At 45.7% G+C, this 138,335-nt stretch overlaps 3 protein-coding genes and 1 long non-coding RNA gene across 6 annotated transcripts; 2 read left to right on the forward strand and 2 right to left on the reverse strand.

Moving 5' to 3' along the window:
- Positions 1-1,851: 1,851 nt before the first annotated feature.
- Positions 1,852-35,333, forward strand: BPHL (biphenyl hydrolase like). Of its 2 annotated transcripts, XM_057494159.1 has the most exons (8): positions 1,852-1,999; positions 5,116-5,219; positions 7,902-8,068; positions 9,371-9,524; positions 22,554-22,685; positions 25,857-25,980; positions 34,566-34,696; positions 35,054-35,333. In XM_057494159.1, exons 1-7 carry the CDS (start codon positions 1,893-1,895, stop codon positions 34,651-34,653), a joined length of 876 nt encoding a protein of 291 aa, XP_057350142.1. In that variant the 5' UTR covers positions 1,852-1,892; the 3' UTR covers positions 34,654-34,696; positions 35,054-35,333. The 2 variants fall into 2 exon arrangements, with proteins under 2 accessions (XP_057350142.1, XP_036744668.1); XM_036888773.2 differs by having other exon boundaries at positions 34,566-35,333.
- A 130-nt stretch (positions 35,334-35,463) lies between these two features.
- Positions 35,464-69,640, reverse strand: TUBB2A (tubulin beta 2A class IIa). 2 transcript variants are annotated; one of them, XM_036888740.2, is made up of 4 exons: positions 38,985-39,138; positions 37,681-37,789; positions 37,235-37,345; positions 35,464-36,608 (listed from the first exon to the last, which is right to left on the reverse strand). In XM_036888740.2, the coding sequence occupies exons 1-4, from the start codon at positions 39,039-39,041 to the stop codon at positions 35,548-35,550; spliced, it is 1,338 nt and encodes a 445-aa protein (XP_036744635.2). In that variant the 5' UTR covers positions 39,042-39,138; the 3' UTR covers positions 35,464-35,547. The 2 variants fall into 2 exon arrangements, with proteins under 2 accessions (XP_036744635.2, XP_057350220.1); XM_057494237.1 differs by lacking the exons at positions 35,464-36,608; positions 37,235-37,345; positions 37,681-37,789; positions 38,985-39,138 and adding exons at positions 65,635-66,945; positions 67,571-67,681; positions 68,071-68,179; positions 69,486-69,640.
- A 34,819-nt stretch (positions 69,641-104,459) lies between these two features.
- LOC118914153 (tubulin beta-2B chain) lies at positions 104,460-107,608 on the reverse strand. Its single transcript, XM_036888716.2, has 4 exons — positions 107,426-107,608; positions 106,509-106,617; positions 106,119-106,229; positions 104,460-105,771 (listed from the first exon to the last, which is right to left on the reverse strand). Exons 1-4 carry the CDS (start codon positions 107,480-107,482, stop codon positions 104,711-104,713), a joined length of 1,338 nt encoding a protein of 445 aa, XP_036744611.1. The 5' UTR covers positions 107,483-107,608; the 3' UTR covers positions 104,460-104,710.
- A 17,763-nt stretch (positions 107,609-125,371) lies between these two features.
- On the forward strand, positions 125,372-133,826 carry LOC130681215 (uncharacterized). Its single transcript, XR_008994291.1, has 3 exons — positions 125,372-125,626; positions 125,704-125,792; positions 132,334-133,826. It is a non-coding gene; the product is annotated as an uncharacterized LOC130681215 (long non-coding RNA).
- Positions 133,827-138,335: the final 4,509 nt, after the last annotated feature.

Here is a 138,335-nt window from a genome sequence, read left to right on the forward strand (position 1 = left end):
TTCCTCTCTGCCACTCTTCAGCTGTGTTCCTAGGGTCTGCTTCCTCACCTGTTTGGATTTGGTGTCCTCATCTGTAACTAGAGAGGGCAGTAGCACATGAAGTTGACATGAGGATTAAAATAAGATAATGTATTATAAGGTACTTGATACAAACAGTTTTTAAACTGCACAATAGCATTACCCAGAAAGGACTAGTTCTCAAGTGTGTGCTTAAAAATAAATTGTGACACCAGTAATAAAACTTGGGCATTGCTGCCGATTTGCTTATCAATAGGTTAACTGGTGTTAAAATTGTGTACACAAGTATTTTTACCCCTCATCATCTTTGACAAGAAATCCCAATCAAAACTTCAGGAAAATATAAGTAAATGTTGATTGATCCCACCAAAGATTTCCAAAAGTTAAATGATAGTAGTCTGCTGAAATGGTATATATTTCTCTTCCCTTCTATGCAGGAGATTGATGTGGTAGATTTAAGCTGAAAGAATACTAGTATTTTTGAATATTCATATTTAAGCCAAACTGACTTTACTGCCTAAGACACACCAGTGGGTCAGTGAGGACACTGCAGGTAACAGGACTCTCCGTGGCTATACTACGTAGAGCATTGCACATAAAGGACTATTACAGAAGGGTCTCTTGGAGGAGAAATAATGTAACATTCAAGGAAACTTATCACCTTAAAAAAGTCAAAGCTAAACAGTAGCACCAATCTGCAAGTTATTTCCAGGTAAGGTAAGACAGAATGGTAGCCAGAATTAAAGGGGTGGTCACATTTTTTTCTCCACTAAGTCTTTAATTGCAGAAAATGTTTATAACCTCTGTAAAGCTTGAATTATATGGTCTGAAGAATTTTTAAAAATTCGTAAAGTTTACCATGTTAGCTATTTTTAAGTGCATAGTTTAGTGGCATTAAGTACATTCACGTTGCTGTTCTACATCACCATATCCATCATCTTGATAGATCTCCTATCATCTTGCAGAACTGAAAATTCTGTCCCCATTAAGCACTATTCCCTATCTGCCCCCACCCCAGCCCTGCAACCACCCTTTTACTTTGTGAATCTGAGTACTTTTACCAGTGGAGTCATACGATATTTGACCTTTTGTATCTGGTTTATTTCACTGAGCATAATGCCCTCAAGGTTCATCCGTATTATGGAGCATGCCAGAATTTCCTTCATTTTTAAGGTGGAACAATACCTTCATCCCTGAAGGGACACTTGGGTAGCTTCCACCTTCTGGACTTGTACCGCTGCTGTGAACATGGGTATATAAATATGTTTGAGACCATTTTCAATTATTTTGGGTATATGCTCATAAGTGGAACTGCTGGATCACACAGTAACTTTATGTTTTATCTTTTGAGGGCCCTCCATACTATTTTCCACATCATCTGCACCATTTCACATTCCCACCAATAACTATACAGGGTTCCAATTTCTCCACACCCTCCCCAACACCTATTAATTTTTTTTTTTAATAATAGCCATTCTAATGGGTGTGAGGCAGTATACTTTTTTTTCTTTAAGCCTTGAATCCCCTCATTCTGGAAGCAAATGCACTTGAGCCCCTATTAGCAGCCTTCGGGAGGGCCTCTGCCCCACGCCCGGCCCCTGCCAGGGCCAGCGGAAGGGCAGGTAGAGCCGACTGGGACGTGTCCTTCGTGAACCACAGCTGGAACCCCGAAAGAAGACGACCTGTGCCAGACCTTGCAATCCCGGGACGGGAGCCCCACGGGCCACGGGGTCTACAGCCAGACCTGGTCGATGCGGGGAGCCTTCGCATCAGGGGCTGGACCCTGACTGAGAGCTCGGCGCATGCGTGTTCGCGGTCGGCACAGCCGGCAGAACCCCGCGCGTGCGCGCTGCTGAGGTGCGCGAGCAGGGACCATGGAGGCGGCTGTGAGTAGCCGGGGCGCACGGGTCCTGCGGCTCGCTTTCTCGGCGCGGAAGCCTGGCATCCACGGCCCTGGGACTGGGCCCGCGGCCACGTTCGGGTAATGACGGCCGCCCTCTCCGGGAGCACCCCATTCCTATCCGCGCGCTGTGGGGCGGTGGGACGGGACGCCGAGCGCGGTCTGGCCTCCTCCCGCCCTCTGGGCTGGTACCCCCAGCCTCTCAGGGCGCCTGCGCTGCTCTGTGAGCCTGGAGCCTCGCAGGATTTGGGCGGTCGAGTGCAGCCCCTTCATTAAGCGGGTGCAGGGGACACAGGGAGGTAACGTGATTTGTTTAGGCACAGACACACGCAGGACAGAGATTAGAACCTCCAAGCCCCTTATTCTCAGACCGTCCAGTCTCATCACACCTTCAGGGCGCTAATATCTGACGCTTAAATAAGAAACCAATCTGAGAATGTCTGCGACCTATTAGCAATCAGTCACAGGTGCCAAGTCCCCGAGTCTTCTCTTTGTTTGCTTATCTTGAACTTGAAGGTGCAGAATCACCCTGGAACCTGGGAAAACTCAACAATGTCAGTGTCTGCAGCTATATAAATCAACATTGAAAAATGACGGTTTATCCAGTTTCTTATTTGCAGGAGATTGAAATAAGGTTACTATGATTGTCCCAGTATCGAAGTTAAGATAGATTATTTAATGGTTGCAGGAATTGTCCATCCAAAGATTTCCAAAAGTCAAATGATAGTAGTATGCTGAAATAGTATATATTTGAATATCCGTATTTAAGCCAAACTGACACTGTAGGTAACAGGACTTTCCATGGCTATACTACTTAGAGTGTTGTGCATAAAGGACTGTTACAGTAGAAGAGTCTCTTGGAGAAGAGATTTAGCAGTGCAAATCATTCTAATACATCTCCGAAAAACAGGTTTCTCTGAATTTTGAACTGCCATTTTATAAATGTGACTGCAAGTTGATATGGCATGTGATCAGGGAAAGCAAGCAGTGGTATTTTGTTAATCCTGAGATGAGGCTACAGCCCAATGTAAATAGAACATTCCTGAAAAAAACCTTTGCTTCAGAACAGCCAGTGCCCAACCTCTAATTGAGTTGTTCCAAAAACTTGTTTGTAAGGCTGTTGTTTGGAACTCTGACTCTTCTAATTTTGTGATCTGTAAAGTGGTTAGTTCCAGAACCAGGTCAAAAAGAGCCTTTTCTAACTGCAATTGTAATGTCCAGTTACAATATTAATAATTTATAGAACCTACCAGCCTGGATGATCTTGGAAGCTGAGGGAAGCCCAGATCAGGGCTGGTGTCCCAGGGTTGGCTCCACAGTCCTGGAGCAATGCAGACGGTGGGAGTCAGCAACCCAGTGAGAAAACCCACTGTCTGGGACACTAAGAAAGATAGTGGGTGGGGGGGACTCTTCTCATTGTATTTCACATTCTCAATGCAGAAAGTGATCTTTACAAGCAAGTCCTTAACGTTGCAAGGAAGGGAGCCCCTCAAAAATCTTTAGGGCATGAGGTAAAGGTACATGTTGTCACTAATGGCAGCCATGCAAATGCTCCTCTCTTTTTGGGAGCTACCTCATTCCTGTGTGGCAAACCCAGGAAGTCAGCTGTGTGCTTCAAACTCTTCTCTCCTCAATTGTAACCTACTTCCCCGTGGGTGTGCAGAGTGAATCTTTGTGTCTTTATCATCTCTCCCACAAGGTTATGAGCAAAGCAAATATATCAGTAAACATTTGTGGAAATGAATCCTTACAAGAAGAGTATTATTTGTTTTATCTTGATCCCAGAGCCATCTTAGCAATAAAGATGAATTACGCAAAAAAATAGGACATTAGTGAAAAGTAACTTGGTGTCAATTTGATACTACTATTGCTCAGTGGCTTTATCATTATTGCTCCTCTGGTATTTCTGTAGGTAATGAGCTTATAGTTAATGTGAGGCTTTATTACCTTGACACAGAAATTGTGTTAAGATTTATGTACCTGTATTTAACGCTTGTTTCTGTGCCCTTCCTCATTTGAAAGTGGTGGATGAGATGAAACCAAAAGAGAAACTAAACCTCATTTTTTTTTCAAAGCTGCTGCATTTCAATAATGATTTTGACTAAGGGCTGATACAGGAGTAGAGAATATGAAAAAGGAAAAGGGAGGCAGTGGTTGATATAAGTTCATTAGCATCCTGTTGGGAGAAGAGGAGTGGCTCCTTCCAGCAGATTCCAGCATCCGTAAAGTTCCTTCTGCATGTCACCCAGATACCTGGGAAGTTGGGGAGGATCTTTGGGCAGGGGCGTTGTATGTGCTCTGTATATTCCTGCTTAGTCATTCTGGAGCTTCTGCAAGAGCAGCAGAGGACAGGTTCATCAGAGCGGAATGCCCAGAATGGTACATGCATCATTCAGTCAGAACGGGCACTGGCAGTAGCCCTGGCCTGAGGCATTCTCCTCTGCCGGGCATGTCCAGTTAGATGCTGCGGCGTGGGAGATCTTGGGCCAAGGAGGGTCAGAGGCACAGGAGGGGCTCTTGAGATGGGAGCTGTGGACCTGGCTCATATTATTTAACAGTCAACATAGAAATACTTCAACATCTTAAAAACCAGTTTGGTCATATTAGTGCAGACAGGTATTCCTGACAAGAGCCTTTCTGCAGCTGGCTGGGACCACGAGAAGCTGTATGCTTAGAGGACTGCCAGGGATCAAGGCCTTCCCTGTGCACCTCTGAGACCAACCTCATCCTTGGGAATGCGGCTAAGGCAGTTGAAAGTCCAGGTAGCTCATCTAGACCCGCTAAGGTGCAGGCGAATGGCCCCGGGGTCTGGGATGCTGATGCTCCCCATTTCATTACATCGTGTGGAGCTTCTGCGTCAGCCTGCGCTGGCACCGCTGGCTTCCAGCTCACCTGGCAAGTGCCCAGGGGCCTGTATGGCCATTGATTCCATAAGCATCTCGATGTTTTTGTAGAGTTAGCCTGGTCTGGTGCTTTAGGATGTTCAAACATGAAGACAGTCCAGAGCTGTAGGTTAATAGGGAAGATACAAATCCCTGTCCCTTTTCAGGTTTGGAAAACCTAAGTACTAAGCAACATCATCCAAGCAGCCTGAGGAGGGTCCTAAAGCTGATTCACATATATAATAGGGCAGTTGCACATACTGCATTTGTACTGCTAAGTAATTTTCCTTTGGGGGTGGGATTTTTCTCTTCCAGCACCTCAGTAACCAATGCCAAAGTGTCTGTGAATGGGGTCCACCTGCATTATCAGCAGACTGGAGAGGGAGAGCATGCCGTCCTGCTGCTTCCTGGAATGTTGGGTCTGTAGGGTCTCCATGGAATGCTCTTGCATGCTGTGTAGTCTGTGATGCATTCACAATAGCAGATGCCAAATTTTTAGTATTGATTTTAGTGCTTTGCTGAAATGTTTTACGTAATGTTTGCTACAGTCAAATTTAGGTGATTTAGAAAGATAACATTCTATGTATGTATGTATTTATTTATTTATTTATATACCCAGTTTTTTCCATGCCAGTATAACATGTAGTTGCCTACAATTTGGCAGGGATTATGGTAATGTGGGAATGACAGGAGTCAAGGAAAGGGGTATGGGAAGAAGGGGGAGATGAAGGAAGAAGATGAGCCAGTGACCAGCCATCCCGGTTTGCTTGGAATTAGGGGGTGCCAGGGTGCCAGGATGCCAGACTTTCAGTGCTAGAAGATAGATTGATCACCCTGTTGTGGTTGATGGTATATGCAATTAAAATAATAGCTAGGAACAAAATTTAGTTTAAAGCCTCTTTGAAAAATCAGGATTAAATTAGCGTGAATGGCATATAGTAAAGCCACCTGGATCTCGGTCTCATGTTACAGATAAGTTTTGACATGTAGAAAGTTCAAGGGGAACATTTCCAGTTATCCCAGGACGTCTCAAATATAAAGGTTTTAGTATTGTTTTATTCTTAATTTAGTTAAATAATCCCAATGTATACTTATTTCCTTAAGATGTTCTTTTTTCTCCTTAAAGTAAAATGCTAAAATTCCAATTACTTGATGGTTCCACTGATTGAGCTTCATCTGACTGTGGTGCCATGGTAGCAACTAAAGCATCTTTGTCTAGATAATATTTAGTATCTTTTTTTCCCACAAGCTATTATAGTAAAGGAGGATATTTACTCCAATGGCTAGTGTACAGCTAAAGTTATTTGTAAAAGCAATGGATAGTTTACCAGCTCTGATTTTTCCATTATTTCAGAATTGCTATTGTTATCCAGGCATAAAATACTTGTGACAATTTTTGTTTATGTAAAACATTAACCTGATTTAAAAATCAAACAGTGAGACTCTTTCCCTCAACCCCCTGCCCTCCAACACCTGGTTCTCCTCCCCACAGGCAACCAGTGTTGGTGTCTTTCCTTCTCAGGTGTCATGTTCTGGTTACTATTCCTTAAAATAATTTCTTAAGATTTTAGAATTCTTGGCACTGGTCTTCAAATGTGTATCTGTGTGCCAGAGAGCAAGTGCTTTATTATTTCCTAAGTTGGTCTTGAGTTAGAGTCCCCACTTTTCCCTCCTCATCTCCTGCCCCTCCTTTGGGGTAGTTCCCATGTGGAAGCCCCTCCAATTCAGGGTCCATCGGAGAAGTTTTGTGTGTCAGAGTGGCAGACGTGAACTTGAGATCCACTCATGTTTTTGGTGTGGGTTTTCTGAAAGAATTACCTGATGTTGAGAAAGGTATATCTTGTCAGGAAGACTGCTGGTCCTTGATAATGTTAAATGATCCTGTACCATCTTGGAACACATTTCCTAATATAGACAGTTTATCAAGCAAGATGTTTAGTATCCATTTCTGGCTTAAGCTACAAGCCCTTAGAAACCAAGCTGACTTTAAAAGTAAAATGCTAATTTGTTCCTGTACTGGGCTAATTGAGAGTCCAGCCTTCCATGCCACATACAGTAGACATGTGCCCACAGTGGCCATGACCTTGTGGGGGGACTGCTGCCCATCAAGTCCACCACAGGCTCAGGAACACAGTTCTACTTAACATACGCTATTTCATACTGTTTTCATTAAACAAGCTAATCTAATTACCTATTACCACACCCTGCCCTCCTCATCTCAGTGTTTTAGTTAAGTTGGCTAGTGTCTAGTTATAAGCAGAAAATCTTCAGGGCTCCTCACATTCGCATAATAAAGAAACACCTGTGTTTTATAATTCTACTTTGAATAACTTAGACCAACTTGCATAAGTTTGTCTGCAAATATTGTTGGGATCTCTCTCATTTGTAACAGCCATTATGAAAAAAGAAAGAAAAAAATGTCCCAGAGGCATACTGTATTAGTAAGTCCATTGCTACACATTTTTATGAATTCCTTTTTTTTTTTGAAAGGAAGATTAAGCAGAGGTGCTTAAATTTAAGTAAAGTAACGCCGGACCAATCAGGGCCTCTGTTGTCCTTCTCAAATTAGCCACTAGGGGGAGGTGAGAGGCAGGTCTGAACACCAGGAAAGAAGTCCATCTCAGGGTAAATGGATTCCGTCATTGCAAGGCTACTTTGCTGATTTTGAGTAGAAACTAGTTATAGCTGACTCTGAACAACATGTATTTGAACTGTGTGGGTCCACATAAACATGAATTTTCTTCAATAAATATATTGGAAAAATTTTTGGAGATTTATGACAAGTTGAAAAAACATTTTCTTTTCTCTAGTTCGCTTTATTGTAAGAGTATAGTACGTAATACATACGACATACAAAATATGTGCTAATCGATTATGTTATCAGTAAGGCTTTCAATTAATAGTAGGCTATTAAAAGTTAAGTTTGGGAGAATCAAAGGTTATACATGGATTTTTGACTGTATGGGTGTGGCATCCCTAACCCTGCATTATTCCAAGATCAGTTGTACTTTGTTTTAAAATTGTAGCTGTTTCTGTTTTTATTGAGTGTGTTTGAAACAATGAAAGTATTCACCTGAGGGTAATGAAGCAACTGTTTTTAGGAAGTGGAGAGACTGATTTTGGACCCCAGATTAAGAACCTAAATAAGAAGCTCTTCACAGTGGTTGCCTGGGATCCGCGAGGATATGGACATTCCAGACCCCCTGATCGCGATTTCCCAGTGGACTTTTTTGAAAGGGATGCAAAAGATGCTATTGATTTGATGAAGGTGGGTCTCTTAGGGAACCTGTCTTCATATATATTGGTTTTATTTTTTATTTCTATAAGGGCATGTTTCCTATAGAAAATTCAAAGAGTTCAAATAGGTATAAAGAAGAAAGCGGAAATATCCCACTGTCCAACTATTTAGAGAGACTGCTACCAAGACTTTGTAGCTCTTTCTGGCCAATCTTATTTCTATTGATGGTATCATACTATACCCAATGTTTTTCCAACTTCTATACTCTTTGACCAATTTGTCAAGGAGATACTTGCATGAAATAAATATGTTTCCATAAGTCTTATAAAAGGCTATTCCATTGTATGATACAATGGAATACATTGTATCTGTGCCTTATTTCATCTATCTTCTAATGGTAGATAAATAAAATTTTTGAGTTGCTTTTTGGTTTTTTTTGTTGTTTTTGCAATTATAAACAGCAGTGCACTGGAGATTATGTTGCCCGTGGACATTGTGGTACTCTTATTTTGTTGTAACAGTGCTGATGTGGACATCCTGGACCTATTTCCTAGTGTACATGTACAAGAGTGCCATATTTAGGTGATTGATGACTTGCTGGGCTACAAAAGATGCAAATGTTCACTTTATAAGATAGTGCCAAATTTTTATCCATAGTAGTGATACCAACTTATAATCTCATCGGTACATATCTTGGACTGGTATTTATTATTTATTTTTCCAAATTCTATTTTTACTTCTAGGCAGCATCTCTCAGATATAATCCTTGTTTATTTTCCTTGTTCAACACCAACATTTTCAGAGCTGGTCAATTCACCCCAGGGCTAACATACCCTCCCACAACACCATTCCCTTTCAGCCTGCTGCTAGCCTGTTCTTCCCATGGTTGCAGTCAGTGGCTTTACCAGATGCAGTGACTTCATTTCCTCACAGACAATCTCAAGTTTCCCTCTCTGGTCTGCATGACTGTTGTCAAAGTCTTTACTCAGGCATGTATTGTGTACCTGATGTCCTGCCCAAGTACAGCTGATCTCTGTTACTTTCAGTTCCTTGAGATTTTATCCAACCAGAGGAAGTAGTTCCTTTCTTATTCAAAACAATATGATGTACTTAGGCTTTTATGACAATTTTATTTACACCAAAGCTAATTGAGAAAAAATATTTTCTCATCAATTGGTGGGCCCTAAGATTTTTCCTTAATTGCCGACTGGTATGCCAAACCCTGTAGCTTAACTCTGATCCCATGGTATTGATTGTGACAATTATTGATTATCAGTTCTTTTAGCAGAGGAGCCATAACCTGTGCTGTGAACTTGATTGTACTTGTCACAGACACTGAAGTTCAAGAAGGTCTCTTTGCTGGGGTGGAGTGATGGTGGTATAACAGCACTCATTGCAGCTGCAAAATACCCGTCTTACATCAGCAAGATGGTGATTTGGGGAGCCAATGCCTATGTGACTGACGAAGATGAAAAGATCTATCAAGGTGGGCTCCACCCTGGAGGTGTCGTGACAAGTAGCACCCTTCTTGCCCTTCTATGTCTTGTTTTCATAGGTATTAACAAGTCATATCTCACCTGCTTCCAGCACTCAGGTCTAACGTGGGAAGAATAATGAGTCCTCAGAAAGTAATGCAACTTAACCAGTCTGTGTTTTAAAGCTTTCTATTTCCAGTAGTAACACTTTTCTGACTCAGGAAAAGGCTGTGAAAAATCACTGTTTACATTTCCTACTGCTGATGGTGAACTCCAAGGAAGGAGGGGGTGGATGTGAGGTGTCATTCATAACCTCATGTAAAATACTGTGTGTGTAAAAGGGAACATTAGGTTCAAATATTAAACCTTACATTTTGATAAGGAAATTTTGTGCTATTCATATTTTTAAAGATTGTCCTTCAAGCTTATCTTTGAGGATTTTAGAGGTGTGAGAAAAGGAGCCACTAAACTGTAGCCTCTAGGCCAAATCCATCCCTCAACCTGTGTCTGTACAGCCGTGCACTGACGGAGGGGACCAGCACTGTGAGTTCTAGAGACCAAATGGCGGTGCCCCCTCGATCCCAGTGAGGGGCTGGCTGGTGGCCACCTACATGTTGACGACCTTTGATAATTACCAGGCATGCAGTCATTGGAATTTCAGTCGGCAACTAGAAAGTTGCTTAGCCTCCAGCAAGGTGACCAAATTGAGGCCATCAGGTTCTCAGGAGGAGAGAAGGGCACATCAGGTTCTGGGGGGCCCTGGAGCAAAAAACAAAATGGACCTGGGCTACCCTGTCAGCCAGGCTCTCCAGGAACTCCTCTTCAGACCGGTAGCTTTTTGTCCTGAGCATGTTTTTCTTGGATCCCACATGGCCAACCACAGGAGTTAAGGCCAGGAAGGGGAGAAGTTACCTTTAATTTACGTAATAACTTTGTTTTTGCCTCTTGGCTTGCGGAGCCTAAAATCTTTACTCTCTGGCCCTTCACAGAAAAAGTGCACAGACCCATGCACTAGAAAATCACAAGTCTAGGGTTTTGTTTTGTTTTTTTAGCTATTCTGCAATTCACATGACTTAAGTAACCTACTTACTGGTAATATTCTATTGTAGAATCTTCGTTCTTTGCAGTCTGTTTGGCAAAGAACTGTGAGACTCTGTCATGATAAGCCTGATGTAGTTACCAAGTCCTCATCGGTACTCCTGCCTGTCCTGAGTGTATCCCTGCCTGGTTCAGGGAAAAGCGTTTGCCTTGTGCACGGTCAGCATCTCACTGTGTGCTGGTTCCTCCCTTTCTGCTGCACAGGACATGATGACTAGCTCGCCTGTCCTGCACCCCTCAGCCCTTAAAGATGGGCATGATTCCTCCTCCGGGAAGCCACTCCTCTCCTCAGTAGTTACTGCTGCACCATTCATGGTCCTCACACCTTCTGAGGTTATCTGCACGCTGCTCCTGTGCACCCTCCTAGTGCAGTCCTGCCCATCTCTCATGACGGCCCATTCGGGTCTGCTCCAGAAGCTGTTCTCACTGTGCTGTGATAGGCTCTCTGGGGTCAGAACCTGTTGGTTCTCATACAGTTGCTGGCAATATTCCCAGTTACTCTCTAAAAGTTTGTAGGATCCATAGTGATCGTCCCTTTTCTCCCTGAAATTGGCCATTTGTGTCACCTGTCCTCTCATCCTGGCTAGCCAAACTAGAGGATTATCAATTCCATTGATCTTTTCAAAGAACTACCTTTTGGTTTCATTGATTTCTTTATATTTTCTGTTTTCAATTTCATTGTTTCTGCTCTTACCTTTATTGTTTTCTTCCTTGTGCTTGCTTTGGGTTTTAATTTGCTTTCCCCCACCCAAGTCTCTTAAAAATAAAAGGTTAGATTGCTGATTTAGACCTTTCTTCTTTTCCAATATAAGCATTTGGTGCTTTAAATTTCCCTCTAAGCACGTTATTGGCTTCATCCTGCAAATTTTGAAATGTATTTTCATTCAGTTGAAAATATTTTCTAATATCCTTTCAGAATTCCTCTTTGACCTGTAGTTACTTAGAAGTATTTAATTTCCAAATATTTGGGATTTCCCAGATGCCTTTCTATTACTGGTTTCTAGTTTAATTCCATAGCATTCTGAAAACATATTTTGTGTGTTTTCAGGTCTTTGAAACTTGTTTTATGTTGCAGATTATGGTCTATCTTGGTAAATGTTCCATGTGCACTTGAAAAGAATGTGTATAATGCTGCTGCTGGGTGGAGTCTATAAAGGTTGGTTAGATGAAACTGGCTTGGCTGGCTGGTAGGGCTGCTCATGTCTTCTGTATCCTTTCTGATCTTTGTCTTCTTGCTCTCTCCCTGAGAGAGAAATGGTACAGTCCCCATGTATAATTAGAGATTTGTCTCTTTTCTTTTTCGGTGTTTGCTTTGTGTATTTTAGAGCACCAAATCTGGGAAGTTTGTAGCAATTCCATCAGATATTTTTTCTGTGCCTGTGTCTTTCTCTTCTTCTGGGGCTCAACAGCATACATGTTACAATGTCTGCCTGAAAGTGTTTGCCCGATGATCCCAGTATCTGGGTCACCTTGGGATAGGCATTGGTTGATTGTCTTTTCCCTTGAAAATTGGTCAGATTTTCCTGGTTTTCAGTTGTTGGGTTTTTCATCTGTTTGTTTTGTATATTGATTAATTTGGGACTGTTTTGTTGTATTATGTTTTGAGACTTTGTATCCCGTTAAAATTCTCTGAAGAAGGTAGTTTTTGTTCCTGTTCTTTCCTTGGCATGCACTCAGCCTAGTTAGATTCATGCTGCAGAATCTGTTCATGCTTCTGTGAGCACTGGTTCTCCAAGCCTCTGGCATGCTTTGTGCTGCTTCTCGGTGTCCGCCCCCTGCGTGCCCCCCTCAGGGGCTGTGCTAGGATTTAGGTGGTAGTTTATTTTGTAGTTCAGTTCTTGGAGCCTGTGCAGTATGCTTCTCTGTGTCTTCCCCATACATGCAGAGCACAATGGTGATCCCACGACTTGTATCAGTTCACGTACAGAATTAGGGGGTCCCTTTCTAAGTTCCTATGGCCAGAAAAACAGGTTCCTCACAAAGACAGGGGTTTGAGTGCCCCTCCATGGTTGTGCATTCTGTGCAACTGGAGCCATCTTTAGGGCAGTGTGCAAGAGAAAAGAAAGACATAATAATGGGGATGTTGCCCACAGTGTTTGGCTACCAGGGACCCTTTTTTGGTGCCTCTGGTCATAGAGCTAGCCTTCTCTCAGGGCTAGCCCCAGGGCAGTGCATTTATACAGCTTGGGCCAGGCTGGCCAGAGAGAGAACAAAAGGAAAAACACAGTTCTTCACTCAGGGGGCATCTGGGTCCGGTTCTCTGGCTAACTCTAGGGGCTTCTCCTGAAGTTTCTGCTTCAGGGCCCTGATGCAGTGATTCTCCTCAGCAGCCTCCATGGCCCTACCTTTGTGGGGGCGCCAGAGTCTCAAACCTGGAGGGTGCTTCTCCTTTTCTAACCCAGAACACTGCCCGCGCATCCACTGGGGCCCCTTTTCCCAGGCAGTGCCCTCTGTCCACAGCTTTGCCCCAGTCACCAGAGTGTGAGCTGGCTGGGTGTGGTGACTCCGACCTCCCTTCTTTATGGGAACAATAGATGCACACTCCTCTTCAGTTTAGGTCTGACATGACCCTCCTCCCTCCCAGCTGTCACTCCCACTCCTCATGTCCCAGTCCCTCCTACATGTGTGCCCAGGTGGTGTCCAGCCCGCCAGCTCAGTGAACACAGGGCCTCTGTGCTACCCAGCCCATGTGACTGTTCCTCGGTCATTCCAGCATTTGGACACACACATGATGTGTTCAATACTGATCACAACCCTCCTCTTGAAGCTTCCTCTGTCCTGAAGTTCTTGCCGCTGTGTTCTGAACTGCCCTTCCCATGGCTGGTTGTTTTCTGCTCTGACCTACCCACTCCTCTGTGGGCCTTGGGCATTGGGCATTGAGTTCCTCCAGACACCGGCCTTACCACTGTGCTCCTCATCTGGCCTTCACACCCAAGCAGCTTTCCTCAACCCTGGGCTTCGTCTCAATCCCAAATCCCAGTGTAGCTCCCGGGGCAAGGGTGTTCCCGGCCCAGGTGAATCCCCTGTGAACCTGGTAAAACTGAAATATGTCAAGGGAAAGGGTAGGTTGGGAAGAAACTTTTTATTGCTCACAGCTTGCTCAAATTTGCTGGCCAGGCTCAGGACCATCCGTTTTCTCCGGCTGCAGCTCCCACTCTGCAGCCATGCATGATTTTTACTTGCCACCTGCCCCTCCTGGGAGGAACGCCATCAGCAGGTCCTTGGTGACTGGCAAACACCAGACCAATTATGTACCCCAAACGGAGGGGAGGAGAGAATGGCTGTGTTTTCTCCATCCCCTGCCCCAGAGGCTGTGAGAGGCCGCAGCAGCACACCCCTATTGATACGTAAGTGGACTAAGGCCAAGTGGGAGATCCTGGAAATTCTGCCATTTGTGCCACACCCAAATTCAGTGTTTTATCAATTTTCTAGTCTGGCTGCTCCACATGTACCTTATAGTCAGTGTGTCTAAAATCAAATTTATAATCTAGACCTATTCTTCCTGCTAATTTCTTTTCTTGGTAAATGCTACCCAGTGGAATATATTATTTGTCCCACAAAATGTTTTTACTTTATATTTATTGAATGCTTGCTATGAGTTGCCATCAAGGGACTATTATTCAGCCTATTTTTTAGATGATGAAACTGGGTCCCAAAGAAGTGAAGAAACGAGCCAGGGTGACTCAGCTGGGCAGACGGGCGTCATGCCTGCCCCCGAAGCTCAGTGTTTAACCTATAGGCTGAGTCACAAGCCCACTGTGTTTTCCCCTTTGGTCTCTCTGGAAGCCCCCCTCCCTTCCCCATTCCTCCTGCCCAGCTCCAGGCCCTTCAGTCCCCCTGCAGATGGATTCCACACCTTTCAAGCTAGGCCCTTCCATCCCCTGCCACCTCCTCCAGTCTGTACTCCACATTGCTCTGACAGGAGTTTGGTAAAATGTATCTTTTCTCTTATTTTAGAAGTCCTTCAGACAAGGTCTCCCATCGCTTTCTGGAAAAGTTAAGTTCATGCTCCTCAGCTTTGCTCCTAGTTTAAGTGACCCAGGACCCTCTGCCTTTCTAGGCCCATCTCCCACTTTTGTCTCCCCTCCCCCCACAGCCATCCTTTCCTTCTTCCACCTGAAACCCCTGAAGTCCCAGTGGTAGGTGGTGCGGCCCCTGTGCTCGCACTCACTGTGGCCTCTGCTGCCTCCCGTGCTGCCCGCCCCGTATTTGTGGCCTGATTCCAGGAAGCCCCACTGCCGCACTCCCTCCCCTTCGCCCCTTTGAGCCCCTCAGCCCTCTCCTGCCCCCGCCCAGCCTCACCCTTGACACTCAGGTGCTACTGCAGCAGTTGTTTACAAGTTCTCCATGGGACAACAGGGCCTTTGAGAACAGAGACCGTAATGGATTCAAGTTTGTTTCTGTAGTGACCAACGCACAGCAGGCCTCACATAATGTTTACTAGATCCATGCATGAAATAATGATGAGTGAAGGAGTTTTCTTCATTATGATTCTAGTGTTTAACACAGACCATATCCTCAAATAAATGTATAAGTTTCTTTTGGGATACAAATTTCGTTTCAGATCAACAATGTGATTCAGATAGTTATTTTAGGAACTAAACTATGAAACATAATTACTAATTTTTTGGTGGACATTACGCTTTGGGATAAAACTGACTTCCTCTTGAAAAACATTAACAGAAGCAAATATATAAATACATAGAATATTTTTGAGTGCCATTTCCAGGTACTGTAGTTAGCACATTTTATATCTAACTTATTTACTCTTTGCCTCACAGCATTGTTATCATTCTCATTTTTCAGATGAAGAAATTAGCACAAAGGGGTTAAGGAATTTGTTCAAGGTCACAGAGCTAACAGGTACAAGAGCTGGGATTCAGACCCAGCCAGTATGACTTCCAAACCTGTGTTGTTCTTTGATATGAACATCTGGCTTGCCCCAGCTGTCGCTGCAGTTCTCTGCCCCTTAAGATTCAGGTAATATTTCCTGTGGGAGTCCAAGGTCCTGCCCTAGATTTTGCATTCCTATACATACCTCTTGTTCAGAGTGCCTGCTTTTACTGGGTTAATTCAGTTTTAAGGATCTCTTGGTGTCCCAAAAGGAAGAATTTACATTTTAGGAAGAAAACTATCTTCATATTGAACATTAGCCAAATTGGTTCTTAAAAGATCTTGGCCTTGTTTTATGTATGTAACTTTATAAAATATATAAATTTAAAGTAATTAGTATATATTAGTATACATTATTAGTATTAATATATTAATAATAAATATATAATGGAGTAAAGAAACATTTATATTAAATATTTAATATGAATCTATTTGTATATCACAAAATATGCAACGTATTATATTTATATGTATAGTATTTAAGATGTATGTGAATTATCTATTTTAAATGTTTTATTATGTAATATTTTATTGTTTTATAATTGAGTTTTTATTTAACTGTACAATATTTGATAGATGACACATGTGTAAATTACCATACCCACGGACCCACCGTGAGCTCGGGCCAGTGTCCTCAGTGTGGGCTCTGGGCTCCTCCAGACACTGGCCTTCCCTCTCTGCTGGGGAGCGAGTACGCTCCCTCCCCAGGGCGCCGCCAGCCCCAGCTTGAGTCCTGCAGTCATCCCTTTGCCTTTTTAAAAACACTTTTGTCACATATGTCTGCATTCCTAAACAATACGTCATTTAGTTGTGCTTGTTTTTGAGCTCTACAAAGCGACTTCCTACTGTAGATGATCCTCTGTGAATGTTGCATTTCTAAGATTCACTTACGATATTGCATCATATTCCGTTGGGCAAACATCACATTTTGTTTTCCCTTTTCTTCGTGAACAGTAAGTCTTCTCCAGTGTCTCTTAGGGCATATTGAAGGTGCTGAGTATTGTGGTATGCACAAATACCACATTACAAGTGACAAACTGTTTTCCAACTAAATAAATTCACACCTCCACCAGGGACGTATGAGGTTCCTTAATTTACATTCTCAACAAAAACTTGGAATCATCAGACTTCTTAAATCTAGCCAAGTGGATGTAAGATGGTATCGTAGTGGGGGGTCTTAATGTGCATTTTCCTATTACAAGTAAGATTGAAAAATTTTTTTTGTGTTTCTGCACCATTGAGGTTTCTTTTTCTGCATTGTACCTATTCATGTCTGTTCATTTCTTTCTATTGATTTAAAAATCTATTACATATACCTATAATACTCTACATGAAACAGGTATGGAGTGTGACAACTGAACAAACACAGAAGGATTCCCCACCCAACTCAAGACTGGAACACTTTCAGTGCTCCAATATTATTACCGTGTTACTAGCTTGCAGGGTTTTTGTTTTTTAGTAATCTGGTTACTGACCACTTCTGATTAGTAATTGTGTTACACAGCTTGTAGCTTGTCTCTTTGCTTTCTTTATGGATGGAATGATTTAATTTTAAGGTAAGGAAATGTTACAATGCTTTATTTTCTCATTAGCTTGGTGAGTTTTGTTTGTTCATTTGTTTTTATGTTACCAACATATTTGTCAGTTTCTTTACTCACTTTTCCTTCTCAGATACTCAAAGGTCTTGTCTTTTTTTCTTGAAGTTATATTCTCAGAAGTTCTTTAAGGGCAGTTCTGTTAATAGTTAATTCAGTTTTTCCCTAAAAATGACTTCATTTCTCTCATTCTTAAGAGACTGTTGGGCCAAATATAAAAATATAAATGAAAAAAATCCTTTCTCTAATATTCCACCATCTTCTGCTTTCCTTAAATGCTGTTGAGTTTTGTCAGTCTAATTTTTCTTCCCTTGGAGTGATGTGTCTTATCTGCCTGTTTTTCAGATTTACTCTTTCTTTTTGATATGTGGCTGTTTTACTATTCTATGTTTAAGTGTGGATTTCTTTCTGTTTATCCTATTTGGATTACATTCAGTTTTTGTTTGTGGTTTTTTTTTTTTATGCTGCCTACAGGTCAGTCATTTTTTAATTTATTAAAGTACAGTTGATACACAATATTATATTGGTTTCAAATATACAAAACAATGGTTCAACAGTTACCAATTGTTATTAAATCCTCACCCCAACCAGTGCAGTTACTGTCATCAGAAGATCTTACAGAATCACTGGCTATTTTCTCCATGCTGTACTAACATCCCTGTGACCAACTTATATTATGATTGGGAATTTCTGTGCCGCTTTATCTCCCTCACCCTCATCACTCAAACCCCTCCCCCGTGGTAAACACCACTTTTCATTGCCTATCAGTTTACTGCTATTTTGTTCATTTTTAAATTTGTTTTGAGATGCCACAAATAAGTGAAATCATATGTCATTTGTCTTTCTCCACCTGGCTTATTTCACTTAGCATAATACCCTCTAGGTCCCTCCATGTCACAAATGGCAGGATTTGCTTTTTATGGCTGAATAATATGCCACTATGTATATGTGCCACTTCTCTACCCATTCATCTATTAATATCTATTGTAAATAATGCAGTGATAAATATAGGGGTACATATATCTTTTCAAATCATGGATTTTTGTTTTATTCAGATAAATTCCTAGAAGTAGAATTACTGGTTCAAATGGTATTTCTAGTTTTAATTTTTTGAGGAACCTCCATACTGCTTTCCATAGTGGCTGCACCAATTTACATTTCCACCAACAGTGTAGGAGTGTTCCCTTCTCTCCACATCCTCACCAACACTTGTTGTCCTTTCCTTAGTGACCATTACTGGTGTGAGATGGTATCTCACTCTGGTTTTGATTTGCACTTCCCAGATGATTAGGGATGTGGAGCATCTTTTCATGTGCCTGCTGCCATATGAATTTCTTCTTCAGAAAAATGATCACGTCCTCCACCCATTTTTTAACTGGGTCATTTTTTTTCTGGTGTTGAGTCATATGAGTTCTTTTTATCTTTTGAATGTTAACCCCTTATCAAATAAAGCACTTAGAAATATATTCTCCCATACAATAGGTTGCCTTTTTGTTCTGTTGATGGTGTCCTTTGCTGTACAGGAGCTTTTCAGGTTGACTGTAGTCCACCTTGTTCATTTTTTTGTTTCCCTTGCCTAAGAAGATGTATCCAGGAGAAAACTGCTCATACTTATGTTCATGAGATTTTTGCCTACGTTTTCTTCTAAGAGGTTGATGGTTTCATGTTGCACATATCGGTCTTTTAATCCATTATGAATTTATTTGTGTATGGGGTTAGACAATAATCCAGTTTCATTCTCTTACATGTAGCTGTCCAGTTTTCCCAACACCAGTTATTGAAGAGACTGTCTTTTCCTTGTTGTATATTCGTGGCTCTTTTATTGTATATTAATTGACCATATATGTATGGGTTTATATCTGGGCTCTCTATTCTGTTCCTTTGATCTAGAGGTCTGTTCTTGTGTCAGAACCACATTGATTACTACAGCTTTGTAGTATAGCTTGAAGTCAGGGAGCATTATACCACCAGCTTTGTTCTTCTTTCTTGGGATGGCTTTGGCTATCCAGGGTCTTTTGTAGTTCCATATGAATTTTAGGATTATTTGCTCTAGTTCATTGCAAAATACTATTGGTGTTTTGATAGCAATTGCATTGAATCTGTAAATTGCTTTGGGTAGGATGGCCATTTTGACAATATCAATTCTTCCTATCCATGAGCACAGGATAGATTTTTACTTATTTATATCTTCTTTAATTTCTCTCACAAGTGTCTTATAGTTTTCAGAGTACAGGTCTTCATTCCTTGGTCAGGTTAATTCCTAGGTATTTCATTCTTCTTGGTGCAATTTTAAATGAAGTTATTTTCCTGATTTCTCTTTCTGCTACTTTCTTGTTAGTATATAGGAACACAATAGATTTCTGTGCATTGATTTTGTATCCTGCAACTTTGCTGAATCCAGTTATTAGTTATATTAGTTTTTTGGTGGAATCTTTAGGACTTTTTATATATAGTATCATATCATTTGCAAATAGTCAGTTTTGCCTCCCTACCAATTTGGATGCCTTTTATCTCTGTTCTTTTGTTTGATGGCTGTGCAAGGACCTCCAGAACTATGTTGAATAAAAGTGGTGAGAGTGGACAGCCTTGTCTTGTACCTCATCTTAGAGGAAAAGTTTTCAGCTTTTCACCATTGAGTATGATGCTAGCAGTGGGTTTGTCATATATGGTCTTTATTATGTTGAGGTGTGGTCCCTTCAACCCCATTTTGTTGAGAGTTTTAATCATGAATGGATGCTAATTTTGTTGAGAATTTTTGCATCTATGTTCATCAGAGATACTGGTTTATAGTTTTCTTTTTTTGTAGTGGTTTTGTCTGGTTCAGGTATTAGAGTGATACTGGCCTCACAGAATGAGTGTGGAAGTATTCCCTCCTTTTCTACTTTTTGTAATACTTTAAAAAGGATGGGTATTAGCTCTTTAAATGTTTGGTAGAATTCAGCTGTGAAGCCATCTGGTGCTGGACTTTTGTTTGTTGGGAGTTTTTTGATTACCAATTCAATTTTGTTACTGGTAATTGGTCTGTTCAGGTTTTCTGTTTCTTCCTGGGTCAGTCTTGGGAAGTTGTACTTTTCTAGAAATTTTCCCATTTCTTCTAGGTTGTCTGATTTATTGGCATATAATTTTTCATAGAATTCTCTGATAATTCTTTGAATTCCTTTCTGTGCTTCACCAGTAAGTTCTGTCAGGCCCAAACACTGCACAGGTGTTATACAGTTTTCCAGCATCTTCTTCAGAAATGGAACCTTGAGGGTAGGAAGTTACCTCCAATGAGATATAAGCTGCATTTCTTTGCTACTTCAGAAAGCTTCTGTGTGGCTTCACCAGGAATTTTTTCTGCATATTCAGAAAATATTTCATGCCATATGGAGAATTAAAGCATTCCGGAAGAGAAACTATTTCGGCTCCTTGCCTCGCTGCCTCCTGGACAAGGCCACCTGCTCAAGTGAGGTTGTCTGACTTGATGGAAGAAACCTGAAGCTGGATGAGGGCCAAGCGGAAAGAGGCCATGGCTTCTCCTGGGCAGTGGCACGGCTGGCGCAGGCTGAGCGTAGGTCTGGGCCGCTTGTCTGGTTTCTTTGATCAGTTCTGAAAAACACTCTTGCCTGTCTATTTCTTAAGATATCGCACTTCTTCCCTTCTTCTCTTTCTGGGGCTGATTGGACTTTGTGAACCTTGCCTTTCCAGCTTCCCTGTGTCTTGTTCATCTTCTTTCTCTGTGTGGTGTTCTGTGTAATTTCTTAAGCTTTCTCTTCCAACTTTCTACTTTTTTCATTAGCTTTATAAAGATTTTGATTGTTTTATGTTCTTTGATGAGGAGCAAATATTTGCTTATCCTTAATCTGAAAACAACAAAAAAATAGACAGTGACCATAAATTAAGATACTTTCCTTCAGAGGGGATTTACATTAGCTGGTCTTGGGAGCCCCAGGATAACACCAGGCTGGGCCCGTTTGCATCTCAGCTGAATTCAGGAAGCCCAGGGTCCACTACCCACCCACTTCAGCCAACAGGTGTGTTTCCCCCAAAGGCAACCCTGCCTTCTGGGTAGTCTTACCACTCTTTGTTCTGTTTTCAGGGTTCTCTCTCTCTTACACACATAAAAATTCAAACTCTAATTTTCATTAATTAGTGAAACTCCAACAAAGCAACAGAAATTGTATTTTATGAGAGATCTAATAGTTCCACTGAAAGAGGGCCTTTCACGGGATGTTGTTTGCTGTGCGACCAAAAGTAGGAACATCCATGGGCAGTTTCACTGGCCGTCTGCATGCCATCTTGTTAGCTCCCCTCTCCTCCTGCCTCTTTCAACTCTCCTTTTTGTTTTTCCCAGTCTCCTCCCCAACTCATAATTCTCAGACTGCTTCTCTACACCCCCGTGAGGGCTTTTCACTCTTGGCAGAGCAGCTCAGCTCTCCTCAGCTTCTGTAGTCAGCTCCGGGCTTCCCTCTGCAGGTCCAGCCAGTCAGTAGAGCAAAGGGCAGGTGCTGTCCGTGACAGGACCCACCCTCCTGAGAAGGTGTAGCTGGTAATAGCAGTTTTCCTTCCATTCCATTATTTCCGTTCATTAGGTATATATTGGGTACTGCCAAGTGCTGGCACCATCCAAAGTGCTGGATAGGTGATTGTTTGATATGAGTTCATATCACTAGTGTCGTGCTATCTTTAAGATGTATCACGTAGCAGAAACACATATTAAAAGATCTTCGAAAAAGCATAAGCAATATTTAATATGCTCAGGAACATTAGTTCCATAAATTATCACAGTGTGTTCAATGAAATACGGAAAAGACTGGATTAAGTAATTGACTTTGTTTACTTATTTTAGAAGTGGTCTTTAGCTATTGTATCCTTTCCTAATAGGAAATACATTATTCCTATTACATCATCTGTAATTCAGTTGAAGTTAGTAGTCTTTTACACCCATATATCTTCAGTAGCAGAAATTAGAATAATGTGTGTGTTTCTCAATATATATAAATGCAATTCAGAAAAATACTTCTGTCACTCTTAGGTGACCCTAATTAGAGGGGTATCTTCTTTTATGCCTCAGAAAGCATTAAATGCAGATATAGTTTCATTCATATGGTAAGAATTTATGGTGTGCCTCTGTTGTGCCAGGCACTGGTCTAGGCCCTGGTGGGACAGTGGAAACAAAACAAAGCAGAGTCCCTTACATGGAAGCTCATGTCTTAGTGGGGAGACAGATACTCAGCCGTGGGTGCAGGAAACACCACAAAGTGGTGGTGAGTGCTGAGCAGAGTAGGTGCAGGGAAGTGGGCCAGGAGGTCATCAGGGAAGGATGCAATGAGGACTGAGCCGTGCAGAAGCCCGGTGAAGCATTCCAGGTAGAGTGGCCCACACAGTGGCTCTGCAGCACACTGTGCTTGGAACAGTTAAAGATAACCCTTAACATGAGACTAAACCTGTTCTTGTCCAACTTCTTTTTTTCAGGAATCCGAGATGTTTCTAAATGGAGTGAGAGAACAAGAAAGCCTTTGGAAACCCTATATGGGTATGACTACCTTGCGAAAATCTGTGAGAAGTGGGTGGATGGCATAAAACAGTTCAAACATCTTCCAGACGGTAGGTCATATGGACTGTTTAATGCTCTTCTGCTAACGGGAGAGGCTGCTTGAGTCCCTTCCCTGGAGGTCCAGGATTCCTTGCAGATTAGTTCACTGAGCACTGTCCTTACACACTGCATATGAGCAGAGGACATGAGGGGTTGCATACAATACACATCCTGTGTAATAAGTCCCCCTTAAGCCAGAGACATGCTGTATCCATTAAGGTTCACGGTTGAGTCTTTAATAGCACTGTTCTTTTCTCCTTTTAATCCCTTTTGTGTGCAGTGACAAAATAATTCTCCAGAAGCTTCAAATAGTCTTTATTTTCAAATTCCAGAAAGGGTAATTAGAAAGCAAGCTGCAACACATACCGGTTTTTTTTTTCCTTTTTTACACATGCCACCCCACTGCATCCTTCCTCTGTTACTAGGGCAAAAAGGAGAGACTTTGGTCACGACCGTCAACTCCAGCAGAACCAATGGGAATATACGAGGAAGAGAGTATTTGTTCAGTTCTTGTTCCATCTATGGAATTAAGTTTTATGACTTTACCTTAACAGATGTCTCCCTGTCTTCATCTGAAAATTAATATGGTTTTCAGTAACAGTAAGAATTGACATCTTTAAGGGAAATTCTGAAGTAAAGTCTCTATATGGCTAATTACGTTTATAATCTCCTTTCTGTTTTAATTGCTAAAAGAGTAGAGAGTAGCTAAAGTCTAATCCTAGAGCACATTCAGTTACAAAATGGCTGTGATTGAAGGACCAGTTTGATCTATTAGGTAGTCATTTCCAGAATGAGTCATCTGTCACAACTTTCACAATGAAAAGGACATTTGGAAATGTTACTTTTTTGGGTTAAGTTCAAAACAGCAAATACATCCTGTTCAAATGAAGTATCCACCCAGAGAAACAGGCCTTTCAAATGTGTTTCCCTCAGCTTTTAAAACAAAAATATTATACAACAATGTCTGAGACAACATTTAAAGAAGGCAACGTTGTGAAATGTACACTTGCGTGCTTTCTTGAAGAGTAAGGTGAGAAGGTAGGAAGATTCAAAGATGGATGCAGAATTAATCCATTCAAAAATATTTTCTGTAATCATTAAGATTAAAAGTGCTCTGTGAAAGGCTCTTTCAAAAAAAATAATAAGACAAGTCAAAGACTGGAAAGTATTCACAAAAAAATTAAATTAAAAAGTTTGTGAAAAGTCTTAGTAAAGGATTGTTATCCAAATATGCAAAGAACTCTTAAAACTGAATCAGAAGAAAACAATCTAAAAGATGGCCCAAATCACAGGACCCCACTTTCACCTATTAGAATGGCCCAAACTGGAATTGTAGGGCAGTGAAACTACTCTGCATGATATTTTGATGATGGATACATGTCAGCATACGCTTTGTTCAGATCCACAGAATGTACACCACCGAGAGTGAACTGTGTAGAAAATTATGGATTTGGGTGATGACAGTGCATCAGTGTAGGTTTTTCAGTTGTAAAAATGTCCCACTCTGGTGGCGGATGTTGATCATGAGGGAGGCTGTGCCTTTGGGGGACAGAGGCTAAGTAGGAAAATCTCTGCACCTTCTCACTTCTGCTATAAAACCTAAAGCTCTAAAAAAATAACACCTATTTTAAAAAAGAGAGAAAGAATAAGTGAGGGTAAAAAATGTCATACTATGGAGAAACTAGCAATGTATGAATCATCTTACAGCAAGACTATTTAATAAAGTAGCTCCCATTTGTCCCAGTTGATTGCAGAAGCCCATTTCTTTCATAAGTACAACTCAGGTCTGTAGATGATCTGTTTAGCTTAGGGATTAATTGCACAGATTTAGAGTCAGGTAGGCCTGAGCATGAATTCAGCTTTGCCGCCGGCTTGTTACTAGATGGATTTGGGCAGATTTCTCAGCTTCGCTCATCTGCAGTGTCCTGTCTGAACTGGAGGTACGAATAGCTACCTCATAAAGCTGTCATGAGGATGATACTCAGCTTTGGTGCAGTACCAAGTACAAAGTGCTTAAGGTCATTATTCAAGCACCTGTTTTGCAAATAATTGTACTTACTAAATGACTAAAATGTTACCAACAGGTGTTTCCCAGGTATTAAATCATTTGAACAGTTTCTGACCCATAAGGATTGCCTAGTAATTCCAGTTTTAATCTTCGTCTGATAGTACACCTGGCAGGCACATGTCATCCTAGGGACAGGCGAGGGAAACCTCAGAGACCTAGAGAAGTATTTCCCTGGTCAGCCTCTCATTTAGCAAACAGCATCCCCCAAATGTAGAGGAGGAGCGAGGCCTGGTGCCTTGCTAGCACCCAAGGGCTGGCTCCCAGCTTTCTCAGAGCTGCAGCACTTCCTTCTGGACACAGGCCTGGGTTTGGGGGGTCTGGGGAGACTGGCTTTGCAGGAGCACATCTGGGTGCCTCCTCTGCTCTCCTATTCCTATGAGGCACGTTAGATAGGGCATCTCTTTTAACCTCATGATCACACCAGGGAACTGTGATTATCCCTTTTGATGGAGGAGAGGCTGAAGCTCAAAGCACATAAGGAACACTGAGCTTTCACAGGCAGGAGATGGTGGCATAGGTACTGGGGCCCAGGTCGTACCGTGCTCCCCTTAGAAATGTTGTAAATGAGGTGAGGGCCTTGCAGTCTCCCAGAAATAGGTCAGTCAGGAATGCTGTGGAGGCAGGAGGGATAAAGAGACACTCAGTACCTACGTGAACTGTGACTTCATCACGAGGCGTGTTAGCTGTGAGGCCGAGCTGGGATCCTAAGGGCCGTTTAAGACATGATAAGGGAAAAGCCTTCCAGATGCCAAGGAATCTAAAATCGTTTTGCAGACTGGGAGCTGTTCTATGTAATATAAAGTGAATTGTGGGTTTTGTTGGTTGTTTTTCCTACCACTTTACATGGTTATGAATATAAGTCAAGCAAAACCGCTGGTTTTACTACTAGAGATTTAAAAGAGAAAAACAGCAGAGAAACGCAAAAGGAAACTGAAAGAATGTTAGAGCCAGAGGGCACCTCAGAACCCATCTAATCCAAACTACCTTGTTATAGATGGGGACACGGACATCCAAAGGCGGGCAGGACCTGAACTCCAAGCTCTCTGTGCCTCGTGTGCCACACCTCATGGAATGGCCACGTCGAAGCAGAGTCCATGTGCCTTTTGTCTTTCAGGGAGCATCTGCCGGCACGTGCTGCCCCTGGTCCAGTGCCCCACCCTAATCGTGCATGGGGAGAAGGATCCCCTGGTCCCACGTTTCCATGCCGACTTCATCCACAAACATGTGAGAGAGTCACGGTAAGCCCAGTCTCTGCTTCCAGAGGCTTCCTCTATGTAAGGAAAAGGAATGTGAAGGTTGGATTTTTAAGGTGTACCTGCCCCGACTTTGCCAATGTCAGTCAATGAGGCCAGTGTTTAGAGCACCAGGGAAATGTGGAGTACAAGGAACCCCGATGTGTGTGTAACCAAAAAGCCACAGGAAGGCAGTTCTCAGATAAGCGTCTCTTGTGGTTGATGTGAAGGGAAATGAACCAATAAATACTAAGTTCTGTCACGTTTGTGACAGTTTAGTTATATAGCAGTCTTTGTTAACTAAAACAATGTCATATATCAATTGGGGATTTTTTTCAAATTAGTTTATCATTATAAAAGCACTATCTACCCAGTAAAAAAACAAACAAACAAAAGAAAACCACCCATTGTTTTTTTCCCATTTAAATATTTTCATTATTAGCTTTCTTGTGTGTGTTTCTCCTTTCTATTTTTTTTAACATAGATATAGTCACATTCTATATGCAACTTTGAATCCTTCTTTTGCCTGCTTTTTTGAGAATTATGTTGTAAACTTTTCATGTTGTTTCAGCCTTAAATATGTACCCGTCAGATGAGAAACCTTAACTCAGAATCACAAAATACCGTCCATACACCAGGTGTGCTGGTGGCTTGCTGGTTAAATAGTAGGTGCCCAGTACCTATTCTTGGCATTCTTGTTTCTGCCACGTAGCCTTGGACACCAGAGAACCTTAATATCAGCAGAAGTGCTGTTTTTCAAGCTCATGCATTTTTGTATGAAATAGAAATGTCTATTTCAAATACTTTGGCTGACACAGCTCTTGCTGGTACTTATATCAAGATGAATATTCAAAGTTGAATAAATTCAGTATTTCCTTCATCTACAATGGGTACATATCCTGAAGGAGAAAATGAAGTGCGACTTGCAGATAGTGTCCTAATTTTTTTTTTTTTAACCTCCTGGATAATAAGCATCCAAGTGAGCCTTGACCCCTTCAGAGGGTATATATCAATTCCAGAGATGCTGTCGTTACTCAGGTTGTCTTTGGGATTCTATGGCATTCTTTTGATACTGGCTTTATGATCGACCTAAGAAAATCCCCCCTCCCTCTCTCCTCTCCCTCCCTCCTCTCTCTCCTTTCCTTCCCCCCCTCACACCCTCTGTTCTCCCTTCCCTCCATGAGCCAGTTTCTCGCACCCGCTGCAGGCCTCCAGAGTAGGGGCAGTTCCTGTCCCAAGAGCTCACACATTCCATCAGGGAACGCACACTCGCAAACAGCCCCAGTACTTCCTAGTCACACTAGCCCATGAGGTATTGTAGCAAATTTCCCAGGGAATTTTAAAATGTGAGCAACGTGCTGCTTATTCCACAAAAAAAAATATTACTGTAAACTTGTATAATTTCTGTATCCATATAGCATTTTATATTTTAAAAGGCATTTTACATACAATATCTAATTATACTTCACAACAAACTTATGAAAAAAATGTTGTCCCCACTTTATGGATAAGAAGATCAAGGCTGAGAGACGTTAAGTAATCTTCCAAGGTAGTAAATGGCAGATCCCAGTTGGTTTTTTCTCCCTCCTAATATAGTGCTTCTCCCCCACACCACAGATGCGTCTCATAAACATACTCTTATTTTAATGTGATGGTAAGATGCCTGGATTATACACTTGCTAACGTGGTTAATAGTCTTCTAGCTTCAGAAATGACAGGTTTTGCACACTAATGCTCATGGTAAATGCAGCGTGTTCTCTTACAGGGCCAGGTTCAATAAAAATCAGTCTGCAGGAAAGTTTAATTTAGAAATTCTGTTCCAAACCTATCTCCTAGCAACAGAATACATCAATATGGGAGGAAAATTTTCCCTTCTCATTCAGATGTTAATTGTGTCAGTAGACTATTTTATGGAAGATCATTTTTTAGAGCAGTATGTTTTGGAACAGATGAGTCAAAGGTACAGTGTTATTAACAATGATTGTCTAGAACTGGCTTGCATTTTACACCTAATACTTTCATCTTCTAAAAGAGCCCTTTTTGTTGGGCATGGGCCTGCCTACAACACGGGTGGTTTATTTTGGACCCCACCAAAGGAAAGTAGATTCCTTGAGCACCAAAGTCCTACTCTGATACTGCACACCAGGCCATGTGAAAATGAGAAAGCAGCTCAAGAGTGTAGCAAGCTTCTAAGCTTGCCACATACATTTATAATTAAACTTGAAGACATAGTCTATCCCTTGAAAGATTTTACCTTTCAAGTAGATATCATGTATGAAACAAATGCCTTTCACCTCAGAAGGAGGCCAAATGAAGGCTGGGGTTGTTTAGCAGTCTTGTTTCCTGCTTGTGTGAATTTGCCATCCTCTTTTCTCTCTCTTTGTGGAAGCAGAATGATAGACTTTTTTGTATCAGAATGATACACTCATAGACACCTTAGAGATCATTCAAGTTCAGTGTTTTAATATTTGTTTTTAGGCAATTGAACCCTTCTTCCTAACAGACTCTTATGCAGGAGTCCAAGATATAAAACATAACAAAAAAATGAGCTGCTATGATTACAACAGGGCCAGGAAACAGATCCTGCCCTTTGATTCTCCCTGTCCTGCTGCTGCCCCTGTGTGTCCCCTGCCTGTCTGGCCCTCCCTCCTAGATGGAAAAGCACTAACTTGCTCACCACCTGGGCAAGGCTGCCTCTTGGGTGTCTCCTGTTACAGTGGGCATCACCCACAAGGCCAGTCCCAGCTCGCTTTTAGAGAATTACTCATTGCTTGGAGGTTGGCACCCGTCAGACCCTTTGGGATTAGGATGGACAGGCCCCAGAAGGCAGTGGGGCCAAGCCAGAAGAGGATGCGACTACAAAGCTAGTTGAGCCACACGTGTGCTCACGATATGAACGAGTTAGCTAGGGCTGCTGAAACAGATACCACAGACTGGACAGCTTAAATAGTGGAAATGTATTGCCTCACAGTACCAGAGGCTGGGAGTCTGAGATCAAGGTGTCAGTGTCAACAGGGCTGGTTCCTCTGAGGCCCCTCTCCTGGGCATGTAGATGCCACCTTCTCCCTGTGTCCTCACATGTCGTCCCTCTGTGTGTGTCCATGTCCTGCTCTCTTCTGATAAGGATGCCAGTCACATTGGATTAGGGCCCACTCTGGGGCCTCATTGAGAGCCAAATAAGGTCACACCCTGAAGTTCTGGGGGTTGGAACTTCAACATAGGAATTTGGAAAAAGCAGACACATTCAGCCCATACCAGCATGTTTCGGAGGAGGTGCTCAGATCTCAGGAACTAGTGGCCCAGAAAATATCAGGATCTGGGTGTCAGACCAGCTGCACATGAACAGGGCTGCCTGGACTCCTGCTCCATCCTTCTCCCCTTTCCTTTGCCTGGCCTGGTAGACTCATCATCAGGTCGCGACCCAAACGTCTCCTCCTCCGATTACTCGTGGTTCTGAGACCATGCAGCTCCTATTGGTACCTTTTCACCGTCATGTGAACACATCAGCTCTTATCCCAGGACACAGCCAGGATGTCCTGAGGTACTTACTGTGTGTTGACAGAAAGGGAATGTGAGAGGCACGTGCATTTGAGTCTCTGTAGATGGGACAGATTATTGCTGGCAACTCAGTACCAAAAAGTGTGGTGCGGGTCCAGCTGTCTGTTCTGTGGCCAAGACTAGAGAGCTGGACCAGGCAGGAAAGGATGAGGGGCAAAGTTCATGTGCACAAACAGTTGGCCCCTTGGATTCAATGTCAATTAATGGTGAAAGGTGGGGAATAAAATGTAGCCACCACCTACAGACCAGAATCGGTATCTGGGGATCCTGAGCACCATTTGCAGTGGGGGTGGGTAAGAGCACAGAGGCAGGTACACGGATGGACCGGGCTGAGAGTGCCAGGCCTGTCACTGACTATGTGCCCTTAAGCAGTTAACATATATTTCTGTACCTCTGTTTCTTTGTGCAAAAAATACTTATTATTTCAGAATATTTTTTGAGAAATGAGTGAGGAAATATTTATACATTTAAGACTTAGTGAGAGCTCAACACACAATAGCTGACACTTTTGTGCATAGAATGCCGATGTGGGCGCAGGTGGTCAGAGGCTCCCAGAGACCCGGATGGAGTCTGACAGCAGGTCAGAGGCAAGTCGCCTTCTGTCCTGACTTTCTGCACATTATTAGTATATGTGTTAGGGTTCTCCAGAGAAATAGAACCAAAAGAATAACAGAGGTTGATTTACCATAAAGAATAAGGGATTTGCTCACGAAGTTAAGGAGGCTGAGAACTCCACAGTCTTCACCTGGCAAGCTGGAGGCCCGGGGAGGCCAGTGGTGTAGCTATAGTCTGACTCTGAAGGCTGGACAACCAGGAAGAACCAGTCTTTCAGTTTGAGTCTGAAGGCAGGAAAAAACTGATGTCCCAGGTCAAAGGCAGTCAGGTAGGAGAAGTTTCCCCTTACCTGGCGGAGTGTCAGCCTTTTTGTTCTAGTCAGACCTTCAAGTGATTGGATGAGGCCCACCCACATTAGAGAGGACAGTCTGCTTTAAATGTTAATCTCAACCAAAAACACTCTCACAAAAAACACCCAGGGTAAAGCTTGGCCAGATATTTGGGCATCCATGTCCCATAAAGTTATACCTAAAGTCAGCCATCACGATGGGGAAGGCCTGGACCTGGGCTGCCCTCCACCGAGGTCTCGGCCTTGCACTGGGTCCGCTGGAGGGGGTGTTAGCAGGCTGGCTGTGAGGGGGTGTCCCTGGGCTCTCTAGGCAGTGAGCTAGATCCTGTCCTCTGAGTGACTCACAGAAGAGAGGAGGGGCTTCTCTGCAGCTTCCTGGACTCAAGTCTGGTCGTCAGCGGTAAGGTGGCCCCAGACCTCCAGAGCAAGCCAGGGAGAGCCACGTCCCTAGCCAGGTGAAAGGAACCGACCAAAGTGGGAAGGAGTCACGCTGGCGACAAAGTAAAGTGAGCTGGGCCGCTGTGCATGGGCAGATGCTGAAGCTTCCAGCCCTAGACCGACTGCAGCCCCAGGCAGAGGGGGTGCGCCCCCTCCTCCCCTTACTGCCCCTGTGACTCCCCCTCTCTCTCCTTGGCCCTTCCTTCTCCCAGGCACTGCTTGCAGTTGCTCATCTCTAAGCACTCGCTGCTGCGGTTGAAGGGAAGGCAGGCAGCTCGGGCCCCACTCGCGGCTGGGTTACAGGATCAGCTCCAAGCAGAATTAGCCGACTCCTTACAAAGCCGAGTCCTTGGCATTTCGGGGGGTGGGGTCTCATGCTTTCTAGACAAACCTTGCCTGTGACATTTTATAAAATCTCTCTCAAGGTAAGACTCTTTCAATTGGAGTTGATTGTGTTAGCCAATAAATGTAAATAAATTGTGCTTCCAGGTCAGAGCATTAATATGCTGTACATAATTAGAATCTTCGTAAGGATTTTTGTACATTGTAAAGTGCAGTACAAATAGAATAATAAAAATAATAGCAAGCATTTATTGCTTACTGTGTGCCCACAGGTCCCATGCTGTGTACCCTGTATGTATTATCTCATTTCACCTTTAGAATAATCCTGTGGGGTAGATCCTATTTTAGTCCCCATTTTCCAGATGAGGAATGATGGCTTAGCAATATGATATAACCTGCTAGATCCCATGCTGGTTAGACTGGACATGTCTTGACCGTACAAAGCCCATACCTTTCACCCTGTGATAGCACCTCCAATTACATTCCACTGTGACCGGAAGGAGTCCAGCCCAGTCAGAAGACCTGACTGGGTCCCTGTCGTCCTGCAGATTTCACAAGGCTTGCTTCTCCACACGCCAGTTCAAAGCATCAATCTAGCAGACAGACCTTGACAGCCCAGGAGTCCACTCCAAGCTGTATCATTGCTAGAACAGCCTCAGAGGCAGTTTTGTTTCTAATGCTCAAGACAAGGTTCCGTTAGAGAAAAGGAAGTTCTCAGTGAGAAGTGCCCCCTCTTCCCAAACATCTGATCTCCTCCTGGGCGGAGAGGGGAGAGCTTGGAGGCTGCAGGCTTGGAGACACTGCTTCCCCTCCGCCGGCCCAGCGTTACCAGCCTGAAGGGGAGTGGGCCCACCCGTGATTACCTGCTTCTCAGTGGGCTTTCTGAAAGGAGCAAGGAATAAAGAATCAAAGGGGCGCTCACTGGCAACTAGGTTTGGATGGCGTCAGAAGGAATGCCTGTCAGTGACAAGACCTCCCCATGAGACACACTGCTGCCCAGCTCTCATCACGGAGGAAACCCTGGCGCAAGAACCAGCGGCCTGGCTGTGCTTTGCAGTTAAAACAGAAATGCTCACAGACTTGCTGACAACCTCTTGGTTCATATAATTTAGCTTTATCACATCCAAAGTGAGGAAAATGTGCTACAACACATTATTTATGACTTCGCTGCTGTCTGTAGCTCAGAGCTTAACTGGAAAGCTGTAGAAGGTTAAAGGAACACGGAGGGGCTGTTCCTGTTTTGCCATCTTGCCTACCCATAAAGGGCATCCTAGAAAGACTGTATCAAGCAGAGGTAAAGTGACCACTGAACTTATACTCTGGGATTAGACATAGTTTAATTCCTCAAGAGATCTAGAATCACATCTTTTTCTAAAGGTGCCAAATGCCCCCCAAGCAGGGACTTCTGATGTCCCTCTGAGGTCCTTCCTTTGAACTGAGACAAGTGTTTCATGGTGGGGGATTTCCTACTTAGTTTCCTGGAGAATGTTATTGTTTGAAGACCACTCCATGGAGCATTTGACTACATCCTTCTGATACTTGGGTGAGAATCTAGGACAGCGGTGGAGTTGCTGCACTGCCTGGGTAGCTGTGTGTTTACACTGTTCAGTGTGGTACTGTTTCCTAAGAGGAATATACGGCAGGTTTTAGGTACAGTGTCAGACCTAAGGGGGAGGGTGTACTGAGGACCTTGAAATGATCCCAAAAGGTATCAAGAAAGGAGCAATCTTCTTCACGCTCACTGGTCTGGCCACAGTCCAGTGCACTTCTAAATGTGGATGCCTCAGGACAGGCCTCCCATGTGTTTAATGAAGGGGACCTAGTTTTTTATTTACCTAAGACCTGAATTGACTAAGGTGAGAGTGCAGACAGCACTGAGGTCAAAAGGATGGAGTTCACAGTGGATGTCTCCTCTTCCTGAAATCCAAGCAAGTTGTAGAAATGGGGTAGGCACGTGATAACCAGTGTGGCTGTCCACAAAGGAGGACTTCCAAAGTTGGGGTCTCTGCTTCAGAACGCAGTTTGATACTCATTAGGGGGTATAATTTAGCCAAGACATGCCCTTCTGTGACCTCTCAGCATCCTCAGCAGTTAGTTCTGTCTAAAAGTGGAGGCCTTGAATGTCCCTGCAAGCCCCGTTGCTTGTGCAGGGAAACTGGGTTCTTGTCTTGGAGTTGGTGCAGCTTGTCCCTCTTTTGTGAGTATTTAAACTGAATTTGGAATATTTTGTTGTTATTAATGGTGCTAACTTTCCAAAGGGCCTCAGGAAGATGCTAGTGACATACCCTCCTTTTGCATAGATGACCTTTAGTGTCCAGTTATCCGCCACCCCATGTGGTTGAGTTGCAAGAGGCCCAGTGCTGTCCAGACAGCTCTGTTCCCCAGCGACTTGCTCCAAGCCCTCCCTGGTGCCCAATGAGCTGCTCAGAGCACTTGGCCCCCAGCTGTTCAAAGACGAATCAGGCAATATGGCAACTGGCATTTTGCCCTGATGTAGTCATTCTAAGGCCCAATCGTCATTGTAGGCCAAAGTCTAAACTTGCCCTTATATCCTAGAACCTGTAATTTGTTAAAAACTTTTATTTCTTCACTTTTGTATTTTTATAGCCAATAATAAAATGTAAGACTCAAAGAAGGCTGCGTTTATTAGTGAAACTGCAAACCACATTTGACCCTAACACCCTATTGAAAGGAAAAAATTTATGAGGACAGTGAGGTTTGCCACTGAAGATGTGTTGTGGCTGTTGCAGACAAGGGGGCGCTGATGCAGGCTCCTGCCGCCCTTGTTAGCCTGAGGAACGCTTATTTGCTTCGTCTGGTGGCTTGTGTTCAGACTTATTCAATCCTCCAAAATGGCGGGGTATCTGGAGGCTTGGACAACAGTGGTACGGGCTGTGAAGCCAACTTGGGCTTTCCCACCACGGGACCCCAGAAAGCTCACCTGTTCCAATCCAGTGGATTCTGGACATTTTGTATTTTTATCATCTTTTAACTTCTTTCTAAAAAATCAACGTTAAAAAAGTTTTTTTTTAAGGAAAGCACATATTCGCATTCCCCACTCCCAGTCAAATTTACAATCACACCATCTGTCACATGACACAATTCCAAATGCCATGTGGGTTCTGTTACTCTTAAGTCAACCTTCAGGTTAGTCATAAATTCCGAGAGGCTTTCACTCTTCAGTCTGTATTCAGGGAGTTTATACTATGTAACTTCCATTTTCTTTCCAGTAGTAGTCATGAGGGGAAAATGTGGCAGTTTTTCACTTTAGATCTTCATGAAGTGTTAGATGAGAGATTTTTAAATAAAAGAGAGATTTTTTTTAAAAGAAAGCTTTTTTTTTTTTCAGGTTGCATCTGATGCCAGAAGGCAAGCACAACCTGCATTTACGTTTTGCAAATGAATTCAACAAGTTAGCAGAAGACTTCCTACAGTGAAAATGTCCCTGAAACCTGTGACCTGGTGATTGCTTAGCTGCGTGTGCGTAGTGGGGCTTGAGGCTTTTGCTGCCTTTGTGTCACACCTCAATTCACTCTCCTTCCGCACTTCCTACCCCTCCCTACAGACCCTCCTAAGAGAATATGAATGACAGGTTAACATTCTCTAGCTTTAATAGTTACAAAAATCTGATTTTTTTAACATTAGCTTGTAAATGTCTACCTGTCGCTAAAAAATAAATTCCTATCATGATTTTCAAATAAATCTTAGCTGAATTCTGTAGTGAAATTTGTAGAGCTCAAGACTGCTATTTTAGGACACCTTGAGTTTATGCCATCCTTTTTATCAGAGGTACAAGGTTTCACTGGTCTTTTTCTGTTTATGTTGTTAAAAAAGAAGTCGAGAGAGAGAAGAAAGTCTTTGCCTGCACTCGGATTCTACCTTTTCCACAAGGGGAGCTGGAACTACAGCAGATAAGGGAGGAGGATTTGCTCCCGGACACCTTTACTTTAATACCTTGGGTCACTGAAGATGAAAAAAGTATGTCTTTTATGTGTCTTTATTAAAGAGCACAAACGCTATTAATTTAAAAAATTAAAGCAGAAATCCTATTTTGTAAAAATTACTAAACCCAGAAACATTTAAGAAACATTTCCTGAAATAAAAATGCTTTGAAATAAAAATACACAACAAAGTTTATTACAATGCTTTTTTATTACCATAGATATCTTAGACAAAACTAATGGTTAGAGGTAGAGGTGTTCCACATTATTGCAGCAACAGTGTGAATTTCTGACAGAGGCAAAACTGAGCACCATAGTATAAAAATAGAAAGACCATGCTCGATGGAGGACAAAAGTTCAGTAAGGATATGTGATTTATTTGCGAAGTTCTCAGGCCTCTTCCTCGACCTCCTCTTCCTCGAACTCCCCCTGTTCGTCGGCCGTGGCGTCCTGGTACTGCTGGTACTCGGACACCAGGTCGTTCATGTTGCTCTCGGCCTCGGTGAACTCCATCTCATCCATGCCCTCGCCCGTGTACCAGTGCAGGAAGGCCTTGCGCCGGAACATGGCCGTGAACTGCTCCGAGATGCGCTTGAACAGCTCCTGGATGGCCGTGCTGTTGCCAATGAAGGTGCCTGACATCTTCAGACCTCGGGGCGGGATGTCGCACACGGCCGTCTTCACATTGTTGGGGATCCAATCCACATAGTAGCTGCTGTTCTTGTTCTGCATGTTGAGCATCTGCTCGTCCACCTCCTTCATGGACATGCGGCCCCGGAAGATAGCGGCCACCGTCAGGTAGCGGCCGTGGCGGGGGTCGCAGGCGGCCATCATGTTCTTGGAGTCGAACATCTGCAGGGTGAGCTCGGGCACCGTCAGGGCGCGGTACTGCTGGCTGCCCCGGCTGGTGAGGGGCGCGAAGCCGGGCATGAAGAAGTGCAGGCGCGGGAAGGGCACCATGTTCACGGCCAGCTTGCGCAGGTCTGCGTTCAGCTGGCCCGGGAAGCGCAGGCAGGTGGTCACCCCGCTCATGGTGGCGGACACCAGGTGGTTCAGGTCTCCGTACGTGGGGGTGGTCAGTTTCAGGGTGCGGAAGCAGATGTCGTACAGGGCCTCGTTGTCGATGCAGAAGGTTTCATCTGTGTTTTCCACTAGCTGGTGGACGGAGAGGGTGGCGTTGTAAGGCTCGACCACTGTGTCGGACACCTTGGGGGAGGGCATGATGCTGAAGGTGTTCATGATGCGGTCCGGGTACTCCTCCCGGATCTTGCTGATGAGCAGCGTGCCCATCCCGGACCCCGTGCCGCCCCCCAGCGAGTGGGTCAGCTGGAAGCCCTGCAGACAGTCACAGCTTTCAGACTCCTTCCTCACCACGTCCATGATTGAGTCTACTAGTTCGGCCCCCTCAGTGTAGTGGCCCTTTGCCCAGTTGTTTCCTGCACCGCTCTGGCCTGCCAAAGGGAAGGAGAAATTCAAAAACTAAAACATAAGGAATCTGAATTCTGTCAATTTCACTTTGGAGTAGTCTTACAGATTCTTCTCTGATACTTTTTTACCTATAGAAAATTCTCTATATGTCAGTGACACTCAAAAAACACTGGAGAATATGATAAAATAAAAACCAAGTTTAGCTCGTATGAGGTTATTAATTGAGCAGATGATTTAACAAAACCCACCAGGTCTTTAAGAACAGAGAACCTATAAATACTTGATTCAGTGCAATAAACAGGCATGGCCAGAGGCACAGTGTGATCAGTAGACAAGTAGGCCTCTCAGCAATTGTCTCAACTTCTGGTCATGGCCTGTGCCCTTGCCCTTTGACAGAAGACAACTCTGAAATTACCATGAGCCGACTTAAGGCCCATCTGAAGCTTTTCATCGCCCTTTATTCTTTACCCTTCACAGGCTGCTCTGCAGCGGGAGGCCTACAGCAGCCCTCTGCAGGCTGACACTTCTGGGGCTGTCCAGAGTGACCATCAGCCTGTGGCTGGGTGGAATTGGGCTCTGTGGACACATAGTCTGCACCTCGGCACTCAACGCTAAGAACCGTGATGTCCCACTGATCGTGACTACATACCGAACACAAAGTTGTCTGGTCTGAAGATCTGGCCGAATGGCCCAGACCTGACCGAGTCCATCGTGCCCGGCTCCAGATCCACCAGGATGGCCCGAGGTACATATTTGTTACCTGTGAGAACACAGCTGCACTTAGACAAGAGGTGGGCAAAGGCACCACACACAGGGCTGTGCTCTGTGCCCTTTACAGCAGAATTCATTAGAGAACATTGCAGCATCTGAGGCAAAATAAGAGCACAGCTTTTCTTCTTTAAAAAAAGAGAGAATGAGCATGCTTAGTCACGACACACATGCAGGAGACTTAAGGAACTTGTAAGTGTATTTTTTAGCAGTTGACATTTAGAATGAATGCAAGCATTTCTCTGTCAATTGTATGGTCCTAGTACATTCCGCCTGGCACGGTATGCAAAGCAAGGTTTACTGGGGAAGAAACATTCAAATAATCACCAGCCGCTTCATTGTAGTACACATTGATTCTCTCTAGCTGCAAGTCACTGTCTCCATGGTAACTGCCAGTGGGGTCGATGCCATGCTCATCGCTGATGACCTCCCAAAACTGGAAATAAGAGGAAACAAAAATCCCATGATGGCCTGGCATCCTAAATATCATCCTTTTCTTCCTCCAGCATCCTTGCAACAGCAGTCACTGTGGCCAGACAGCTAAGCAGTCCTAGGCAGACGGCAGAGCTGCAGCCTCCATGCCTGCAGCAGCTGCGGCGCAGGGGCAAGGAAAGCCGCAGAGTATCAGCCATATTACGGCAATAGACTGAGGGACTGGGAAGGACCCCGAGGGAGGACGCTGGGCCCAGTAAACCCCTTGCTAGGGGGAGCTGTGGCTGCTAGGAGGCTGTCGCCCCCAGGCAGGGGTGAATGTCACAGCACCCTGGCTGCTGCATGGGTCCTGGCCCGACCAGACCAGTTGGACCGCACCCTGCGGCTGCCTCCAGGGATCACTGTCTCCTGGCCCAAACCCCAGTCGGCCCTCTGTCTATACTGCTTCTGGCCTCTGACCACAGGGGATGTTTGGGGAAGGCCGGCCAGGAGCCCGGGGCCCTGATGGAGCCGGCCAGGGCAGGGCGCCCGGTCCCCTGTGCATTCGCAGCAGGGGAGGAGGGCGGCAACATGGCGGTTCTGGAAGAGACCAGGTCCTTGTCCAGGCGCCCGCCCACGCCCACTGCAGGCGTAATCACAGCCCCAGACGGTCACCTGCCACCTGGCAGACAGGAAGCCAGCCTCTGACCTTATGTATCATCGCGTCTGGATGTGCTCATATCAGGGGAGTTATCGAAAATGCCCCTGTTTGGGCCCCAACGATAAGCCTCTAATCACATCTGTCATCCCAATGACACTGCATCTATTTAATTCAAACTACAGACAAAAATACACAAACTAAATTCTACCGCGCTTCTGAATTAATATGACCGCAACCCCATCCTAATTGGCAGAGGCAATATACCCTGGGAAATGCCAACTGGGTCCTGAAGAAGGGCCCGGCCGGGGGACCTTCAAAGGGCCTTGATTAAAGGCACACACAGCTGCGTCGCCGCGCGCATCTTGGCAGGTGGTACGGCTTCCAGGGCCCCGCCCGGCGTCCGCGCGGGGAGTGCGCCACCGGGGTTGGCCGGCCGCCGGCTCCCTGCCAGCCCCAGCCTCTCCTCGGGTCCGCAGCCCCCTGCCCGGCCGCTTACCCCAGGGTCTCCCGGCCGCACCCCCGGCCCGCCGCACTTGCCCCTCCTCGGCTGCGCGCCCACCTTAGCGCCAATCTGGTTGCCGCACTGGCCCGCCTGGATGTGCACGATCTCGCGCATGGTGCCGGCTGCGGAGCGGTGCTGGCCCTCCGAGGTGTGCGCACGGACCAGCCCCACAGACAGGGAAGCAGAGCGCTGCCGCCGCTCCCCAGCTCCGCCCTTTATGCCGGCCGGCGGTGACGTCCTGCGGGCGGGCCCGGGCGGCGGCGCTCCCGCACACCTGCACCGGTCCTTCGGCTCGCCGGGTCCGCACCCCAGGTCCCCTGCATCCCCGGCAGGGGCTGGGCACTGGGCCTGGAACCCGCGACAGGGGCTGCCTCCAATCAGGGTCTCGGTCCCTTTTGGACTGGGGAGTCCAGTGTTCTCAGTGGGGGGTGGCGCCGTTCGCTCAGGTTTCCTGCATCGTATGCGGGGTGCTGGACTTGGGGCCTCGTTCCCTTGCCATTACGGGGAAATTGGCGGAGGCTGTAAACGCCGGGAGGGGTCTCAGGTGGGGAGGAGTTGGGTCCTCAAGAGAGATGACGTGCAGCTGTGCTCAAGGAGAGCGAGGCTCGCAGGTGAGCGGCGTTTTGCTCCCACTTGTGAGGAAGATGGTCGGTTCGGGAAGGTCTAGGAAAAGTGACTCCGTCCTGGGTTTGCCTTAATTTCTGCTTTTGGCTCTCAGGTCGTTGTAAAAGCCAGTGAAATGTGGAAAATTCTGCGTGGGTGTGTGTGTGTGTGTGGGTGTGAGAGAGAGAGAGAGAGTTTGATGCCAAGCGTCAGCCACTGCACGTGTGCCTTAAGCGCATTTTGTCACCTGATCCTCACCGCAGCCTTACAGAGCTGCGTGGTCCCTTTCAGAGGCCACCAGCCACATGTGACTACTGAACACTTGAAAGGGGGGTAGTCAGAATCCAAATATGGTTTAGGTGCAAAATACTCAGCAATGTCATTGACTCAGTTAAAAGAATGTAAAATATTCCATGACTAATTTTGTATATTGATTGCATATAAAAATGATGTTTTGGATATACGTTTCAAATTGATTTCACTTGATTCTTTGAACTTTTTAAATGACTACTAGACTAGTAGTAACGACCAGAAAGTTTTAAATTACCTATGTGCCTCATGCTGTATTTCTATTGATAGCACTGTTCTAGAATAAACATTATTACTGTCCTAATTTAGCAGCTACAAAAAGGAGGTTCAAAGAGCAGATTAGCCACAAAGCTAGTAGATGAAGGCATCTATATCCTCCAAAGAGAAAGCCCAGGTGACTTTTAAAGGCTTGGTTAGGGTGCAGTAAGACCCAACATTAATTGTTCTCAAAGATTATCCAAACAGTGAAATTTTGACATCAGTTCCCTCTGAAAGATGATGATACCAAGCAATAAAATTGTTATTCTGGAAGTCTCACATCCTGTCTGTGGCCTCCGAGTAGGCTCATGAGTGGGGATGAGGCAGCTCAGGTTCTTTTCTGTGAAACTCATCTATGTATCCCTGTCTGCTCCTCTGATGGACCACACATTTTCAGGCTTTAAATGGAGGGATTTTTCTTAAAGGATTTAAGGTGCTTCCTTAAAAAAAAAAAATGCCTAAACGATAAAAGTCTAAACCACAATTTAATTTACTTTGAAAATGCTGACTTTGTCAAAGTTTATAAATTTTTGCCCGACACGGTAATTGAAATAAATATATAGTAATGTTTTTAGTCACCTTTTGGAATGTTTCATGTCCCAGCATCAATTATTTTTACTAGAATTATCAATCTTAACTTTTCAGAATTGAAAAAAATGTGTATGTATGTATAATATACACATACTTTATATATCCATATATATTTTTACGGTGGTAAGAACGCTTATTTTACATATACATACTTCATGATTACAAAATTAGAAAATTTAGAAAAATAACCCAAGTATGTCTTTCCACTCTTCTGCACTATTTTTTTCACTATTCATCGTTGAGGTGTTATTTCCTTTTCTTCCTTTCTATGGTTTCTTTAGGTGTTTTTGTTCCTTTTTGACATGATTTCAATTATTTTTTGACTTGGATATCAAGAAAGAAGAAATACTATATTTTCTTGTGCCATGGCTTTAACCAGACATAATCTCACAAATTCCCAAATGTGTGTAATCTTCTCCCAACTGTCAGCATTTTCCATATAATCCAGAGTGTCTGGGCCCTCTGAGGAAACTGCTTCACACAGCCAAGGCTGTTCACATGCCTGGCATGAGTTCCCCCCATTCAGCCCAGCCCCACATTCCCTGAGTGGTTAAAAGCACAGGCTCTGGATGGAGTGGATACAAATCCTGACTCTACCACTTAGTACCTGTGTGATTTAAGGCAAGTTACTTAGCCTCTCTGTGCCTCAATTGCCTCAGTTGTAAAGTGGGCATAATGAGAAGCAACCTACAGGGATCACAAGACCTGAATGAATTCACATGTGAAAGCACTTAGAATACCACCTGACCCATAGTAAGAGTTACATGAAGGCTTAGCTACTACGATTGACATTGCTCTTCTTTCCTTCATCCTAGAGGCTCTTCTCCGTAAAGAAGTGCCCAACTCCAATGGTACTTTCTCTGTGATGCTCCCTCCTTTGTGCCTCCAAATATTAGGTACATGCCTCTGTGTTATAATCTTGACCCCTTGTCCACAGCACAGAAGGGTGCTGTTGAAGACACGAGCAAGCATCAGAGCTCTAAAGCAGTGAGCTCAGGCACCATTCGAATGCTCTTCTCCTACCCATACCCCCAAGGTCTGCAGGGAAGTGGGGATCCCCACCCTGTGCAGGGCAGTTCTGAGCCTGAGTGCTCCTAAGCCAGGGCACAGGACTGGCTCAGCTCCTGCAGGAGGCTGGAACCCAGGAGAGCCTGTTTCTGTCACTTTCAAACTTTCTGGCTTCCTCCCCACCTCTTTTCTGAATACAGGCTTTGTTTCACACCAGAATCTGAACTGATGAAGAATGTGAGTGACACCAACCATGCTAACTTCCATGGCACCAAGCCAGTACCAGAAATAGGGCTGGGCATTTTCTTGGGAGCTCCAGAGCTCAAGTTTGGGTCTGTTTCACTTTCAAAGCAAACAGCCCTTAAGGAAAGGTTGACGTCAGCGTTTTCCTCCCCCTGCTGAGAAAGCCAGTGAGGTGGTGCAGAACCTAATAACTCTGTCTTCAGCTGCAAGTGTGCTGAGGAGTCATGGGTGGGGAGCTGCCACAGGCATCCGGGCACCCCCAGCACCCTCACATTCCTCCTCTCTTCTGTCCCTGCCTCTCCACCAGCTCTCCACACACTGCCAGTAACACAGAAGTCTCCCCTCTTGCCCTCTCACCGGCATGGTTTACACAGCTTTTGCAAGAATAGTCTTTGCAGGGGGAGCACCACCAAGCTACCACCAAACTCATAAAATACCTAGGAGGGAAATGCACTCAAAATAAGATAGAGTGCTTTTCTTTAGCTATAAAATGATATTGAGGTACATTTTTTAAATGTGTTTAAAGTGCTTATTGGATCTAGAGCAAGTCAGTGATAAAAAAAAATCCAGTCTCCTGGGGCTTGAGGTGTATAGCGCTGAGCCTTCAGAGAAAGCCCCAAATTGTTTCTTGTTCATTGTTCCCTCTGTTTCCCAACTAGATGCCAGAAATACTTGATTTGACTGTGTAGAAATAACACTACTTATCTCTAATCAGTTATTATTTATGCCTAACTGTTAAGTATATGAAAATGATAATAGGCATCATTTCAAGTTTAGAGTGGATTAATTTTGTCAAACTTATTGTTTGATTATACTAATTTTGTTGAACACTCATAGTCTGATGCTTGTGGAACATGCTGTCAATATTCTCCTGTTTTTCTTAATTAGAAGGAATATTTATTACTTTGACTCTTAATCATATCAGCATGGCTGATTTTACCATTAGGCACTATAAACATAACACTAGTTTTCAAGACCTATGAAGATACTTGAGATGGGGTGGGGACATTGACAGCCCCAAACAGGAAAAGAACACTGCAATAGTAATATGATCAATGCTGAATTCATGTCTAGGAACCATATTACCAATTAATCAAATGCAACCTAACTTTTATATCATAACATACAGATTATAATCCATGGGAAACATTTTAAAATATAAATTTAAATATCTTTTTCAATGATATATTGTTGTGCCTCTGAAACTAAGACTTCCTTGGACCTTCACAGCTCTTAAACTGGCTACATCCATCACTCATGATTATCATTTCTGGATACAAAGAAATAATGACAATTCGTAGATAACTACAAGAAGGAGATTAAAGAAGATGTAAACAAATATGTTGGAAAGGCATCATCTGAGAGATTTCCCAGAACTGAACGGGGAAAGAGAAAGGGAGGGGCACATTGTGTTCCCAATTACCTTGGAGAAAATCCAGAAGTTGGTGAGGTCTTGAATCAGTCATTTCCCCTCACTGGCCAGAGACAGCTTGATTGCTGCAAGTGTGTTGAGAGAAGAGGGGAGAGCTGGGCCTTTGGGTGAATTGTAAAATAGAGAAGCAATGAGCAACCAGAAATTGCTATGGTACTGGATTTTTCAAAGTCAAGCTTTTGTTAACACAGGGAATACTTGTATGTTGTGCTGATTCACAGATGACTTGTAAGGTTGGGCAGTTTTGTAATTAATGGGGCATATGGATCCCATTGACTGGGTGCCCGAAGTGATGTTGGAGACATGAAGCTGAAAGTAGTACATGGGTTGAGACCCTGCACAGTGGGGAGCACAGGCTGAGTCCAGGAAAGAGGCCCGCCAGGGTCAGGAGCTGAGTCAGCAGATGGCCTGTCCAGTCTGATCTGATCTCGACGGCAGGGAACAGAACCTGCTGTCCACTCTTCAGTCTGGGCTGAAAGGAAGTGAGGGAAAAGCAAAACAGGGAGGTCGGAAAGCACATGGAAGAGCTAAGTGAGAACGGGGTCTCTGCCGGGCAGGGCTGCCTCCGAAATCACGAGTTGCTGCTCCAAGCCCAGCCTAAGGCAGAAATTTCCACTGTAGCTCCCTGCCAGTGCAAATGCAAAACTTGCTGAGTTGGAACTAGTCCTAAGTGAAATTGTAAGGGTCATTAAGTTTCCTCTTTGGTTCTTTTCCCCACCTCTTGCTACTCTTCCTCTCATTGGGGCCCATAGGTTCCACCCACTTATGAAAGTCTTCACCAAGGAACTAGTTTAATACAAACCAATTAAGGTCTTATTCTGATAAATAAGTATATTAAGCTTCCAGGACTGTTCACATAGAGCCATAGACTTCTGTGGTCAAAAGGGACCTGAAAATCATGTACTCTAAAATTAAAATATGTTCCAAAATTCACTGATCTTGATCCCTCCTTGCAGAATTCCTGCCAAGAAGTCACACAGCCTATTCTTGAACACCTGCCAGGATGCTCACTGCAGCACTGACTGCTGCATTATTCTCTGACAATACTTTCCATGTTATGTCATGTAAACCTTGCAATAACCCTCTAAAGTAGGTACCATTATCAGTATTTTCTGGAAAAAGAAGCTAAGGCTCAGAGAGTTTACACTTGCCCAAGGCCATATGACTAGTAAGTAGAGAAACCACTTCCTCTATGAATACAGGAGCAGATGTTGGAGCCAGATATTCCAAAGATCATGTTCTTTCCATGACCCAAACTGTCTCTTTGTAACCGTTCTGAGACAGCCCTAAGATTCACCGCTGTGCACACACCTTTTTCCAGGTGTTAATCAAACACTAATCTAGGTACTGCTGTGCAGATGTAATTAAGGTCCCAAATCAGTTGACCTTAAAATAGGGAGATGATCTGGGTGGGCCTTTTCTAATCACATGAGGCCCTTTAAAGCAGAGAATTTCCTCCAGCTGGTGGCAGACAAGGACATTAGAGTTTGAAAGCAATAGAGACGCCCTTGCTGGTGTTGAAGGAGCTGCTGCCATGTCATGGAGAGGGCCACGTGGCAGGGGGTGGCAGACAGCCTCTAGGAGCAGTGCACAGCCTGCGGTCAACAGCCAGCAGGCAAACAGAGACCTCAGCCCCAAGGTTGAGAGGAACTGGATTCTGCCAACCACCTGAGGGGCATTGAAAGGGGCCAAGAGCTTCAGAGGGAGCCGCCCAGGATGGTCAACTGTGTGAGGCCCGGAGCAGGAGGCCCAGCATGCCCTCCAGACTCTTGACTCTGGAAACTGGGAGGTGATTGTGACGTTTTAGGCCACTGATGCCCTAGTAGTATCTTGTTACACAGCAACAGAAAACTGCTCTACCATCTCCTCTTTGGTGAGTAAAAGCAGACCTGAGACAAAGGGTTTAAGTTTAGGTTCATTAGGGAGCTGATCCCAGGAGGCAGTGGGAAGTGCAGTGGAACTGAGCCGGAAAGGGGGGGAGTCACCAGGCTGCACTGGGGAGCTGGTCAATGCTGGGGCACAGGGCTCCCTGCTGGGTCCTCAAGATGCAAGGTGATTTTCACTCTGAGGTGACCCACTGAAATCAGAGAAGCTGGGCTCTTTAACCTCCAGTCTGTGCTGGGACCCATCCTCCATCCACTGTGGCATTACAGGCAGGGCATGCAGTGGGGAGTCTGGGAAGAGTGAGGGCCAAAGGGATGTGGGCAGGTACCAACAGGGGCTGCTGCAAAGACGTGCAGTAGGAAGTTCCTCCACATCCACTGATGTGAACCATTTAGCCGCGATCCTGCTTTGGCTCCTGCGCTGATGATGTCTGTCTTCCTCATGCTTCTCAGGTATCTGCACTTTTCATGTTCCCCTGGTGTTCCCTTTGCCAGCTAAATATTTCCAGTCCCTTCCTGAACACCCCCCCCACAATACACACACACATGATGAAACACCGCTTTGAGACCTTTATAATCTAGGGAGGCATTGGATTTAGAACTAGTTTGTTGTTCTTGAATGAGAGCTCTAATGGGTACAGCACTGACCACATCAGCTTCTGGGCAGCCTCCTTAGACAAATGACGCATGTGGAGCTGTCCTGCTTCTTCATGGGGCTGCTAAGAATCACCTCATCCTTTCTGTCCCTCTGTTGTTAGTATTTGGATTATAGGGAAGAACATTCCATCTACTCAGTGAGCCTGGACACTATCGAGGCCCAGGGCTTGGTGGGCAACACCATGTTCACAGGCTGTTTTCATAGGACTGCATTCAATATTGGATATACTCAAATTAGGTACAATGAACAGGCATGGCCAGAGGCACAGTGTGGTCAGCAGACAAGAAGGCCTCTCAGCAGTTGTCTCAACTTCTGGTCATGGCCTGTGCCCTTGGCCTTTGACAGAAGACAACTGAAATTACCACGAGCCGACCAACGCCCATCTGAAGCTTTTCATCGCCCTTTATTCTTTACCCTTCACAGGCTGCTCTGCAGCGGGAGGCCTACAGCAGCCCTCTGCAGGCTGACACTTCTGGGGCTGTCCAGAGTGGCCATGAAGTGACCACCAGCCTGTGGCTGGGTGGAATTGGGCTCTGTGGACACATAGTCTGCACCTCAGCACTCAACGCTAAGAACCGTGATGTCCCACTGATCGTGACTAGATACCAAACACAAAGTTGTCTGGTCTGAAGATCTGGCCGAATGGCCCAGACCTGACCGAGTCCATCGTGCCCGGCTCCAGATCCACCAGGATGGCCCGAGGTACATATTTGTTACCTGTGAGAACACAGCTGCACTTAGACAAGAGGTGGGCAAAGGCATCACACACAGGGCTGTGCTCTGTGCCCTTTACAGCAGAATTCATTAGAGAACATTGCAGCATCTGAGGCAAAATAAGAGCACAGCTTTTCTTCTTGAAAAAGAGAGAGAGAGAATGAGCATGGTTAGTCACGACACACATGCAGGAGACGTAAGGAACTTGTAAGTTTATTTTTTAGCAGTTGACATTTAAAATGAATGCCCGAATCATTTCTCTGTCAATTGTTTGGTCCTAGTACATTCCGCCTGGCACAGTATGCAAAGCAAGGTTGACTGGGGAAGAAACATTCAAATAATCACCAGCCGCTTCATTGTAGTACACATTGATTCTCTCTAGCTGCAAGTCACTGTCTCCATGGTAACTGCCAGTGGGGTCGATGCCATGCTCATCGCTGATGACCTCCCAAAACTGGAAATAAGAGGAAACAAAAATCCCATGATGGCCTGGCATCCTAAATATCATCCTTTTCTTCCTCCAGCATCCTTGCAACAGCAGTCACTGTGGCCAGACAGCTAAGCAGTCCTAGGCAGACGGCAGAGCTGCAGCCTCCATGCCTGCAGCAGCTGCGGCGCAGGGGCTTGGAAATCCACAGAGCATCAGCCATATTACGGCAATAGACTGAGGTACTGGGAAGGACCCCGAGGGAGGACGCTGGGCCCAGTAAACCCCTTGCTAGGGGGAGCTGTGGCTGCTGGGAGGCTGTCGCCCCCAGGCAGGGGTGAATGTCGCAGCACCCTGGCTGCTGCATGGGTCCTGGCCCGACCAGACCAGTTGGACCGCGCCCTGTGGCCGCCTCCAGGGATCACTGTCTCCTGGCCCAAACCCCAATCGGCCCTCTGTCTATACTGCTTCTGGCCTCTGACCACAGGGGATGGTTGGGGAAGGCCGGCCAGGCGCCTGGGGCCCCGATGGAGCCGGCCAGGGCAGGGCGCTGGCTACCCTGTGGATTCACAGCATAATCACAGCCCCTAGGTAGTCACCTCCTGCCTGGCAGGCAAGAAGCCAGCCTTTGACCTTGTGTATCATCATGTCTAGATGTGCTCATATTGGGGAAATTATTGAACATGCTCCTCTTGAGACTATCCTGTCAAATAAGAACATATCCAGAGTTAGATAAAGCCAACTTTAATCAAAATGACTTTTGCAACAGGGAAAATGCTCTAATCTCAGAAACAAATAGGCTTTTTTCTAGCAAGGGGTGAGCAGGACTAGCAGGACCTTTGTGGATGAAGACAGAAAGAGGGTGGGGAAAGCAGGTGCAAAATCAGGTTGCTACAAAAGGAGTACTTTTGTCTGTATTCAGTGTATCCTCAGACTGAACTGTGAAGGGGGCTTGCTCGCCTTGGGGGCAGGCCAAGGTGGGAGGCCACCTGACCAAAGTCGGGTGAAGCAAAGTAGAGGTAGTAATGGACCATTGTGAACACTTGGTCATCGCCCCCACTGTGTCATACAGACAAACTTGTTGTGAAACGCTATTAGGGTTGGAATAGTAGTCGTTGTGAGGCTGGTGCTGGTTCCATTAGGTGTCAGGAGTGGGCTGGGTTTCACGTTCTGGAGGGCCCTGTAGGACTAGCTGTTAGCATCTGCTGAGGGTGTTGCGAGACTGACAGGTGTTAGAGGGCCTTAGAGATCGGGGGTTTCACAAGAGGTATCTTTAGGAATAGAATAAAATGAATAATTATGAAAGATTAAATTAGGGAAAGATCACAATTTGAAATATGAAGAAAGCTAGTTAGTTGAGAAGGCTCTGAGATATTGGGCCTGAAGATTTTGTAAATGGCAAAGTGGAGATGACAGTGGCAATGTGATGGATTTCCGAGTTTGCTGTGCATATTCTTGGTGTGGTGTAGACATGTGTAACACATGGTTTCTTGTGACCACTGCCACAAGTCTCCTCTTGGGAAGCCAGGTGATGCCCAATGCCAGATGATTGTTGAGGGCCATCCTGTAGTTCTCTCGTGATGATGTTCCTGTCTTCAGGAAGATTGCCCACAGTTCTGTGTTCTTCCTGAAGCAGGGCATGGAACTTGTGGGTGTTCCGGCAGACTTGCTGTGTGACCCACAGAGCAGCAGCTCCAGGCACAAAGATTGTCCACATGTGATCTGCTGCAGCAAACTCCTGTTTTGAAAGTCCTCCCAATCCCTCAGCCTCTTGTCTTAAGGCTTCTGGCAAGAAAGGAAGGTGAAAGCTCTCTCTTGGGCTGAGATTCTGCACCTAGGTTTATAGATGCATTTGTAAACCTTTTGGATTAACAACTGCTGAAAAACTGAAATGAAGAGGTAATAGTATAGCTATGGTGGTAAGGGAGGGGAGTCAGGTCAAAAATTTGACAAGGGCTGGTAAGATTAACTGAATAGCAGAATCTATTCAAACTGCAGGCATGCTTTAACCTTTTTTGACCATTCCCTCTCCAAAGGAGAGATTTGTAGAACCAAGAGGTTATATCCATGTAAAGCTTGCACCTGTCTTCTGGACCATGTCCCGAATCCTGAAATGTCTGTATTTCCTGCTCAATCTGCTCCTAGCCCACTTCTAGTAACCACAGAGGCCTCTCCCTCTGAGTCCTCCCGAGAGCAGGCCAAGCCTGTAGTGTGCACCTCTAGGACCAAGAGAAGATGGCATGTGTGTGTGGGTGTGGGTGTGGGTGATGGAGTTTGGGTATGTGGTCAAGCACGGCCACAAACATGAACTCAAAGCACAATAAAACCTCTGAGCAAGATAGTTCAGGCAAGCTTCTCTGGTTGGCAACACTCCATGCATATTGTCAGATAACAGTGCAGGGAAAGTAGTACATCCTGACTTAACTCTGCGCTTGGTAATCCTCTGTGCTCTGCCCTATGCATTCTTCTGTCTGCTAATTTTAATCTGTATCCCGTTCCTGTAAAAAAAGAACACCTATAGGAATAATGGCTTTTGGTAAGTTCTCTGAGTCTGCCTAGTGAATCGTCGAGCCTAAGGATGACCTTGGGGTCCCTGGACCTTGCAGTTGATGTCAGAAGTAAGGTTGGCCTTGGAAACTGTTCCTTCCAACTTCACAGTTGACACAAATGCTTCACAGTTGATGTCAGAAGTGGGACATCATTGCTAGCTGGACCCTGACTCATTGAAACATCTGGTTCCGGAAGAGGAAGGATAAATGGGTGGGGGATGATGAACCTTAGGTTCCTGTGCAGCCACAGGGTCACCTATGGTATAACTGGAGCTGTGCTACAATGAGTTATTGGGGGTAGGAGTTACCAAAGGAATCTAGAAATAATGGCTGAAACTCCTGAGGAGTTGGCTCACTGGATACATGAGGAAATGCAAAGTAATAAGAAACAAGCTAATATCTCTCCCTTGGTAGTTGTTATCTGTAATAATTAAAATGAAAGACAGAGTGCTTGGATGGGTCTTACTTGGATTCAGGATGTTTTGAGCTATCTGGGCTGCCACCAAAGGGAATAGTTAAGCTGAAGGCACAGATTGCTAAGATTTACTAAACAATGCAAAGACAAAGCAGAGAGTCAGGAGACCCATGACAGGAGACCACGTAAAGTGGACACTGATGTGATCAAAACAAAGGTCTTACTACAGTGCTCTCAGAAACTTATATAGGCCCCCCTTACACAGCAGGGCCTTAAATAAACCTGCTGTATTCACCTTGGTTTGGAGGAATTAAAAAGGTTGGAAGGCAAAGATGACAATGAGAAATCTGGCCTGAAATTGCTTGAGGTAAAGGCCCACAATCAAATCAAGAGAAGGACTGGCAAGGAGACTAGGTTCCTTGGACCAACCCCCAGCTGGGGACCCCAGGGCATGTGGATGAAGTGGACACAATGGTCGGAGGGTGGAAGAAAGCTGGGAGTCCTTGACACAGGAGCCACGTGCACTGTGATGCTGAAACTTGTTGGTGAAGCTCTAACAGGGGCTACAGTTAGACTGGGAAATAGTTGATGGGATTAAGGAGAAAGTTTGGATGAAAACTGAAATGTGTGAACAGACTATGTAACTAAAGTGGTTGTATCTCCTTTACCTGAGTGTGTTATGGGGATGGATACTGTGTGTCTAATTGAGGAATGCTTCCCCTACCTCATATTATAAAACAGAAGGCACTTAAAGCCACCCCTCAGTCAGTATTGATTAGATGACTAGATGGGAGTCAGTAAGATTGCCTGAGCCCACACAGGTTGCTAATATGGCTGGGGTGATGGTGATGGTACCAAATATCTGTACAGTAACCCTATGTGGGGTGTAGCCTACCACATATTGCAAAAGTCTATGAGTGCCACTCAGAAATGACCATTGGGATTTCCACTTGAAAACTCCAGAAATTTTCCATTTGAAAGACAATTACTAGCCTGCTACTGGACATTAGCTAAAACTGCCCCTATGACTGAAGGACATAAAATAATCTTAAAACCTGAAATACCCATAATGTCTTAGGTGATTTCACAGCAATTCTCCAATGGGGAGAGGGGCGCTAAGCAGAGTTCCATGATAAACTGGACATGGCTTAACCAGGAGACAGTCCCGAGGGAGCACAAGGAGGAGGTGCACAAGAGATCCTCTTATCCCCTAGGACTGGCTTTGGGACTACATGAGGTGCTGCTGGACCCTGCAGCCCTTGGACGGTGCCCTGTGAACAACACCGAGTTGACCCACAAGGCCCTGCCTGGTTTATGGAGGGCAGTCCAAAGTGAACAGAGAGCATCTGTTGGGAAAGCTGCCCCTCTGATCAGAGAAGGTGAAAACAAATCAGCTCAGAGGGCTGGAATGCATGTATTTTGCCTCTGTGTTTGGGTTTGCACTGACTCATGGGTGGTGGCCCAAGGGTCAGTCAGATGGCCATAGCTAGCTGCCCTATTAAAGGGATCCCCATATGAGGCACAGCCTTATGGAAATCACCATGGGAATGTGAGGGGGGCATTTAAGTAGGACATGTTGATGCCCAGGAGAACCCCCTTCTGGGATCAGGAAGTGTTTGGAATGGGCAAGTGGCAGTCCTTATACACTTGCTTGGGGTGTCATTCTGGGTCCATGAGGTAACTGTACATGTGGGTACTGCACCATGCAGAGATTGGCTGAATGTAGATTTAGTCCTCTTGCCCCCTCTGAGACACAAAATGCCAACTCTTGCGCCCTGCCCACGAGACAGGCTGTGGGTGGCTCTGGGCAGAGTCTTTAAGGAGAAGGCCCTGCACAGAGCTGTCAAGTTGGCCTGGTAATGCCTCGAGGCTTCAGATGGGTCCTGGCAGTAACAGATGCTTCCTCTGGATTGGGTAAGGTATGCCCAATGATAGGAGCAAATGCTCGAGATACGATAAAAGGGCCAGAACAGGAGGTGATGTACCAATTTGGACCACTGAGTCACATTTCTTCAGGTCAAGGAGCGCACTTCATCCTGAGAAATAGTTTGGTAGATAATTGGGGCAGGCGATGATGAAGACATGAAGGGCTTGCTTACACCCCTTCATGAGTGGGCACTCACCCTCGACATGAAGGGGGCCAATGGAGTGTCCCTTGGGTGGGTTCCTCCACTTTTCTGTGGGGTCTGGGGTGCTATTACTCTACTATTCTTCCCCACCTCACCTCCACTATTTTTTTCCTACCTGATGCAGTCGTCCCAGGCCCACGGCTACCCCCACTGTGCCGATAGCGGGGATGACCCCTACGCAAGATGCTGTCCCTAGGCTTTCGAGTCTTGATGTCAACTTCCTGACGGAGTGGCTCGTGTGTTTATCTCATCCAGCGAGAGTGGGATTAAGAGTGGCGGCGGGACTGCCTGTGGCTGGGACAGCCCCTGGCTCTGCTCCCGGGTAAGCCTCCCCTACGGGAGCGCGAGGCGCTTGCCACGGTTACCGCTACTGCGCGGGCAATCTCAGCCAGCTCGGGGGCCAGAGCTAACGCCCTTCCCGAGGAACGGCGGGGAGGTTTGGTAAAAAGCAAGTGATAAACCCAGAGAAGGGAGAATGGTAGCTGAAAATAAAGGAATGAATAAGTAGTCAATGCAGTGAGGGAAATCCAGTCTATATTGGCGTCTTAAGGAGACTCAGAGCAAGAGATGACACGGTCTCTGAGCCCAATGATACCAGATTCCTGAAACGTGGAGCCATGGTTTGGGGAGACCACTCTTGCTTTTAGAACCTGACTAGGTCAAGTGGAAGCCCACAGAAACTGAGTGGCCTCGCCCACTCACAGGGTATGATGATGGGCTGGACTGACTGTTAGCGACTCAGTGGGGTCTGGTTATGTGGCAATGTCTTTTGACCCTATTTTTCTGGTTATCATACTGTGCTGTGTGACATTGGCCTTGTTGGTGAAATTCAACCACCTCATGTAAACAGGTCTTGTGATAGTACTCATATTGATAGTCAAATATGTTGAGAAATTGAGTTAAAGCATCCTCAGGATGTAATGAAATTACTGGATTGGGGAAAAACTGAATTTAGCTCACCATCAGCTAATCTGTATGCTAAACTGCTTGTGTAAGTATATCATAAGGTACAAATAACAACAGACCAAGAAGGGAAAGAATAATTAACTTGGTACAAACACATGAAGATGTCTGTAATGATTTTATAGGATGAATTGAATAGTGGTTTACTATTGCTCTAAGAAATACTATTATACGTAGATGCCCACAGAAAGTGGTTGTTTTGCTATATTGTCTTAGCCAAAGACCAAGGGGTAGCCTGTGTAGTGAAGACTTAATCTTACCCAAAGAGAGGTCTGGCCTTTCCCCTTGGTGGCTGGGAGGTGATTTCAGCCCCTGGGAAGCCCCGACTAATAGGACAGTCTTCGTTTGCTTGGAGCCTATGGGCACAGAAGTCTATCAGGGTATCTTACGATGGGGGCTTTGGGCCACATGGCACCAGTTTGGATCTCCCAGGAGCTGCAAACTAAAGGTATTTTATTGGCTCAACTTCCAGGAGGGGCTGGAGTCCACAGGTTGGCCATGCAGGTAGTGTGGCCAAGCCCCAGTAAAACTCTGGGCACCACAGCCCAATGTACGTGCTCGGGTGGCAATGCTCTGCGCATGTTGTCGTACATGGATGCCAGTGTTAAGGCTGTCCCTGACTCTGTGGGACGGAACACTTGGGACCTCTACACTTGGACCCCTCTTGGATGCCTCCCCATGTGTCTTGTCCCTTCGCTGATTTTAATCTGTATCCTTTCCCCAGAATCGTCCATAACCATTAGCATAACAACTTTCAGGGAATTCTGTGAATCCTTCCAGCAAGTTATTGAAACAGGTTAGCACATTCTGAGAACCCCTCTTGTGGGCAGAAGTGAGGGCAGTCTTCTGTGTGGACACTTGGTGCCCTCTAAAACTTCATAGTGGGCCCTAATTTATTCAGGGGTCAAGTGAATATTTATATCCTGAATGCTGAGAAGGCCAGCCTGCTACTGAGCTTCTAGAACGCTGGCAGCCAGGCACAAGCAGCAGGGTATTGGCAGGCATCTTCCGGGCATGCGATCGTTTCAAGAAGAATAGTAATAATGATGTTATCTGCTATCCTTTGCTACATTACAAACTACCCCAAAATGTAATGATCAAGGCAGAATATTGATCACAGACTTGAGGGTTGGCTGAGTGGTTTTGTTACGGGCCAGTCCATGAAGGGCCTCATGGTCTAGGGTAGCTTCACTCACATGTCCGGGGGCTGGTGGGTCATTGGTCTAATGAGGGACTCCCCGACGTGCCTGGCACTTGGCCTGATGTCAGCTGGAACATCCGCCAGGGGGCTTTCATCATCAGGCTAGTGAGAAAACTGTCCCCACAGGCGGGAGAGGGCACCCCAGTTCACAAATGCTTTTCCTACCCTTGTTGTGTCACATATGCTAATGTCCCCTTGGCAAAAGCAAATCTTATAGCTAAACCCAGATTCAAGAGGTAGAGAAATAAATGCCACTTCTTGACTGATGCAGCGGTGACATCACATTGCAGAGGAGTGTGTGTCAGTCAGGCTTCTCTAGAAACAGAACCAGCAGAGCTTGAAATCTGTAGGACAGGCCAGCCGGCTGGAAGCTCAGCCAGGGTTTCTGTGTTTCAGTCAGGAAGGGATTCTTCTCTGGGAAATCTCAGTTTTTGCTCTTAGGCCTTCTACCAACTGGATGAGGCTTATCTGTATTATGCAGGGTAATCTGTTTTATATAAAGTAAACTGATTGTCAATGTGAATCATGTTTGCAAAACACTTCCACAGCAACATCGAACTACTGTTTGACCAAACAGCTAGACTCCATAGCTTAGCCAGGTTGACACATAAAATTTCACCATCACAGAGCGAATATCCAGCTATCATGCAGTCTGTACACTGTCACCAATGGTTCCTCAGGCAAATAACCAGAAAAATCACCCATAATTTGCCCAGTGAATCCTCTGGTCAAAAAGCCTACCTGTAGGCTCAGAGATTCGTATTCACTTCTCAATGTCTCTCTCCTAAAAATGAGCCTACAGCCAAAGATTACCAGATACCTGAAGAAAGACGCTATCATGAAATACAGAGGCTTAAATATAGATTAGAAGAGGAACATGGAGGTAATTATGTTGGGAGAAGAAAGTGCCTTTTAAAAACCTCATGAATCTCCTCAGATAATAGATTCCTGTTCACCCATGAAGTAGGAACAAAATGCTATACAAAATAAAAAATAAAGAATTAAGAAAAAGCTCAGTAAAAATTTAAAATATTAAACATTAAAAATTAAAAAATGTAGCAGCACAAATGAAAACTTACTTGAGACACTGGGTGATAAAGATGAGCAAATCTAGAAAGTATGGTAAGAAGAGAAGGGGAAAGAATATAGGAAAGAGTTTGATAGGAAAATTAGAAGATTAGTCAGAGATCCAATATCAGATAAGTAGGAATTTCACAGAGAAGGAATTGCAGAAAAAACTCAGGAAAAACATGATTATATAAATTTATCAAGAAAGTGACCGAAGCACACTGTGAATTCCAAATATATTTTTATATCGTGGAGTCCATCACCTTACAGTCCAAATGCATGATGTAGTTACCTTGAAAATTAATGATGACCTTTCTTATTAAGTGTTAAATACCATTCCAGTTACAAAAATTGAATTAAGTTCTCCTTCACCATCAAGTCTGTTTCCATCTCAGATCTGTATCCCATTTGTTCAACAGCACCTACTGAGCACGACATGCTCATGAGATGAGCAGGAAGGGAGGGAGGAAGTCCACAGTGAGCCCCTTCCGTGTTCTGCAGTCAGCTGAGGTGCTTCACACAGACACACTCACACGTGTGCATGTGCATGCCCATGTGCACACATGCATGCACACACACACATGAGCACACACTTGTGAGGTAGGCATCATCTCCTCCTTGAACACGAGGAAGCCAGTTCAGAAGGGTTAAGAAAATGGCCTGGCATCATGGAATGCCAGCCAAAAAAATCGGCAATTGCATCTCCTGCTGTCTGACAGCACATTTTCTGGAGTGTCACTTCCAAGCTGTTTCCTAGGTAACCAGCACACAGCCTCCAGGATTGTCTGCCTCAAGGGAAGGAAGGGGGGTGCCCATCACTCCTCCCCTCGTTTCCTGCATCAGCAAGGCTACAGTCTTTTGTCAGGGTGTTACTGTGGCACGAACAGAAAGCCTGAAAGCTTGCCGGTGGGATTATCTTTCAAATGCTGTATTTATACTCACTGAAGGACCAGACTCACTGGGAGTCTTGCCTGTCAGAGCATTGAGCCTGTTCCATTTTTATTCACTCGCTGTCTTTTCCTTTTCCGTCACGCCTTTTGTCCTTGCAGCAAAATTGTCCTGATTTCAAAACAAGGAAAATTCGTTGATGTCTCTCGGTTTCCACAGCATGTTCCCAGGGTTTCCCACAGCCTGCTTGTACTTAATTGTGCTTATATTTGTCTCCCCCACTGGCTTGGAAACGTCTTGAAGGCTTGAGAAGTTGGTTCATACCTGTATTCGTAGCACAGTGTCATGCACATAGCGGTTCCCAATAAATATTTGCTGAAGTAAATGGATAATGAAATAGAAACATCACAATTGGAACTCTGAGATTTTAGAAATGCCTGTATCCTGAGATACTTGGAAGGTAGGAGTGGTGGAACCACAGTTTTGAATCTCCCTTAAACACCCTCCACTCACCAGCCTCTACCAAAAAACAGACCAAGAAACTAAACCTATGAACTCTTGAACTAAAAAACTGCTGGAAGCAGATTCCATAATACACAATAGGATTAATAGTAGCAAAAAAAAAATAGAGGGAGCATTGAAGGAAATCTCTTTGAAAGTAGGCCGCTTTAAAAAATAATAATAATAACACTTTCTGAAAACAACAGAAGGGGGAGCTATAGAGTCAGGCAGCTCTGAAAACTATCCTGGCCTTCCTCTAACTCCTAAAACTGCAAGAAAACTCATTTCACTTACAAATAGGCATCAGGAAAGGATCATGATTAAACACATACAAAATTATTAATAAAAACAAGGTGAATTAGGAATAGAATAATGCCCCTACAGATGATGAAAATATACCAGAAAGACAACAGATCCAAGCTGCTGAAAATTATACCCTAAAATTTCAAATTAGCTAAATGAAAAAGAAAAAATCAACAAACATAAAGGACAGGACACATTAAAATTAGAAAAACTCTGAAATGAGAATCTCGGAGAAAAGAAGTATTTGTAAATAAGTGAAAGAACAGAAAAAAAGAGGTACAAATAAAGAAAAAGTAATAACTGAAGTCCAAACTAAAAGGAATACAAGGGTAAATGAACAGAACAGATGTGGCCATAGAGGAGTAGCAGATAGAAGAAAAGAAAACACTTTTGAATAAAAGGAAATGAAGAAAGGAATTCTATTCTTGGTTAAGATGGAGCAACAGGGATGGCATTTATCCTGCTGACCAAAATAACTAAAAACCTGGGCAAGATATATGCAGCAATGATTCTCAGGACATCACGCAGTGCATGACTGTGACCCATGGAAAGGGGAAAAAAATTAAATGGGCATATGATTGTCCCAACTTATTACTTGGAAGCAGTTTCCAGCTGCAGGGCAGGGAAGGGGGACCCAGACAAAACTTGGTGGTTCTCACTGAGTTGAGGAGAGAGAAATCAGAATTCAGAGCCCAGATCAGGTGGAATTCCAAGGCAGAGTACAGCACTGAAAGGAACTTCACAAAGACAGCTCTGAGCTCTGCAGAGAGGTCCTCTTGAGTGTTTGGCTGAGAAGTGATATGTGACAGCAAGATTAGAAAGTACCCATTTGCTACAATATGGATGAACCTAGAGGGAATTACGCTAAGTGAAGTAAGTCAGAGAGAGAAAGACAAACATCCGTTGATTTCACTTATATGTGGAATCTAAAATATAAAAACAAAACAAAACAAAAAACCTGAATAAACAAACAAAGACCCAGGAACAGATTCATAAATACAGAGAATAAACTGGTGGCTGCCATGGGTGGGGAGGAGTGGGGAGGAGAAATAGGTGAAGGGGGTAAAGAGGGACAAACTTCCAGTCATAAAATAAGTCATGGAGAGGGAAGTAGGGCATAGGGAATATAGTTAATAATATTGTAATACCTTTGTATGGTGACGGGAGTAACTACACTTATCCTGGTGGGCATTTTGTAATGTATATAAATGTTGAGTCACTATGTGGTACACCTTCAGCTGTTATAATGTTATGTCAACTGTACTTCAATTAAAAAATTAATTTAAAAAACCCCAAAGAGCTAGTAGAGAATAGGGAAACAACAACTGGAAAGCAGTTGTAGACCAAACAATTCCTTGAGCTCGCATGGTACTGGGCATGATCTGTTCTATTAGCTAGAATGGAAATGCCTCACAGGCACTGCCTTAATGGTGCAGTTAAATTATATTTAGACGAAAGTTACAAAGAAGCAGGAAAATAGGGCCCATAACTATGAAGAAAATCAATCGCAGAAATAGACCTGGAAATGACAAAAGTGATGAAATGAAGAGACAAGGACCGTCAAGAAGCTAGTGTAAGTATGTGCCATTCATTCAAGAAGGTAGAGGAAAACATGAACATGAAGAAGAGAGAAATGGAAACATTTTAGAAGACACAAATAGAAGTTGTAGACATAAATATATAATATCTTAGATGAAAAGTACTTGCAGGAGATTAACAGCAGATTAGGCACTCCAGAAAAGATCAGTGAATCAAAGGTTAGCAGTCAAAACATTAAGGCACAGAGAAAAAACTGAACAAAAAATGAACACAGTGAACTGTGAGACCATGTCAAGATATCTGAAATACATGTAACTGGAATCCCAGAATAAATTAGGGGGATAGAAAAATATTTGACAAAATTATGGTAGAAAATTTTATGGAGCTGATGAAAACTATCTGCTCACAGATTCAGGAAGCTCAATGAACCCCAAGTAGAATAAAGATGGAAGAAACCACATCAAGGCACATCATCTGAAAACTGCTGGAAAATAGTGATAAAGAGATAATCTTAAGAAGAGCTAGATAGAAAAATAAAGTGTTACACACAGGGAAACTGTTGATAATTACTAGTGACTTCTCATTTTATACAGCACAAGTCAGGAGGCAGTCGAACGACATCTTTAAAGTGCGGACAGGACAATTTGTCCACCTAAATGAAAACTAAAGCATCTTTCAAAAATGAGGCATAATAAAGAATGCTTCAGCCAAACACAAGCTGAAATATTCACTGCCAACAGATCTGCATGAGAAATGTTAAAGGACATTTTTAAGGCAGAAGGAAACAAAGAGACCTGAAACAGTGAATGTGTGAACAAACATGTATTTTAAAAATTTTTGTCTCTTTTTAAAAATCTCTATTAAAGTGATAACTGGTAAAAACAAAAACAATGACAATATATAGTGGGGTTTTCAAAATATACGAAAGTAAATTATGGCTCCAAAAGCATGGAAGACAGAAATGCAAATGAAGCATGCTGCTATAAGGATTTCACCCTAGGAAATGAGATAGGTTACCTGAAGGTAGATGGTGGTAAATTAAAGATTTATATTATGAAACTCCAGAGTAAGCATGAAAGACATAACCACAAATAAACCAAGAGTGGAGGTAAAAATGGAATTTAAAAACACTCAGAATGGAGAACCAATGAACAATAACCAAAATTGAAGTGAAAATGTCAGAACCAGGCTGAGATTGCCTGACTCCTAGGACCGTGCAGTTAACCTAAGTACAAAAAGGGTGCCACATGGCATCAGAGTAAGGAAAGGGTCCTGAGAAAAAGTGGAACCTGAAGATGATGTTAAGAACTGAAAAGCATTTTGAGAGAGAAGTGAAATAAGATATCCAGGGAGGGAGGGTGGCATATGCAGTGGTGAAGGTGGGAGGGGAGGACGTCTAGTCCCTCCCCTTAAAGATGAGTGCTTGGGAGGCAAATTTCTTAATCTCAGCCTGAGTTCTTCCAGAAACTGTCACTTTCCTCAAGGATAAGACTGCCAGTCACATGGCCCTTCCCCATCCACCTCAGAGGAGGGAACATGGTTCAGGCCAGCCAATCAGGGTCCCTTTCCCCTGACCACATGAGTGATTCGAGGATGGGCATGTGGCCCAGGTCTGTCCAGCCCAGGTCTTCTTTCCTTTGGGCCTCTGGCAATAGGAGTGACGTGAACCTAACATTTCCATTATGTGGGGAGGTTACGACAAAGAATGAAGCCAAAACAGAAGAATGCAGAGCCAAGAGAGTAATAAAAAAAGAGAAAGTTCTGATAAGATATTTACAGGCTATGATACAACCTGAAAGATCTGCCCTTTGATTTTTAATTATATGTGCCAATAGTTTCCCAACATTACCCATTTTATGGGCAAGTTTTTAATTGATTTTGGACATGATCAGAAGAAGCCCCCAAACTGTGCAGTATTCCTGTGAGGATGAAATGAGATAAATATGTAATAAACTGCACATGTTCAATAAATGAACTACTGGCTGTTATCACTTTCTTATCATTAACTATACCTTAATAACATTTAAACCTCTATACAAATAGATATAAAGAACTATTTTACAGAGGGATTTAGAGAAGTGAAGTAACGTATTAAAGATTCCAAAGTTAATAAATGATACAACTGAAATATCTCTCCACTCTTTGTTAATGTTCCTAGCACAGAGCAGGCATTTGGTAAAGTGTTGACTCCCTGTCTCTCTCATATTTATGAGATCCTAGACTCATGCCGGTCTACCCAGACATCAAAGAGAAAGTGGATGCTGAGAAGTTGCTTCTCTAGATTCGGGCTCACTTAGGCATAATTGGCTCCACACAGCATTATCTTTGAATGATCTCATCTACCTTATACTTGAATCTTCTTACCTAAACCTTGGAAGGCTTGTCTCTCTCAGCTGACCCCCCAGATTCCCAGCTGCTTCTGGATGTGGGCATCCCACAGATTCCCTGGCATGGGGTGGCCTTTTGACTGCATTAGTCTCTGAGGTCTACCTGTTTCTTCCTAGGCAGGTGTGACCCACAGTCTCTTTCAAGTGATCCAGATGGTCCCTCATCTCCTCATTCCTGGTGCCCACCCTCCCATCCAGTTCACCAACACAGTCTTGGTTTTTTCTCCTCAGTGACCAGGTTTGCATGTCACAGCAAACATAATCATGAAAAACAAATGCCATTGCTTTAGACAATAAATGTTCATGATCAGCATACCCTAATATGGACATTTCATTATAGGTTATTAAAAGAAATTTCCCAAGAAGTCATGGATATGTGTTGTCATCAGTTGACTAAAAGTTAGGCCTAAAAGTAAGAAGAGTCACAAACTGGATTCAGAAATATGGATCAAGGAATTTTTTATCCTGTCTTCAGCTCTGTCTTTAAGAAAATGAGGGCTCTTAGCATAAAACACTTTGCAAATTTATGTCTAGAGAGCACTGGCGGAGGAGCTAAGGGATCTCTTAGCTATTTCCTCATTTTGGAAGAGACTGCTGCTTACTCACCCAGGGTCCATTCTCCACTGCTTCCCTCCTAACAGAACCTTTGAATCCTTGAGGGGATAAAGTGCCCATCTAAAATAATACTTTTGTCAGTCTTCCTTGCAAAACAGGGTGACCAATGGAGTACAAGCAGAAGTCACTGGGGGGGGACTCCTGCCCCAGATCTTTAAAGTGGCTCACTTAGTGGGAAGCTTCCCTTTTACCTCCCCTCCCCCTGCTCCTTCTTTCCTGGAATGCAGACATGACCTGAGCTGCCCTGGCCATCCGGCAGCCCGAGGAGAACCTGAGGTGAAAGCCAGTGGCAGTGACAGGGGAAAACAGAAAGCGGGTATTATGGAGCGACATGGCCTGAGCTGGGGGCCTCTAGGCTTTTTTAAGTGAGAGAAAAAAATAACTCAAAGCCACTGCTGCCAGCAGCTGCACATCAGCCCTAGCTGGCATGGTGACCTGGGGACATTGCTTATTAAGCAATGAGCCTTAATTTGTAAACCGAGGGAATCCTAGTAGAGCTCTACAGAACCCTCCATTTCTAAAAGGCTCTTGACGTAAAACGCTTTGCAAATTTATGTCTAGAGACATAAATTTTTAGACTCCAGGTGCGTGCACAAGCTCAAAATGCCAGATCTCTATTTTATGTTGGCATTCTGTGAAAATTTGAAAGCATGTACATCCTTAGGTGGGAGTTAAAATGATTAAGAACATAGAGTTACCATGTGATCTAGCAATTCTACTCCTAGATATATATCTTGGAGAAATGAAAGTATACATACCCAAAATAACCTATATATGCATGTTCACAGCAGCATTATTCTAAATAGCTAAAAAGTAGAAACAACCTCAATGCCATCAATTGAGGAATTGGTAAACAAAATATGGTCTATGCATATAGTAGAATATTATTCTGCCATAAAAAGTGATGAAGTGCTGACACATGCTACAACATAGATGACCCTTGAAAATATTTTTCTAAATGAACAAAGTCAGACACAAAAGACCATGTGCTGTATGAATCTATTTATATGAAATGTCCAGAATAGGCAAATCCAGAGAGATAGAAGGATTAGTGGTTGGCAGGTGCTAGAGAGAGAGGAGAACGGGGACCTTCTTTTATGGGTAATGACAATGGTTGGAATGACATTGTGGTGATAGTTGCTCTACTTTGTGAAAATACTCAGTTACAAGAAAAAAAAAAGACTGTGAAGCATTTTGATTGAAATGTACTGCACCCAAGTAAGGTTTTCTGGGTGTGTGTCAGCAAGCATGCCTTAGGGAAAACAGGAGAGGCAGGGGAGTTGGGTGGGGCACCTGAAAAGCAAAGGTATGAGAGTCTGTTTCTAGGTGAGTGGCTCAACAGTGAGGCACTTAGAGAAAAGCATGATCTCACAATAGAATTTCTCTTTAGACACCAGAGCAAAACCAGAATTCCAGTGAGTGTCAACTAGCTTTGTCTAGTATACAAGTCACATCTTAACTAAAATGAGGGAGTGTAGAAGGTAGCATTCCAGAGATTTTTCCTTAACTTGCTATTTTTTTCACAGTAACTATCCTCTGGTAGAATATTCTTGCAACCACAATTGCATTAGAACATTGTGTATGTGGTGCTTTACAACCAGGAGGCTTAGCATTACCGCCAATGTCCCCGTGAGAGACCAAAGGCCTGGCACTTCGTCCATGCCCCACCCATCCAGGGACACTGACTTGTCCAAGGACCAAGGACACCTTTGAAGCCAAAAATGTCTCTTTTCCTTCTGCAGAATCCTCATGTGGCCTTGTATAGAATAGGACCCAAGAAAGGCAGCTGCATAAAAAAAGAATACTGGGTCCAAGATCTGATTTGTCAGGCAGGAGTTCTGTGATCTCAGACATGGACTCTGCCCCTGGGTTTCCTTACTTACAAAAGGAGGAGGCCAAACCAGACGCTCTCTCAAGGTTACTTTTAGTTCAAATTTCTGTTAATCTAAAAGTGAGGCAATGTGAAACCTAACCTCGACTCAGATCATCTCTGAGGCTGATGTAGAGGTGCAGGCAAATTTGGAGCACACTTGGGGAACCTTCCTTCTCAGACTTTTGGGATGACCTCAAGGTGATTCCACCTCCCCCACCCTAACCCCAAGCTCTGATTCCTGCATCACATCCCAGCAGGTCCTGTCATTTAGGTGCTGTGTCTTCCAGGAGTGAATATCCTCATGGTGGCACAGCAGGAAGGGATAGAACATTTCCTCTGTGGAGTGTTACACACACACACACCCCACCCCTACTCCCCACCCAGCACCACCACCAAGTCCCATCACAAAGTGGTAATGTAACAAAGCAAACCATGAGTTTCAAAAATTATCTTAGTCCAGGTTTTAGTCTGTGCATTTTCCTGCTTTCCTAAGTATGCATTTCAGTTTTTGATGTTATAAACTGTGCTTTTAAAGCTTTGCTCCAGAGCACCTGCTTGACTGGTCTGGCACCCACTGTTCTAATCAAGCTTTTGCACTGGGTGGACGTAGGTAGGCTGACAGACTAGCTGGCTGGCCTGCTGGGTGCCTGCCTGTCCTCTTCTCACAAGGTGGAAAAGAGAAGCATGATACTTACAGTATGCCAAGAGGCACCTGGCAGGAATTCCTTCCTCTCTTCTCCAAAGTTGCTGATCATGTATCTGACAGGTTGTGGGGAATTCATGGCCTGGAAGCTGATGCAAGAGTTCATGGAATTAAAAATCTATGTTACCCTTCAATGAGGCTGTTGGAAGCTTTACACCAGCTCAGCAGGAATGGCACCTGCCAGTTCACTGTTAAATACAGGAAACTGAAGTGGAGGCCACTGGTTCCTGACCCCTTTGACCTTGCTCATCACTAGGTCTAGATTTTATGCTATTATAAGACTTGTAAAGTGAACTGCTGCTCTTTTCCACTTATACGGGACATTTGATAGAACGAACTTATTTTCTGTTTAAAATGACATTATTCACACTTTGGAACTGTTTTCAAATACAAATATATCCTCTTTAATACAGAAATCCCTTACCCACCCCTTCTCTTTCTCCTCCCTCTTTTTCTCCTTTTTAAAAGCACAAATAATAGAATCAAGTAGAATGAAATAAATACAGGGTCAGATTTAAGGTAATTTTTTTCTAGGTTTGCATTCGTAAAAATTAGAAAAATCATAAGCCTACAGTTTTCTTGATTTTACTTCCTCTAAGGGCATGTAAATAAGTTTGTACATCTGTTTATAACTTACCCTCCACTTCTCTCCCCAAAATGAGAAGCCAACAGGCCCAGACTAAGGAAGAGCATTGGCACCATTTGATAGAAAATTTCCACAGAAACCTATAGGCTAGCTGTTCTTGTAACAGAATGATATATGCACCAAAGTATTCATTGTGGCATGCTACTGTAAGAGAAAGTATAAATAACCTCTATGTCCATTGGTAGGGAATTAAACAAAATGTGGTACACACAATGGATACTATGTATCCATTTAAAGGAGTTTTCTGTATTTTAAAGGTTGCATGTTTCGAGAAAAAGTGCAGAACAATGTGTATGAAGAAAAAAGGGAATAATCTACATAGGTTTGAACATATATGGAATATCTCTGTAAGGGGGCAGGAAAGATAACAATGCTCAGAATGATTGCCCTCCAGGGAGGAAAACTGTACCAAGGGATACGAAGGGAGACCGACATTCCACTTGCTGTCCTTGAGAATTTCATGCTGTGCGCATGTAGTGACTATTCAAATAGTACTTTGGCAAAGGAAATAAAGGTGTAGTAGGATTTCCACATGAAAATACATTTAGTGAGCTTTCAGGTAGGCATCCTTTCAGCCAATAAAGTATTTACTTAGAGGCATTTTGAAATTCGGATTGACCTCCCATCTTAAACTGGATATGACTGTGGTTGGTTCAGTTTACCAGACTGAAGGAGTAACTTCATTTGAACTTTTATATGTCCCTTCCCTTTTCTGAAGGAAGAATTTACTGTAATGTGCTCTGAAAGTCACATTTAAACTGAAAATGAAGAACTCAATAAAAAAGGAGACAGTAAAGAGGACACCATTAGAACATGAACGTTTATGTGGTTTTAGCCATCACAACAGTAGTTCAGAAATATCTCAAACATTGCACAAATACTGATGTCATATTACAGACACACAAAAAAGACAGGCAACAGTGAAGAGCACCAGAGAACCAGTGCGCACACCTAGTGACCATGCTTCTTTCCAACTGCCAGAATGTTTCACCAGTAAGCCCCCCACCCCGTGCTCGCTCCTCAACCCTCCCTAACCGGCTTCAGCTGGGACTCAGGCCTCATCCTCACCCTCCTCTTCCTCGAACTCCCCCTGTTCGTCGGCCGTGGCGTCCTGGTACTGCTGGTACTCGGACACCAGGTCGTTCATGTTGCTCTCGGCCTCGGTGAACTCCATCTCATCCATGCCCTCGCCCGTGTACCAGTGCAGGAAGGCCTTGCGCCGGAACATGGCCGTGAACTGCTCCGAGATGCGCTTGAACAGCTCCTGGATGGCCGTGCTGTTGCCAATGAAGGTGGCCGACATCTTCAGGCCGCGCGGCGGGATGTCGCACACGGCCGTCTTCACATTGTTGGGGATCCACTCCACGAAGTAGCTGCTGTTCTTGTTCTGCACGTTGAGCATCTGCTCGTCCACCTCCTTCATGGACATGCGGCCCCGGAAGATAGCGGCCACCGTCAGGTAGCGGCCGTGGCGGGGGTCGCAGGCGGCCATCATGTTCTTGGAGTCGAACATCTGCTGGGTGAGCTCGGGCACCGTCAGGGCGCGGTACTGCTGGCTGCCCCGGCTGGTGAGGGGCGCGAAGCCGGGCATGAAGAAGTGCAGGCGCGGGAAGGGCACCATGTTCACGGCCAGCTTGCGCAGGTCTGCGTTCAGCTGGCCCGGGAAGCGCAGGCAGGTGGTCACCCCGCTCATGGTGGCGGACACCAGGTGGTTCAGGTCTCCGTACGTGGGGGTGGTCAGTTTCAGGGTGCGGAAGCAGATGTCGTACAGGGCCTCGTTGTCGATGGAGTAGGTTTCATCTGTGTTTTCCACTAGCTGGTGGACGGAGAGGGTGGCGTTGTAAGGCTCGACCACTGTGTCGGACACCTTGGGGGAGGGCATGACGCTGAAGGTGTTCATGATGCGGTCCGGGTACTCCTCCCGGATCTTGCTGATGAGCAGCGTGCCCATCCCGGACCCCGTGCCGCCCCCCAGCGAGTGGGTCAGCTGGAAGCCCTGCAGACAGTCACAGCTTTCAGACTCCTTCCTCACCACGTCCAGGACCGAGTCTACTAGCTCAGCCCCCTCGGTGTAGTGGCCCTTTGCCCAGTTGTTTCCTGCTCCGCTCTGGCCTGCCAAAGGGAAGGAGAAATTCAAAAACTAAAACATAAGGAATCTGAATTCTGTCAATTTCACTTTGGAGTAGTCTTACAGATTCTTCTCGGATACTCTTTTTTACCTACAGAAAATTCTCTATATGTCAGTGACACTCAAAAAACACTGGAGATTATGATAAAATAAAAACCAAGTTTAGCTCGTATGAGGTTACTAATTGAGCAGATGATTTAACAAAACCCACCAGGTTTTTAAGAACAGAGAACCTATAAATACTTGATTCAGTGCAATAAACAGGCATGGCCAGAGGCACAGTGTGGTCAGCAGACAAGAAGGGCCCTCAGCAGTTGTCTCAACTTCTGGTCCTGGCCTGTGCCCTTGGCCTTTGCCAGAAGACAACTGAAATTACCACGAGCCAACCAATGCCCATCTGAAGCTTTTCATCGCCCTTTATTCTTTACCCTTCACAGGCTGCTCTGCAGCGGGAGGCCTACAGCAGCCCTCTGCAGGCTGACACTTCTGGGGCTGTCCAGAGTGACCATCAGCCTGTGGCTGGGTGGAATTAGGCTCTGTGGACACATAGTCTGCACCTCGGCACTCAACGCTAAGAACCGTGATGTCCCACTGATCGCGACTACATACCGAACACAAAGTTGTCTGGTCTGAAGATCTGGCCGAATGGCCCAGACCTGACCGAGTCCATCGTGCCCGGCTCCAGATCCACCAGGATGGCCCGAGGTACATATTTGTTACCTGTGAGAACACAGCTGCACTTAGACAAGAGGTGGGCAAAGGCATCACACACAGGGCTGTGCTCTGTGCCCTTTACAGCAGAATTCATTAGAGAACATTGCAGCATCTGAGACAAAATAAGAGCACAGCTTTTCTTCTTTAAAAAAAGAGAATGAGTATGTTTAGTCACAACACACATGTAGATGCTCTTTAAAAAAAGAGAGAATGAGCATGGTTAGTCACAACACACATGCAGAAGACTTAAGGAAATTTTAAGTGTATTTTCTAGCACTTGACATTTAGAATGAAGGCACGAAGCATTTCTCTGTCAATTGTATGTTCATAGTACATTCCTCCTGGCACGGTATGCAAAGCAAGGTTGACTGGGCAAAAAACATTCAAATAATCACCAGCCGCTTCATTGTAGTACACATTGATTCTCTCTAGCTGCAAGTCACTGTCTCCATGGTAACTGCCAGTGGGGTCGATGCCATGCTCATCACTGATGACCTCCCAAAACTGGAAATAAGAGGAAACAAAAATCCCATGATGGCCTTGCATTCTAAAAATCATCCTTTTCTTCCTCCAGTGTCCTTGGAAGAGCAGTCACTGTGGCCAGACAGCTAAGCAGTCCTAGGCAGACGGCAGAGCTGCAGCCTCCATGCCTGCAGCAGCTGCGGCGCAGGGGCTTGGAAATCTGCAGAGCATCAGCCATATTACGGCAATAGACTGAGGTACTGGGAAGGACCCTGAGGAAGGACGCTGGGCCCAGTACACCCCTTGCTAGGGGGAGCTGTGGCTGCTGGGAGGCTGTCGCCCCCAGGCAGGGGTGAATGTCGCAGCACCCTGGCTGCTGCATGGGTCCTGGCCCGACCAGACCAGTTGGACCGCATCCTGCGGCTGCCTCCAGGGATCACTGTCTCCTGGCCCAAACCCCAGTCGGCCCTCTGTCTATACTGCTTCTGGCCTCTGACCACGGGGGATGTTTGGGGAAGGCCGGCCAGGAGCCCGGGGCCCTGATGGAGTCGGCCAGGGCAGGGCGCCCGGTCCCCTGTGCATTCGCAGCAGGGGAGGAGGGCGGCAACATGGCGGTTCTGGAAGAGACCAGGTCCTTGTCCAGGCGCCCGCCCACGCCCCTGCAGCAGCCGGCTCGGCCTTGCCCACGCCCACTGCAGGCGTAATCACAGCCCCAGACGGTCACCTGCCGCCTGGCAGACAGGAAGCCAGCCTCTGACCTTATGTATCATCGCGTCTGGATGTGCTCATATTAGGGGAGTTATCGAAAATGCTCCTGTGTGGGCCCCAACGATAAGCCTCTAATCACATCTGTCATCCCAATGACACTGCATTTTTTTCATTGAAACTACAGACAAAAATACACAAACTAAATTCTACCGCGCTTCTGAAATAATATGACCGCAACCCCATCCTAATTGGCAGAGACAATATACCCTGGGAAATGCCAACTGGGTCCTGAAGAAGGGCCCGGCCGGGGGACCCTCAAAGGGCCTTGATTAAAGGCACACACAGCTGCGTCGCCGCGCGCATCTTGGCAAGTGGTACGGCTTGCAGGGCCCCGCCCGGCGTCCTGCGGGGAGTGCGCCACCGGGGTCGGCCGGCCGCCGGCTCCCTGCCAGCCCCAGCCTCTCCTCGGGTCCGCAGCCCCCTGCCCGGCCGCTTACCCCAGGGTCTGCCTACCATCTCCCGGCCGCTCACCCCGGGCCCGCCGTCCCCTTCCCAGCCGCATCCCGGGCCTGCGACGCCAGCCACTACCCGGCCGCACCCCCGGCCCGCCGCCTTGGCCCCTCCGCGGCTGCGCGCCCACCTTAGCGCCAATCTGGTTGCCGCACTGGCCCGCCTGGATGTGCACGATCTCGCGCATGGTGCCGGCTGCGGAGCGGTGCTGGCCCTCCGAGGTGTGCGCACGGACCGGCTGGGCAGAGTGGGAAGCAGAGCGCTGTCGCCGCCCCTCAACACCGCCCTTTATACAGGCCGGCGGTGACGTCATGCGGGCGGGCCCGGGCGGTGGCGCGGAGGGACTGCGGCACCGCGAGAGGGAGCCGGGGCGCGGTGCGAGGTGCGGGTTCAGCGGCGGGGGCTCTCCCGCACACCTGCACCGGTCCTTCGGCTCGCCGGGTCCGCACCCCAGGTACCCCTGCATCCCCGGCAGGGGCTGGGCACTGGGCCTGGAACCCGCCACAGGGGCTGCCTCCAATCAGGGTCTCGGCTCCCTTTTGGACTGGGGAGTCCAGTGTTCTCAGTGGGGGGTGGCGCCGTTCGCTCAGGTTTCCTGCATCGTATGCGGGGTGCTGGACTTGGGGCCTCGTTCCCTTGCCATTACGGGGAAATTGGCGGAGGCTGTAAACGCCGGGAGGGGTCTCAGGTGGGGAGGAGTTGGGTCCTCAAGAGAGATGACGTGCAGCTGTGCTCAAGGAGAGCGAGGCTCGCAGGTGAGCGGCGTTTTGCTCCCACTTGTGAGGAAGATGGTCGGTTCGGGAAAGTCTAGGAAAAGTGACTCCGTCCTGGGTTTGCCTTAATTTCTGCTTTTGGCTCTCAGGTCGTTGTAAAAGCCAGTGAAATGTGGAAAATTCTGCGTGTGTGTGTGGGTGTGTGGGTGAGAGAGAGAGAGAGTTTGATGCCAAGCTTCAGCCACTGTACGTGTGCCTTAAGCGCATTTTGTCACCTGATCCTCACCGCAGCCTTACAGAGCTGCGTGGTCCCGTTCAGAGGCCACCAGCCACATGTGACTACCGACCACTTGAAAAGGGAGTAGTCAGAATCCAAATATGGTTTAGGTGCAAAATACTCAGCAATGTCATTGACTCAGTTAAAAGAATGTAAAATATTCCATGACTAATTTTGTATATTGATTGCATATAAAAATATTTTGGATATATGTTTGAAATTGATTTCACTTGATTCTTTTAACTTTTTAAATGACTACTAGACTAGTAGTAACGACCAGAAAGTTTTAAATTACCTATGTGCCTCACGCTGTATTTCTATTGATAGCACTGTTCTAGAATAAACATTATTACTGTCCTAATTTAGCACCTCCAAAAAGGAGGTTCAAAGAGCAGATTAGCCACAAAACTAGTAGATGAAGGCATCTATATCCTCCAAAGAGAAAGCCCAGGTGACTTTCAAAGGCTTGGTTAGGGTGCAGTAAGACCCAACATTAATTGTTCTCAAAGATGATCCAAACAGTGGGCTAGGTGAGCAGGGAGCTGGGGACTGCTTGTGTTTCCCGGATCGCACTTTTCCTCTCTGAGGCCAGTTTCTCCCCCTTTAAAATGATGATAATTGTAGATGCTCCGCAGCCAGCTTTGTGAGTAGGAAATGAGAAGCTCTATATGAAAGTAGGTTGAATTTATGGAGCAAAAGTGCCCCCATAAAACCCAAGGTAATGCTTCACCACCCCTGCTTTAGGAAGCCACTCCTCCTTGGGGGTCCTCCCACACACAGGCAGATACCTGGTGCCTCCACACCGGGTGGGATTGGGTTTCTCCTCCCCTGCACCTCCCCACCCCCATGCAGCAGGGCCCCACTGCACTGCCCACCCCACTGATGCCATCCCCAGGTTGCTTGGACATAGCCTCCACTTCTCCCCACTTCTACCCCCAACTCCCACATTTTGGACTCTTCACCACCAGCTGGAGCCTTACAGGACCTCTCCAGAAAATGGCCCCGCTCCAGGTAACTTCACTGATTCCATGGTTCCACAAAGATTTTCTAGTTGCCTCTCAGCTTTTGTTTCATTCAAGGTGGGAATTTGGGGAGCAGTAGATCTGGAAGGGACAATACTAGGGATATGGGATGCTAACAGGTGGGCATCTCCCTACCTGTGGAGGACTAGCTCACCATCACGGAGTGTGTCTAACCTGCTGCATCCTGGTTAGGTCATTGAGCAAGTCACCTAAAGTCTCTGGGCCTCTATGGCCATATCTGAAACACGGAAATCTGTTTTTATTGTGTTGTTGGGATAAGAGACAATGTCTGGTGAACATGCAGTCAATAAGGAAATGACAGCACTGGTTATGGCCAGCCCAGGCCCCTGGGGACTACCTGCTTCATGGATTACTGGCAGCAAATGTTCTTCCCAAGGCTGCCTTCTCCTGCCACCCAATGCGCACCCCAGCCTGCTGCAGCCTACTTGCTCCCTCTCCCCACTGCACTGCCCCTGCTGCTATTAGCATATAATCAGGGAAGCACACAGGCAGTTTAAACAATGCCTGGCCAACCTAACATGACTCATCCCAGGGCCGTGAGCTCCTGCTCTCCTCTACCGTGTGGGCCTCCTGAATGCCACCACACGGTCACAGCAATGCGCAGCCCCATGCTGATAACAGCAGGAGGAAATGGGGCCAGCTGATCCTCCCCTTCCCTGGAATAGGCTTTGAATGAGCTTGGGGTATGAACAGTGGATCCCCACTCTCTGTTTCCCTATTTCTCTTTGTGTCTAAACAGGAGCAGCTCTTCTGGCCCTTGGGCAGGGTGAGGGAGAGGAGCTGACATCCTCCATCTGCATGTCACTTCCTGCCTTGGACTTGATGTCATTGACAGTATTTGAGACATCCCTACCCTGAAGGCACTTTGGTGCAATGTTGACAAAATTCAGGCTGGAGAGGGAAGGAGTGAATTCCTGGTAGAAGGCTGGGCCATGCCTGTCCTGATCCAAAGGACTCCCAGGGGACTGTACCCTTCTCTCTGCCTGACCTTTTGCCACTACTGCCTTCAGCAAAGCTCTAGTGGAAGGTAACTCTCACCGTACGCTCGTGTGGCGACGGTGATTACTGCTAGTGGATGCCATCTCTAAAGTGACACATGATCTAGCTGAAATTTATTTAGCTGGGGTCCTGAAATCTTGACATCAGTTTCCTCTGAAAGATGATGAAACCAAGAACCACCCTAGCAACAAAATTGTTATTCTGGAAGTCTCACAACCTGTCTGTGGTCTCCGAGTAGACTCAGGGGTAGGGATGAGGCCACTCAGGTTCTTTTCTGTGAAACTCATCTATGTAGCCCTGTCTGCTCCTCTGATGGACCACACATTTTCAGGCTTTAAATGGAGGAATTTTTCTTAAAGGATTTAAGGTGCTTCTTTTAAAAAAAGACTGCCTAAAGGATAAAAGTCTAAATCACAATTTAATTTACTTTGAAAATGCTGACTTTGCCAAAGTTTATAAACTTTTGCCTGAGACAGTAATTGGAATAAATATATAGTAATGTTTTAGTCACCTTTTGGAATCTTTCATGCCCCAGCATTGATTTTTTTACTAGAATTATCAATCTTAACCTTTCAGAATTGAAAAAATTTGTATGTATATATAATATACACATTTTATTTATTTTTTATATATCCATATATATTTTTACTGTGGTAAGAACACTTATTTTACATTTACATACTTTATGATTACAAAATTAGAAAATTTAGAAAAATAACCCAAGTATGTCTTTCCACTCTTCTCCAGTATTTTATTTTTTTCACTATTCATTGTTGAGGTGTTATTTCCTTTTCTTCCTTTCTATGGTTTCTTTAGGTGTTTTTGTTCCTTTTTGACATGATTTCAATTGTTTTTTGTCTTGAATATCAAGAAAGAAGAAATACTATATTTTCTTGTGCCATGGCTTTAACCAGACATAATCTCACAAATTCTCAAATGTGTGTAATCTTCTCCCAACTGCCAGCATTTTCCATATAATCCAGAGTGTCTGGGCCCTCTGAGGAAACTGCTTCACACAGCCAAGGCTGTTCACATGCCTGGCATGAGTTCCCCCCATTCAGCCCAGCCCCACATTCCCTGAGTGGTTAAAAGCACAGGTTCTGGATGGAGTGGATACAAATCCTGACTCTGCCACTTAGTAGCTGTGTGATTTAAGGCAAGTTACTTAGCCTCTCTGTGCCTCAATTGCCTCAATTGTGAAGTGAGCATAATGAGAAGCAACCTACAGGGATCACAAGACCTAAATGAATTCACATGTGAAAGCACTTAGAATACCACCTGACCCATAGTAAGTGTTACATGAAGGCTTAGTTACTACGATTGACATTGCTCTTCTTTCCTTCATCCTAGAGGCTCTTCTCCATAAAGCAGTGCCCCACTCCAATGGTACTTTCTCTGTGATGCTCCCTCCTTTGTGCCTCAAAATATTAGGTACACGCCTCTGTGTTATAATCTTGACTCCTTGTCCACAGCACAGAAGGGTGCTGTTGAAGACACGAGCAAGCATCAGAGCTCTAAAGCAGTGAGCTCAGGCACCATTCGAATGCTCTTCTCCTACCCAAACCCACAAGGTCTGCAGGTAAGTGGGGGTCCCCACCCTGTGCAGGGCAGTTCTGAGACTGAGTGCTCCTAAGCCAGGGCACAGGACTGGCTCAGCTCCTGCAGGAGGCTGGAACCCAGGAGAGCCTGTTTCTGTCATTTTCAAACTTTCTGGCTTCCTCCCCACCTCTTTTCTGAATACAGGCTTTGTTTCACACCAGAATCTGAACTGATGAAGAATGTGAGTGACACCAACCATGCTAACTTCCATGGCACCAAGCCAGTACCAGAAAGGGGCTGGGCATTTTCTTGGGAGCTCCAGAGCTCAAGTTTGGGTCTGTTTCACTTTCAAAGCAAACAGCCCTTAAGGAAAGGTTGACGTCAGCGTTTTCCTCCCCCTGCTGAGAAAGCCAGTGAGGTGGTGCAGAACCTAATAACTCTGTCTTCAGCTGCAAGTGTGCTGAGGAGTCATGGGCGGGGAGCTGCCACAGGCATCCGGGCACCCCCAGCACCCCCACATTCCTCCTCTCTTCTGTCCCTGCCTCTCCACCAGCTCTCCACACACTGCCAGTAACACAGAAGTCTCCCCCTCTTGCCCTGTCACCGGCATGGTTTACACAGCTTTTGCAAGAATAGTCTTTGCAGGGGGAGCACCACCAAGCTACCACCAAACTCATAAACTACCTAGGAGGGAAATGCACTCAAAATAAGATGGAGTGCTTTTCTTTAGCTATAAAATGATATTGAGGTACATTTTTAAAATGTGTTTAAAGTGCTTATTGGATCTAGAGCAAGTCAGTGATAAAAAAAATCCAGTCTCCTGGGGCTTGAGGTGTATAGCGCTGAGCCTTCAGAGAAAGCCCCAAATTGTTTCTTGTTCATTGTTCCCTCCTTTGTTTCCCAACTAAATGCCAGAAATACTTGATTTGACTGTGTAGAAATAACACTACTTATCTCTAATCAGTTATTATTTATGCCTAATTGTCAAGTATATGAAAATGATAATAGGCATCATTTCAAGTTCAGAGTGGATTAATTTTGTCAAACTTATTGTTTGATTATACTAATTTTGTTGAACACTCATAGTCTGATGCTTGTGGAACATGCTGTCAATATTCTCCTGTTTTTCTTAATTAGAAGGAATATTTATTACTTTGACTCTTAATCATATCAGCATGGCTGATTTTACCATTAGGCACTATAAACATAACACTAGTTTTCAAGACCTATGAAGATACTTGAGATGGGGTGGGGACATTGACAGCCCCAAACAGGAAAAGAACACTGCAATAGTAATATGATCAATGCTGAATTCATGTCTAGGGACCATATTACCAATTAATCAAATGCAACCTAACTTTTATGTCATAACATACAGATTATAATCCATGGGAATCATTTTCAAAATATATATTTAAATATTTTTTTAGATGATGTAGGGCTGTGCCTCCAAAAGTAAGAGTTCCTTGGATGTACACAGCTCCTCAACTGGCTACATCCATCACTCATGATTATCATTTCTGGATACAAAGAAAGAATTACAATTTGTAGATAATTAGAAGGAGGAGAGTAAAGAAGATGTAAACAAATATGTTGGAAAAGCATCATCTGAGAGATTTCCCAGAACTGAACGGGAAAGAGAAAGGGAGGGGCACATTGTGTTCCCAATTACCTTGGAGAAAATCCAGAAGTTGGTGAGGTCTTGAATCAGTCATTTTCCCTCACTGGCCAGAGACAGCTTGATTCCTGCAAGTGTGCTGAGAGAAGGTGGGAGAGTTGGGTCTTTGGGTGAATTGTAAAATAGAGAAGCAATGTGCAACCAGAAATTTCTATGTTACTGGATGTTTCAAAGTCGAGCATTTGTTCACTCAGGGAATACTTATATGTTGTGCTGATTCACAGATAACTTGTAAGGTTGGGCAGTTTTGTAATTAATGGGGCATATGGATCCCATTGACTGGGTGCCCGAAGTGACGTTGGAGACATGGAGCTGAAAGTAGGACATGGGCTGAGACCCTGCACAGTGGGGAGCACAGGCTGAGCCCAGGAAAGAGGCCCGCCAGGGTCAGGAGCTGAGTCAGCAGATGGCCTGTCCAGTCTGACCTGATCTCGATGGCTGGGACCAGAAGCTGCTGTCCACTCTTCAGTCTGGGCTGAAAGGAAGTGAGGGAAAAGCAAAACAGGGAGGTCGGAAAGCACATGGAAGAGCTAAGTGAGAACGGGGTCTCTGCCGGGCAGGGCTGCCTCCCAAATCACGAGTTGCTGCTCCAAGCCCAGCCTAAGGCAGAAATTTCCACTGTAGCTCCCTGCTAGTGCAAATGCAAAACTTGCTGAGTTGGAACTAGTCCTAAGTGAAATTGTAAGGGTCATTAAGTTTCCTCTTTGGTTCTTTTCCCCACCTCTTGCTACTCTTCCTCTGATTGGGGCCCATAGGTTCCACCCCTTATGAAAGCCTTCACCAAGGAACTAGTTTAATACAAACCAATTAAGGTCTTATTCTGATGAATAAGCATATTAAGCTTCCAGGAATGTTCACATAGAGCCATAGACTTCTGTGGTCAAAAGGGACCTGAAAATCATGTACTCTAAAATTAAAATATGTTCCAAAATTCACCAATCTTGGTCCCTCCTTGCAGAATTCCTACCAAGGAGTCACACAGCCTATTCTTGACCACCTTCCAGGATGCTCAGTGCAGCACCGACTGCTGCATTATTCTGTGAAAATACTTTCCATGTTATGTCATGTAAACCTTGCAATAACCCTCTAAAGTAGGTACCATTATCAGTATTTTCTGGAAAAAGAAGCTAAGGCTCAGAGAGTTTACACTTGCCCAAGGCCATATGACTAGTAAGTAGAGAAACCACTTCCTCTATGAATACAGGAGCAGATGTTGGATCCAGATATTCCAAAGATCATGTTCTTTCCATGACCCAAACTGTCTCTTTGTAACCGTTCTGAGACAGCCCTAAGATTCACCGCTGTGCACACACCTTTTACCAAGTGTTAATCAAACACTAATCTAGGTGCTGCTGTGCAGATGTAATTAAGGTCCCCAATCAGTTGACCTCAAAATAGGGAGATGACCTGGGTGGGCCTTTTCTAATCACATGAGGCCCTTTAAAGCAGAGAATTTCCTCCAGCTGGTGGCAGACAAGGACATTAGAGTTTGAAAGCAATAGAGACGCCCTTGCTGGTGTTGAAGGAGCTGCTCCCATGACATGGAGAGGGCCACATGGCAGGGGGTGGCAGACAGCCTCTAGGAGCAGTGCACAGCCTGTGGTGAACAGCCAGCAGGCCAACAGAGACCTCAGCCCTAAGGCTGAGAGGAACTGGATTCTGCCAACCACCTGAGGGGCATGGAAAGGGGCCAAGAGCTTCAGAGGGAGCCGCCCAGGATGGTCAGCTGTGTGAGGCCCGGAGCAGGAGGCCCAGCATGCCCTCCAGACTCTTGACTCTGGAAACTGAGAGGTGATTGTGACGTTTTAGGCCACTGATGCCCTAGTAGTATCTTGTTACACAGCAACAGAAAACTGCTCTACCATCTCCTCTTTGGTGAGTAAAAGCAGACCTGAGACAAAGGGTTTAAGTTTAGGTTCATTAGGGAGCTGATCCCAGGAGGCAGTGGGAAGTGCAGTGGAACTGAGCCGGAAAGGGGGGGAGTCACCAGGCTGCACTGGGGAGCTGGTCAATGCTGGGGCACAGGGCTCCCTGCTGGGTCCTCAAGATGCAAGGTGATTTTCACTCTGAGGTGACCCACTGAAATCAGAGAAGCTGGGCTCTTTAACCTCCAGTCTGTGCTGGGACCCATCCTCCATCCACTGTGGCATTACAGGCAGGGCATGCAGTGGGGAGTCTGGGAAGAGTGACGGCCAAAGGGACCTGGGCAGGTACCAACAGGGGCTGCTGCAAAGACGTGCAGTAGGAAGTTCCTCCACATCCACTGACGCGAACCATTTAGCCGCGATCCTGCTTTGGCTCCTGTGCTGATGATGTCTGTCTTCCTCATGCTTCTCAGGTATCTGCACTTTTCATGTTCCCCTGGTGTTCCCTTTGCAAGCTAAATATTTCCAGTCCCTTCCTGAACACCCCCCCCACAATACACACACACATGATGAAACACGGCTTTGAGACCTTTATAATCTAGGGAGGCATTGGATTTAGAACTAGTGTGTTGTTCTTGAATGAGAGCTCTAATGGGTACAGCACTGACCACATCAGCTTCTGGGCAGCCTCCTTAGACAAATGACGCATGTGGAGCTGTCCTGCTTCTTCATGGGGCTGCTAAGAATCACCTCATCCTTTCTGTCCCTCTGTTGTTAGTATTTGGATTATAGGGAAGAACATTCCATCTACTGAGTGAGCCTGGACACTATCGAGGCCCAGGGCTTGGTGGGCAACACCATGTTCACAGGCTGTTTTCATAGGACTGCATTCAATATTGGATATACTCAAATTAGGTACAATGAACAGGCATGGCCAGAGGCACAGTGTGGTCAGCAGACAAGAAGGCCTCTCAGCAGTTGTCTCAACTTCTGGTCCTGGCCTGTGCCCTTGCCCTTTGCCAGAAGAAAACTGAAATTACCACGAGCCAACCAACGCCCATCTGAAGCTTTTCATCGCCCTTTATTCTTTACCCTTCACAGGCTGCTCTGCAGCGGGAGGCCTACAGCAGCCCTCTGCAGGCTGACACTTCTGGGGCTGTCCTGAGTGGCCATGAAGTGACCACCAGCCCGTGGCTGGGTGGAATGAGCTCTGTGGACACATAGTCTGCACCTCGGCACTCAACGCTAAGAACCGTGATGTCCCACTGATCGTGACTAGATACCAAACACAAAGTTGTCTGGTCTGAAGATCTGGCCGAATGGCCCAGACCTGACCGAGTCCATCGTGCCCGGCTCCAGATCCACCAGGATGGCCCGAGGTACATATTTGTTACCTGTGAGAACACAGCTGCACTTAGACAAGAGGTGGGCAAAGGCATCACACACAGGGCTGTGCTCTGTGCCCTTTACAGCAGAATTCATTAGAGAACATTGCAGCATCTGAGGCAAAATAAGAGCACAGCTTTTCTTCTTGAAAAAGAGAGAGAGAGAATGAGCATGGTTAGTCTCAACACACATGCAGGAGACGTAAGGAACATTTAAGTATATTTTTTAGCAGTTGACATTTAGAATGAATGCCCGAAACATTTCTCTGTCAATTGTATGGTCCTAGTACATTCCGCCTGGCACGGTATGCAAAGCAAGGTTTACTGGGGAAGAAACATTCAAATAATCACCAGCCGCTTCGTTGTAGTACACATTGATTCTCTCTAGCTGCAAGTCACTGTCTCCATGGTAACTGCCAGTGGGGTCGATGCCATGCTCATCGCTGATGACCTCCCAAAACTGGAAATAAGAGGAAACAAAAATCCCATGATGGACTTGCATTCTAAAAATCATCCTTTTCTTCCTCCAGCGTCCTTGGAACAACAGTCACTGTTGCCAGACAGCTAAGCAGTCCTAGGCAGACGGCAGAGCTGCAGCCTCCATGCCTGCAGCAGCTGCGGCGCAGGGGCTTGGAAATCCACAGAGCATCAGCCATATTACGGCAATAGACTGAGGGACTGGGAAGGACCCCGAGGGAGGACGCTGGGCCCAGTAGACCCCTTGCTAGGGGGAGCTGTGGCTGCTGGGAGGCTGTCGCCCCCAGGCAGGGGTGAATGTCGCAGCACCCTGGCTGCTGCATGGGTCCTGGCCCGACCAGACCAGTTGGACCGCACCCTGCGGCCGCCTCCAGGGATCACTGTCTCCTGGCCCAAACCCCAATCGGCCCTCTGTCCATACTGCTTCTGGCCTCTGACCACAGGGGATGGTTGGGGAAGGCCGGCCAGGCGCCTGGGGCCCCGATGGAGCCGGCCAGGGCAGGGCGCTGGCTACCCTGTGGATTCACAGCATAATCACAGCCCCTAGGTAGTCACCTCCTGCCTGGCAGGCAAGAAGCCAGCCTTTGACCTTGTGTATCATCATGTCTAGATGTGCTCATATTGGGGAAATTATTGAACATGCTCCTCTTGAGACTATCCTGTCAAATAAGAACATATCCAGAGTTAGATAAAGCCAACTTTAATCAAAATGACTTTTACAACAGGGAAAATGCTCTAATCTCAGAAACAAAACAGGCTTTTCTTTTTTCTAGCAAGGGGTGAGCAGGACTAGCAGGATCTTTGTGGATGAAGAGAGAAAGAGGGTGGGGAAAGCAGGTGCAAAATCAGGTTGCTACAAAAGGAGTATTTTTCTCTGTATTCAGTGGATCCTCATAATGAACTGTGAAGGGAGTTTGCTCGCCTTGGGGGCAGGCCAAGGTGGGAGGCCACCTGACCAAAGTCGGGTGAAGCAAACTAGAGGTAGTAATGGACTATTGTGAACACTTGGTCATCGCCCCCACTGTGTCATACAGACAAACTTGTTGTGAAACGGTTTTAGGGTTGGAATAGTAGTCGTTGTGAGGCTGGTGCTGGTTCCATTAGGTGTCAGGAGTGGGCTGGGTTTCACGTTCTGGTGGGCCCTGTAGGACTAGCTGTTAGCATCTGCTGAGGGTGTTCCGAGACTGACAGGTGTTAGAGGGCCTTAGAGATCGGGGGTTTCACAAGAGGTATCTTTAGGAATAGAATAAAATGAATAATTATGAAAGATTAAATTAGGGAAAGATCACAATTTGAAATATGAAGAGAGCTAGTTAGTTGAGAAGGCTCTGAGATGTTGGGCCTGAAAAACTTTTAAATGGCAAAGTGAAGATGACAGTGGCAATGTGATGGATTTCCCAGTTTGCTGTGCATATTCTTGGTGTGGTGTAGACATTTATGGAACACATGGTTTCTTGTGACCACTGCCACAAGTCTCCTCTTGGGAAGCCAGGTGATGCCCAATGCCAGATGATTGTTGAGGGCCATCCTGTAGTTCTCTCGTGATGATGTTCCTGTCTTCAGGAAGATTGCCCACAGTTTTGTGTTTTTCCTGAAGCAGGGCGTGGAACTTGTGGGAACTCCGGCAGACTTGCTGAGTGGCCCACAGAGCAGCAGCTCCCGGAACAAAGATTGTCCACATGTGATGTGCTGCAGCAAACTCCTGTTTTGAAAGTCCTCCCAATCCCTCAGCCTCTTGTCTTAAGGCTTCTGGCAAGGAAGGAAGGTGAAAGCTCTCTCTTGGGCTGAGATTCTGCACCTAGAGGTGATTGTATAGCTATGGTGGTAAGGGAGGGGAGTCAGGTTAAAGTAGACATTGATGTGATGAAAACAAAGGTCTTACTACAGCGCTCTCAGAAACTTATATAGGTCCCCCTTACACAGCAGGGCCTTAAATAAACCTGCTGTATTCACCTTGGTTTGGAGGAATTAAAAAGTTTGGAAGGCAAAGATGACAATGAGAAATCTGGCCTGAAATTGCTTGAGGTAAAGGCCCACAATCAAATCAAGAGAAGGACTGGCAAGGAGACTAGGTTCCTTGGACCAACCCCCAGCTGGGGACCCCAGGGCATGTGGATGAAGTGGACACAATGGTCGGAGGGTGGAAGAAAGCTGGGAGTCCTTGACACAGGAGCCACGTGCACTGTGATGCTGAAACTTGTTGGTGAAGCTCTAACAGGGGCTACAGTTAGACTGGGAAATAGTTGATGGGATTAAGGAGAAAGTTTGGATGAAAACTGAAATGTGTGAACAGACTATGTAACTAAAGTGGTTGTATCTCCTTTACCTGAGTGTGTTATGGGGATGGATACTGTGTGTCTAATTGAGGAATGCTTCCCCTACCTCATATTATAAAATAGAAGGCACTTAAAGCCACCCCTCAGTCACTATTGATTAGATGACTAGATGGGAGTCAGTAAGATTGCCTGAGCCCACACAGGTTGCTAATATGGCTGGGGTGATGGTGATGGTACCAAATATCTGTACAGTAACCCTATGTGGGGTGTAGCCTACCACATATTGCAAAAGTCTATGAGTGCCACTCAGAAATGACCATTGGGATTTCCACTTGAAAACTCCAGAAATTTTCCATTTGAAAGACAATTACTAGCCTGCTACTGGACATTAGCTAAAACTGCCCCTATGACTGAAGGACATAAAATAATCTTAAAACCTGAAATACCCATAATGTCTTAGGTGATTTCACAGCAATTCTCCAATGGGGAGAGGGGCGCTAAGCAGAGTTCCATGATAAACTGGACATGGCTTAACCAGGAGACAGTCCCGAGGGAGCACAAGGAGGAGGTGCACAAGAGATCCTCTTTTCCCCTAGGACTGGCTTTGGGACTACATGAGGTGCTGCTGGACCCTGCAGCCCTTGGACGGTGCCCTGTGAACAACTCCGAGTTGACCCACAAGGCCCTGCCTGGTTTATGGAGGGCAGTCCAAAGAGAACAGACAGCATCTATTGGGAAAGCTGCCCCTCTGATCAGAGAAGGTGAAAACAAATCAGCTCAGAGACCTGGAATGCATGTATTTTGCCTCTGTGTTTGGGTTTGTACTGACTCATGGGTGGTGGCCCAAGGGTCAGTCAGATGGCCATAGCTAGCTGCCCTATTAAAGGGATCCCCATATGAGGCACAGCCCTATGGAAATCACCATGGGAATGTGAGGGGGGCATTTAAGTAGGACATGTTGATGCCCAGGAGAACCCCCTTCCGGGATCAGGAAGTGTTTGGAATGGGCAAGTGGCAGTCCTTATACACTTGCTTGGGGTGTCATTCTGGGTCCATGAGGTAACTGTACATGTGGGTACTGCAGCCCTGCAGAGATTGGCTGAATGTAGATTTAGTCCTCTTGCCCCCTCTGAGACACAAAATGCCAACTCTTGCGCCCTGCCCACGAGACAGGCTGTGGGTGGCTCTGGGCAGAGTCTTTAAGGAGAAGGCCCTGCACAGAGCTGTCAAGTTGGCCTGGTAATGCCTCGAGGCTTCAGATGGGTCCTGGCAGTAACAGATGCTTCCTCTGGATTGGGTAAGGTATGCCCAATGATAGGAGCAAATGCTTGAGATACGATAAAAGGGCCAGAACAGGAGGTGATGTACCAATTTGGACCACTGAGTCACATTTCTTCAGGTCAAGGAGCGCACTTCATCCTGAGAAATAGTTTGGTAGATAATTGGGGCAGGCGATGATGAAGACATGAAGGGCTTGCTTACACCCCTTCATGAGTGGGCACTCACCCTCGACATGAAGGGGGCCAATGGAGTGTCCCTTGGGTGGGTTCCTCCACTTTTCTGTGGGGTCTGGGGTGCTATTACTCTACTATTCTTCCCCACCTCACCTCCACTATTTTTTTCCTACCTGATGCAGTCGTCCCAGGCCCACGGCTACCCCCACTGTGCCGATAGCGGGGATGACCCCTACGCAAGATGCTGTCCCTAGGCTTTCGAGTCTTGATGTCAACTTCCTGACGGAGTGGCTCGTGTGTTTATCTCATCCAGCGAGAGTGGGATTAAGAGTGGCGGCGGGACTGCCTGTGGCTGGGACAGCCCCTGGCTCTGCTCCCGGGTAAGCCTCCCCTACGGGAGCGCGAGGCGCTTGCCACGGTTACCGCTACTGCGCGGGCAATCTCAGCCAGCTCGGGGGCCAGAGCTAACGCCCTTCCCGAGGAACGGCGGGGAGGTTTGGTAAAAAGCAAGTGATAAACCCAGAGAAGGGAGAATGGTAGCTGAAAATAAAGGAATGAATAAGTAGTCAATGCAGTGAGGGAAATCCAGTCTATATTGGCGTCTTAAGGAGACTCAGAGCAAGAGATGACACGGTCTCTGAGCCCAATGATACCAGATTCCTGAAACGTGGAGCCATGGTTTGGGGAGACCACTCTTGCTTTTAGAACCTGACTAGGTCAAGTGGAAGCCCACAGAAACTGAGTGGCCTCGCCCACTCACAGGGTATGATGATGGGCTGGACTGACTGTTAGCGACTCAGTGGGGTCTGGTTATGTGGCAATGTCTTTTGACCCTATTTTTCTGGTTATCATACTGTGCTGTGTGACATTGGCCTTGTTGGTGAAATTCAACCACCTCATGTGAACAGGTCTTGTGATAGTACTCATATTGATAGTCAAATATGTTGAGAAATTGAGTTAAAGCATCCTCAGGATGTAATGAAATTACTGGATTGGGGAAAAACTGAATTTAGCTCACCATCAGCTAATCTGTATGCTAAACTGCTTGTGTAAGTATATCATAAGGTACAAAAACAGCAGACCAAGAAGGGAAAGAATGATTAACTTCGTACAAACACATGAAGATGTATATAATGGTTTTATAGGATGAATTGATTATTGGTTTACTATTGCTCTAAGAAATACTATTATACGTAGATGCCCACAGAAAGTGGTTGTTTTGCTATATTGTCTTAGCCAAAGACCAAGTGTTGCCTCTGTAGTGAAGACTTAATCTTACCCATAGAGAGGCCTGGCCTTTCTCCTTGGTGGCTGGGAGGTGATTTCAGCCCCTGGGAAGCCCCGACTAATAGGAGAGTCTTCGTTTGCTTGGGGCCTATGGGCACAGAAGTCTATCAGGGTATCTTATGATGGGGGCTTTGGGCCACATGGCACCAGTTTGGATCTCCCAGGAGCTGCAAACTAAAGGTATTTTATTGGCTCAACTTCCAGGAGGGGCTGGAGTCCACAGGTTGGCCATGCAGGTAGTGTGACCAGCCCCAGTAAAACTCTGGGCACCACAGCCCAATGTACGTGCTCGGGTGGCAATGCTCTGCGCATGTTGTCGTACATGGATGCCAGTGTTAAGGCTGTCCCTGACTCTGTGGGACGGAACACTTGGGACCTCTACACTTGGACCCCTCTTGGATGCCTCCCCATGTGTCTTGTCCCTTCACTGATTTTAATCTGTATCCTTTCCCCAGAATCGTCCATAACCATTAGCATAACAACTTTCAGGGAATTCTGTGAATCCTTCCGGCAAGTTATTGAAACAGGTTAGCACATTCTGAGAACCCCTCTTGTTGGCAGAAGTGAGGGCAGTCTTCTGTGTGGACACTTGGTGCCCTCTAAAACTTCATAGTGGGCCCTAATTTATTCAGGGGTCAAGTGAATATTTATATCCTGAATGCTGAGAAGGCCAGCCTGCTACTGAGCTTCTAGAACGCTGGCAGCCAGGCACAAGCAGCAGGGTATTGGCAGGGATCTTCCGGGCATGCGATCGTTTCAAGAAGAATAGTAATAATGATGTTATCTGCTATCCTTTGCTACATTACAAACTACCCCAAAATGTAATGATCAAGGCAGAATATTGATCACAGACTTGAGGGTTGGCTGAGTGGTTTTGTTACGGGCCAGTCCATGAAGGGCCTCATGGTCTAGGGTAGCTTCACTCACATGTCCGGGGGCTGGTGGGTCATTGGTCTAATGAGGGACTCCCCGACGTGCCTGGCACTTGGCCTGATGTCAGCTGGAACATCCGCCAGGGGGCTTTCTTCATCAGGCTAGTGAGAAAACGGTCCCCACAGGCGGGAGAGGGCACCCCAGTTCACAAATGCTTTTCCTACCCTTGTTGTGTCACATATGCTAATGTCCCCTTGGCAAAAGCAAATCTTATAGCTAAACCCAGATTCAAGAGGTAGAGAAATAAATGCCACTTCTTGACTGATGCAGCGGTGACATCACATTGCAGAGGAGTGTGTGTCAGTCAGGCTTCTCTAGAAACAGAACCAGCAGAGCTTGAAATCTGTAGGACAGGCCAGCCGGCTGGAAGCTCAGCCAGGGTTTCTGTGTTTCAGTCAGGAAGGGATTCTTCTCTGGGAAATCTCAGTTTTTGCTCTTAGGCCTTCTACCAACTGGATGAGGCTTATCTGTATTATGCAGGGTAATCTGTTTTATATAAAGTAAACTGATTGTCAATGTGAATCATGTTTGCAAAACACTTCCACAGCAACATCGAACTACTGTTTGACCAAACAGCTAGACTCCATAGCTTAGCCAGGTTGACACATAAAATTTCACCATCACAGAGCGAATATCCAGCTATCATGCAGTCTGTACACTGTCACCAATGGTTCCTCAGGCAAATAACCAGAAAAATCACCCATAATTTGCCCAGTGAATCCTCTGGTCAAAAAGCCTACCTGTAGGCTCAGAGATTCCTATTCACTTCTCAATGTCTCTCTCCTAAAAATGAGCCTACAACCAAAGATTACCAGATACCTGAAGAAAGACGCTATCATGAAATGCAGAGGCTTAAACAAAGATTAGAAGAGGAACATGGAGGAAATTATATAGGGAGAAGAAAGTGTCTTTTAAAAACCTCATGAATCTCCTCAGATAATAGATTCCTGTTCATCCATGAAATAAGAACAAAATGCTATACAAAATAAAAAGTAAAGAATTAAGAAAAAGCTCAGTAAAAATTTAAAATATTAAACATTAAAAATTAAAAAATGTAGCAGCACAAATGAACACTTACTTGAGACACTGGGTGATAAAGATGAGCAAATCTAGAAAGTATGGTAAGAAGAGAAGGGGAAAGAATATAGGAAAGAGTTTGATAGGAAAATTAGAAGATTAGTCAGAGATCCAATATCAGATAAGTAGGAATTTCACAGAGAAGGAATTGCAGAAAAAACTCAGGAAAAACATGATTATATAAATTTATCAAGAAAGTGACCGAAGCACACTGTGAATTCCAAATATATTTCTATATCATGGAGTCCATCACCTTACAGTCCAAATGCATGATGTAGTTACCTTGAAAATTAATAATGACCTTTCTTATTAAGTGTTAAATACCATTCCAGTTACAAAAATTGAATTAAGTTCTCCTTCACCATCAAGTCTGTTTCCATCTCAGATCTGTATCCCATTTGTTCAACAGCACCTACTGAGCACGACATGCTCATGAGATGAGCAGGAAGGGAGGGAGGAAGTCCACAGTGAGCCCCTTCCGTGTTCTGCAGTCAGCTGAGGTGCTTCACACAGACACACTCACACGTGTGCATGTGCATGCCCATGTGCACACATGCATGCACACACACACATGAGCACACACTTGTGAGGCCGGCATCATCTCCTCCTTGAACACGAGGAAGCCAGTTCAGAAGGGTTAAGAAAATGGCCTGGCATCATGGAATGCCAGCCAAAAAAAATCGGCAATTGCATCTCCTGCTGTCTAACAGCACATTTTCTGGAGTGTCACTTCCAAGCTGTTTCCTAGGTAACCAGTACACAGCCTCCAGGACTGTCTGCCTCAAGGGAAGGAAGGGGGGTGCCCATCACTCCTCCCCTCGTTTCCTGCATTAGCAAGGCTACAGTCTTTTGTCAGGGTGTTACTGTGGCACGAACAGAAAGCCTGAAAGCTTGCCGGTGGGATTATCTTTCAAATGCTGTATTTATACTCACTGAAGAACCAGACTCACTGGGAGTCTTGCCTGTCAGAGCATTGAGCCTGTTCCATTTTTATTCACTCCCTGTCTTTTCCTTTTCCCTCAGGCCTTTTGTCCTTGCAGCAGGTTCCCTTCACCGGTGGCAAGAATAGTGAGTACTCTGTATTCCAATGAGCCTGTGCCCTTGAGGAAGGTCAGGATCTCTGACACCACAGGCAAAGGGCTCTGCAGGTCCTCACAATTCTCTGGATGTACAAGTCACCAGGACAGGACCAGGGCTGGCAATAGCCTGTGCCACCTGATCCATTTGTCCTGGTGCAGAGTCTCTGCTCACTGGGTTCCCTCCTGTGTTGGTCACTGCGGATGGCTGCCTGGACTTAGAGAGCACCCTCCCTGCCTTGCTCCAGAGGCAGGCTGGAACCCAGAGGTTCACTGAGCAAAGGCGATGAGAGGCAGAGCAGTCCACTCCCTCACCACCCTCAACACTGTGCTCTTCCTCACCAGCCCAAAGAATTTCCCTTTGCTGAGAAACTGAGACGCACTTCGCTTTTATGAGCACTCTCTTCTGACGTAAATTTTAATGAAATTCAAGCTCATGGATGTTGCTACTAAAAGCCATTTTTCTTAGTAGCATTATGTGCAAGGACCAAGTCAGAAATGTCTGTGGCCAGTCCTATTCTGTATGATTAACATCTTCACTTGTCATTTTAAATATCAATCAACAGCTACAGCATGGCGGCAGGTCAAGATCAAGCAGCCCCAGCCTAGCTGCAAGCTAGCCCACAGGGATGGAGAAAGGGGCACCCAGTTATAGGGGTGTGGGAAGGCATCTGCACCCAGGGGTCTAAACTGGTGGTTGAGAGTGGCTGGCACAGCCTCTGGGGAGTGACAGTGCCCCAAGTCAGGCTTTTCGTTCTGGACAGGCAGTGGACAGGGCTGGGACAGGGCTCAGTGCCCACCCAGCAGGGCTGGCAGGTAGCTCCCGCAGGAGGATGGGCGGGGCCAGCCCTCCCCCCCAGGGCACTGCGGCTGGCAGCTGGCTGTTAGAGGATCCTACTGGATTAATGTCATGTTTCTTGGGTGTGGTAATGGCATCATATATTAGAGAATCTCTATCCTCAGGAGCGATACTGAAAAAAGTTTCGTCCACTGAAACTTTTAGGGGTGAAGTGCTGTGATTTCTACAATCTACTTTCAAATAATTCAGCAGAACTATGTGTACATGTACAAGCAAATGCACAAAATGGGTGAAACATTAATGACTTTTGAAATTAGAGGAAGGGCATAGAAGAGTTGACTGCTATTCTTTCAATTTGTAGGTTTAAAGTTTTACTTTTTAAGTAAGTGTTTAAGAAAGGTTATTTTAAAAACGTTAATGATTCATTCTAGGCCTAAAACATAAACAGATTTCCACCTGGCGAGAGTAGGTGGTACTGTTAGTCAGCGCGCTGCTGACTTCCTCCTCAATGTGCCACAGTCCAGGAGGGATGGAATATGGTAAAAATGCAACCTTTAAAAAATATGTTTTGTGCAGCAGGCTGCTGAGTGCTGTTTTTATCTTGTGTTTTCTTGTTCTCATATTTTCAATGCTTAATTGTTTTTCTCATTCAAAAGACTGTTTTATCTGACTCCCCACCCTGTGGCAGGAAGTCGAAGGGAGTGCTGTCTGGAGATTAAACTATGAAAGTGGACGGCAAGTCTTCCAGCCCCTTTTCATGCTTCTGCTTTTCTAGCCTTGAGGAAATAACTCAATCAACCGAGACACAAGCAGAGCTGCCACTCATCTGGCCACTTATACATGATTAGCAAGATAACTAAAATATACAGGGATTCTATATTTTGATGCTTCTGCACATGTAACATGAATGTGTGGTTCGATGGGGAAATGTATGAAAATCACATGACGATGTCCATTCTCCTCCTAGACTGTAAAATCCTTAAGGGCAGAGACAGTGTCTTATTTATATTTGTCCCCCACTGCCTAGCAAATATTTCTTGAATAGACAAATGAGTAAGTAAATAAATGAAAAAAGTAAAATAAAGAGATGTAACAATATTTGAATTCTGCAATAGCCAAGGATTGTGTAAATCCACTAACAACATTGTTTTTATGATTTATCGTGTTGGCAGGCTGACTGATGTCTGATGCTCATGGAGGGAAATGCTTAGTTAATGATACAGCATTGCAAGTACGCAAAATATCTGTGGAGAGGAGCAAGGATTAAATGCTAATATAAAACAATTGAAACTAACTGTTGTATTAGAGCAGTGGGATTTGATGTGGCCTTCTTTATCCCGTGCATTTTGTTTTTAATAAAAGTAATTTATAAATGGGGATTACTCCTGCAGGCAAGCAAAATGAAGTGGTTTAGTATATAAAAGAAATAGCAAAGCAAGGAGAAGTACTTGCCGCTGTCCATGTGGAATCCAGATTCAAAGTAGTACCTGTGGGTTTTACTAGAATATTAGGAAAGGGAAGGGAGATGTTGGAAGTAGCAAAATCCTGAATTGCAGGTAGCCTAGTGCCCTGGCCCTATTTCCAGCAGCCAGTCAACAGGAAGGCGCAGGGAGGGAAGTGGACATGTGAAAACACAGCGTGACTTCCGTGATAAACAGCATATACATACATATACAAGGGCAGGAGGGCAACTTGAATTAGAGGAGCATGTCTCATAAGTGGTCTCTTAAATGGCAAACTGAACCTTTACATTTGAAAGGTAAAATAGCAGCATTTTACATTTGGAAGGTAAAATACATTTGAAAGGAAAATATTTTACTGTTTCTGTGCACATAGGTTTACCTACAGATTCAAAAATATCCTAAATTGTAAACATTAACTGCACTGAATTCAAAGCATGGTGGTGGATTCAAAAATAATGCCCCCGATAACATATGAATGATGGATAACCTCACTGATAATTAAGTAGTAGAAATAAAATGATAGTGAGATATCATGTTTGATCAACTTGGCAAAATTTTTGAATTTGATGATTTCCATTGTTAGAGAATATGAATTTTTAGTGTATAAACACAGGTATAAGAAAAAATTTCATGTTTTCCAGAACTGATCTTAATCTCTATGTCACAAGCCCCTGTTGTTTGGCAGAAACGACAACAAGCTCCAGCTTACTCAGTGGGGATCATCTTTGTCAATCCAGGAGCCCCTCAGTCAGCTCAGGGTCTCACCTCTGCCTCCCCTGGGGTGGACCCTAGGTTATACATGATGTGTAAGTATACGTGATGCTGGCCACATGGGGGTGGGAGTGGTGTCTGCCAACCCTCCATACAGTTAAAGATCTGTATATAATTTTTGATTCCCCAAAGCTTACCCACCAATAACCAACTATTGACCAGAAATCTTGCCAGTAACATGAACAGTTGATTAATGCATATTTTGTGTGTTGTATGTATCATGTACTGTATTCTCACAATAACGTTAGCTATAGAAAGGAAAATGTTTCTTCAAATTGCCACGGATCTCCAAGAATTTTCCAGTATACTTATTGAAAAAATCCTCACATAAGTGAGCCCACACATTTCAAACCTGTGTTGTTCAAAGGTCAATTGTATATTTCTACAACGAAAATGGGTTATATGCCTATTTAATTGGGTAAAAAAGCGAATCTTTGTTTTGTGTTCCCTTGACTTGTGTGCATGCAAATGTGTGTCTGTGTCTGTGTCTGTGTGTCTGTGTGTCTGTGGTTTTTGAATGGGGGTTGTGATCTCAAGAGATGAACAAGAAAATCAAATATTTTCCAAAGTCCTTTCTCATAAAAAGAAAGAATGGATGTTTGGCAGTTCAATGACACAAAATGAAATGATTACAAAAGCTGCCAACTTGGGAAAGATCAGCCATTGCAGGCATTGGGTGAAGCAAGACATAATAGTATTAGAAACTGCAACACTTTGGAATTCCCTTTCATCTCTTTATATCTGAAATGGAGGGATCTCTGGGGTGAAGGTCTAAACTTCCTGGCCTGCTGACGTCAAGGTGTCGCTGCTGGTAGCTTGGAACCATGTCCTCCTGTCCTTCACTTGCTGCTTCATATTCTCCTCACCTGCCCTGGCTGGGGTTTTATGGATTCTGTCCCGACAGCTGGGCTGTGCGATGTGACATACCACGGATGACACACATTCTCCCTGGGACATTTTTCATTCCTCAGCAATCTCTAACCCAGTCCTTCACCAGCTGCTGTGAGTCCACAACTAATGGTTTGGAAGCAGGTCAAAGTTCATGGGCATCTCAGATGGGAAAGCCTGCAGGTGGCGTGGTGCTGAGACCAAAATGCAGCTCAGCACAGATATGTGGACCAGGAAATGACTGCGACATTTCTCTGCACCTAAGAAACGTAAAGTTTAGTAAAGAGAGAACCAGAAATTCAACATCAGAACAATTTCAAATTGTCAGACCCAGGGGGCACAGGAAATGCATGTGGGTATTCAGGAAGGGCTCCCTGAGAAGAGCGGGGTGAGCCACATCTGGAAGGGCGTGAGTGGGCAACGAGTGATTGTGGGGGGAAGGGCGGAGCAGGAGCCACAGCTCAGCAGGCGATTGTGGGGACAGGCTTCCAGTACCGGGTAGGGTTTGAGGGAGGGTGAGCTCTCCATGAGGGGATAAACCTACCTTCAGCAGGTATTAGAAATGCCATATTTTAGGCCATATGCACTTCATATGTTGGGGAAACAGGAGAAGTGTAGGAAGAGAAATAATGGTCAGGTTTTCTTTTCCCATCACTACTCTGGCTGCAGTGCCAAGCATGGGTTGGAAGTTTCCTTTGTAACTGTGTTTCTTACGTAGTAGATGCTCAGTAAATATCTATTAAAGGGATGGTCAGAGAAGAGAGGAAAGAAAACAGTCCTTATTAGTAGGCTTAATGGATTTGCAGCAAAAACTGTAGATGATGAAACTCTCCAGGAGGTGGGGGTGGGGAAGGTGACACGGATGTTACAGGCCCTTCTGCGGCTTTGTTTTATTCTGTTTTTAACAGGCTAATGTTGCACGGGGAAGAGGACTTCTGTGATCTGCTAGGCTGATGGCACTAGAGCTCTGCTGACAGCATTCGAGAGCCCTGCCACCCACGGTGATGCAGGGGTGCAGCAGCCCCCAGGGGCTTGTTGGACATGCAGAATTTCCAGCCCCACCCTAGCCCCACAGAGTGGAAATCTGAAATATAACAAGATCCCCAGGTGGGGAGGAGGCCACTTAAAGTTTAAGATGCGGTCTAGATGCAGAAGCTCTGCTCTCCGGATGTGGTCAGTTGTCAGGAGAACCTGGGAGAAGCGGGAAGGGCTGGAACCCCCATCTACCCAGTTCTCACCTGCTCGAGGCTCAGAGTGGAGCCACACCAACAGGAATACACGATTTTCTCCCCAAACCCCAGAAATGTCATCTGGTTCAACCTCATACTTTGGGAGTGTTCAGAGTGAGACTGTGCAGCCACAACCCCCTCACCAGCGCGGTTACCACAGGGTGTTACCATCTCCTGCTTTCGGACCTGAGGGTCAGCCATGCCTCCCGAGGAGATGGCAGGATGCTTGGCTGCAAGGGACTCCGTTTCAGGGGAAACTATTCTCCTGCACAGCCTGTAATGTATCAACAATGCCGACGACACTGATCATATCACCCCGTGTGCTACATGCCAGGCACTACTCTAGGTGCTGCATTTGCATTTAACCTCACAGAGCGAGCATAATGCTCATTCCTGTTCTATGTATGTGGAAACTCTAAGCCCAGTGAGGTTAAGGAACTTGCCCAAGTCACACAGCTTGTAGGTGGAATAGTGCCTGCTTATCATTTGGGTTCTGGTGGCAGAGTGACTTGATGCTCTCAGTATTGGACAGAACCTTCAGCAAAAGAATTCTCTCACTTATTGCTGGAACAAAAATGAGAGAAACCATTCAGAAGGGACTAGAGACTTAGTGATGGTTTAAAAATGAGTCACGACGAGGTTGTGTAAAGAATCTGGTTATCCATGATGTGTTCCCAAGAACTAAGGTGCTCCCACTAAGTCCCCATAAGCTCTAGGGGACTCAGGCCCAAACTCCAGCCTGTGCTGCTGGGACAAACAGCGGGACCTTTCTGAAAGGCGTAGTGATCACAGACAGGCAGCTGTGTGTGTGAGGAAGGCTGGGCAGGAGGAGGACAGGTGGGTCGGAGGTGGGGGAGGAAAGCCAGGAAGGGGCCACAGAACCTCCAGGGCAGGGGCAGCTAAAGGATTCGTTCCAGAAGGCTGGAGAAATGCTGACTCTCCAAAGGGGATGTGTCTGCATCACCAGGGGCCCAGGGAGGACCAAGGGAACCAAACAGACACCCCCTGCCCTGGGACAGCCCAAGGCCGTGCCCAAGGTGAGACAAAGAGGAAAGCCAGTCCTCGGGGGGACTGTGGTCTGAGTGACCGAGTCTGTCTGCTTGGTGCCCGACTCAGACAGGGTTGGAGGAAGGACAGGAAATGGGTGGGAAGCCCCATGAGTCGTGCCAGCTGATCTGATCGCAAGACAGCTGAGTTAGGACAAGGATCCTGTAGCTTGGAGATCCTCTGCTTCTAATCTTCAGAATTTCTAATTTCTTCAGTGAAGCATCTAAGCTCACCCTATGGAACAATTTTGCAAAACGTCTCCTCACCTGGATGAGGAATTGGGGGGTGTCAGGGAGCCCCTAGATGCCAGGAACAGTGGTGATCATGCAGTGACTTGTCGCAAGGCCTGGGTGTGTGTGGAGGGAGCAGGCAGAGGGGTGACAGGGCTTCTGTAAGGGCAGCGGTGAGGGCCGTGGGGAAGGCTGCTAGTCCCTTCTCTGCTGGACTTGAATTCTCCTTCTCCTCCTCCTCTTTTAGTCAAGCCACTTCAGGCTGTGTTTGTTTACCCTTAGCAGGCTCCCCTTCCAGTTGGCGGTTATGGGGGCTCATATAAGCGAAGGCCTTCCTTAGCTAACATCCTTTTTTCTCCCGCTCCCAGCTCCAGGGGTTATTTCTGAGCTTCTGGTTCTGCAGGAAGCCATAGCATCATGGACTGAGGAAATACTGCAAGTTCCAAAAAATAACCACATCTTCTGTGTATTTTTAAAACTTCTAATTGAGCCCTTGCATAACTGAATACAGGATTCACAGGATTCAACACTTAGAAAAGAGAGAAAGAAGAAACCATTCTTATGAATAGAAGCCGGACATGCACATTGGTACTGCACAGTGAAGATCTGACCACAAAGACTGCTCTGGGTGAAAGCTGGGCAGATGGCAGCCGGCCCTCTTCCTGTGCCAGCACACATATCAACCCACTGACTTTTTATGAGAATAGCCAAACAAAGGGGCACAATTGCGTGAAATGCCAGCAGAGGAGCCAGGCTGTGAGCCTACCCAGGTGAGGGGCTGGTGCAGGGCTGGGATGAATGTCACAGGTCAAGAGTGTAGAAATGCTTATGCAGGACTCCTCTTTCAGCAGAGGAATGGAAAACTATGATCTGGTGTGTCTCCCACGAAGAGAAAGAGAGAGGATCTACACCAAGCAACAGCCATACTCCCAGAGACCTGTCAGAATTGCTAGGGGAAGAGAAAACGATTAAAAGAAGAAGGAGGCCAGGCTAATGATGATGACGAAAAGCATGCACCTCTGTCAAGGAGACAGCGCTTATTACCTGGCCACACTTCCTTACTACGTATCTTGGCTGTTTCAACAGCTGTTCTTCAGATCAGTCCATCCTCCTAGGAAAATCCTGATTCGCATTATTATGTGAACTGTATTAGACCTTCTATTTTGGGGGATGTAAGTGTTGCTTCTCTATGAAAATTGTCCTGATTTCAAAACAAGGAAAATTAGCTGATGTCTCTCGGTTTCCAGAGCATGTTCCCAGGGTTTCCCACAGCCTGCTTGTACTTAATTGTGCTTATATTAGTCTCCCCCACTGGCTTGGAAACCTCTTGAAGGCTTGAGAAGTTGGTTCATACCTGTATTCGTAGCACAGCGTCATGCACATAGTGGTTCTCAATAAATATTTGCTGAAGTAAATGGATAATGAAATAGAAACATGACAATTGGAACTCTGAGATTTTAGAAATGCCTGTATCCTGAGATACTTGGAAGGTAGGAGTGGTGGAACCACAGTTTTGAATCTCCCTTAAACACCCTCCACTCACCAGCCTCTACCAAAAAACAGACCAAGAAACTAACCCTATGAACTCTTGAACTAAAAAACTGCTGGAGGCAGATTCCATAATACACGATAGCATTAATACCAGAAAAAAAAAAAAAAAGACCAGTAAAAATAGAGGGAGCATTGAACGCAATCTCTTTGAAAGTAGGCCGCTTTAAAAAAATAATAATAATAACACTTTCTGAAAACAACAGAAGGGGGAGCTATAGAGTCAGGCAGCTCTGAAAACTATCCTGGCCTTCCTCTAACTCCTAAAACTGCAAGAAAACTCATTTCACTTACAAATAGGCATCAGGAAAGGATCATGATTAAACACATACAAAATTATTAATAAAAACAAGATGAATTAGGAATAGAATAATGCCCCTACAGATGATGAAAATATACCAGAAAGACAACAGATCCAAGCTGCTGAAAATTATACCCTAAAATTTCAAATTAGCTAAATGAAAAAGAAAAAATCAACAGACAAAAAGGACAGGACACATTAAAATTAGAAAAACTCTGAAATGAGAATCTTGGAGAAAAGAAATCTTTGTAAATAAGTGAAAGAACAGAAAAAAAGAGGTACAAATAAAGAAAAAGTAATAAATGAAGTCCAAACTAAAAGGAATACAAGGGTAAATGAACAGAACAGATGAGGCCATAGAGGAGTAGCAGATAGAAGAAAAGAAAACACTTTTGAATAAAAGGAAATGAAGAAAGGAATTCCATTCTTAGTTAAGATGAAGCAACAGGGATGGCATTTATCCTCCTGACCAAAATAACTAAAAACCAGGGCAAAGTATATGAAGCAATGATTAGCAGGACATCAGGCAGTACATGACTGTGACCCATGGAAAAGGGAAAAAAATTAAATGGGCATATGATTGTCCCAACTTATTACTTGGAAGCAGTTTCCAGCTGCAGGGCAGGGAAGGGGGACCCAGACAAAACTTGGTGGTTCTCACTGAGTTGAGGAGAGAGAAATCAGAATTCAGAGCCCAGATCAGGTGGAATTCCAAGGCAGAGTACAGCAGTGAAAGGAACTTCACAAAGACAGCTCTGAGCTCTGCAGAGAGGTCCTCTTGAGTGTGTGGCTGAGAAGTGATATGTGACAGCAAGATTAGAAAGTACTCGTTTGCTACAATATGGATGAACCTAGAGGGAATTACGCTAAGTGAAGTAAGTCAGAGAGAGAAAGACAAACATCCGTTGATTTCACTTATATGTGGAATCTAAAATATAAAAACAAAACAAAACAAAAAACCTGAATAAACAAACAAAGACCCAGGAACAGATTCATAAATACAGAGAATAAACTGGTGGCTGCCATGGGTGGGGAGGAGTGGGGAGGAGAAATAGGTGAAGGGGGTAAAGAGGGACAAACTTCCAGTCATAAAATAAGTCATGGAGAGGGAAGTAGGGCATAGGGAATATAGTTAATAATATTGTAATACCTTTGTATGGTGACGGGAGTAACTACACTTATCCTGGTGGGCATTTTGTAATGTATATAAATGTTGAGTCACTATGTGGTACACCTTCAGCTGTTATAATGTTATGTCAACTGTACTTCAATTAAAAAAATTAATTAAAAAAACCCCAAAGAGCTAGTAGAGAATAGGGAAACAACAACTGGAAAGCAGTTGTAGACCAAACAATTCCTTGAGCTTGCATGGTACTGGGCATGATCTGTTCTATTAGCTAGAATGGAAATGCCTCACAGGCACTGCCTTAATGGTGCAGTTAAATTATATTTAGACCGAAGACTACTTTGGATTTTCCCTAATAAAGCTTAAAAGCAATCTTCAAAAGAATCCAACTCGTTGCAAGTCATATAATTGTGTGCCAAAACTAAATCCAACAACATTTAAAGCACTGCAACAAATCTTGCAGTCAACAACATAAAATTCACAATGTCTGGCATCCAATCGGAAGTTACAAAGAAGCGGGAAAATTTGGCCCATGACCATGAAGAAAATCAATCACAGAAATAGACCTGGAAATGACATAAGTGATGAAATGAAGAGACAAGGACCGTCAAGAAGCTAGTGTAAGTATGTGCCATTCATTCAAGAAGCTAGAGGAAAACATGAACATGAAGAAGAGAGAAATGGAAACATTTTAGAAGACACAAATAGAAGTTGTAGACATAAATATATAATATCTTAGATGAAAAGTACTTGCAGGAGATTAACAGCAGATTAGGCACTCCAGAAAAGATCAGTGAATTAAAGGTTAGCAGTCAAAACATTAAGGCACAGAGAAAAAACTGAACAAAAAATGAACACAGTAAACTGTGAGACCATGTCAAGATATCTAAAATACATGTAACTGGAATCCCAGAATAAATTAGGGGGATAGAAAAATATTTGATGAAATTACGTTAGAAAATTTTATGGAGCTGATGGAAACTATCTGCTCAGAGATTCAGGAAGTTCAATGAATCCCAAGTAGAATAAAGATGGAAGAAACCACATCAAGACACATCATGTGAAAACTGCTGGAAAACAGTGATAAAGAGATAATCTTAAGAAGAGCTAGATAGAAAAATAAAGTGTTACACACAGGGAAACAATGTTGATAATTACTAGTGACTTCTCATTTTATACAGCACAAGTCAGGAGGCAGTCGAATGACATCTTTAAAGTGCTGACAGAACAATTTGTCCACCTAAATGAAAACTAAAGCATCTTTCAAAAATGAGGCATAATAAAGAATGCTTCAGCCAAACACAAGCTGAAATATTCACTGCCAGCAAATCTGCAAGAGAAATGTTAAAGGACCTTTTTAAGGCAGAAGGAAACAAAGAGACCTGAAACAGTGAATGTGTGAACAAATATGTATTTTAAAACATTTTTGTCTCTTTTTAAAAATCTCTATTAAAGTGATAACTGGTAAAAACAAAAACAATGACAATATTTAGTGGGGTTTTCAAAATATACAAAAGTAAATTATGGCTCAAAAAACATGGAAGACAGAAATGCAAATGAAGCATGCTGTTGTAAGGATTTCACCCTATGAAATGAGAAAGGTTACCTGAAGGTAGATGGTGGTAAATTAAAGATTTATATTATAAAATCCCAGAGTAAGCATGAAAGACATAACCACAAATAAACCAAGAGTGGAGGTAAAAATGGAATTTAAAAACACTCAGAATGGAGAACCAATGAACAATAGCCAAAAGTGAAGTGAAAATGTCAGAACCAGGCTGAGATTGCCTGACTCCTAGGACCATACAGTTAACCTAAGTACAAAAAGGGTGCCACATGGCATCAGAGTAAGGAAAGGTTGCTGAGAAAAAGTGGAACCTGAAGATGATGTTAAGAACTGAAAAGCATTTTGAGAGAGAAGTGAAATAAGATATCCAGGGAGGGAGGGTGGCATATGCAGTGGTGAAGGTGGGAGGGGAGGACGTCTAGTCCCTCCCCTTAAAGATGAGTGCTTGGGAGGCAAATTTCTTAATCTCAGCCTGAGTTCTTCCAGAAACTGTCACTTTCCTCAAGGATAAGACTGCCAGTCACATGGCCCTTCCCCATCCACCTCAGAGGAGGGAACATGGTTCAGGCCAGCCAATCAGGGTCCCTTTCCCCTGACCACATGAGTGATTCGAGGATGGGCATGTGGCCCAGGTCTGTCCAGCCCAGGTCTTCTTTCCTTTGGGCCTCTGGCAATAGGAGTGACGTGAACCTAACATTTCCATTATGTGGGGAGGTTACGACAAAGAATGAAGCCAAAACAGAAGAATGCAGAGCCAAGAGAGTAATAAAAAAAGAGAAAGTTCTGATAAGATATTTACAGGCTATGATACAACCTGAAAGATCTGCCCTTCAATTTTAATTATATGTGCCAATAGTTTCCCAACCTTACCCATTTTATAGGCAAGTTTTTAATTGATTTTGGACATGATCAGAAGAAGCCCCCAAACTGTGCAGTATTCCTGTGAGGATGAAATGAGATAAATATGTAATAAACTGCACATGTTCAATAAATGAACTACTGGCTGTTATCACTTTCTTATCATTAACTATACCTTAATAACATTTAAACCTCTATACAAATAGATATAAAGAACTATTTTACAGAGGGATTTAGAGAAGTGAAGTAACGTATTAAAGATTCCAAAGTTAATAAATGATACAACTGAAATATCTCTCCACTCTTTGTTAATGTTCCTAGCACAGAGCAGGCATTTGGTAAAGTGTTGACTCCCTGTCTCTTTCCTATTGATGAGATCCTAGACTCATGCCGGTCTACGCAGACATCAGAGAGAAAGTGGATGCTGAGAAGTTGCTTCTGTAGATTCGGGCTCACTTAGGCATAATTGGCTCCACACAGCATTATCTTTGAATGATCTCATCTACCTTATACTTGAATCATCTTACCTAAACCTTGGAAGGCTTGTCTCTCTCAGCTGACCCCCCAGATTCCCAGGTGCTTCTGGATGTGGGCATCCCACAGATTCCCTGGCATGGGGTGGCCTTTTGACTGCATTAGTCTCTGAGGTCTATCTGTCTCTTCCTAGGCAGGTGTGACCCACAATCTCTTTCAAGTGATCCAGATGGTCCCTCATCTCCTCATTCCTGGTGCCCCCCTCCCACCCAGTTCACCAACATAGTCTTGGTTTTTTCTCCTCAGTGACCAGGTTTGCATGTCACAGCAAACATAATCATGAAAAACAAATGCCATTGCTTTAGACAATAAATGTTCATGATCAGCATACCCTAATATGGACTTTTCATTATAGGTTATTAAAAGAAATTTCCCAAGAAGTCATGGATATGTGTTGTCATCAGTTGACTACAAGTTAGGCCTAAAAGTAAGAAGAGTCACAAACTGGATTCAGAAATATGGATCAAGGATTTTTTATCCTGTCTTCAGCTCTGTCTTTAAGAAAATGAGGGCTCTTAGCGTAAAACACTTTGCAAATTTATGTCTAGAGAGCACTGGCGGAGGAGCTAAGGGATCTCTTAGCTATTTCCTCATTTTGGAAGAGACTGCTGCTTACTCACCCAGGGTCCATTCTCCACTGCTTCCCTCCTAACAGAACCTTTGAATCCTTGAGGGGATAAAGTGCCCATCTAAAATAATACTTTTGTCAGTCTTCCATGCAAAACAGGGTGACCAATGGAGTACAAGCAGAAGTCACTGGGGGGGGACTCCTGCCCCAGATCTTTAAAGTGGCTCACTTAGTGGGAAGCTTCCCTTTTACCTCCCCTCCCCCTGCTCCTTCTTGCCTGGAATGCAGACATGACCTGAGCTGCCCTGGCCATCCGGCAGCCCGAGGAGAACCTGAGGTGAAAGCCAGTGGCAGTGACAGGGGAAAACAGAAAGCGGGTATTATGGAGTGACATGGCCTGAGCTGGGGGCCTCTAGGCTTTTTTAAGTGAGAGAAAAAAATAACTCAAAGCCACTGCTGCCAGCAGCTGCACATCAGCCCTGGCTGGCATGGTGACCTGGGAACATTGCTTATTAAGCAATGAGCCTTAATTTGTAAACCGAGGGAATCCTAGTAGAGCTTCACAGAACCCTCCATTTCTAAAAGGCTAAAATTTTTAGACTTCAGGTGCGTGCAGAAGCGCAAAACGCCGGATCTCTACTTTATGTTGGCCTTCTGGGGAAATTTGAAAGCATGTACATCCTTAGGTGGGAGTTAAAATGATTGATCATAGAGTTACCATGTGATCTAGCAATTCTACTAGGAGAAATGAAAGTATACATACACAAAATAACCTATATGTGAATGTTCACAACAGCATTATTCTTAATAGCTAAGAAGTAGAAACAACCTCAATGCCCATGAATTGAGGAATTGGTAAACAAAACTTGGTCTATGCATACAGTAGAATATTATTCTGCCATAAAAAGTGATGAAGTGCTGACACATGCTACAACATAGATGACCCTTGAAAATATTATGCTAAATGAAAGAAGTCAGACACAAAAGACCATGTGCTGTATGATTCTATTTATAAGAAATGTCCAGAATAGGCAAATCCAGAAAGACAGAAGCATTAGTGGTTGGCAGGTGCTAGAGAGAGAGAGGAGAACGGGAAGGGACTGCCAATGGGCATGGCCCTTCTTTTATGGGTAATGACAATAGTTGGAATGACATTGTGGTGATAGTTGTTCTACTTTGTGAATATACTTAGTTACAAGAAAATAAAAAAGACTGTGAAGCATTTTGATTGAAATGTACTGCACCCAAGTAAGGTTTTCTGGGTGTGTGCCAGCAAGCATGCCTTAGGGAAAACAGGAGAGGCAGGGGAGTTGGGTGGGGTGCCTGAAAAGCAAAGGTATGAGAGTCTGTTTCTAGGTGAGTGGCTCAACAGTGAGGCACTTAGAGAAAAGCATGATCTCACAATAGAATTTCTCTTTAGACACCAGAGCAAAACCAGAATTCCAGTGAGTGTCAACTAGCTTTGTCCAGTATATAAGTCACATCTTAACTAAAATGAGGGAGTGTAGAAGGTAGCATTCCAGAGATTTTTCCTTAACTTGCTATTTTTTTCACAGTAACTATCCTCTGGTAGAATATTCTTGCAACCACAATTGCATTAGAACATTGTGTATGTGGTGCTTTAGAACCAGGAGGTTTAGCATTACCGCCAATGTCCACGTGAGAGACCAAAGGCCTGGCACTTCGTCCATGCCCCACCCATCCAGGGACACTGACTTGTCCAAGGACCAAGGACACCTTTGAAGCCAAAAATGTCTCTTTTCCTTCTGCAGAATCCTCATGTGGCCTTGTATAGAATAGGACCCAAGAAAGGCAGCTGCATAAAAAAAGAATACTGGGTCCAAGATCTGATTTGTCAGGCAGGAGTTCTGTGATCTCAGACATGGACTCTGCCCCTGGGTTGCCTTACTTACAAAAGGAGGAGGCCAAACCAGACGCTCTCTCAAGGTTACTTTTAGTTCAAATTTCTGTTAATCTAAAAGTGAGGCAATGTGAAACCTAACCTCGACTCAGATCATCTCTGAGGCTGATGTAGAGGTGCAGGCAAATTTGGAGCACACTTGGGGAACCTTCCTTCTCAGACTTTTGGGATGACCTCAAGGTGATTCCACCTCCCCCACCCTAACCCCAAGCTCTGATTCCTGCATCACATCCCAGCAGGTCCTGTCATTTAGGTGCTGTGTCTTCCAGGAGTGAATATCCTCATGATGGCACAGCAGGAAGGGATAGAACATTTCCTCTGTGGAGTGTTACACACACACACACCCCACCCCTACTCCCCACCCAGCACCACCACCAAGTCCCATCACAAAGTGGTAATGTAACAAAGCAAACCATGAGTTTCAAAAATTATCTTAGTCCAGGTTTTAGTCTGTGCATTTTCCTGCTTTTGAACTGCTTTCCTAAGTATGCATTTCAGTTTTTGATGTTATAAACTGTGCTTTTAAAGCTTTGCTCCAGAGCACCTGCTTGACTGGTCTGGCACCCAATGTTCTAATCAAGCTTTTGCACTGGGTGGACGTAGGTAGGCTGACAGACTAGCTGGCTGGCCTGCTGGGTGCCTGCCTGTCCTCTTCTCACAAGGTGGAAAAGAGAAGCATGATACTTACAGTATGCCAAGAGGCACCTGGCAGGAATTCCTTCCTCTCTTCTCCAAAGTTGCTGATCATGTATCTGACAGGTTGTGGGGAATTCATGGCCTGGAAGCTGATGCAAGAGTTCATGGAATTAAAAATCTATGTTACCCTTCAATGAGGCTGTTGGAAGCTTTACACCAGCTCAGCAGGAATGGCACCTGCCAGTTCACTGTTAAATACAGGAAACTGAAGTGGAGGCCACTGGTTCCTGACCCCTTTGACCTTGCTCACCACTAGGTCTAGATTTTATGCTATTATAAGACTTGTAAAGTGAACTGCTGCTCTTTTCCACTTATATGGGACATTTGATAGAACGAACTTGTTTTCTCACTGTTTAAAATGGCATTATTCACACTTTTCTTTGGAACTGTTTTCATATACAAATATATCCTCTTTAATATAGAAATCCCTTACCCTCCCCTTCTTTTTCTCCTCCCCCTTTTTGTCCTCCTCATTCTCCTTTTTAAAAACACAAATAACAGAATCAGGTACAATGAAATAAATACAGTGTCAGATTTAAGGTAATATTTTTTTCTACGTTTGCATTTGTAAAAATTAGAAAAATCATAAGCCTACAGTTTTCTTGATTTTTCTTCCTCTAAGGGCATGTAAATAAGTTTGTACATTTGTTTAAAACTTACACTCCACTTCTCTCCCCCAAATGAGAAGCCAACAGGCCCAGACTAAGGAAGAGCATTGGCACCATTTGATAGAAAATTTCCACAGAAACCTATAGGCTAGCTGTTCTTATAACAGAACAATATATGCACCAAAGTATTCACTGTTGCATGCTACTGTAAGAGAAAGTATAAATAACCTCTATGTCCATTGGTAGGGAATTAAAGAAAATGTGGTACACACAATGGATACTATGTATCCATTTAAAGGAGAGTTTTCTGTATTTTAAAGGTCGTATGTTTCGTGAAAAAATGCAGCAGAACATTGTGTATGAAGAAAGAAAAAAGGGAATAATCTACATAGGTTTGAACATATATGGAATATCTCTGTAAGGGGGCAGGAAAGGTAACAATGCTCAGAATGATTGCCCTCCAGGGAGGAAAACTGTACCAAGGGATACGAAGGGAGACCGACATTCCACTTGCTGTCCTTCAGAATTTCATGCTGCGCGCATGTAGTGACTATTCAAATAGTACTTTGGCAAAGGAAATAAAGGTGTAGTAGGATTTCCACATGAAAATACATTTAGTGAGCTTTCAGGTAGGCATCCTTTCAGCCAATAAAGTATTTACTTAGAGGCATTTTGAAATTCAGATTGACCTCCCATCTTAAACTGGATATGATTCTGGTTGGTTCAGTTTACCAGACTGAAGGAGTAACTTCATTTGAACTTTTATATGTCCCTTCCCTTTTCTGAAGGAAGAATTTACTGTAATGTGCTCTGAAAGTCACATTTAAACTGAAAATGAAGAACTCAATAAAAAAGGAGACAGTAAAGAGGACACCATTAGAACATGAACGTTTATGTGGTTTTAGCCATCACAACAGTAGTTCAGAAATATCTCAAATGTTACACAAATATTGATGTCATATTACAAAAAAAAAAAAAAAGACAGGCAACAGTGAAGAGCACCAGAGAACCAGTGCGCACACCTAGTGACCATGCTTCTTTCCAACTGCCAGAATGTTTCACCAGTAAGCCCCCCACCCCGTGCTCGCTCCTCAACCCTCCCTAACCGGCTTCAGCTGGGACTCAGGCCTCATCCTCACCCTCCTCTTCCTCGAACTCCCCCTGTTCGTCGGCCGTGGCGTCCTGGTACTGCTGGTACTCGGACACCAGGTCGTTCATGTTGCTCTCGGCCTCGGTGAACTCCATCTCATCCATGCCCTCGCCCGTGTACCAGTGCAGGAAGGCCTTGCGCCGGAACATGGCCGTGAACTGCTCCGAGATGCGCTTGAACAGCTCCTGGATGGCCGTGCTGTTGCCAATGAAGGTGGCCGACATCTTCAGGCCGCGCGGCGGGATGTCGCACACGGCCGTCTTCACATTGTTGGGGATCCACTCCACGAAGTAGCTGCTGTTCTTGTTCTGCACGTTGAGCATCTGCTCGTCCACCTCCTTCATGGACATGCGGCCCCGGAAGATAGCGGCCACCGTCAGGTAGCGGCCGTGGCGGGGGTCGCAGGCGGCCATCATGTTCTTGGAGTCGAACATCTGCTGGGTGAGCTCGGGCACCGTCAGGGCGCGGTACTGCTGGCTGCCCCGGCTGGTGAGAGGCGCGAAGCCGGGCATGAAGAAGTGCAGGCGCGGGAAGGGCACCATGTTCACGGCCAGCTTGCGCAGGTCTGCGTTCAGCTGGCCCGGGAAGCGCAGGCAGGTGGTCACCCCGCTCATGGTGGCGGACACCAGGTGGTTCAGGTCTCCGTACGTGGGGGTGGTCAGTTTCAGGGTGCGGAAGCAGATGTCGTACAGGGCCTCGTTGTCGATGCAGTAGGTTTCATCTGTGTTTTCCACTAGCTGGTGGACGGAGAGGGTGGCGTTGTAAGGCTCGACCACTGTGTCGGACACCTTGGGGGAGGGCATGACGCTGAAGGTGTTCATGATGCGGTCCGGGTACTCCTCCCGGATCTTGCTGATGAGCAGCGTGCCCATCCCGGACCCCGTGCCGCCCCCCAGCGAGTGGGTCAGCTGGAAGCCCTGCAGACAGTCACAGCTTTCAGACTCCTTCCTCACCACGTCCAGGACCGAGTCTACTAGCTCAGCCCCCTCGGTGTAGTGGCCCTTTGCCCAGTTGTTTCCTGCACCGCTCTGGCCTGCCAAAGGGAAGGAGACTTCCTAAGTCACTGATGATTGGATCAAATTCCTTTTAACCTTGAACTCCGTAATATGGATCAATGAGTCAGTGTTTAGATGAGATTATTTCAGGTTATCACCAAAACGTTCACGTCAAAATATTTGGTCAGGGATATAATTATAAATAAGGAAGGCTAGGAATACCTGGCTGTTAAGAGGCTGAAAAGCAGATTTATTTTACTTATACAAGAGTAAATAGCACATAGCTAGATGTTCTTTATCCTTTCCCTTATGTAGTCACACCCTCCACCCTGAGCTGTCCATGTAAAATGAGCCTCCCATGCCATACGCCATGCCAGTCACTCACCAAAAACGAAGTTGTCTGGCCTGAATATCTGGCCGAATGGCCCAGACCTGACCGAGTCCATCGTGCCCGGCTCCAGATCCACCAGGATGGCCCGAGGTACATATTTGTTACCTGCGGGGACAGAGCTGGACTTAGACATACAAGCAGAGAGCTCTGAAGAAAACGGCTTGGTAATAACTTTCTTTTTGCAGACACTGCTGTTGCCCCCAAACAAAGGAGGACACAGGACCAACCAGATTCTCAAATGATTCAGGTCCAGAGGGCACTGAAATACCGCAGTGAGAGGGAATCCTAAATCCTCTGGTTCACCCTTCCCTGGGGCCACACTCCTTCAGTCAGTCGCGAAAAGAGGGCAAAAACTGAGGAGGGGGTGGATTTCAAGGATATTACCCGTGGCTTCATTGTAGTACACATTGATTCTCTCCAGCTGCAAATCACTGTCTCCATGGTAACTGCCAGTGGGGTCTATCCCGTGCTCATCACTGATGACCTCCCAAAACTGAGGCACGGAAAAAAAGTTTGCATTTGGTCATGCCTGACTCCCCCAAGAGAGGCCGCATCGCACAATGAAAAGCCCGGACTCAGTTTCAACTACCCAACCTTTGAGGAGCGTTAAGCAGCGTGACCCCGTACAGCCGCAAGGGCTTGTATTTTGCAGGGTCAGAAAGTTGAAATTGGGCGTTTCCTGGGCGAACAGCTGCCAGCGATAGGAGGAGGGGGTCTTGGGAGGAGGCGGTGGGGGGGGAGGGGGGACCAGTAACGCGACGCGAGCTTCAGCGGCGGCGAAGCTTGGAGTTCAGGGTCACGGCTGCGGGCGGCGGCCGGAGACTGGCGCGCAACGAGCCGAAGGAGAGTGGTTTTGGATTCAAAGCACGTCTGGAGACTTCAAGACAATCGCTCTTCTCCCTTCCCCCCACGCAGCCTGACTCGGGTTCAGGCGAGTAAAATCAATTTTCCCCGTGTCCCGGCCCCTCCCGCAAACCCGCGCGCAGAGCCTCGCGGGCACACCCGTGCCTACGCCAGGCACGCGTACCTGGCTCCGCGAAAAACTGGAAGGAAAGGGAGAGCGAGGAGAGACCAGGATTCCTAATGAGTTACCGCAAAAAAGGAGGAGCGTTTCCTCCCCCCTCCGCCTCTAAAGCAGTCTGCGAGCCCACGCCCCGCTACGCTGCACAAAGAGCTGGGAAGGTCTGCGCTGGTATAGCCCGCGGCATGCTCAGGACCGCGCCCTCGCCCTAGAACCCCGAGGGGCGTTAGGCCGGGACCCCTGGCACTGCCCCGGCCCCCTCCCCGCGGGCCGCGCCCACCTTAGCCCCGATCTGGTTGCCGCACTGGCCCGCCTGGATGTGCACGATCTCGCGCATGGTGCTAGCTGGCTTCTGGTTCTGGCAGGCGTCTGGGCAGTCTGTCCGTCCTCCTTTATAAGCCCACTGGGGGGGGTTACCAGCAACGCGCTCGAGAACTGACCAGCTGAGAGCTCGGGGCCAGTGGGCTCGGCCTTTTATGAGAGGAGGGTGGGGCGGCCGGCGCAGGCCGCGCCCCCAGCCAGAGCCCCCCAGTCGCCTTCGAGCTAGCGCTCTCCAGGCCCCATTGACGTAATGCTCCGAGCCCCAGGAACCATCCTGGGGGCTGGACCACGGGCCCGTGGCCAATCAGCACAGGCTTGCGGACCGGGCGAAGAGTGGGGGCTCCCGGGAGTCGGGTGGCAGCGTACGCATTGTCTAGGACTTGTGGGGGAGGGTACGGAAAAAGCTGAGTACTGAGAATTGGTGGTGGGTGAGGGAACCGAGGGCGAGAAGGTGGCGAGGCGAGGACGACCAGTGTGGCAGGCTGGGGGTGCGGGCAGAGCTGGCACTGGATGGGGCCTGTAGCAGGTGGAGAGGCCGCCAGGTGAGCCAGAAGGAGCGCGCTGTGCTCCGGGTGTTAGCAGGTGGTAGGCTTGGGGTGGCTCGGATTGCGCTGCCAGCCCGGATTGAGGCCATTGATCACTAAAACACCCGCCCTTGCTAAGAATACTGCGTCTTGCCCAATCGCACAGAGTCATATATGATCAAGATGTTGGGGTCTGAAGAGCCGTGATCCTGGACTCCTAAGGCCCCAGCGCCCTAGGGCCTTCTGTATCTTTTGTCTTTATCAAGGGCCTCTTGTTTCGTCTCACTGTGGCTGCGGCATCCAGAGATGGGGCGACCTCCGCTCCCTTTCTAGCCCTGCCGGATCTTCTCCTAGAGTCCACAGCTTCTGGCGCGTACCAAGGACACCTCCACACTGCGGGATGGCTTTTGTTCCTTGGGAGTGGATGCGGTGGGTGTGGTTGGCCGCGCAGAGTGGACTTTCCAGGGTCAGAACGCGGGTGGGGGCGGGGCTGCGGCAGAACAAAGGGCTCACAAATGCGTGGGATACTTACCACAACTGAGTATTTAAAAATCACACCCCAGGCGCTCACCCTCCCTGGGTTCCGTTCATCTATTGTCCCGTACGGGGATGGGTTCTAAGGCTGGTCCATCGCCGCCCCACCGCTAACATTCTTATCTTTCATCAGGCGTCATACCCGCGGCGGCCAAGAGGTACCCCATCTTCGTACTGCGGTTGGGGGTGAGGGACACTCCTAAACACTGTGGCACCGCGAGGGGGAGGTCACCCGGGACCCTGACTCGCGCACAGAGCGCGTGCGCAGACTCGGAGCACCGATACTCCTTCAAATTCAGTTTCTAGGTAGTCGGACGAGGGGACGACCTCTTTGTTAATTTTCGTGTGTGTGGGAACCTGGAGCCCTTGAGTGAGAGAGCGTAAAGGGAGTCTGAAACGTTCACCCTTGACCTGGAACCTAGTCGCTACTCCTCCTCCCCCTTCCCGACCCGGGAAAGGTAGTCTGCGAGGTAACTGACCCCTTTGATCCTCCTGCTTGAGGGACCGAACGACCGGTCCTCGCGGTGGAGCATAGGTTGCAGCTGTTGAGTGAGACCCTCCCAGGGCTACGGCAAGCTGTCAACGCCTCCCTTTCCTGCCAAGGGGGTGGAACGGGGCTTTCAACTCAGTTCCGGTGCACAAAGAGAAACCCAGAGAACAAAAGGCAAGCCGCCTCCAGCGCCCTTTGCGCCCAGACGGAGGCGCTCGGCGCCGAGTTCCCCGGAAGCGGCTTCCCCTACTGGGTTAGGAAGGGGTCCGGCGAGAGGCAGAGGAGCGGAGGGTCCGCCCACATGGCCCACTTACGGGGCTCCAGGAACCTGGGGCTTGACCCTGGATTTTTAATCCAGCTCCTGCAGATGCAGAAACGTCGAGGCGAACGACTCCCAAGGTCACACAGCAAGTGAAAATCTGGGCTCAGGCTGGAATCCCTTCTCCCCGGACGCCCCAGCCCTGGGGAAGGTGACCACGTCGGGCCAAAAGGTCTGCGGCTGGTGTTAGCACCCAGGCCTGGGATGGCGGCTCTGGCAGGACCGCCCTGCCGGCGTGCTCCGAGCGAGCGAGCACCCGCGCTGCTCGAGGAGATGGGCGCCCAGCGGTTACGCCCGCGGCCGGCGCTCCAAGAGTTAGGACGGTGCCGGATTATCTGAGCCAAACGCCAGCCTCCCTCACCTAACGGTTTATTTTTTCTCAGATTCTGTTTCAGAGCCAGATCTCCGCGGAGTGCTCCGGCGAAAACGCGCGTACAAAATGATGTGGATAAAAGGACTCTTTCCTCTTGGGTTTCCTTTAGGGGAACGGGTTTGGGAAAGGGTAGGCTGGAACGCATCCTTCTGAAAGCAGTGATGCCCTTGGAGACTAGCACTTTGGGTTCAAGATCTGCTTTCCTTTCAAATATTTTGCCTGTACTGGCCCTCACCCCCTGCCTCTTCTGAGCGGACATTCTTGTTAACCGTTCTGCTCCTCCTCCCCAATTAGGATATATGATGTTGCACATTTTAATTTTCACAAGGATCTGATTTTGTGTCGGAAGGCTGAATGTTGATGACAGCCTAGTCTTTCCCTGAAGTCTTTTAGTTTATCTGCCAATCCTTATGTCCTTATTTTGCGTAGCTCCCTAGAAGGGGCTGTTAAAGGGCTTTCAAAGCAAAAAAAATTCTCAGTTGGGGCCTCCAGCATTTCTTTTCTGTCTCTTACCCACAATTCCAAGTCATTGAGTTTCAGACATGAAGGTGTCAGGACAATATGTTTCATTATCACTTACATCCTATTCGTTGAAATGATGTACTAACATTTCTTAATTTTCCCTTCCTGAACAGCTGTAGAAATAGCGCAGCGTAAAATAAAACGGAATGTTTGTTTTATGAATAACTGATTGGGTGGCCGAGATTAGTAAGATATCCCCTGAACCATTAAAGTTATATTTGCTTTCACAATTTTTAGAATAATTTCAACACAAAATCTCAAGTGATTTTGCCCTTGAGAATTACAGATAGGGTCACTTTAAATTGAAGAAATCTGGTAAGGGGCCATTACACAGTTGATTTGACAAAAAAATTTTTTTTAACTTTATTTTCTTAAAGCAGGATATGTTTTTTACATACTTATTGAAGTTCCAAGACAGTAGCTTTTGGATTTCCGCACTGCGTGCCTGCATTCACTACTTAATACACAGCTCATAGCCCCTTAGCCTAGCAGCTCCGCAGCGCCAGTGCACGCGGTTTCCTAGGCAACCGACACTTAGCCAATGAATGAAGAGGAATTGAAAGAGCCTGCAAATCCATCATTATTTCTCTTTTTACTTTTCTCAGTGCTCTCCAGCTAGAAATATTGGGACGCTACCAGTCCTAACATGTATGTAAAGGAGTTATATGCCCAGAGGATTGGGGCTAGGAAGGGGTCGAAGTCCCACATAGTGACCGTAGGGAAGAAGTGGTGCAGGGGGTCCTGGGACTCCTGCGTTCTCAGCTTTGTCACTGCTCCGGTTTATATCCCACTGTCCTCCCCCTTTCCTCCCCTGCCTTCCCTCGCTGGATGAGAAGCCAGCAGCTCCTAGCAGAGATGCCTCAGAGCTCTTAATCAAAGGGCTGACTTGGTGGGAGCCTCGGAGCCCTTGTCCTTCTTCGGGAGTTGGGCTCTGTGGTGGCTAGCTAACCCAGAGTAGAGAAAATTCCGAGTTCATGAATGCTGGGCAGTGAGGGACTGTCTACTGTTGTTTCTCAGGAAGGATGGCTGTTTTCCCATTGCCGGCTTTCGAATTTGGGTTAAAATAGCCTCAGTCCAGACTGCGAGTGCTGTGCTTTCACGGAAGAGATTTGCCTTCTTTGTTATAAATCGGCAGAGGAAGTAGAACCCCGACTTTCCAGGCACCATTTCCCTTTTATAAGCAGTCTCGCCATCCCCCACTCTGTCAATGATCTGTAAGATACTTAGGCTGGGGGAGGGCGAGTCAGAGAATGCTGGCTCTGTGAATCCTAGGTAAATGGCATTTCGTGACACAGAGCCAGATTGTGCAGAAAACAGAAAGAAGAGTAGAAAGCACTCTTAAATGGGAACATAACAAAATACCAAGACTGACAGGGTGCCCCTTGCAAGGTGCAGTCCATGAAATCAACCAACTTGTAAAGGAATCCTTTATGAAATCAGAGCACACAGGAAAATATGATGGGGAGCCAGCCTCAGCTTCAGCAACAGATTGCTATAGTATTAATGTGACTGTAGGGTTGCCACTCCACGCCAGAAAGCGCCTCCAGAAACTGTTGCTCAGAAAGGTCTAGGCAGCATACCATTTCTCTTCTAAATCTGCCCCTACAACTTTGCTTGCCATTTAAATAAAATTAAAGCATATATGTTCAGATAGATAGATACACACAGATACATATAGTAACAACCCTTGCCTCTTTCATGTAGATGCCAGGTCTGCATTTACTATGTCTTCACTGCAGAAACAGGTCAGGTTCTGAACAGGAACTCTTGGCTCTACATGCCCAGTCTACTTTTGAGCGGCCATGTATTTGTGGTACATTTTCAAGAAAATAATCCATTAAGAGAACCTCTGGGAGAATTCACTACCTCTCTCAAAATAACCCCTAAAAGGGAAACTTGTCAAAAAATTTCATTTCTCATATACACCTAAAGGAATTGAAAGCAGGGTCTCAAAGAGATAGTTGTACATGCGTGTTCATAGCAGCATAATTCCCAATAGCCAAAATGTGGAAGCAAACCTAAGTATCCACTGACATATAAATTGATAAAATGTTGCATATACATACAAGGAAACACTACACAGCCTTAAAAAGGAAGGAAATTCTAACACATGCTACAACATGGATGAATCTTGAGAATATCATGTTGAAGGAAATAAGTCAGTTCCAAAGGACAAATTCTATGATTCCACTTATATGACGCACTTAGAGTAGTCAAATTCATAGACAGAAAGAATGGGGTTGCCAGGGTCTGGGGGAGGGAGCAGGAGTTAAGTGTTTCATGGGCACAGGGTTTCAGTCTGGGAAGATGAAAAAGTTCTGAGGTTGGATAGTGGTGATAGACAATAGTGTGAATATATGAACACCACTGAAGTGTACACTGAAAAATGGTTAATACGGCAAATTTTTATGTGTACTTTACCGTGATTAAAAATAAAAATGAAAATGAAAAAAGATTAGTTTCTCAGTATCTCCTAAATATCAAGTATGAGTTTTCAAGTTTCTCAACAATAGACAGAGAGATAGATGATAGATGTATTTTTAAAACCAATATTATTATCATCATTTATTAATCCTTCCTCTGGCCAATTTACTGCTGAAGGTAATGTCAGAGACATCTGAACTATTAACTGGCTCAAGGCACTTCCTTGCTCATACATTTCCACTGACTCTCTATTCCTTATAGATATAGCCCAAATTCTTAGCACAGAATTCAAGCCCTTCATCTGGCCACGATCTACCTTTCTAGGTTGCTTGCTGCCCTTCTGCTTAGAGGTAGTACATTCCAGGAGACTTGGACCTGCCCCCTGATCTCCTTTTTAGGGCATGTTCTCTGAGCCCCCAAGTCTCTGCTCACACTGGAATGAGCCTCTACTGCTCATTTCATTCATTCTTTATGATTCATCTCCCTGGATGCCAGGAGCAATGAACTACCCATGTTCTGCTTTCCCAGAGGTTTCTTCAGGTGGGTAGCTCAGGTTTTATGTTTATTACATTAAAGCAGTGGTCACCAAATGCACACCTCTCTCATTTCATCTGTACACCTCTACCAGTTAAAAAAAGAAGCTGAGCATACATTCCCAACATATGCATATTTATTCATATTCATTTATTTTAAGCCAGCATCTTAAGGTACAATATACATAGTATAAGGTGCATCATTCATGATATCAGTTACTGATCAATATTTCAAATTCACCTTTCCATAACTTTAAATTTTATTTTGGCCATCTTGCCAGACTGAGTTCCTCATGGTTTTCTTACCTGACACTGGGCTTGGCAAGATCTGGTATAGGGAACAGACTGTCAACTCCGCCATTTCCTTGCTTTTTGATGTGTCTAAATCATGAACATCCTCTTCACTTTGCAATTGCCTTGCTGTAGTGTGTTAAGCCACTTGCTCAGCTGTGAGGACCAGTGGAGCAAATCTAGATAATATGGTCAGTTCCTTCTTTACGGATCTCCCTTTCCGAGGAACAGTTCATGACACATGACCACAGACATTCTGTGAGGGCACTGTCATTTGGAACATGAACTCTTTAAAGGATAATTTTCTTCATTTTTATAGGAAATAAGTATGCGCAGGAGGAGTTCTCATGGTTCTGTCCCTCACTGCCAAGGATGCTCTTGCTTATCCCAGCTCTGGATTATATTAGAGTTAGTTTCATAGACACCTCTGTTTCCTATTGGTTTGTGACCCATGATGGCAGGGACCTTGTCTTATTAGCCTTTATATTTCCAACATTGCCTGAGCAACTAAGTACAGGCAAACAATAAATTCCCCTTGAGTAAATAAAATACCTCAAATATATGGGAATCAGAAAACCCCCCACCCACCTATTTCTAACCCAAAGCAGGAGCGCGTTGTTCCACAGGTAAGTACTAAGAAACCATTCTCCCTCTTCATTGTCTCCATCCATCCCCCAAGCTCCCCTACCACCCCAGCACCCCAACTATCTCCCCTCCCAGACTGTGTCCCATCCTTCTCTGCTGGCCTAGCAGGATGGTGGATTCTGCAGGTTCCAGAAGATACACCCTCCTCTGGAATTACCTTTCAATTCCCAGTCCTTTCTTACATTTGCACCTCTCTTGTCTACATTGGGCAATACATGACTGAGATTACTGGTCAAGATAACCTAATAAGGCAGAAGGAAAGGAGAGAAGGAAGTAAATCCCTAGGAATCAGTTTCCAATTATTAGTCTGTGTTCTCTTTCTCTGCATTTTAATTAATGGAGTCAATTAGATAGCTGTGTTGATGAGCAGGTTTGGAGATGACAGAACAAAGTGGGCTTATCCCTTCCCAAAGGAGGAAAAGAAAAGGAATGCAAATCCCATCTTTCAGGAACCTAGGTGAAAGATGAGGCAATCAGCACCCACTATCTGGACCTCACTGGTGAAGAAAGAATCCCTTCAGCAACCTAGAAAAAAGATTAAGTCATTTATAAAGGTGGAGAAAAATAACAGCTGTTACAGACTTTTCCAAAACAATATTCAATATTAGAAGATAACAGAACAATTCCTATTAAATTTTCAAGGGAATTGTTTCCCAATATTTGTATATCCAGTTACACTGCCTTTTATTCTTAAAGGAAACAAGTATTTTCAACATAGAAAAATTTTCTTTGAGTCATTCTGGGAGCAAAAAGGATCCTAGAGAACGTAGAAATAGATCTTAGAAAGATTGACTGTTTGATAGCATATAACCTGAGAGATAATAGTGCCTCAGAATATAACCTAGAAACAAAAACAGAAATCCTTCAGAAAGGGACAGCTCTGCTCTGAACTTCAGTGAAAGATGCTGGAAACGCTATTCCACGATGCTGATGTCTATGGACCAGAGCTGCCGGATCTTCATCAAGACCCCTGGAAATTGGATTTATTACCACCTTACAGGTAGTTGATTGTTTGCTAGTCTATTCTGGAAGCTCCTTCTGCCACAAAGAGTAGAAGATATTAAGCGGTGGAACAAAAAGTGCACAGATGGTTAAAAATACCACAGGAAAGAACAAATTCTCAACAAGTCATAAGACAAGATCAAAGCAACAAGGGCATCTTTTGAGAACTCAATATGCAAAGTTAAGAGTCTGTCTGAGGTGAGGGTCTTAGAGACAGTCAGAGGGCTTGAAGAAAGAAATCAGACCGCAGTAGAAAATCAGCTTCTTACTTTGACAGCTCAGGACAAATGCCATGTAAAGAAACTGGGCAAGATATTGGAAAGCCAAAACTCTGTGGAAATACCACATGCTTTTATGAGGAATTTTGTAAAACTTCCAGAGGCAAAAATATGCTGTAATGAAGCTAAACTACTAACAAAAAGAAGAAGTTTAAACTCCACCAGGCTTAAGAAGAAAATGACCACATTTAAGAGAACATGGAGTAGTTATTACAGAAGGATGACTAGAAGAGGAAATAACCTGAGATCAATGAACTAGCAAAATTAGATGGGAATTCTTGGGAAAATATATAAAGAGCCTTACTTGCAGAAAGAAAGAAATTTAAGTTTTAAATCATTGAATTTTGCAGTGGAGGCAGAGGCAGATCACTGGAGTGAGGAGATTTTTTTTTTTTTAAGAAATCAGAGGAGGAAGGTGAGGTGCTAATAGACAAATCTTTGCTAAATCCTTTGTTTCCAACATAAGCTGACCAATGAGGGGGTCCTTTAGGCATGACATTTGGCCACAGTTCTGCTGGAAAATGAGGAAAAAAAAGCCTACAGCAGAAAGTAGAGATCCTTACTGACTTCTTTCTAGAGAAATACATGGTTCTGAAAAAGAAGCTGATTCACAAGTATAAATAGGAAAAGAAATGACAGGAGCTGCCAGCTGCAAAGGAAGTGAAAACTCACAAACAGAGGAATGAAGAAACATTGAATGAATTATGACCAACAGGCAAAGTGTACAAAGCCCCAGATTGCTCTTCACAGTGAGAAAGATGACAGCTGGCCGACTGTCCTCGTGAAATGTGCCAGCCTGGGACAGAAATTAATACAGCTGAACCAGCGACTTCCAGAGAGAAATCCTCTTCACAGACTCCTCTGCTCCGCTCACCAGATTGGAGGTAACCAGGAACTCTGCCCCGTACCCATGTGGATGATGTACCCACAGCTCTGAATTTCTCTTCTCTTATGGAAGAGATAAGCCCCAAATGATTTGTGGATGGGCCCTAGTCTGGTCCTGTGGGGATCACCTGGGGTTTCTGGGGCAAAACTGACCTAGGCCATGGGCTCCAGCAGCCTTCATCCATAAACCCAAGAAACCTCTTTCCTTTTTACAGTGATGAATATCAAAGGCAATGCTGGTGTCAAAGAAACTGGTCTTTCAATAGGAGGATGCCAATGGAGTCTTCTCACCACAGGTGGCTTCTGGGCCTCTGCACTTTCTCCCACTCTCATTCCTGACTGACTGAGAGAATATTGCACACTTGAAGAAGGCTTTCACGTGGAATAAAGGGACATGTCTTCTGTCCCTGGAGAGAGTCCACCCTGTAGAATCTGAGGCCCTCAAATACTCTGCTTCTGACCTCAGATGATCACTCTTCCTTCATCCCATCCCAGAGCCAGGGACTAGTTGTCTCCAGCTTTTGTAAGACTCAGAAATGTCTTCATGCCACAGAGGTGACCCTTCTCTCATGGCTGATCACAGGGCAAATCATAGGCATCTCCCAGACCTTCACTGTGACAGTGAATGGACTCTCTGCTTCAAATCCATTTCTATTGTATCATTTTTTTATTGAATTTTTTATTTGCTTAGGCTGACCTGAAATTGTGCACTTTGAGGCACTAATGTAGAATACTCTGAAGATGAAGCCACCTATAGCATTACCTATTTTATTTTTGAGTAATTAGCAAATTATTTTAAACATGAAAACATTATGAAAATAAAATACCTTTAATAAATATTTTAAGTTCAAAAATGTGGTCCAGATCCTCTAAAATGGAGGGAGAAAGGCTTACTATAACTTGAAGTGTAGTGAGGAGGCCTCCATCTCCACATCATAATAACTTTGTCACTCAGGTTCAGATGATCTGGAATGCCACCACGCACAACTGTTCCTATGTTCTGGCTGTTGCCTTTATCCTAGAAACTGATTGAAGTCATGTGTGTTTCTCGGAAAGGCAGCACACTGCCACATTCAAGGTGCAGGGACTTCTCAGCCCCCGTTTTCTTCAGGATGCATGAACCCAGGGAGAGAATGTTGCACCATAGTGGGAGGCGGGAGTAGGCGAGAAACAGTGCTTGCTTTGAGATGCTTCCCAAAGCCCCGTGGTTCCTGGCACTGGACCAAGGAGGAGAGACTGGTGCTTTCCCTAGGTGGACGGTGGAAGGAGGCCTTGTGGGCCCTCCGAGGACAGTGGGATAGCTCTGGCTTCCTGAAGGTGAACTAGGACACCCATAGGGGGCCCTTGGGGCCTTTGGAAGTACTGTCTTAGTTACACGCCCCATTTCATCCTTTAAAATGGTGTTAGAGGCCATCAAATTCATTCAACAAATATTTACTGTGTGTTAGGCACAGTTGTAGGCACCAGAAAGTTCTCTTGAATGGATCAGACCCCGCCTTCTGGGACCTAGGGTTGCCAGTGGAGTTGAAAGATTCCTCAGGCCTGCACTGTCCTGCCTTTTTGTTATTGCTTCTTTCTTGTTTCCTTTCCCCTTCATTATTGTATTATTTTCCATACTTTCCATAATTTCCCTTGCTAAATGGAGCGCGTGGTGAGATGGAGTCATTAAAGTTTAGGAGGTCTGAGGTTATCTGGTCCCGGAAGGCTTATCAGAGAGATGAGGTGCAATCCAGGTTACCAGGCTACATCGCCGCTTCCCGCAGTGACGCTGTTCTCGTCTTCCAACCTGGCTTCCCAGCCTTCATTTTCTGTATCATTCTTTTTCTCTCTCTGAGTGATTGTAGATGACCTGGTAGAGGAAAATTTGTGACTGATTCTGGTATTTTATTGAACACTAAAAATTGGTGTTTTCAGATCATCACTAAGGTGACCTCTAAGTCAAAAGCCAAATCGTGTTGGAAAACCTAGACTGTTGCCGGGCAGCTGCATCTGGGAGGTCTTTCCCTGCGCACCAGGTGAAACCTCAGGCTGGACGGGGGAGGGTTCTTGACTCTGAATGAGAAAGAATTTTCCAGCAGGTCAGAAGAGTGTAGGTAAGGAAGGAATTCCTTAAAGGGAGAGCAGCAGGGAATGGCAGCTACCTTGCAGGCCAAGAGAACAAGTCAACTGAAGTAGGACAGAGTGAAGACTTGTACTAAAGTCTAGGAGATGGAATGAAATAAGAAAGTAACAAAGACACCACTGCAAGTGCACAGAGACAAAACCCAGTAGGTTGAGCAGTGAAAATTTTTTATTTAAGGTAAAAAGTACACACTTGAAAAAAGAAGAGTGTGGGCAACCTCAGAGAGGAGGCTCACTTAAGGGCTTAGGATTCTGTCTTCGAAGGCTTTCAAGACTGGTGCAAAGGGCAGGGGTGGGGGTTGTTGGGCGTAGGCTTGACTTGTGGTCTCATGCTGTCTCTTTCTGGTGAGAGACAATATGTTACTATCCAGTCAGTCCTCTAGATAATTTTGTGAGATAAGCTTAACACAAGGAATTTATTGATCTCATTCCTTTCCGAGACAGTGGTTTCCCTCAAGCACTAGGAACATATCAGTTGAAACTGCTTACCCTGCCTTAAGACTGGGTGGGTTATTGTCTAATTACCAAAGAATATGTCAGGAATCTTACCTCCTAACTCCCTGGTTTTTAAAATGGAATCTTAGCCCTAAGATGCAGTCCCTCCTGTTCTTACTATACTGTTTATGTCTTGGCATTTTTCATTATAGGCAGGAAAGGTTGATCGTGATGCTTGTCCCATGTCCCTGACCTACTAACCTCAAGACTACAAAACAGTACTTCCCACCAGCAACAAAAAAATTCCTTCCTCATCCCATAGCTATAGCCAGGAAAGGGGGAAGTTCCAAGGCTAACTGGACTCCACCCCCTGGGCCGTTCGACAGGTGATACCACACAGAAAAGCAAAGGTGAGTCTGTTTTCCCAGACATACTTACCTAGTGCCAGGTTAGCCAGAGGAAGGTTTGGAAGGCGGGCCCTCTTATCAGGCTATTATTTTTACAATGACAGTTTGCACAACAAGAGGCAGCTTAATTCAATAAGAAGAAAGTTGCCCACTTAAACTTGCTTTCTCAGCTTTTCACTGACAACCACGAGACCTTGGATGGCCACCAACCTGTCCCTGAGGTGCTTCCTTCCTGTGTAGATGGGAATAATGGACATCATAACATGTTTTCGAGATGAGATAATGCCGCAGTGGGTTTTGAACTCTTTTAAGGTGGCACCGAGGGACCCCAGGGTGTCATTACAGCCATGGGGGAAACACATCAAAGTTGGATTGATGTAGTCTGGGTAGTTGCACCTTGGGACTTAACACTTCTAATATTCTGTATTCTTTCATACGCTTTGCTTGCACGAAGTGGTGCATAGATAGGACCAGAAAACTGTCCATTTAGTGTCATTGAACTTGGCTTTTTTCTTTTCTTCCCATAATTGCCAGTCTTTAGCTATTGGGTGACTGCTAATACAGAGGGAAGGCATGTTGCTTCATCAAATTTGCAGCTTTACATTGTGTGTGTATGTGTGTGTATGTGTGTGTGTGTGTGTATGTGTGTGCACTTGTTCATATGAACAAGCAAGATGCACACGGCTAGCTTCCATTCTGCCCAACCTCCAGGCCTGTCTCTGCAGTGGAGATGCCCCCTCACCCTCCATCTTCTGTGTGTGAAATGTTTGCATTGTTTTTGCTTTTGAAAAAACTGTCACCTTAAGCTATTTGCCATAAGAAATAAGGGTAAAACTCCGTATCATTGTCCCTACCATATTTCTACATGTAACTCAAAAACTTTGTTAATGAATGACTCAACAACTTTTACTTTTTCCTGGTCTGTCTGCCTAGTATGCCTTTTTTACTGCTCAGTGTGAACGTTTCTTTCCTATAACTGCAACACCCAGCACTTCTTCACGAGACTTTCAGACTCCTGTTCAGGGAAAACCCCAAGTCCTTCCTCCATCATAAAAGGGGTTTTCTTGCTCTCAGAGGGAGGGATCGGTGAGGTGTGGAGACTTGCCCTGAGTTTGACTCCGGGATGGAACCAGGTGATGCCCCTTCCACCTCACTCACTGAGCTCTCGCAGCTTTGCCCCCCCAGAACTCAGAGGCAATTTATTCTTGAATTGCCCCTTGTTTAGTGCCAGAGAGTTTTCACTCCCTGGTGCAATGCCCCACAGTAAGGTTCCTGGTGGGGCGAGCCATGCTGTTCTGTGAAGTAGGGGCGTGGGCGGGTGGGGAGGGGACAGGGTGTGGAAGCACAGTTAGAAGAGCTGAGCTCTAGGAATACAGATGTTCTCAGGCAGAGCACTTATAGAAAAGAGGCATATCTATGTTTTAGAGCTGCAAACCAGTCCCTTCAAGCCATTCATGAGTCTGCACCCCCAGAGAGCTGCATGTCCCTGCAGTTAGCATAACTCACTTTGAAGCCCACTTTGCTACAGCCGACCACCCGAGGAGAGATCAAGTCTCTCTGGGTCTCAGATGTGAACTCCTGGAGAAGGGATTTTAGCTGGTCCCAGCCTCCAGGCTGGAGCTCAGAGGCCACAGCGAGGTGCCCATGGCAGTGGGAGGGAGGGGCCTTTCCACAGGGTTGTTCACAGACGGCAGGCAGGGCTGTGCCACAGTGGGGTTGGGGACTGGTGTGTAGGGGCTCTGTGATCACTGCGGAGGGTCTTCATTTTTCCCCATGAGAAGACAACACACTCTACCACGCAAGCCAGATTATGGGGCATTTAGCTTATGCCTTTGACAGCAGTTAGAGTGTAAAGATTCTGTGGCGACTTTATGAAGGCCTGTACGAGGAGCCATGTTCTCCAGGCCCTGAGCCTTAAGCAGTCACATACTTCTGAAAGAGAAAACAGGGGCCTCTGAAGGTGCAGCCTGCCTCTTCTCTCAGGTCCCCTTCCACCTGATGCATGAATTCCTATGCCATGCATGTGGACAGGAGGGATGGGCTGGAGAGCAATTTAGGCAGTGGTGCTCTTTCTTCAGCCTCAGATGGGCCCTGGTCCAGGAATGGTGCAGGTCTGGGAGGGCACAGAGCTCTTTTCCACCAGCTAGTCAGCAGGTTTCATTGCTGTCGATATTGTTGGACTAGAATCCAAGGCTTGCAGGAGGACTGGAGAGAAGGGGCGGGCTGGGCGGGATACGAGAGAAGCAGTGGTCCAAGGAGCAGGTGACACGCTTGGCTTGTGTTCAGCCTCTTTAACCTAGAGGGAAGCCTTAGCTATACTTGCAAGGGAGCCCAGATCACAAAAACAGGAAGGGCCGAGTGCAGAGAGATTCAGTTTGGAATCAGAGTGGACTCAGTGGTGACTAAGGAATGCCAATACCTCCCTGTATTGTCCCTGTGAGGACTTACAGCTCAAAGTGCAGTCCTAAGGTGGGAGATGCCCACTCCCTGGAAAGTACTACAGCCATTGTTTATAATAGGATGGAGGTTATATAATGATGTGCCAAAATGGGTAGGAAAATGTAGAAGTCAGAACAGAACAGGAATCTGCATTTCAGTGCTGTTGATAGGGAAGAAGTACAGTGTAAGGTACTATATGGTCTAAGTGGGTAAAGTGTAGACTGGCTTCTCATCTCAGTCCAACACCTGTGGGCCCCTGGGCAAGTCACTCAGCTCTTTGATCTGGGGACACCTCAGCTTGATGTTGAGATAATAATGCCTTGTTGGGGGGTTGCTGTGGGGGCCAGAGATGCAGAGGGTGCTTGGTCTGCAGTGGGCGATCTCCAAGCAGCAGCTCTTACTGTCCTGAGAAGCTGAGTATGGTGGGCTCAAAGGTGCAGCTTCCAGCAGCAGCGCCCAGAAAGTAGGCTATTGACCCAGTGGGGCTCATGAAGATGAGCTGATTCAGAAGCTAGAACTGTAAAGTAGGATCGTTTTAGAGATAATAACAACTTACAGCGTATTCCAGGTTTTGGAGGAAGACCTCTTATAATTTGGAACACAGGAGCCCCTTAGGATGATGGGACTCGGTTAAACACATTCCCAAGATGAGACGACTAACCTTCCACACTAAGGTCGCCTTTCTTTTTTATTTTTAATTATGATGAAATACACATAAAATAAAATGTACCACCTTAACCATTTTTAAGTACACAGCTCAGTCTCAGTGGCATTTAGTACCTTCGCATTGTTGTGTAAACACCTTCACCATCCATCTCCAGAACTCTTTTCATCAAAAATGAAATTCTGTGCCCATTAACCACTAGCTCGCCCTCCTCACCTCCAACCACCCTTCCGCTGTCTGCTTCTAATGCAGTTGACTGCTCTAGGAACCTTGCATAAGGGGGTCATCCAGTATTTGTCCTTTTGTGACTGGCTTATTTCACTGAGCATAATGTCCTCAAGATTCATCCACGTTGTAGCAAGTGTTTGAATTCCCTTCGTTTTAAAGACAAGATCACCTTCCTAAGGAGGCACCCAGACATTCAGCTGAAGGTTTATTCATGGCATCAGACTGCAAGCGTCTTGCTGAACGGCATTCTGCTCTTTTCCTCCGTATCTGCCCCTTCTTGGCTCAGCACCCTTTGCCCTGTTTCAGTAACAGCTTCCTGGTCGGCTCTGTCCTGTGGGCCTGTCTCTACTCCCAGTGCTGCCCACCTCTGAGCCCCGCACAGCTCCCCAGCTGGCCCTCCTCCCGTGTTCACGCCTGTGCCCTCGCTGCCCTTCCCATTCCTCCCACCTCATCCATCTGACTCCCCCGCATCCTCCCATTCCATTCTGCTCTTGCCTCTTCCAGGAAGCTCTCCTACCGGCCCCATCTGACCTCAGTGATCCCTGTAACTCTGCTCGCTTTTAGCCCAGCACTTGCTCTGTTACATGTGGTTGTCTGCTTGTCCATTTCTTTCACTGAAGAGAGCTATGTCTTCTTTATTTTTTGATATCTCTGGTGCCTGCATGCAGTAAGAATTCAGTAATTATTTGTAGGGTAACGTACGCACGAGTAAGTGATAAACTCATTGGAAACGCACCTTCTGAAGGGTGGCCTTCTTTACAAACTCAGCGACATCAATATGATCAATGGGTGGGCTTGACTGTTGCATTTTATGGACTGAGATATGCCATAAAGAGATTTTTGTGGAGCTATATTAAAGCTCAGGGTGAATATCAAAGGGGCCAGAGTTATTTAGATAAGGTCACGAGCAAAAGTAATACATACAATAGCCTTCTGCTCTCTGATTCAGTGCAGAGATACATATACAGACATGCTTACATAGATGCTTAAGGTACTGAAGCTTAGATGCAAATAAGTGCTCAGATTATAGGTATACAGCTCGATGAATGTCCCAGTGAACACTCCCAGCCTTCCAGAGGCCCCTTGGGGTTTTTCCCTCTCACTGTCCTGGCCTCTAGCACCAGGGGTTAGTTCTGCCAATCTGGACTTTATAGAAATGGAATCTGACAGTACTACTCCTACGTGCTGTGCTTCTTTTTGTGGGATTCATTCATCTTGTGGCGCATTCACTCGCACATCCCACACGCTCTCACTTCCTTAAGATGCCGTGGCACCTTGACTGGTGCAGGAGCTGCGTTGTGTGAGTGTGTGTGCCTCCCACGTCAAGCACGTGCCTGTGTACAGCTGGGGGAGTGGCCAGCCCGGGGTAGGCGGAGGTCACTGCGTTCAAGGGCATCTTTGTCTCCCTAGCGCTCAGTGCAGGGCCTGGAGCACAGATGGCTTCAGTAAATGTTTGCGGAGTGAACCCAATGAATGGACATTTTGTCACTGGGTCTTTTCAATCATTCCTTGGCTTGTTCCCTGACTCTCCTTGAAATACAGCTGCTTTCATGGGCTGTGTCTTTATTGGGTAGTTGTGCTTGTTTTCAGTGCCAGGAAGAAAAAGCAAGAGCAGAAAATGGACTTTCCCGGGCAGCCATATTCTCGGCAAAGGAGACCTTCTTTATGCCAAGAATAGAACCAGCCACAGACTGAGTGGGAGTTTAGAGGCCATCGAGACTCAAAGGGCCTGTGGGGAATCAGAGGGGCTGGGTGACCAGGCTGGCAGACGGGCCATGACTCATGCAGTGCCGCACCCTGTGGGGAAAGGGCTTTGACATTCTAGGGAGGAAAAACCCACAGCAGGCTGAGCGGTTGGCCCACCTTCCCCTCCCACACGCAGGGCCTCTGCAGATGGAGCTGCTTCTGTATCACATGACCCACTTCAGCAGGAGGGGGAGAGAGACATGGAGAGAAAGGAGAGAAACAGTCTTTTGTTCTGCCATCCTGCGCGATTGTTTTTCTCCGCACAGTGCTCTTTCTTCAGTGCTCTGAAGTCAGCCAAGGATTTCCCTGCAGCCTCAGAAGATCACCCGGCAGACAGGAGGGTCTTTCACATCTGGGGGAACAGAGACGTTCCTTTGCTTCCTCACTGAGTCTCATTGTGCCTTACCCACCGTGTCTGTGTTCCAGAGCCTCAAAGTAACCCCGAACACAGTCATACATCTCTACAACCACATATTTATTTCCCCATCTAAGAGTAGGTACCATCTGTGCAAAGGATTCCCCCAATATGTGTGAGTTTGCTTATCAAAAAAGTGGTGAGTCACAAAATACAACCACATGGAGACCTATCTTTCACTGAAATATTAAAAATTGAGATTGTGTGGGGAGTTCTAAGGTACCAGATAAGAAGCCTGGAGTGAGAGGACAGAATACAAGTGCCCTTGGCTCCTGTGACTCTGCCCTAGAGCTCCTCGTGGGTGACCGCCCTCCGGAGCCGACACTGGTGCCTAGAATCCTGTGTTCCCTTCAATCCGGCTCCTAGGCCTGGGGTTCCATGCCCCTGGCTCCTTGGCTTCCTCAGCTGGAGGTGGGTGTGGGACCCAAGGCCCAGTGCCACCACTACCCATGCTGGGGGCCTCCTTTGCACAGACGGTGCCCACCCTTACTTGGGTGGGGAAATACATGGTTGTACAGACATGTGACTGTGTCGGGGTTACTTTAAGGCTCTGGTAGACACATAGGGTTGGTAAGCCACTGAATATCTCTGGGCACTGCATTTATTCTCCATCTGTTCATTTCCTTGTTTGAAAATGTGAGTCATATCTTCCCCCCAGGATTTCTGTGAGACTCAACTGAGACAATATAAGAGTCTTCCAATATGTGACTTTCCCCTATCCAGCTGGGCTGAGCCGCTTCCCAGAGCACACGCTGCCCCGAGGCCTTGGGCACATCCATCTCCCCTGCCCCTGCACACCCTCTTTTCTTCTTTCAGCCTGACTAATTGTCACTCCCATTCAGGGCCTGGCTACTTATCCCGTCTAACCTGCGCAACTCCTGACTGGTGAGTACCGGGGTGCCTCCACCCTCAAGGCCCCTGCCGCGCCCTGCCCTCCATTGTTAATTGTCTTGTCTCTGCAGTAAGCTGTCTGTGCCTGGAGATCGAGACCAAATATTACTCAGAGCTCAGTGGATCATAAAAGCTGTTGAAAGAAGCAGAGGTCAGTAAGGTGAGGACAAAATGTCACCCTCTGTGGCTCCCAAACTGCTTCTTGTTGAAAACCTCTTTCCTGCTTTGTTTTCCTAAGTCCTGGGGTTGTGTACATGCCCTTCCTGAAAGCAAGTGGGTGTGCATGCAGGCTGCTCCTGGCCTAGTCTGACTGGGGAGGAACCTTTCTTTCACCACTCAGAACCATAGGCAAGTACCAGACCTGCCTTGTGGGTAGAATTGGGCTGCTGCAGAGTCTGGGATCGGGTAAAGGGGGGCCTCCCCGTGGTCCTCCTGGGGCTGTCCAGTCTAAGGGCAGAGAATGAGTTGACTAAGAGCTGTCCCCTGTACAAGGCAGGGCTGTAGTGAAGCTTAGTTGGTTAATAAAACTGTGTTATTTTTTAGAATTAGAAAAATCTCGTGATTGATTCTGCCTGTGAATAACAATGATGCTGTTCAACTTGTTTCTATCCACTTTAACCTTTTTTTTCCTGACTGGAGCAAACCGATAGGATTATTTTATTTTCTTTTTGTGCCAGATCCTGATGACATTAGAATTTGGGCAGGGGTTTTTCTTTTGTGCTCTAAGAAATGCTAGGGGACAGCTGCAGCCAGCAAAAATGCTTAATCTGCACTTGTGAGGAGTGTGTGGGGGCAGGGGCAAGGCAGAGAGGGAAGCATGCTTAGGAACACTAGCCTTTTGGGGGATTTGAGGACTGATGGGAAATTATAAAAAATATGAATGGTTCTTAGCACCAGGGAAATCAAACATTCTAGAAGTCTTCCCTGGAAACAGACTGCTCATATCTGACAAGTTTGGTATGAGAATCTAAGCCTCCTATTTAAAATTGAGGTAAGGGGAAAAGCTGCTTTAAATGACTCACTCGGACAGCTCTGTTGAGGACAGATGACTGACAAGGGGATGAGGGTGGAGGCAGGGAGACCAGTCAGATGACAGTGCGAGTCCAGATGGGAGGTGCGGGTGATGGAAGTGGTGGAGTTTTGGACAGAGCCAGCAGGATTTGCTGCTGAATGGGACGTGAGGTGTGAGAGGTCAACAGGGGTCAAGGAAGATGCCAGGGTTTCTGTCCTGACCACCTGGAAGAATGCAGGTCCCATTTTCTGAGATGAGGGAGACTGCTGGGAAGGCACGCTTTGTGGAGAACCTGCCTTAGGTTTCTAGCACACCTTCAAATGCAGAAGCTGGCTGGGCAGCTGACTCCAGTATAGGGGTGGAGCACAGGAAAGAGGCTGGCTCCAGAGGTACAAATCTGGGGGTTGTCGGTGTGTAGAAGACGCACTAGCCACGAGCCGGGGAGAGCTGCCAAGGGACAGAGCCTCCGGGAGCACTCCCGAGGGGAGGCCGGCACTGCGGCTGAGGATCAGCAGGGGGCCTGGGACGAGGGCCAGAAGGGAAGGCACAACCCAGTCTTGACAATCCTTGCTGCTCTTAGCATCCAAGAGTCTGAGTCCTGCCTGCAGGCTTTGGCACCTAGAGTCTCTGGTGACCTTGGCGGAAGCAGTTTGAGGAAGGGGAGGGCAGCCCCGCTGGAGTGAGTTCAAGAGAGAAAGGGAGGAGAACTGAGAGAGTCACAGGCAGGCTCTCCAGTTTTGCTGCAGACGGAGGCAGAGCTCCAGGGAGGCAGGCAGAGTGCACGTGGCGGCGGAGATGATCTGTAGGATCATGACTGTGTGCCGAAGGGAGCAGTCTCGTAAAGAGGAGAAAATACTGCTGATGCGGGAGAAAGAGGGAGAAGTCTTTGCAAAGGGGAGAGGCAAGGGCGAGGAGTTACCGGCAGGCAGGAACACACAGTCCCCTGCAGCCGTGGGAACAGAAACTGCCCCGTGGGTTCAGTGGCAGACAGTCTACTGGGCTTGGCGGGAGAAACAGATCTGGAGCAGAATGTGAATGATCATATTCTCTTCAGATTAGAAAAAGACTTAAAAAGTTTAGCTTTTTGGGGTGGTAGACCCAGCTTTGGGTCCCCCCTCTTGGCCCTAGCTAGATTTCTGTGGGAAACCTGGTTGGCAGTTGTAGTAACTCTCTGTAAATCATATAGTTTTTTGGTTCCTGTGGCAGGGACAGTGGTGCTCATCAAACATTTGGCACACAGGACATCTGTCCCCACCCCCACCCGCTTGCCCTGGGAGGGAGGTGGCCGCAGGAGACTGTTTCTGAATAGTGGGCTATGAGAAGGTTTGACATGTCACTTCTAGGTCAGTGCATCAAAGGCAGACCCAACACTGCAGCTCTCCCTTCTGCTGCTGTGGCCCCCCATGTCAGTCTGCATCCCTGGGGACTATATGGGGCAGAGCCCCCCCTCACCTCCCAACCCCAGCTAGACATGCATCATGAGCTGAAGATAAGACTTGGTTGCATCAAGCCATTGCCCTTCAGGGTTAATACATTACTAAGCACAGCCTAGCCTGTTACTAACGCAAGTACCACATTACCCACCGTGGCATATAGTAGTCCAGGTTTCATGAGAGACTCCCGTGATATCCTGGATGTTCTTAGGACTCGCTGATCACACTGTGAGCTTTTTCAGATGACATGCATTTTGAACCCAGGACTCACCTTTCCTCACCTGGAAAGGAGGTGCCAGATGTCCTCCCCGCAGAGCAGTTTACCTATCCTTCACCTAAAAAATCCTGTAGTTCTTGGTTCCTTATGAAGTTCACATCAGACAAAGGCTCACAACCCAAACTGGTGATAGAGGAGAGGGACGAATCAAAGCACCAGAGATGCCCTGGTCCTGTCTTCCAGCAGACAGCTGGTAGGCTGGCCTCTCTCGCAGTGGCTGCTGGGTGCTGTTGCATTTCTGGGCTACCTGGGAAACAGGACCTGCTGCGTCAGCTGAGTATCCTAAAACTGCAGCGCCTAAAGGAAAGACTGCGTGGCAGCGGTCCTGAGTTAAGAGCCAACCCAGGGACTCCACCTCCTTTTCTGAAAGCAAAAGCAGAGCTACATCTGGCCTGCTTCCTGCCCACCTGCCACCTGGTGGTTCTCTGAAGAATTACACTCTCTTGCTTAGGGCTGGCCAGGTGCAAGGATCTTGTTCCCATTCTGCCTTCTTAGCAGATCTTAACAGGGTATTAGCCCTGGAAGGCACCTCAAGGATAATCTAAACCAGTCTTCTCAGTTTACAGCTAAGGTGACAAAGACCTAGAACAGAGGCATAGAGCTAATTAGTGGTGGAGCCAGTTTAGCTAGAGCCTAAGGCCCTCAGGAAGCCTTCATTTGTTCTCCTAGCATTTGCTCACTCACCCACTTAGTGTTTGTTTTAGGCCTAGTACATGCAGCGACCATGCTGCACACTGCGTTGGAGATGAAAGCCCCCATCACCGCCCATAAGGAGCTTCCTGAGAAGGAAGGTGGGCTTGCACAAAGGCCATTGCATTAAATGACTGTCCTGTGGGAGGCCAAGGTAAGGGGAGGGTCAGGAGCAGCTGCAGCCAGACTGTCTGAGCTCAGGAAGGGGCTGTGTTGGGGTTGACTTCAGGGAAGAGGTTTCTCTGGCAGGTAAATCAGGGGCAGGCCCAGGCAGGGGTGCCATGTACAATGGTGCACAGAGCAAATGGAAGTGGTGGGTTCTGGCCTTGCCAGGGAGTTCAGTACCATCGGAGTACATGCAGAATGTGGAGGAAGGTGTGGACAGGAAGCGGCTGGAAGCTGGGTGAAGGAGCCTTCTCTGTCTGCAAAAGTGTTTGGGCTAACACTCTTCAAAGGATCTTTTATTAGCAGAAGTAAAACAAGCAGGTTTATTCACTGGACAAATTTCTCTGGCAATGGTGAGGAAGACAAAGTGGAGACCAGAGAGCCAGGAAGCCGGAAGTGGTCAGACTGTTGTCATAGTAGTCCGGACGACCTGCCCTGCATGGCTGTGTGAGCAGGGGCTGGCAGGAGTGTGTGGACCAAGCCATCAGTGCTGTGTGCAGGAATAGAGGAGGTTCTTGAGTTCTGGCTTGGGAATCTGAGTGAGTAGTGGTGATGCTGGGGTTCTTGTTTATGGAGTCGAAGAACGAACTTAGCAAACACTCAAGGTAGGAGAGGCTTTTATTTACAGATACAGTGAGAGGACAGAGCTCCCAGCTCACGCCATGAGGGGACAACAGAGCCCATAGTTGTGCATTGTCTAGGGGTTTTATAGGCAGTTGAGAATTTTCAGGAATGTAATAAGTGCTTAGGGGTGTGGACTTGTTAAGTGGTCCCTGAATATTTAAAATTAACTTAACACAAGAAATTTACTGTTCTGATTTCTCTCTGAGATGCCAGCATCTTGGTCTGGGAGCATATCAAACAAGACTGCCTGCCCAGCCCCCAAGGTGGGCTAAGGTATTATCTGTTTGCTCAAGAGTAAGTTAAGAGAGAATCTTACTTCTTAACTTCCTGGGTATTAAAATGCAATCTTATTTTTAAGATGGAATCCTTCCTGCCTTTTACTATGTTGTTTATGTCTGGGCTTGCTTGCCATAATTAATTGCCCAGATTGCAAATCATCTTATCAGATCTGAAGGAGGAAAAACAGCACATAGGCCTGGGCCTTTTAGCATGCTAAAGTGAACCTTACACATGATTACACATGATTAGCATAATTAAAAAACATGGGCTACTTTTCTTTATCTGGGGAATACTAACTGATCTCACTGAAGAATGAATCTAGAGCTTAATGTTTAACACAGAGCTTGGGTAGGGGGTTTCTTTGCATGTTATACTGTTCTGACTGTAATTATCTTGCCTTGCTTTTTCCAGAGATCCTCACCCTACTCTGACTACACCCATTGTCCCTGTCTCAGTGGTACATTCCCATATGTGGGGAATCCAGCAAGGCCAGGGCTTGGGGGCAGGTGGAAACCATAGAAGGGGTGAGCAGACTGGGCATGGGCATGCTGTGGGGCCAGGTGCTGCAGGGGCAGTTCTGAACTGACGGCCAGGAGGACACTGGGTATATACGAGGCTCCAAGAAGAGGATATGAATGCACATTCATACTTTAGAGAGTAGGTGAGGAACAAAATTGTAGCTGTGCATGAAATTGCCTAGGGAATGCACAAAGTGGGATGAGATAGGCCTGCCCTCGGCAGGGTTCTCCAGAAAGCAAATGCAGAGTGGAGTCTGAATATTTATTAGAGAGTGCCCTTGGAGTTGACACCCATGGGAGGGAGGGGAAGTAAGTAGGATTGGCCCAGGGAGAAGGCAAAATCCTCACCTGATCCCTGGGGCAATCTGGAGTTAAACAGCCCTAGAGTTGCCTGCATTGGGCCAAAGTGGCAGCTGTTTATTCCCTTGCCTCCATCTGAAAGTCACCCCAGCAGGACCTTTGTGGGGAGGCAGCTCTCCACAGAAGCAATCCCTAATAGCTTGACACTTGAAGGCCCTACCCTCCTGGCATCTGGGCGATTCTTTCCTGGAAGGAAGATCTGCCTTGAGGCCAGACTTTGGTCCGTTTACTGTTACTTTTGGGCAAGGGGGTACCAAATGGCACCCACAGAGATCACCTGGTATCAGACATTTTCCCTTTGCCCCCACCAGTGACAACAGCCCCATCTCCTCCCAGTGATCATGGTGGGTTTCCTCTGCCAGGATGGTGACTCTTCTTTTTGAGTGTCCGGGCCCAATGCCTCCCGGCAGCCATAGCTAATTGCTTAGTGGAACTCCTGTGCCTCTGGGAGGACATGTCTCCCCTGGGAAGCAGGAACTCTGATCCTGCAGTCCACAGGGCAGGTTAGGGGAGCACAATCCCCTACACGGATTGTTGGGAGTGACGGTAAGTGGGGCTGCCTCTACCTCCACCCCACGGTCCTCTGATTTATATGGTCCCCCTACTGGGGACACTGTATAAAGCACTTTGATTCAAGTTGTACACAGGTTCCTGGAGGATGATTGCCCCTCATCAATGACCATGTGCGTCCATCTCTGCTTTCAGTGGGCGGCAGCCAGTGGGCAGCGTAGAGACTGTGATGGGGCCAGTGGCACCCACGGTTCTGGCCCACCTGCCATCTCTTTTGCTGTCTTGTGGAATGTTACGTGGAATGCCCCATGAGACATCAGGCGCTGTCTGAGGCTCTGTGCACAGGAAGGGCAAAGCCATCCCAGAATGTGGTTCTGCCCTGTCAGAGCAAATCGCTGGCCCCTTCGTGTGGGAAGAGCCCAACACACCAACTTGCTACCATGTGGCCGGTTGTCCTGCCTGAGGACTGGTGCCCCTGAAGAGCCCAAGCTTAGGTCTCTATTGGCAGGTAGGCTGGTGTCGGGAGCAGCACACTTCGGTGAGTGGAAGTCCCGAAGTCCATGCTGCCTTTGTCAGCCTTGGGGGATACCTCCATCTGCTATCATGGCTGCTCTGCTTGTGACCCACGTGCCAGCCCTGAGGTGGGGACAACAGGCTGATGGACACCAACTGGCCACATCATTTTGAGTACTTGTTGCTTAATTTCTCTTCTGTGATAGATGTTCTCTGCTGGGTGACAAGAGGTGATGCAATGACCTTCACACCTGTGGACTGTATTTCCATGCCCTTCCCCGACCTTCTTGTCCTTTATCTCCCAATCTTTCTCCCTACAGGTCCCTCATCAGCTGGCCGGGCCTCCCACCACTGCCCATGAGTCTGTATGCACTTTAACCTTGGGTTGTGGCTCTGCCCACACCGAATGGATGAACAGGTGGCCACCCGAGCAAGGCTGCTGTGTAGCTGCCATCCACCTGCCGCTTGTACCCATGCACCCTCCTGTCCAGAAGCCAAGCTCAGGCTTTGACTTCATTCTACAGCTACTTCTGGGGCATCCCCCATGCAGCCATGGGTGTGAACTGAAGACAGGGCTGTGGTGAAACAGAGGTGACAATGACATAGCACATCAATGTGATATTCTGTGGAATGTCTACACAATCTAGGTCTCTTCACACTATACTCTGGTGGCGAGGGGTGGGGGGAAAGTTAACTTGGTCCTGGGTCAAACCATAAGCGAATGTTGTCCATCCTGTGTAAATGCGAGCTGCTCCTGCCTCTCTTTTCTGACTGGAAGAGAAAAGAATGCGTTTCCCAACTCCTGGGCCACCTAGCAAGTAGCCGAGGCCTTACCGTACTGCTCTACGAGGACACCCATCTGTTGTAGCAGCTGACATGGGGATTGTTTTGTGGTTGAGTTTTTGGTAGTCTCCCTTCCAGGATTCAGCTGGTGGAGGAACGACCACCACTGCATCCTCTGGAGCCTTCAGGGTGGCACTTATTTCCACCATCCTCCCTGGCTATATTATCGCTTGCCTGGGGAAGGGCAGTTTCATAGGCTCACACTTGGTGTTTTCCATTACAAAAGCATTTTACCCCACAAGCCAACAGCCCATTTTGGGGACTGTGCCAACTTGCAAGTATGCTCTATTTCAATTATATATTCAGGGACCGGACAGATGACCCCAGGTGGGTGTGCAGGCCTAGGGACCCTTGGCCAGGACTCCCCTTATTGTCTGGTTCCTACATGTCAATACTCTAGCAAAAGGACTGTGATGACATTTCACATGTCTAAATCTCAATTCCAACTCTGACTCTTGAAACGTTTGGGTTTTCCTCTGTTTCTAGTGTGCTGTTAGCTTAGTAAATGGCCATTGGTCCCTTTGGTCAAGGGATGGGTGGCCATACTGTGTATATTTGCCATGGTGTTGCAGGAGACCTGGCCTCCTCTTCAGTTACAGGGTTCCAGGCCCAGAAAATGAGCAAAGGGCTGTAAGATTTTATTGGGATGACTATACTCAGCCTCCTGACCATCCATCCTCAATTTCTTCTGATGGTGTAAGGTGGATGCCACCCTTGCAGTAGTCAGCCCCAGCTGACCCCATGGGCGCTCTGGAGCAAAAATGGCCCGTCACGAGGAGGCGGAGTCAAGATGGCGATGTGCGTAGAGCAGCGGAGATCTCCTCCCAAAACCATATATATTTTTGAAAATACAACAAATACAACTATTCCTAAAAGAGAGACCAGAGGACACAGGACAATATCCAGACCACATCCACACCTGAGAGAACCCAGCGCCTCGCGAAGGGGGTAAGATACAAGCCCCGGCCCCGCGGGAGCCGAGCGCCCCTCCCCCCAGCTCCCGGCGGGAGAAGAGCAGGCAGAGCGGGAGGGAGACGGAGCCCAGGACTGCCGAGCACCCAGCCCCAGCCATCCGCACCGGAGTGCAGACACAGTGTGTGGGGTGCTGGATACTGGGGAAACAGGACAGTAAGACCAGTGAGCAGGTCCCCGCAGCTGGCGCCCCTGAGACAAAGAAAAGCGAGGGCTTTTTTGAAAGTCTTAAAGGGACAGGGACCCCACAGCTGGACGGAAACGTCCCGGGACACTTAGCCCAGCAGCTGGAATCCCAGGAAACTCTGGCATCCTAACCCCCTGGGTGGCAGCACAGCTTGGAGGCCCCTCACAGTGATAAACAGCCTCCCGCCCGTTTCCCCTCCAACGCAGCTCCGCCACAGCAGAACAGCAGCCTGAGGCCGGCCACGCCCACAGCAACCAGGGAGCTTCCTCCACAGCGGCCGGGCAAGAATCAGAAACCCTGTGTGCGCGCAGCTGCCCAGCACAAGCCACTAGGGGTCGCTGTTCTCCCAGGAGAGGAGGGCCACAAACCAGCAAGAAGGGACGTTCTCCCAGCTGATACATGCACCAGCTCCCCACAACTACCTCTATCGCCATGAAAAGGCGGAAGAATTTGATACAAACCAGACTAAACCAGACATCCTCCCCTGAGAAAGAATCTGGGGAGATAGACCTAACCAATCTCCCTGAAAAAGAATTCAAAATAAAGGTCATAACCATGCTGATGGAGCTGCAGGCAAATATGCAAGAGCTAAGGGATGATGTCCGGAAGGAGATGACAGAAACGAAACAATCTCTGGAAGGATTTATAAGCAGAATGAATAAGATGCAAGAGACCATTGATGGAATAGAAACCAGAGAACAGGAACGCATAGAAGCTGACACAGAGAGAGATAAAAGGATCTCCAGGAATGAAACAATATTAAGAGAACTGTGTGACCAATCCAAAAGGAACAATATCTGCATTATAGGGGTACCAGAAGAAGAAGAGAGAGAAAAAGGGATAGAAAGTGTCTTTGAAGAAATAATTGCTGAAAACTTCCCCAAACTGGGGGAGGAAATAATCACTCAGACCACGGAAATACACAGAACCCCCAACAGAAGGAACCCAAGGAGGATAACACCAAGACACATAGTAAGTAAAATGGCAAAGATCAAGGACAAGGACAGAGTTTTAAAGGCAGCTAGAGAGAGGGAAAAGATCACCTACAAAGGAAAACCCATTAGACTATCATCAGACTTCTCAACAGAAACCTTAGGCCAGAAGAGAATGGCATGATATACTTAATGCAATGAAACAGAAGGGCCTTGAACCAAGGATACTGTATCCAGCACTATTATTTAAATATGAAGGAGGGAGTAAACAATTCCCAGACAAGCAAAAGTTGAGAGAATTTGCCTCCCACAAACTACCTCTACAGGGTATTTTAGAGGGACTGCTCTAGATGGGAGCACTCCTAAGACTACATAGATGTCACCAGAGAAAATAAAATCACAGCAAAGAAGGCGGACCAACCAAATACTAACTAAAGGCAAAAAATAAAATCAACTACCCATAAAAGCAGTTAAAGGAAACACAAAAAGAGCACAGAATAAAACAACCAACATATAAAGAATTGAGAAGGAGGAATGAGAAGGGAGAGAAATAAAAAATCACCAGACAGTGTTTATAATAGCTCAATAAGTGAGCTAAGTTAGGCAGTAAGATACTAAAGAAGATAACCTTGAACCTTTGGTAACCACGAATCTAAAGCCTGCAATAGCAATAAGTACATATCTTTCAATAATCACCGTAAATGTAAATAGACTGAATGCACCAACCAAAAGACACAGAGTAATAGAATGGATAAAAAAGCAAGACCCATCTATATGCTGCTTACAAGAGACTCACCTCAAACCCAAAGACATGCACAGACTAAAAGTCAAGGAATGGAAAAAGATGTTTCATGCAAACAACAGGGAGAAAAAAGAAGGTGTTGCAGTACTAGTATCAGACAAAATAGATTTCAAAACAAAGAAAGTAACAAGAGAAAAAGAAGGAAAGAAGGACATTACATAATGATAAAGGGCTCAGTCCAACAAGAGGATATAACCATTATAAATATATATGTACCCAACACTGGAGCACCAACATATGTGAAACAAATACTAACAGAACTAAAGGAGGAGATAGAATGCAATGCATTCATTCTAGGAGACTTCAACACGCCACTCACTCCAAAGAATAGATCCACTGGACAGGAAATAAGTAAGGACACAGAGGCACTGAACAACACACTAGAACAGATGGACCTAATAGACATCTATAGACCTCTACATCCAAAAGCAACAGGATACACATTCTTCTCAAGTACACATGGAACATTCTCAAGAATAGACCACATTGCTAGGCCACAAAAAGAGGCACAGTAAATTCAAAAAGATTGGAATCCTACCAACCAACTTTTTAGACCACAAAGGTATAAAACTAGAAATAAATTGTACCAAGAAAGCAAAAAGGCTCACAAACACATGGAGGCTTAAAAACATGCTCCTAAATAATCAATGGATCAACAAACAAATTAAAATAGAGATCAAGGAATATGTGGAAACAAATGACAACAACAATACAAAGCCCCAACTTCTGTGGGATGCAGTGAAAGCAGTCTTAAGAAGAAAATATATAGCAATCCAAGCATACTTAAAGAAGGAAGAACAATCCTAAATGAATAGTCTAATGTCACAATTATTGAAATTGGAAAAAGAAGAACAAATGAGGCCTAAAGTCAACAGAAGGAGGGACATAATAAAGATCAGAGAAGAAATAAATAAAATTGAGAAGAATAACACAATAGAAAAAATCAATGAAACCAAGAGCTGGTTCTTTGAGAAAATAAACAAAATAGATAAGCCTCTAGCCAAACTTATTAAGAGAAAAAGAGAATCAACACACATCAACAGAATCAGAAACAAGAAAGGAAAAATCACGACAGACCCCACAGAAATACAAAGAATTATTAGAGAATACTATGAAAACCTATATGCTAACAAGCTGGAAAACCTAGAAGAAATGGACAACTTCCTAGAAAAATACAACCTTCCAAGACTGACCAAGGAAGAAACACAAAATCTAAACAAACCAATTACCAGCAAAGAAATTGAAGCAGTAATCAAAAAACTACCCAAGGAAAAAACCGCCGGGCCAGATGGATTTACCTCAGAATTTTATCAGACATACAGAGAAGACATAATACCCATTCTCCTTAAAGTTTTCCAAGAAATAGAAGAGGAGGGAATACTCTCACATGCATTCTATGAAGCCAACATCACCCTAATACCAAAACCAGGCAAAGACCCCACCAAAAAAGAAAATTATGGACCAATATCCCTGATGAATGTAGATGCAAAAATACTCAACAAAATATTAGCAAACCAAATTCAAAAATATATCAAAAGGATCATACACCATGACCAAGTGGGATTCATACCAGGGATGCAAGGATGGTACAATATTCGAAAATCCATCAACATCATCCACCACATAAACAAAAAGAAAGACAAAAACCACATGATCATCTCCATAGATGCTGAAAAAGCATTTGACAAAATTCAACATCCATTCATGATAAAAACTCTCAACAAAATGGGTATAGAGGGCAAGTACCTCAACATAATAAAGGCCATATATGACAAACCCACACTAACATCATACTGAACAGCAAGAAACTGAAAGCTTTTCCTCTGAGATCGGGAACAAGACAGGGATGCCCACTCTCCCCACTGTTATTCAACATAGTACTGGAGGTCCTAGCCACAGCAATTAGACAAAACAAAGAAATACAAGGAATCCAGATTGGTAAAGAAGTCAAACTGTCACTATTTGCAGATGACATGATATTGTACATAAAAAACCCTAAAGACTCCACTCCAAAACTACTAGAACTGATATCGGAATACAGCAAAGTTGCAGGATACAAAATCAACACACAGAAATCTGTGGCTTTCCTATACACTAACAATGAACCAACAGAAAGAGAAATCAGGAAAACAACTCCATTCACAATTGCATCAAAAAAAATAAAATACCTAGGAATAAACCTAACCAAAGAAGTGAAAGACCTATACCCTGAAAACTATAAGACACTCTTAAGAGAAATTAAAGGGGACACTAACAAATGGAAACTCATCCCATGCTCTTGGCTAGGAAGAATTAATATCATCAAAATGGCCATCCTGCCCAAAGCAATATATAGATTTGATGCAATCCCTATCAAATTACCAACAGCATTCTTCAATGAACTGGAACAAATAGTTCAAAAATTCAAATGGAAACACCAAAGACCCTGAATAGCCAAAGCAATCCTGAGAAGGAAGAATAAAGTGGGGGCGATGTTGCTCCCCAACTTTAAGCTCTACTACAAAGCCACAGTAATCGAGACAATTTGGTACTGGCACAAGAACAGAGCCACAGACCAGTGGAACAGAATAGAGACTCCAGACATTA

The sequence above is a fragment of the Manis pentadactyla genome, chromosome 16 (genome assembly GCF_030020395.1).
Source record: "Manis pentadactyla isolate mManPen7 chromosome 16, mManPen7.hap1, whole genome shotgun sequence".
NCBI lineage: Eukaryota > Metazoa > Chordata > Mammalia > Pholidota > Manidae > Manis > Manis pentadactyla.

Bases quoted from the DNA above. Each gene is read 5' to 3' on its own strand.
- LOC118914153 (XM_036888716.2), bottom strand. From the start codon at position 107,482: ATGCGCGAGATCGTGCACATCCAGGCGGGCCAGTGCGGCAACCAGATC. The intron at 106,618-107,425 runs GTGGGCGCGGCC...TCCGTGCCTCAG, and splicing joins GCAACCAGATCGGGGCTAAG to TTTTGGGAGGTCATCAGTGA. The intron at 106,230-106,508 runs GTAATATCCTTG...CTGTCCCCGCAG, and splicing joins GTACTACAATGAAGCCACGG to GTAACAAATATGTACCTCGG.
- TUBB2A (XM_036888740.2), bottom strand. From the start codon at position 39,041: ATGCGCGAGATCGTGCACATCCAGGCGGGCCAGTGCGGCAACCAGATT. The intron at 37,790-38,984 runs GTGGGCGCGCAG...TCTTATTTCCAG, and splicing joins GCAACCAGATTGGCGCTAAG to TTTTGGGAGGTCATCAGCGA. The intron at 37,346-37,680 runs GTGATTATTTGA...GTGTTCTCACAG, and splicing joins GTACTACAATGAAGCGGCTG to GTAACAAATATGTACCTCGG.
- BPHL (XM_036888773.2), top strand. From the start codon at position 1,893: ATGGAGGCGGCTGTGAGTAGCCGGGGCGCACGGGTCCTGCGGCTCGCT. The intron at 2,000-5,115 runs GTAATGACGGCC...TTTCTCTTCCAG, and splicing joins GGGCCCGCGGCCACGTTCGG to CACCTCAGTAACCAATGCCA. The intron at 25,981-34,565 runs GTAAGCCCAGTC...TTTTTTTTTCAG, and splicing joins AAACATGTGAGAGAGTCACG to GTTGCATCTGATGCCAGAAG.